Source organism: Lepisosteus platostomus, chromosome 14 (assembly GCF_059453375.1).
Source record: "Lepisosteus platostomus isolate fLepPlt1 chromosome 14, fLepPlt1.hap1, whole genome shotgun sequence".
Classification (NCBI taxonomy): domain Eukaryota; kingdom Metazoa; phylum Chordata; class Actinopteri; order Semionotiformes; family Lepisosteidae; genus Lepisosteus; species Lepisosteus platostomus.
In genome coordinates this window covers 18386096-18499669 of record NC_142624.1, presented here as the reverse complement: position 1 = coordinate 18499669, position 113574 = coordinate 18386096, and the positions used below count along the sequence as shown (strand labels likewise).

At 39.4% G+C, this 113574-nt stretch overlaps 4 protein-coding genes across 6 annotated transcripts; 3 read left to right on the top strand and 1 right to left on the bottom strand.

Annotated features, from left to right (window-relative positions):
* Positions 1 to 3518: 3518 nt before the first annotated feature.
* LOC148648929 (hatching enzyme 1.2-like) lies at positions 3519 to 12779 on the top strand. Of its 3 annotated transcripts, XM_088607319.1 has the most exons (9): positions 3529 to 3689; positions 5141 to 5192; positions 5871 to 5936; positions 6163 to 6315; positions 6916 to 7033; positions 7936 to 8114; positions 8927 to 9008; positions 11126 to 11250; positions 12610 to 12779. In XM_088607319.1, exons 1-9 carry the CDS (start codon positions 3624 to 3626, stop codon positions 12621 to 12623), a joined length of 855 nt encoding a protein of 284 aa, XP_088463445.1. In that variant the 5' UTR covers positions 3529 to 3623; the 3' UTR covers positions 12624 to 12779. The 3 variants fall into 3 exon arrangements, with proteins under 3 accessions (XP_088463446.1, XP_088463444.1, XP_088463445.1); XM_088607320.1 differs by lacking the exon at positions 12610 to 12779 and having other exon boundaries at positions 3519 to 3689; positions 5889 to 5936; positions 11126 to 11282; XM_088607318.1 differs by lacking the exon at positions 12610 to 12779 and having other exon boundaries at positions 3520 to 3689; positions 11126 to 11282.
* A 3272-nt stretch (positions 12780 to 16051) lies between these two features.
* Positions 16052 to 22899, top strand: LOC148648928 (hatching enzyme 1.2-like). The gene is made up of 9 exons (XM_088607321.1): positions 16052 to 16178; positions 16532 to 16577; positions 17718 to 17783; positions 18445 to 18597; positions 20916 to 21033; positions 21249 to 21427; positions 21527 to 21608; positions 22310 to 22434; positions 22760 to 22899. The coding sequence occupies exons 1-9, from the start codon at positions 16113 to 16115 to the stop codon at positions 22771 to 22773; spliced, it is 849 nt and encodes a 282-aa protein (XP_088463447.1). The 5' UTR covers positions 16052 to 16112; the 3' UTR covers positions 22774 to 22899.
* A 281-nt stretch (positions 22900 to 23180) lies between these two features.
* On the bottom strand, positions 23181 to 96698 carry pcnt (pericentrin). Its single transcript, XM_088607322.1, has 55 exons — positions 96551 to 96698; positions 88975 to 89154; positions 86982 to 87032; positions 86150 to 86326; positions 85095 to 85244; positions 84503 to 84655; positions 81759 to 84014; positions 81341 to 81436; positions 80951 to 81115; positions 79916 to 80171; positions 79430 to 79509; positions 76692 to 76863; positions 76162 to 76295; positions 74724 to 74835; positions 74139 to 74385; positions 70943 to 71021; positions 70343 to 70559; positions 69326 to 69567; positions 67809 to 68275; positions 66457 to 66994; positions 64308 to 64541; positions 61231 to 61383; positions 60159 to 60305; positions 57942 to 58093; positions 57524 to 57723; positions 56985 to 57202; positions 56263 to 56425; positions 55648 to 55839; positions 53268 to 53500; positions 52770 to 52889; positions 51061 to 51081; positions 49234 to 49470; positions 48984 to 49151; positions 48202 to 48354; positions 47824 to 47994; positions 46571 to 47581; positions 45159 to 45329; positions 44163 to 44687; positions 43743 to 43842; positions 43023 to 43219; positions 41924 to 42118; positions 41363 to 41530; positions 40732 to 40927; positions 38504 to 38726; positions 38050 to 38200; positions 36820 to 37539; positions 36297 to 36547; positions 35711 to 35816; positions 30721 to 30891; positions 29827 to 29979; positions 28311 to 28546; positions 27731 to 27819; positions 25180 to 25327; positions 24221 to 24351; positions 23181 to 23604 (listed from the first exon to the last, which is right to left on the bottom strand). Exons 1-55 carry the CDS (start codon positions 96596 to 96598, stop codon positions 23561 to 23563), a joined length of 13368 nt encoding a protein of 4455 aa, XP_088463448.1. The 5' UTR covers positions 96599 to 96698; the 3' UTR covers positions 23181 to 23560.
* Positions 96699 to 99662: 2964 nt separating this feature from the next.
* On the top strand, positions 99663 to 111196 carry c14h21orf58 (chromosome 14 C21orf58 homolog). Its single transcript, XM_088607317.1, has 9 exons — positions 99663 to 100037; positions 103543 to 103603; positions 104332 to 104405; positions 105142 to 105300; positions 106732 to 106846; positions 108124 to 108281; positions 109102 to 109343; positions 109796 to 109842; positions 110910 to 111196. The coding sequence occupies exons 1-8, from the start codon at positions 99981 to 99983 to the stop codon at positions 109839 to 109841; spliced, it is 912 nt and encodes a 303-aa protein (XP_088463443.1). The 5' UTR covers positions 99663 to 99980; the 3' UTR covers position 109842; positions 110910 to 111196.
* The last annotated feature ends 2378 nt before the right edge of the window (positions 111197 to 113574 follow it).

The window sequence follows — 113574 nt, the reverse complement described above, 5'->3', positions numbered from 1 at the left end:
TGCACTTTAGAGGAGAAAATTATTATTTCATATGGATTACAATAATATATGTGTTTTAATGTATTGTAGCGACTCGGGGGTTCGTGTGGAACTTCTCCAGTATCGCCGTGTCGCTGCGCCGCCTCACTGAAAAAGGCTGCCATTTCCACTGGGACTCGGACTGTGATGTGGCCTTTCGCTCCGGTGGGGGCCCTCGTCTTGGCCTTCCCCTACCCAAAGTTACCGTTTGTGTTAGACATCGATGCTAGTGACTCGGGGGTGGGCGCAGTACTCGCACAGGAGGGGCCGGACAGGGAACAGGTTGTCACATTCTTCAGCTGGCCGCTAAGTAAGGCCTGGAGAAATTATTCTGTGACCCAACGAGAGCTGGTGATGGCTGTCTGCCACTTCAGGCCATATTTGTTCAGGACCCGATTCCAGATGCGGACGGGCCATGCGTCCCTAACCTGGCTGCTTAACTTCAAAAGAGCCGGAGGGCCAGATGGCACAGTTGATTGAGATCCTGCAGGAGTACGATTTCACTGTCATGCACCGCACGGGTTCTCGTCACCTCAAAGTAGACGTTCTCTTGCGGCGACCCTGCGAGGCAGCGGGGCCTTCCGTGTCGAGGGCGAAGGCGAGTATCGCAGCCACAGCCCTGGAGGGGCTGCTGGGGGTGGATTTCGCGGACCTGGCACAGCAGCAAGAAGTGGACCCCGACATTGGGCCGGTGCTCCGCTGGAAGACAGCTCGCTCCTCACCCCAAGTCCATTCAGGCTCTCTGCTCGTTGTGAGAGACTTTGAAGGTAAAGGACGGGGTGCTGTGCCGGGGATGGTGGGTGACCTCCAGCAGCAAGATACAGTGGCAGCTGGTGGTGCTGTGGGCGCTCTGCGAGCAGCACGGTAAGCGGGGCGTGGGGCAATTCGGTTCTGGGACCACCATGCAGGACTCGCGTGGAGGTGGCCGGTACGGAGACCCAGGAAGAGCCCAGGGCAGCCAGGGCCAGGGCCTCCCAGTGGCAGTGGGGCAGAGGATTGCCAGCCATCACCTCGCCAAGGCTGGCGGATGCATAGGGTCCCTCGCCAGCTGGAAGATTATGAGTGCAACCTGCACGGTCTGTTTGACGTTGGCGGGATGCCGGATGCCTCAGGTGGGGGCAGTGTGGCACCCTCGGGGGACGTCTTGGCAGCTGCACACCTAGGTAGAGAATGCGCCGCAGTGCAGGTTGGGAATCACCGCTGGGGGACGGACTGAGGGTCAGCCGACTGTCCGCTAGCTGACCCTGGTCATGTACATAGTTGTGTAGAGAGATAGTAAGCACAAATGTAAATAGTTGTGTTGTTTTTTAGACCTGTTTCTCCCAAGACCTGTATCCACCCTAACCTAACCCTAACCTAACCTAGCCTGTTCCCATTGCTGCCCTTGTGTATTCAACCCTTTGTTCAAGACTTTCTATTGTCTCTGTTGCTCTTGCTGGTGGACGGAGGTCCAAAATAAAGTGATGCCTGTGCATCCAAATATAAATGTAGTCCTGTTTATTTCCCACACTAACCCCCTAATTGCTACAGTATTATAAAGTTATACTGTTTAAACAATGTCAGTTATCAGACACAGAGACTTTTTAACAACATATTAATTTGTGCTAGCTTATCTATCATCACTTTGAATCAATACAACATTAAAGACCTACCCCACTGCCAATACGCTGAGAATAATATTTAATATTATTAGTTAAATCTATAAATATAATCAATATTTTCATGTGCCTAAATGCAAAGCAACTCAAAGTATTCAGAACCAGAGATGTTTTTAAAACACTAGGATTAATCATACATTTAAGGTTGCAGAGACAAGAAAAACATTAGGATCACAAAAAAGAAATTCAAATTGTGAGAAAAAACACAATTAAAAAGACAAGAACCCAAACTATAAACAGCAATTACTGAACAATATACAAGAAACTTTAACCATGATAAATCCTAGTGTTTTAAAAACATCTCTGGTTCTGAATACTTTGATTACTCATTCCAGAGCCTAGGTACATAATAGCATAATGTCCCATTGAACAAAGCCTTAACCTGGCAAAATGGTAACATTTGTGATGAATACAGCACAAATTATTCACAGTAATATACAAATATTCCAATATTACTACATGTAATAGTTTAGTGATGTAGCTGGGTGCTATCCCATTAATTAAGGGCCTTATGGGTTAGCAATAATGGCTGAAAATCAGTGCTGCTTTATTTTATTTTTTTATTTTTTCATAGCTGGCTTAACTATTGTAGTTGAAATGTTTTTTATTCTTCAAGGGTAATTTAGTATTATGAGAACCAAGATGAAGATATAAAGTGCATTTTCTAATGGATGGTCATGTACATTGACTTAAAATACAAAAGGCAATCAGAAGAAGAAGGCACTTCTGTACAGAAAGGGTTATAGTTGTTAGAATCAAGCCACCCTGCAGATTCTCTGGGATGCTACATGAAACATGGAGGTCAGATCTTCCAATCAGAAAGCAATGAACAACCATGTGTGTAAGATGGGCTGAGTGTCCTCCTCTTATTTGTAACATTTTCTGTGTTCTTCCAGGACAAAGAAAAGCATTCAGAGACATGAGATGGTTAATGTCATCCATCCATCCGTAACATTGATAGTGTATCAATCAGGGTAGCTTCATGAAATTTTTGTGGATGAAAACAGAACTGAAATGATAAGAAACATCTAAGAAAAAGCGGAACTCTGGGCACTAAAGTAGAAAAAAACTAAAGGGATCTCTTGTGTTTTGGACATGAAAGCTCAATGACTATCAAGCACATCGCATTTTCATTTCCAAGAACAAGATAGGACCATAGTTTTATAAGAGACCACTTTATTGGCCATATACAATTTCTTGTAGTAGGAATTTGTCTTTTTGCATACCCTATCTTGCTCTCCATGGGATACACAGACAGAAATAGAAGCCTGGGGTCAGAGCAAAGGGTCAACCAGGGTTATACAGCACCCCTAGAGCAGTTGGGAGTTAAGGGCCTTGCTGAGGGGCCCAACAGAGTAGGATTCCTCTGCCAGCCGCAGGTTACGAACCGGCAACCTTCCAGCCACAGGTGCAGATCCTTAGCCACAGAGCCACCGCACCACCAACAGTGTTGCTGCTGTCATTCAGACTAGAGAAGGTCCAATCTATAATTATATGAATTCTGTAATATTTTTGATGGAGGTGTACATGACAGCAAAATAAAACCATACAAGGCACTCTTAAAGCTACTTTAAAATTAGGTAGTCAGTTATAAATGCAGGATGTATCCAACAGGATTGCATCACCAGCTCATGAGAGAAGCAGATGATAGGTGCAGGCAATGACTTCACTCATCCTCACTCAAAGGCCCTGTGTGGATGGTTCAACCCTAAAAGTGTTAGATAGGTCGAGCCAACTACAGGGTGTATAACAGGCAAGGATCATTCATTTTTTGATGACCATTTAAACACAGTGACAGAAGGGCCTCTGCTTATTTGGCACGTGTAGGATAGCCGTGCATCAGCAAATCCCCTGTAAAGCACTCGGGGCAGAGAGGAGTATAAATGGTCAAAGCTGGGACAGACCCAGAGCAGTACAGCTGGAGTCAGACCTATCTGGTGCTCGGCAATGAACTCCACTATGATCTTCATTCTCCTGGGCCTCACTGCGTATGCCTGTGCATTTCCGATTCAGGTACAGTACACTTTGTTGCTACTGGTGTTTCAGGAAAAAGAATAAAAATTCCATTGCACAGGAATTTGATCCCGTACCTGTTTTAAGAGTAGAAGGCTCCTGTAAACATTGCATTGACGAAAACATGTTTACGTTTGCTAAATTTAATTTTCATCCATCCATTTTCTAACCTCTTCTTTCAGTTCAAGCCCGCTGTGGTGCGGGATTCTAACCAGGCAAGGAGCAGGTACAAGGCATGGTACACCCTGCATGGGAAGCCAGTCCATCGCAGGACAGAGACACAAACAGGAGCACTGGCACTCATACCTAGGGCCAATTAACCTACCATGTCTTTGAACTGTGGAAATAAACCAAAGCACCTGGGGGAAACCCATGCAAACATGGGAAGAATATACAAACTGCACACAGAGAGCACCTCAGGTCCAGAACTGAACCCAGGGGTCCAACACTGCGAGGCAGCAATGCTAACCTCTGTGAATAGATTGAAAACTGTGTTAACCTGAAATACCCATCATCGGGTGCTGGATAACATGGGAGAGCCTTCAGCTCAGGTTTACTGAAATGACTGCAATGTCTATACAAGGCAAGTTTTATTTTCATCCATGTGCTTGACATATGGAAATCTTTAAACTGTGCAAACATCTGTTTGATCTGAAGAGTCATTTGAGAGGCTGTTATTTATCTCCCAAGACATAAACTAAACTGCAGGGAAATTAACATCAGCTACAATTTCTTAATGGCTATTGTTTGCCAGTGATTACATCTGTTTTTGCAATTTAGCAAATGCAAGCTTAGGAAATACATTTTCAATATTTAACTTGGTTTTGGAATGTCTCCTACCATTTGAATACCTCACAAAAATATGGGGTATTTTGGAGCAATGCATATTCAAATATATAGAGAGGATCTTCGTAGTATGTATCTGCCAACCAAATGTTTTATATTAATATATACAGTATATATTAGGGTTTATTTTGCTAACTGTAAGCACACAGCTCTGAATTCTGAGCAGCATGTTACAGAAAAGCTGATTAATGTGTTATTGGAAAACACAATTGGCAGTTTCTAGTTCTAAAGTAAGACCCTAATAATACATCACAATGCAATATGCATTTAACTCTGCTATGCATGTCAACTATAGTTATATAAACACAACTCTGCATCGCTAAGGTTTAGTTTGTTTATCAGTTATTGCTCCCTGCGCAGGGAGGTAAGTAGATTGTATTCATATCACAACCGGCCATTGGACCTGGTTTCCATGGCATTAAGTAAACAGAAAGTACGTGACTCCCCCTAGATGGGATGCCTCACAGAGCCTACTCCCAGGAAACACTAGTCTACATCATAATCATGGGTTGCTTCTGAGCAATCGGGTTAAAGCACCTCACTCTTGGTACGAAAGATGCAGAAGAGTTTCGTATTTATATGTCTCCGTTCCATTTCTTTTCCAGAATGCATCTGACATAATTGAAGAAACCAAAAGATTTAAAAGAAGCTTTTCGGGTAAGCAAAGCCTATTTACTTTGGTTCAAAGTACATTGTTTATGAACAGCCATCTCAGGATCTAACATGTGATATCTTCTGTGCGTCTATGGAACTGTCTTTTGTTGATGCCAGTTGTGCTTTATGTACTGTATGCTTGTATTTTTCATTTCTCGTGATATTCCCTCATGTTAATTCATGAAGGGTGGCACAGTGGCACAGTAGCACAGTAGTTAGCATTGCTAGCTCACAGTGCTGGGACCCTGAGTTCAGTTCCTAGGGTGCTATCCGTGTGGAGTTTGAATGTTCTCCCTGTGTTCATGTTTGGTTTCCTCCTGCAGTCCAAAGACATACTGGTAGGTTAATTGGCTTCTGTAAATTGGCCGTGGCATGAGTGTGTGCATTATATAATTTCTGTCTGTGCCCTGCGGTGGACTGGCATCCTGTCCAGGGTATATCTCGCCTTGTACCCATTAGGCATGAGGTTAGGCTTTGGCTCCCATCAGATAAAACTGTTTAGGAAATAGATGGGTGAATTAATGGAATCAGATTTGTCATTAATGTCTGTTGCAGTTGCTTTCTTCTTAAATTGAGATTTGGAAACTATCATTTTAATCAAGTGGCAGAATGTGCTGCAGTGTTAGGAAAAGACACAGACTCATGTAATGTGTCACTGTGGTGTTAATACAATTATTTCAGAAGAGCTTTTATCTCAAGATGAGATGACTGCGATGGACAAAATCATGGAGGCAAACGAATATCAAGGTAAATGTCCATCCTGGGCAGAAAAAAAAAGGAGGAAGAGGTGACATTTTTTTAGTTATGTTTATTCAATGAAACTGCTTTCTTAGTGTTGAAAAATGCCATTATATAAATTGGTTTACAAGAAACCGTCAGCCTATTAGCAGTATAAAAGAAAGATGTGATTTTTCTTTGCCTGTTATATATTTTACCCTGATATATATATATATGCACTTGGTGTACACTGCAGCAGCTCCACCTATGCCGGGAATGAGCTTCAGAGAAGGTGACATTGCTGTCTCAAAGGGACAAAGATCGATGTCCTGTTTTGCACGTAGCTGTCTGTGGCCCAAGTCTGTAGACGGATATGTCTATGTTCCCTATAACATGTCATCAGACTACAGTAAGTATACTCTCTTGTCTCGATCACTAAAAATGCAAACATTACAATTTCAATGGGTGCTTACTACTGAATTTTTTTTTCTGCAAATAAAGTAGGATAAAGCAGCGAAGACACCTGTTTATTCTGTTGTTTGTTTTATTAATCCATTTCTGTATAGAGAAAAACCTTTACAAAATCTTCTCTACAAGCAGGACTTTCAAGTCCATGAGTGACTTGTAATAGTGGAAGCAAAGATCAAAGAGGTTGTTCAGGATATACTGTAGATGTCGAAAAGCAAGAAGCAAATGTAAGATTTATGAAAAGAATCCTCCCTTAAAAAACACAGTTTAAAAGGCCCCCAGAAAGGAGCTAATATTTAATTAACAGACAAAAAAGGAAAACAGTGATTATTTAATTGAATTCAACTCTTCTGTTAAACTAAAGAATCACCCACATTATTTAATCTCTTTACGAAGAGGTCCTCTGTTTTGTAAGGAGCTATATGCTGATAATAATTATTACAAACTGGATCTGTGCTTTAGGATTTTCAGTCTTCATGCTGACTGGTATGTTAATCAGCACTCTTAAGCACATGCTTCATCAAATGAATCTGTCCTGTAGATGAAATTGACCGAATGATCATTGAAAGTGGGATGGAGAGTATTTCTAACAGCACCTGTATCAGGTTTGTGCCATGGACACACCAGAGGAACTATCTCAACATCCAGCCCATGTCTGGGTGAGTCACATTTTCTTATTATACCGCTTTAACAACCATGTGAAGAATTTTTTTAATTTTCCTTTTCATAATTATTTCAATGGCATCAATTCATCAATATAAAAAATAAGATAAAAAATGTCAGCACTTTAAATTAGAAGAAAATCTAAAAAACAGTTTTACGAGCCCACAGATACCAATATATGCAGGACATTTGGAAGAAAAACTGTATGAATCCAATGTGCCAAGTTAATGAATGTAATTGATCACATTTCAGATTAAGTAAGTTTTCAGCAGACAGTTTGATTGTGTTTAGCAAGAAGAATTCTAAGAAGGATGTGAAGCCATTAGAAAGTTAAATGATATAAAGCTATTAAAAATTATTGTGCTCTAGATTCGGACATCCCTGGTTCTCTTCATCTTCATCGTTTTTAAAGGCAGAAAACAGGCTTAGTGGAGCTTATCAATAACCGGGCAAGTTATAACTGGGGTTGCATTTTTACATTCATACTTCAAACATTCATATTCCATGAATTTACCAAGTGTTTTGTGTAGCTTGAGCAGTGGTTGTATAAATTCCACACCAACTATATCAATTTGGCATCTCAAAGAACAAGGTTAAAATGTTGCAGTTTAAAAATGGAAGATTCTGTTGCATTAGTGTCAACATCCATTAGGTGAATTTGGCACTCGAAATGAGCAATCCAACATGTTTGTGAAGCTCCAGAACACAAAAGCAAATCAGTTGATATCAAGTTAGCACTAATTTGCCTTTGTTGAAAGTCATCATTGTGATAACAGTTAAAGGAGAGATTCGGAAATAAAACAAAGGCACTGGCCGCATCTGTCCCTCTGAGTGATGTTGGGGAATCCTCCTACAGGTTGTCAGCTGCCTGCTTCAGGTGCCTCTGTGTGTTTTGCAGCTGTTGGTCCTTCCTTGGTGTCCACGGTGGAGCACAGACACTGTCCCTGCAGAATCCTGGCTGCATGTGGGCTGGCGTCGCCACTCACGAGCTCATGCACGCTCTGGGCTTTCTCCACGAACAATCGCGCGCTGACCGCGACAAGTACATCACCATCCTGTGGGGTAACATCTGGAAAGGTAGGGAAGATGGCACAAAAGACATAAATCACCATACTGTATACTGGTATCCACACAGTGAACATACAAGCCTTTTATTGAGCTCTACTTTTCATGGACCTCTGTTATGACACTGGCCTATGTTATTATCTAACTCTGAACTGATTTCTTGTGCTTTCCTTGTATGTGGAGTCGGCTATGGCTATACTTTCTTCAGCCTTCTTTGCAACACCTTGACCACTGTTAAAATAGTAATAGTGAACAGATTGAAGTAATTATTTGCAATTCCAAAAAATAAGAAAAATACCTTAATAAGCAAATATTGATTTATTTTAATAAAGAGCAATGGGTAAAAGCTGAAAAATCAGTGTCAAAACCACTGTGCTTGCCAAAGTTTATTTTTGTATTTCCTTTCTAGGGAATTTTTGGTGCATCAATTTACTACGAGAGTTAGTTTTGAGAATAGATTGTTGTTGTGTCTCTTACATATCTGTGCATGTCATGCAGAAATGGTTAGGATAAATTCTATTTGGATGGGGAATGAGAGCTACACGCCAGGACAGTGAGGATTTACTTTTGGATCCCCTTTGATGGTAGAATAACAAATCATGACTATTCTTTCCTTAAACCCTTCCTAAAAATAACATTCAAATAATGTGCTCTTTTGCAATTTTGCCTGACAGAAGTCAGGGCTCTACTGGGATTTTGGTTTCCCTTTATTTGAAATCCATAAACCAAAAAAAATCCATAAATCCAAGGCCAGGAAACTGCTTTTTTCTTCTTTGCTTAACTTTCATTAATTATTTAAATCTTACTTCTTCTTCCCCTAACAGACCGCGTGAGTAACTTTGAGAGATACAAGACTAACAATATGGACTCTCCCTACGACTATAGTTCCATCATGCACTTCGGAAAGTGAGTACTTGCAGTATAAACAAGGCATTTTTTGAAAAGCAGACTCTTCACGTTTTCAGAAAAGGGAATCTGTGAATAAATCCTAAATTCAATACAATAATCACTTAACATAAATAATGTTCAGGTGGGTAGGTGCGTCAGCATGCGTAGGCTGCAAAGGAACAAGTAATGGGTTTATTCGACGCTGAAAAAAGAAGTAAGAAAACACAACGTTTCAGCCGTGGAGCCTTCTTCAGCTGTGTGTAATTATATAAATTATATATATTTTCTTTAAGTTCCCACTTTATCGGCTTCTTCTTTACACACTTAAGGAAGGTTTCACAGCTAAAACTTGTGTAGTATATTTTCCTTAACTTCTGAATATAAAATTTACTTGTTCCCTTGCAGTTCCCACATTGATACCACTCCCTACTCTTACTATTAACTTTTCACCTGATATAAAACTCAGACTGCTATAAAGCTTCATTTTGTCAGTACAAATGAAAGATAGTAATTTCATGAATGCTTAAAATATTTTATCACACATCACTTTTCACTTTCAGTTAATGTAAGATTGCCGAAACCTTCTATTGGCCTTTTATTTCATTTACCCCACTAAGAGATGTTAAGGTTTTTTTTAAAAATGGTCGTGACAAAGCTCTGTGGAGAAAGGATGGATGGCAAATATGTAAAGCTAGAAGGTGTGTGTTTGTGTGTATGTGAGAATTTGACTTCTTCTTACCTGCCTTCACTAAAAACTACCTACAACAAAATTTGCTCCATTTTCACTTTTGTTTTTTTTAAACATTAACAATATATACAAATTTGCAGCATACCCACTTTCAAAATAACATAAAATTCCATCTATGCAAATGGAAATAAAAAATACACAATAACATGTTAGAGAGAGAACTGTGGAGAGTATCAGTACTACTGATACAATGAATTCAATGGATCGGGCAGAGACCTTCAGATTGACTAAATCAAAAATCTGAAAATGCTCGAATCTCAAATGGAGATTGTATGTCAGTTGTTCTAGTGGTAAAACTACAGCTACCTGTGAGAGACACATTTCAATAGTCAGACCCTTGAAAAAAGACCACAGCAACAAAATACATTACTTTGCAAAGTGAACAAACAGAGAAAATAAACACTCTGAATCTGGGTCCAAACTGACTGTATAGTCACTGTGTTGGAGGTAAAAGTCTGCAGACATAGTAAAATGTTTACCCTAAGTTTTTTCAATGATACAATGCAATGTAACATTTAATTTTATCACATAAACATAATAAGTGAATGAAGGTACCTATCTGAGAGCAGCATTTAAAACACTGGTTAGTCTATATGGGTGTATATTTTGTAAGCAGGCTGGAGTAAGAAAAAATGTGTTGATAAATTTTAAACTAATTTTTTGTATTACAATAGAGGTGCACTTTTACCAGTCTAAAAGAAAGCATAAAATCTCCCTCCCATATAGACTTCAGGGTTGTACAGTATAATATTTACAGTTATTTACCAATATGCTATGTAATTTTGATCACATTCCTTTAGAATCACCAGGAGGTACCAATGTTATTTTGATCTCTGTGAGCACAAAATGTCAATCTATAATCTTTAATTAGAGACAAAACGTAATTGGAGAAATTTGTAAAACTCTGATCAAAAGAAAAATTTCCTGACCTTTCTGATCAAAAGGAAAAATTCCTGATTTCTTGTGAAAAGTCACAGGAAAATTCTCTTTCTGGTGCTATCCAGTGGTATTATATACTCCAAATTTATCTGACAAACTCCACAACTGATTAAAGTTATAAATAAAGGGGAAGGATTGCATGGGTAATGGGTAACATGCTATTGATTCTGTACTAACTCAAAGAGTTAGATAGACCTATCATGTGCCAACAAACCATGTGCTTTAACTGGGCAGACCAATAATATAACTGAAAAATTAGAACACTAGAACCTCTCTTGTTAGTTTGCTTTTCTTATAGTTAAATTTGAAATATGTTTTCAAACCTACAAATTGAAAAGTGTGCTGGGATTTTAAAGGAATAAGTTGCATTTCACCAAACTTTTCCGCTTCAAGCTGTCAGGATGCAATGGGCTACTGCAGAGTGAATAATTTTTCTATTCTGATGCAGGTATGCTTACTCTGAGGATGGCGACCCAACTATTCTTGCAAAATCCAATCCAGCCATTCAAATTGGCCAGAGGTTTGGCCCAAGTGCTGTTGATATAATGAAGATCAACAAGCTCTACAAATGCGGTGGGTACACAGAGTAACAAAACACTCCCTTGCTTCTGCAAGTCTAGTCCTAAATACACAAAACTGCTATTAAAACTGATTTCACATTGACGAAAAAGAGGTCTTACCAGTCAAAAGCCAGCCAGCAGCTATATCACCCTGTAACTCACAACTAGCAACCCACTGAAGCTCAGCAGGTGTGAGCCTGGCCAGTACCTGGATGGGAGACCTCCTGGGAAAAACTAAGGTTGCTGCTGTAAGAGGTGTTAGTGGGGCCAGCAGAAGAAGCTCACTCTGCAGTCTGTGTGGGTCCTAATGCAGCTATAAGACATTATAGTGTAAAAGGCACTGCCCTTCAGCTGAGACATAAAACCGAGGTCCTGACTTTCTGTGGCCATTAAAAATCACAGAGCACTTCTCGGAAAGAGTAAGGGAGTTAACCCTGCTGTCCTGGTTAATCACAACCCCCTAAAAATCCTAATCTAAGAACTGGCTTCATTACTCGGTTCTCCTCTCCACTGATATCTGATGTGGCGTCAGCACACATTGGTGCTCTTACATCATCAGGAGGGTGCTACAAATTGGTGGTGGAAGGGAGTCCCCACCCCTAGTTAAGTACTCTGAGTGGAGTGCTGGATACACAGCACTGTAAAAAGTACTATATAAGTGTAAGGATTTGTTTATATTTCAGGACAGTCTTCAAAACAGTCTGATTCCATTTTTGTAAAAAAAAAACTTAGAAAAAACGATTTCTGTGATGATAAGTAAAAAATGTCATTTCAAAATAGTTTAACTTTCTTTTGTTAGTTTAATCTGGCTAGCTATGTCTCTGATTCAGGTGTTAAGACTTCACCCTATCATGAAAAAATTCAGAAAACAAATTAACTAAAAAGTTTATTTTTACGTGAAGTTTACGTGAAGAGGAGCATTCTCATGCTGTTCAGTCAGACAGCATTATTAATTAATGTGCAAATATGCTTATGTGTTTTTGTGGATTCACCTGTTCATTTGGCTGCTTCTTGACACTATTGGAAAGATTCTATAGTATTCACTGGTATTTTTGTGTATCAGGACACAGTTTTTAAAAAGGCTCCATAGTGCAAAACTCTTCCTTCTCTTTGAACAGTATCCAACTTCTTCTTGTTTAAGGGGTGTTTGGAGTAGAAGGTCTGACATTTGAGTATGCAGTCTGATTGCCTGTGTTGCCTTTATATAGTATAGAAGTCCTAACATCCATAGGTTTTCCAGATTTGCCATTAGTTCTGAATGCTATTTTTCCTTTTAAATGAGTGTGAAGTCAAAGAACTGAGTTAAAAGTAGCAGTAAGGTTGAAAATATTCTTTTGATTCATAATATTGCCTCTTTCCCTTTCTTTTACAGATAAAGACTTGTAACAGGACAAAGCAGCAAGACAGAATCTAACCCGAGGCCCACCCATGAGACCTTAAAGAAGAGCTAGTAGCAGAAAAACACTATCTTATTTAGAACAGAGTTATTAGAACAGTGCTAAATTATCAACTAGTCAATAAAGATTTTCATGCCTCATCTCAGATCATGTCTGTTGTTTTATTTTCATTTCGAATCTCAAGTTGTTTTTGTTATGCCCGCCACTTGTGTATTTTTCATGTCTTTGCTCACAGCTACAAACTCCATGACCACACACATGGGAGATTGAGGAACAGTAGGCAGACTCCACCAGCCCACCTACACGTGTTTTCATAGGTAATGGTTGGAAAACACTAAAATAAGGGCCCAGCTGAGCTAAGCAGTACCACACTGTTATCACAAACACATTTTGACCCACACCCAATGTCTGTCTTATAGCACAAAATAGCACACATTACTGCAAATATTACACATAACGTTGGAAAAAACTGTTACAAAGCTAGTGGATTTATTTTATAAGCGAATAATAATGGGGTAGTGTAATGAACTGCTTATTCTCACAGACAGCTACTGAAGGTGTTTGTGCACAGCAATTTTATAGCATGTCTACAATCCTCAAAGTGAGTGCAGAAATGAGGTTCATGGAAAACATATACAACCACAAGTCCTTCATCTTTGTTGTCATGTTATTTAATAAGCACATTTGTGATTAAAAACAGTGGTTGTTCATGGTTTAGTATTCTTAAATGGCACACGTAATATGTTGGTTTCAATAACCTTTGAAAGCTTTAGATCAAAAACTTGCTTTATGGATCAGGGTGATATTAAGGATAAAAGTTCTAGGTGTTCTGAAGATCCTGCTGTCTTCAGAAAGAGTCCAACCTCAAGCTTATGTACAGTAACCTTCACTATTTAGCTGGAGTCCACCCAGTAGTTCTTTTTTATAGTACAGGTTATACAACACTGTACAGTCACCAAGTCTTTAGGACAGAAACAGGCACCAGAAAAAGACATGATCATAAAGGAAATAAAAGGATGTATGTTTTTTTAATAAAGTCAAGGACTAGTTAAGACACCAATAATTATATTAATCCCATGAATTCCTCAGGGATTCTACTGTGAACAAGAATGGTGATTGGAAAAACCTGAACTTGCGTATCGTAACAAAGATTGATTAAAATCCTGAAATCTTTGTCTAATAGACAGTATTGCCACCAGCTTGATTTCCAGTAGTTTCTATAAGTTAAATAACACCCCATCACCATTCATCAGAGAATATCAAGGTATCTTGGGGGGGGGGGTTGTTCTGAGATAAAGGGGCACAAATCAATAAAGGCATTTGTAAGATCTCCAGGACACAACACAGTATTGGGTTTCCACTACCTTGGCAGAAAGCCTTATAAATCAACCAAGTGCCACAAAATACCATTTTAAACATACAGCTCTTAAAGATTTTTTTCCCCAAATTCTCTACTTAGAAATTCTATTTCCAGTTTCAAAGTGAAAACATTTATTGCACACATACACAAAACAGCAACAAAAAGCCCCATTTTATATACAATTATTTTGAAGACATTGGCCCCAGTTATTTTTGAAATGGTGTTCTACTGACTTCTCCCCAGTCAGTTTGTTACTTTATGTTCATTTCCATTATTAAAATGACCGTAGGCTCCCCCAACTAACATTGTTTCCAGGGCAGCAACAACCCAATAATAATTATAGCTCACTGTCTTGGGAACCAATGTATAGAAGTCCCATTTTTTCCAAGCTCAGGCACATCCTGCTGAGATTAACTCAGGAGCAGCTGCTGCGCATGAAAGACAGGAGGAAAGAATTTACTCTGATGTGGGCAGCTCCTTCAATAGGTTACCATCACCATCATCAACATCACCTGCTTCTTTCTTTCACTGTAAGCACAATGATTTCATGGGGCGTTACTAAAGGCAAATGTCAGTAATAAAGTAAAATTTTGAAAGGTTCGATGATTTTGAAAAATTATAAAAGGGTATGTAGACTTTCAGAGTGCCTTACCTAATCAGTTTTCAGTCTATAAAATACTGTATTCAGCAATGCTATAACAAACCTAAGTATGACTTAACTACAAAGCCACATTAAGGTGTAGAATAATCTTGCCATCCATGGAAATTGTGCAGAAAGTCCACCTGAATTATTCCAGCACTAGTCTTGGTGGACAGATTTGTGGAAGAACCAACCCTTGTCTTGGAATTACATTGGGAAGGGACATAGAGAAGAGATAACACACAGACTGGGGGACATTTAAAAAGAAAGCAGCAGGGTTCCAGTTATACAAAGTTGTTCATCACCATGTATCTTTACTGCAGTTTAATTACCTATCTACAGTATACATTTTCTTTCCTTATTTAAAATCTTGGCAACATGTTAACAGTAAAAGCAGAAGTATGGTAACCTTTGTCCCCACCCAGTCTTGGCTGGTTGTCTATCGTGTCCGATGATGACTGAGACCTGTGTGGGAACTTATTTTAAGTGGGAAAGCTGTTGCACTGGGGCTGTCTCACTCTCTTGACCTTAGGAGCCTGGGTCCAGTAGTATGGGGAACTGTCATGACTGGAGACTTCTTTGGTTGCAGAACCTTGTGCCCAACACAGGACATGAACCCACTACCCCGAGATTATGAGTCTCATGCTCTACCAACAGAGCTAGTCGGGGGCACCCCCACCCAGTAAAATAATTTTAAAATTCAGGAATTGTGATTTACTGCTTATGGTATGGGACATGTTACCATAAAAAGGACTCACAGAATCAAAGTTCTGTTGCCATGTGTGGGAGAACTTTATTTTTCAGAACCACAGTGTTTGATCATTAAATTGAAATGGTCATGATAAGAAGGAGATAAGAACTTGAAAACATGAGTACAATTCTAACAGGAGGCCATTTTATCTGAAGATCTCCTGCAGTTTCTGGAAAGAACCCCTGTTGTACTCATTCAGGCAATGATAAATAAGGAAATCAGACTGATCCTGTATATTTTTTTCCAAATGGTATAAAACTAACTTTTAGAACAAATCTATGTATAGTGGAAAAGCAGACCAACAAGAAAGATAAATGAAAAATAATGTTTATATGAAGCAAATGGAACATTGCATAAGCAGCAAGTTAGTAGTATAAGACCACGTCACACTAATCGGAGAAGATGGATCAAAAAATCCACCCAATTCCCATTTTAAAAAATGCTTATTCTACAGGGTGTGGTATAATCCCAAAGCCCCTTTCTCAAGGTGAGTTTTGACTCACAGCAGTTGTAATTAGGGCCTATGTTAATATCAGCATGACTTCATGATCTGTAGGTGACAATTGGAGGATAGGTGCAATGCAAGTCACTTGTCTGAAACTTGTAGGAAAGTCGCGCATCAGCAAATCCCCTGTAAAGCACTTAGGGTTGAGAGGAGTATATATGGCCATAGCTGGGACAGACCCAGAGCAGTACAGCTGGAGTTGGACCTGTTTGGTGCTGTGCAATGAACTCCACCATGATCTTCATCCTCCTGGGCCTCGTGGCATCCATTTATGCATTTCCTATTCAGGTAAAGTACACTTTATTATCACTGCTGTTTCATGGATGAGAATAAAACTTCCAATTCATAGAAGGTTTGTTCCATTTTAGGTTTTAAGAGACACTGGCTGCTGTGCAAATTGTGTTGAATAAATTAATGCACTTAATTTATATACATTCTATATATATGGAATTGTCTTCAAATTTCTTTGGTATGATATTTCTATGAAAGGCAGTTATATGAAAATAATCTCACAAGATACAGTATTAGGTGAACCACAAGGTAGTTAATGTCAACTAATAAAAGCCATGCCTGTATCTTCTTTAATCAAAACCTCATTCGACATTGCCCTGTTTGTAAATTGTCTCATGTTTCCTTCACAGAATTCGTCTGTTACAGAAAATCACAGGTTTAAAAGAGGATATTCAGGTAACTGCTTGTCTTCAAATTTAGTTTTGATTGACAATTTTCAAAGTCAAGGTGGAAGGGTATTTTTTTTAAGTATTTGTTGGTCCAGCCAGACTAATACCAGCCTTATTAATCTATCCCATATTAGACAAGCATACTTCATACAGCATTGGCTAGTCAGAAACAGAGAAGATTGGGAAAAACTCATACAGATGAACAGAAAAAGGGAAAACAAAGAACAAATCTGTAAACTACACAAATACTTTAAAAACACACAGGGTGAACAACAAAGTGGGTGTTTTTTTGGAGCTTTACTTTTCTGCAACATTTCTCAAGAATTGTTTTTCTGAGTAGGAACAGGGACCCTAAATGTTTTTCCCAGTATGTTTGGTGATTCCCAGGTAGAAACACACTACGAACAGCTATATTTTATAAGTGACTTTAAGATTCATTCACTCTGAGTCCTACTACAAGGCAGTTTTGTTTATAGACCTACAGTATAGCGAGCACAAAACACACAGGTACTGTAATTCCTTATTGATACAGAGAAAGATATCATGCTGGCTGGCTTTGTTCATCTCATTGTGTCAGAAAAATACCACCTAAGCAGGAACCAGCATTGTCAAGTGAAGGGAGTTTAGTTAAATCAGAGGGAAAACGTCAATATTTATACTTACTGTACATGTGAGTCATTGTTCGGGTCCAGCATCATTTCTACACATACAGTTCTCAGCAGTTCCATTCTGGAAAAAGTAAATTAGGTACTCCTTCACTGACACTGCAGGAGAGACACCACCTTCCACTGATGTCTGTCGCTGCTGAGGAGCATTATAAGTCCTTCAGAACTTTAACTAAGACACAACAGCACAACAGGACATGCACACACGTGGGAGTGAATTTAAGCAAGTGACACACTCATTGAGCCAAACATCATGACAGTAATGTCACTAGCTAAACAATGACTTGAGATTATTCTGTCCCTTTATGCAACATATTTTGCATGTGAAGTGACAATTGAACTGATCATGATAGGTGGATGAAAACAATTGTCATAACTGCTACTATATAAGAGTGAAATTTTTAAAGAGTTTTAACAAGTAGCATCAGAGACTGTGCTAGCAGAAAAAAAAAGCTGTAAGACAAACTTTTTCTCTCACACAGGAGAGCGCGTGGCTGAAAATGACATGAATGCAATGGACAAAATCCTGGAGACAAATGAATATCATCGTAAGTGAAATACTTACACAGAATCAAACTCTTACATTGTTGGAGAAAAAGCATACTGTAGTTGTAGCATCAGAATACACAAAAATGACCAGAGAAAGGCAGCACTGCAGTGAAAGACAGAAAATTTAAAAAGTACCAATGAATGATACAAGCAAATAATGGAATACAGTGACTTAGCCAGCAAAGGTCTTCTGGCAGACAGCAGGTTGGGCTTAATGGTCTAGAGGTGTTCAGACCAAGGCTACTGTATATCATAAGACAACTTTGGCTGGTGTTCCTCTAAGGGTAGTCTGGAGCTGGCCAAGAGCTGCCTGGATCAGGAGAGTCAAGCAGGGTGTCCTGTACAGCAGCTGGTCAAATGGTAGTAGAGTAAGAGGTTTCAGAAAAAACAGACACGGAAAAATAGCACATTGTTTTCTTGGTAATATTTATTGTTTTGCAAAGTGGAATACAGCAACAGGAAAGAGGTCTTGAGAGCTCTAACATTGTTTTCAGAAAGTCATGAGCACAAATGGCACTACAAAAAAAAAACCCAACTTGGGAAATGGGTAATGAAATGACTAAATCCCCATACAGGCCAAGAGATGCTCTGCGAAGATTTTCCAGGTGCTCCCAACTATGATGCAATCCATGCAATTTTTTACTCTCTGTGTGCATGCAGTGTCCTCGAAACATGCAGGCTTAACCTTTAAAGAAGGAGACATCGCCGTGCCCAGTAAACGCAGCGCAATTATCTGCGAGGGGAATAGTTGTCTCTGGCCGAAGTCTGTAGATGGCTATGTGTACGTGCCTTACATCATATCTCCGGATTACAGTAAGTATATCAACTCACTTTCCCCATAGCTGTTCCTCCAAGGTGCTTTAACTTCCGAGTGAATTTAGAGCACAGAAATAATCACAGTGCTGGCGTCCCAGCCAGGGTGTGTCCTGCCTTGTGCCCTCTGCTTGCCGGGATAGGCTCTGGCTCCCCCGCGACCCTCTATTAGATAAAGTGGTTTAGAAAATGGATGGATGGAAGTCATAAGAGTCATTTGGCAGATATTTTTACCCCATCCAGCAGACATGCTGCAGATTGTGAGCTATGCTTTAAAAACTGCTGCTGTTGTTCAGCTACATTTGGAAAGCATTTTCTAAGTGGAGAAAAATCTTACAGGAGTCAGCTTGAGCAAACTAACATGTAGTGAGTCTGCGCAAAGCCAAAGTTCAAACCAGAATCTTCCAGGTATCAATCCTCAGGCCTCCTTAACTACATCATTTTATTTAATATTTGCACATTAACAAGATAATTTTTACATTTCTTTGCTTTAGCTGGGTTATCACTGAAAGTATTTTTGGCAATAGTTTTATCTTCATCCCATGCAAGTTGTTTTTACACAGTAGTTTATTTAAATAGTAGTTATTATTATTATTTAGTAGTAGATTAGTATATATTTCATGGTATAATTAAGTAGTTTCATTACATAGAGAAAAGAGAAAAAAAACTATGAAACACGTGTGAAGACACCTGAAGCAGGGTCCCTAGACAAAACTTGGTATTTTCTTGCTTCATTTCAGCATGCAATTTACCTCTATTTCTTCCTTTGCAGCTAACCTACACTGATGCAGCTTCCCATTCAAACTACTACAGCTTCCATTTCTCTGCTCTGGAAAAAAATAGATACATAAGCTTTGTTTTTATGAGCATGAAGTAAACTGAGCACCAAGAGAAGGTTATTGCCCTATAAACAGTATGCATGTTTTTGGAAACATACACAGATTTTGGATAATGTTTTCTGCTTGATTTTGATTAAGAAGTTATTCATGACAGGGTGCCACTGTAGCAGAGTGGTTAGAATTGTTGACTCACAGCACTGGCATACTGGGTTTAGTTCAAGGCCTGGGGTGAGGTTTCTGTGGAGTTTGTATGTTATCTCCATGTCCCTGATGGTTTCCATCCACAGTCCAAAAACATACTGGCAGGTTAATTGGCCCTGGTATAAGTCTTTGCATCTCTGTGTGTTTACCCTGTGATAGACTGGCATCCTCTCTAGGGTGTACTATGTTCTGCACCCATTGCTTGCCAATATCCAGCTCAACCCTCAATTTGAAGAAATGATTAGAAAATGAATTGATGGATCACCCATGACTGACCATGATACCCTTGATCAAGAGTGTATCACTAAATCATCTCATGACTCATGAACCATCCAAACTCACCAGCAGCAGCCCTCTTTAGCAATGAATTAAGGCTTTGTGTAAACCAAGCAGATGGACATCAAGGAATTTGTCACAGATGTAATGAATGATATACTAATTGATAGGGAAGTCCAAGTGAGATGGTCTGGGTTTCTAGATGCTAAAGAACGCTACATTGCTCATGTCCTTGGACCTCAATTTCTGTCCTTCCCATGGGCTGATCCTCACCCTACAGCATTCCTGTAGAACAGTACGCACATGTAACAGCATTGACCGATAAAAATGTGACTATGACCTAGACCGCCTAGTCCTAGACCTGAGCCCCTTTTTACTTGTTGGAGGAGCTGGGACATTGTGTAGTCATAGCGCTCAGTGACCAGCTCATGCGTGCTCAAATCTCCCAGAGGAATGGAACAGAATCCGACAAGACAGTACCTGCACCCTGCATTGTATGGATGTGGTTTGGCAATGAACACTAATAGCCTGTGAATTAAAACATTAGAATAGTTACAAATAAGAAAAGGTAATTGGTCCAGCTATTCTATTTGGTAGCCAGGAGCTTATTGATACAAGAATTTCATTTTACCATTTACTTTAAGAAGCTCAAGTATTCCTATAATACCTATAAGCTTCATCAGTATGGCTGTCTAGTTTCTTTCATATTCCCACAACCCTTTACTTTAAAAATTGCCTCCTGTGCTCAGTATTTAATGCACTTACATATAATTACTAATGCTTACTTTCACAGCAGTATCTCTGGTTATGAATAATTGTCATTTTTATAATAAACTTACCTATGACTGTTCAATAAAATAGTGCATCTGCTTCAAAAAAAACATTTTCTGAAAACTGAATTCTTTTGTTATAAGCACTTAGTTTCTTCTCATGCTCAGAGTATATTTGAAGCATTCAGCTGTACAGAGAGTGGCCTATCAGTCTGCTATTCTAATCTCACAGACGACATGGACAGAATAACCGTTGAGATGGGAATGCAGGACATCTCCAGTGGCACCTGCGTGAAGTTTGTTCCACGCAGCCATGAGACCAACTATCTGGACATTAAGCCTAAATTCGGGTGAGCCCTTTCTTAAAATGAGTTTTACTGGTCAGTGGGAAAGAATTATAGAGAAAAATATATCCATTTTAAAATAAAACCATTCAAAATGTTTGTCATAGAGGTAACTACCATCTAATTTGAAATCTTCACAGTTAATGAGCTTTAGCATTTATTAATAACCGCAGCAGTTGAAACAGTTGTAAAGTCCATGGTTTTTATATCCTATCATGCAGCTGTTGGTCCTTCCTTGGTGTCAATGGTGGAGCCCAGCCACTTTCACTGCAGGCTCCAGGCTGCATGTGGTCTGGAATTGCCTCCCACGAGCTCATGCACGCTCTGGGCTTCGTCCATGAACAGTCTCGCTCCGACAGAGACAACCATGTTACCATCATGTGGGAAAACATCATGAAAGGTCAGAACAGCATAATCCTCTGTCAGTTTCACAGAAACCAGAAAATATTTTCAGAATAAAAAAAACTAACAGCTGTCATCTTGTATTTTGTCCCCACAGACAGGAATTATAATTTTGAGAAGTACAACACAAACAATCTGAATACTCCCTATGACTATGGATCTATCATGCATTATGGAAAGTAAGTATCGCCATAAAAGGAAATGTGCATTCCTGGTAAAGAAAGAGTGAATTAGAAGGATTAAGTTACAGAAAAACAGTAAACTGTTTACTGAAGGCAACTAACCATTAAGCACATCTTTTTCTAAAAGATCGTAAAGACAAGAGGAGATGAAGTAGCAAGAGCTTATTATGGTTTTAGGTTTAAAACTGTCAAAAGTCATAATAGTTTGTAGTGACATCCTGACAAATAGAAATTGCAGCACTGGAACTAAGCTTCCAGTGCTTGTAACAGTAAAGAAATGGCTTAGTTTTAATAACATGTCTTGAATAAAAATATTCTACCTAGAATTGAATATACTTGTTAACTTATAAATGAATCATAGCAAAGGAATTCAAGATTGCAAGATTCAGTTTTACTTCAATAGAGCCTTGGATTTACAGATTACGATCCAAGAATACTCCCCCCCCCCAGTGACACAGCAAAACTAGTCAGCGGATAAAATGCATAAAAATCAACACTGTTGAGTGAATTATGGGAATTCTGATGCATTCACAGCATTCCTCAGGTCACCATGACGAGCTAGGTGAATGGAGGAGTATATGAAGTGTCTAAGAGCTGGATAATTGTCATTATACTTGTCATACAGGTCATCATTGCTATTGGTGTAGATTCAGCACTGATAATTGTAATCAACTTTACATTGAAATGTTTTTATGCAGATACGCTTTCTCAGAGGATGGTGATCCTACAATTGTCCCCAAACCGAACCCTAATGTTCCAATTGGACAGAGAGAAGGCCCCAGTTCCATTGACCTACTGAAAATAAATACCCTCTACAAATGTGGTAAGAAACACTTCTAGACTTCCCTACCTCTCTCGTAATGCCATTTGTAACCTGAACTAATAGTTATTTTGGACAAGTTCCACAGATGACCACCTCTGACAGCCATCAAGACCATGACCATACAACTTTTAATTAGATGCTTTTCAACTGCTTAAGACCTCTAAGGAAGTAAATTAGTTTGTGGTTTGAAATCCCCTAGACTGCATGCACCCTCAGGAAGAGTTTAGAATATACTTGCCCAATGCCTTGTAGTCAAGTGAGATTTAAATACTGAAGCACCTTAATTGGATTAACTTTTTTTTAAAATTTGCATTTCCTCCATAAGGTGGCCTTGTGTAAGAAACGGAAAAATCAAGATGGATTTGGTTACGAGACTAACCCGCAACAAACAGAAGAACTTACCCCTCAACCCCTGTCAAATTCCTCAGGATGTCTGAACTTCAATAAAAAATGTCACTTCTGAAATGGATCGTTTCTCGATTTTGTGCAGAGAACATTTAAGCAATCTTAGGGCACAGGGCAGGCAATTCATCTACCAGAACCATGTAGCCACAGTAGGGAAAATACAAGGTTTCTCAGATATGCTTCACCTCCCATGCAGTTTTTTAGAAATCAGTACATGGGTAAAAGGGATAGAATACTATTAAAGTATAAGGGTATTTTCATTACTGATGTATGAAAAATACTAAGGTTCTGAACAAGTACTGTACACTTATTACTCAATGACAATACCACCAGTTTCAAGATTTATTGTCTTTAAAATATTTATTTAGTAGAAATGCTAACATAAAAAATAATTTTAAAAAATAAAACCTTTGTGCTAAACATTGTGCATTCAAACAGTGATCAACCTATTTGGCTTCATTTACAAAATTATAGAACATGTGCAATAAGTGTAGTAAACAGGCATTAAGAAAACAGGTAAATATTTACAGAACAAAAACAGGTTTCAGTCCTTCAAACCTTTCATATCAACACCTCAAAGTGATTCAATTTTCTCGGGCAACTTCAGATTCAGCAATTTAAAAGATACAACTAAAAAAAGTTATTAAAAATCTGTTGTTCATTACATATACAGTGATAAAGAAGCTTCTACAGACTAAACAGAGGGCACTTCAACATTCCTTCATCGGTTAGATTTCCTGGAGTAGGGAAGCCCAGCAGGAGAGCCTGCAGAAGATGATGGCAATGTATTAAAGTAAAAAAGGTTACCACACTTACAAAAACAGCCAAAATGATCAAGGATTTAGACTGACTCTTGTATAAACCATTATAGTCCAGATAAGCAAATGTTCACACAAATTTGGTCTTTTGAAACATGTAATTTCTTGGCAATCCTGCAAAACTGGGAGTGATTCAAAAGATATTCACCTGAGTTGTACTGGAAAAAGGGTAGCAGACACTATAGTTCTCAAACAACCAATCCCATAACAGCCAATCATACCAATGACACTACCTGACACATAGTAACGCATTAAAAATCTGCAAGGGGGAACTTGGAATTCAAAAATATTTTTACCTGGAAAAAAGAAAACTAAAATGCCTTGATTTTTAGATAAAACATCACCGAACAACTAATATTTGGTAATTTCACAAATTATTCAACTTAATATTTTGAAAGGTCAAAGTACAATGTATTAAAGATTACGATAGTAATTTTCACAGAAAGCAGATAATCATAAGGAAAAAGTAAACTTCATGTCATAATTTGCCCCCCATGTGATTATTAGGTTGATAATCTATTCAATTTTATTTCTTTGGGTTTATTTTGGTTCCCTCTCCTCACCTGGCTGCAGACCCCCAAGACGCTGCTGTATGGCCTCCAGGTGATGAATGTACTCTGTCAGGGAGTGCTCTGGGTCCTGGGATGGACTGTGGGACTGATCGGCTTTCAGCAGGATAGAACTAGGGCAAGACCTGAGGTAAAGAGTTCACATGGATTTATAGCACAGGTCTTTAAAATTTCAAGGAAAGACCAAAACTGGACCAGAATTAAGAATTGTTTACTCCAAGGCATTTCTTTTGCCTAACTAACATTTCAAGTCAGTCCTGTGGGTATAGACTGCTGCTTAAAGGTAAACTAAAGCAAATGAAAGAGGCCACAAAGGAAAATTGTTTTCTGCAAGACATCTGGCAGGTCAGACAGGTAAGCACTAATTTTACACATTATGCATTTGTACATAAATTGTAGATTATAAAACCCATCATTTCAGTAAACCACTTAATGTTTATAGCATATTCTGAATTAGATGTTTATTCTTAGCTTAAATGAAAGTGTAGAAGAGCCAAGCTTTCTATTAAGCAGATGCTACATGGAGCATTTAAATACTGTAGCTAACACCAACAGTAATGGGGTGAGGGGTGCTCCTTCAGAGAAACTAAGAAAATAGAGGCCGTGTCTCCAGTAACCATGGGATTACATGGGATCCGAATGGCTCCATGAGCTATTGATGAACTTTAGCAGGTATTGTGCCCTTTGAATATTGAAATCACATAGGACTGTGCTGACATGCACTTCAATAATGTGAATCTCCATAAATGTTACCTACACAAACCACTATACCCTGAGGTAATTACAAAATTCATAAATTCTTCCAATGCACTGCCTTACAAATTCAAATCTCCGTAAGTCACAAGTACATGATCCCTTATTGTAACAGTTAAAAGATAAAGGTAAAAGCACAATGGGAAAGAAAAAATCAGAAGGACCAGAGTCTCTAACTTGCGACTTTGCAGATTTCTTACCGGTTATGAAGCCTGAAAGGTGATTTGGGTGAAGAGACCACCTGTGAAACAAGACTCCTCTGGTGAACTCCAAAGTCTCGAGTGGGCGGAGAGTTGAAGACGAGGCCAGAGTGATGCGGTCTCAGCACTTCAGTTCTGATGCCAGGGACTGCAAAAACGAAGTTATGATTTTTAATGCAGATGTTATACTGTTATACTACAGTTTCCTCATGCACTGAGAAAGCTGTAAACGTAAGATTGAGACATATGCTTATCTTATTACATTTCTTTGGGAAATTTCATGACAGACTAATGAGTGAAGCGACAGCTTCTGACCACATCTGAACAGATGATGCATGATAAACCAAAGATTTCTATCTCACATTAATATTTCCCATATTGAGCTGTTGTACTGCCAGAGTCCACGATGCCCAATGATGTGCATTTCATCCTACAGTCCATGTAAGAGCAGGCATAAAATCTGCCAAGAAACACTACAAATCCTAGATAGAACACCACAACACCAACGCTAACCCACGATGCATGTGGCAAGACAAATACAGTCACAAGCTACAAGAACAAAACAAGCCCTGTAAGCGCTCTCTTCCAAACAAGCTTAACACCTTCTACGCATGCTTCGAAGCTCATAACCCTGAACCAACCACCTGGACCACTGACTCCCCTGCCACCCCACCCCCCACACTATCCAAGCTACATGTGTGGAAATCACTAAGTAGAGTGAACACACAAAAAGCTGCTGGACCTGATGGTATCCCTGGCCTGGTACTCAGAACATGTGCCTGGCAGATAGCTGATGTCTGTACTGACATCTTCAACATATCCTTGGCCCAGGCTACTGTACCTAGCTCCTTCAAGATGACCACCATCGTGCCAGTACCTAAATAATCAGCCCCCACATGCCTGAACAACTACCGCCCTATTGCACTTACCCCCATCATAATGAAGTGCTTTGAAAAACTACTTACTCCACACATTAAAGCCATCAGTCCAAATCCTCTTGATCCTCTCCAGTTTTCCTATCGCACAAACCACTCCACAGAGGATGCACTTTCTATACCTTTACACACCACACTAACCCATCTGGATAAAAGGAACACCTATACAAGAATGCTGTTCATTGACTTAAGCTCAGCATTTAACACCATCATACCCATACAACTTGCTACAAACTCAGGGCTCTATGTCTAGAAACCACCCTCTGTAGCTGGATCCTTGACTTCCTCACCAGCAGACCCCAGACTGTCAGGATTGGCAACCTCACCTCCAACACGCTCACCCTTAACACTGGTGCCCCTCAAAGCTGTGTGCTCAGCCAACTGCTTTACTCCCTGTTCACCCACAACTGTACTGCCAAGTTCAGCACAAACACCATCATCAAGTATGCTGATGATACCACAGTCGTGGGCCTGTAGGATGAGACTGTCTGCAGGGAGGAGATAAAACAACTTCCAGACTGGTGCTGAACCAACAACCTATGTCTCAACATCAGCAAAGCCAAAGAGCTGATCGCTGACTTCAGGAGACAAGGAAAAGTCCACTCCCCTATCTACATCGAAGGGTCTGCGGTGGAGATGGTGAATAACTTCAAATTCCTAGGTGTTCACATCTCTAAGGACCTCACATGGGCACTCAACACCTCCAGTCACATCAAGAAGGCACAACAGAGGCTGTACTTCCTGAGAAGGCTGAAGAAAATACACCTGCATCCACAGACCCTCACCAACTTGTACAGATGTACGGTGAAGAGCATACTGACCAGCTGTATCACGGTCTAGTACGGCAACTGCACCGCATCCGACCGTAAAGCACTGCAGCGGGTGGTTAAAACTGCCCAACACATCATTGGCAGTGCCTTACCATCCATCCAGGAAATATACACCACCAGAAGTTTGAAAAAATCCACCAAAATTATGTCTGACCCCCCTCATAACTTGTTTGTCCCCCTACCATCTGGCAGAAGGTTCCAGATGCTCCAGTCGCACACAACTAGACTCCAAAATAGCTTCTTCCCCAGAGCTGTTAAGCTAGTGACGCCCCCACTCCCTCCCATCATACTATGATCTCTCCTCACTTCTTCCTATACCCACAATGACTGTACTCCAACACCACTATACTGTATACACAACAACTGAATGTAAGCCGAAATTGTACCAGTTGTAATATTTATTAATCACGGTATTTTTGCACTGTTTCACAAATTACTCTTGCACCGTTTTTGTCCGTTATATACTTTTCTGTTTGCGTATTTGCACTGTTTTTGACTACACTGTTATTGTGTTACTTTCTATTGTCTTGTCTTCTGTTCTATTTATATACTGCACCTGAGAGACTAATGAGAAACACTTTTCACTATGCACCCGTATAAGTATAAAAAGTTTAGTTGAATTGAATGTATTGAGGTCTATAACTTTATAAAAACCTTAAAGAGTAATGTTTATCAAATTCCTAGAATGCACTCGTTACAATGAAAAATGATAATCGTAGGGACTTGGATATACACTTAACATTCACCTCTTATTTTTCATACTACCATAACTGGTTAGCCACTTACCCTTGCTGTGTTCAGCTCCATTTACAACAGCTGTAGGCAGCTGACCTTTTCTGGTGGCCTTCTGCCACTTTTTAACCAAAAACCTCAATCTGTGCAAGAGAAGACAGAGAAACGGTTGACAATTGCTAGTCGGCAAAATGGCCAAAGACATTTCTGGTAACCGTAGCTCTAAGAGTGGCTTTAAATTACATGATTGAAAAGCTGTAAAATGCTTTATATTTTAGCTACACATCACTGGCTTACCACACAACACAATAATTTGGGGGATACCAAGGCTACACATGTTGGGTTCCTCATAAAATTGCTGGCTCTCACCTAACTTCCAAACCAATATTGAAGTCACTGCAATAAACAATTCACACAAGGCGGAAAACGCTGATGAGCTGTTACTAGTCTTTCAGTTCTAATCTATTCAACTTCCCTTCAGTTTATTCTACCAAGCCAACAAGTGAGACTCAGCACTATTTTCATGTTGTCACTTTCGAGTGCCACTATTTACTGCATTCTTCCCACTATTCAGTTTAGCTTTCAACAGTAATGGAGCCAGTTGTGCAACAGAGTCTGGCCTGGCCATACTTACCGGGATATGGCAATGACGACGCGGACTGCAGATCTGAACCTGCTGATCGGTTGTGAACGTATTGCCTCCTGGAGGTCGCCTGGAGAGGGATAGACATCCATTCTGGCAATCAGGGACAAGGTGGCCTGCTCACAGTCCTGAAACCCTCCCAGCAAAAGCAGCAGGTACTTCTTCTGATACACCAGTGCCTTCCTGAAGCTCTCTGCCCTCAGGTACTTCCCATAGAGTCGGTGTAGCTGTTTAAACACAAACAAAAAAGGTTACTAGCAGTTATGCCAGTATTTTGCTTATCCTTTGAACTTGCTACCAAATTGCCCCTCATATTTTTATTTATTGTTGAATGAAAATGGATAAAGTGTGCTCCATTGTACATTATCAATGAATATACATCAGGTACATATATTATAGTTATTAAAATGGGATTTACTAGCTTAACCTTAATTTACAAGACCCTACAACTATAGAGATTGTACAGCATAAATTGGAGTTGTGATTAGTCAAGTTGTATTGACACTAAGACTGAGGGACAGTGTGCAAAATGCCTCTGAGTAAATTTGAGTAATTCTGTGGAGCACTGCAGTGTACAATCAGGTTACTATTAACCTCTACAAGTGAAGATCTATAGCAACTAGACATCGTTGATTGAATATTTACCTTCATATCAATTTGTTCATTGTACAGAACAATTAGTGCATCGTTCCGCATGCTTGTGCTACACTCACTGATTCATTAGGATGGTCTACAGAAAATCTTCATTCAGTATAGTAGAGGACTTTGCTCCAGTTCCTAGGTGAAGTGACAATCTAGCCTCCAAGATACCAAAGGAATGAAAGTGTCGATGTCTTGAGAAGCAAGGTATATTGGTTTGTTTTTTTAATTTATCAGGCCAAAACATTTAACAGGTTTAATTCTTACTCATGAGGCGATTACAAACTTAGCCAAGCAGCAAGTCCCCAATTCTGATGACCGGGTTTCTGCACAATTCAGTTTTACAGCTCAAAGGCAATAAATAAAAATTACCTCAATGCTCAGCTTTAATTCAAAAACACAGAAAGCCCTCAAAAGCCTCTATGTTTCTTTTATTCAACAAGACTGTTAGACTTACAGGATTCTAGTTCCCATTCTCTATGCTTTTGTGCATTTGTTAGCCGAGAATATCGCAATCTACAATTTATCTTTACTGTTTAAAAGTGAAATACCATGCAATTTATCACTTTGGTTTACCTGCTATAATTTTTTTTTAAATTAGTTGTGATTCTCAAGACAGTCAGAATTGAGCAATTAATCAAATTGCAAATTAATCAACCCCCACCAAAAACATGAAATCAACATTTCAAGTTTTTCAAGTTTCTTTTAATGCTCAGTATATGGAGAATGTTCTAAAAACTGTAATAGTACACACAACTGCAAACAACAACAAACTAAAAAAACAGTGGTGCCCTTTAGTTTTGTTTATTGACCTATCTCTTAACTGCAAAAGAAGAAACACACTGAAGTATAATCTGGAGATGGTTACCTTGCTGGAGCTCTCATGAACTGGTCTGTTCTCGATTTCTGCAGTAACGTGGGAAAGCTCAGATTCTGCTTTCTTTAGGGCCATCTGTAGGGCTGCCTTTTCCTTCTGCCAAGCTAGCTTCTCAGACAGTGGGACAATATTAGCTGGCTCCAGCTTTGGAATACAAAGATAATGAAGTGCAACTGACTGCTCTTAATGATTTATACATTTAACTCAGACTTGTATAAATGCTTTTACCCCATTTCACTCAGTATTTGATGTTCCAAATCACATTTAATGGGAAAGGTACAAAAACATTGGCAAAGTTTAAGAAGCATACAAAGGTATCATAAACCATATTGCTTATGAATAAAGGCTGATTAATTCCAATGTAAAATAAATTGTCCAGGCTTTAGAGATGCTAATCAATTATGTATGAGAGAATATTTTAAATGTACCATATGTTTGGACACATATTGCACTATTGATGATGATCACATGCAAACACGCCATTTCAATCATGGAGTAGTTGATTTAAATTAATTTTGACTAGTAAACATGACGGAGATGACCACAGATCTATGCTTACTTCAGAATACCACAAGACCTCAATAAGATCTGATTGTAAGTTATACTATAGCAATACTTGCTGATTAATGGCTATAAATAATACCTGACATACAACTCAATTCTCTCATTCTAAAGATCCACACTATACAGTACTTGTGCTCAAGTACATCATCAAAACAGATTACCTAGTCAGCTTCATCTGGACACAACCCGCAAACTCAATGCTCAAATATTTCTAAAATCTGATGTATATCTACAGCAAACGTATTAACAGAGCACTGCTGAGGTATGCCAGTTTGAAGGGAACTAGAATGAAGACTGAAGAGCCAGTGAACCTCCAGTTACCTGGTCTCTAGCTTTCCTTTGCTCCGTGTACATCAACAGTTCCTTCTCCAAGCGGGTTACAGAGCGTTTCAGCTCCAGTTTATCGGCAGTCAGTGTTGTCAAACGGCAGGTTAAATCTGAATTCTCTCTCAGCAATCGGTCAGCTAGGTTTGAAGCGGTTTGTGCTGGTCTCTGCAGTGGAAAAATTTAGGTGCTTTTATTCTTTCTGTAAACATTATATAAACTAGACAAACTATGACAGTATTGCTTCTTGATTAGAAAAGACCCGTGTATTGTTTGTATTTTCACATACTAGCAGGGATGTCAAGACAATCTAGTTTTATATTCATAAACATTGAAGCTTGCCACCCCAATTGTCTTTACTGGAAACTGCATGAAACAAGTTTAAATTAAAATGATCAAAGACTAATTTAGAGAAAGTAATTTAAAATAAGTAACAGGATAAAATATCAAATTTACTAAAACATTCTTTTGATTTCACCTATTGAGCTCTTCGTTAATTATATCAAATATACTTGCTGTTTAAAGAGGGTTTCTCTGCATATCATATTCAGGCCTATACGAGAAGAGGGGTTTTTGCCGAGTGATAGAGCCGCGTCTTAAAACAATCTGCAATTCCAAATGTGTGGCTTTGAAACCAAAGAGCTTGTAAGGCAGATATATTGATTACATAATTCACATTCTGCAAGAACCTGAAACCAAAACAATTCAACAAAAACTGTTTACATACTACTGTGGAGAAATATACAGTATTAAGATATCATGGTTAACTAGTGCAATTGTAACTGTAAAATAAATTAAACTAAAATCTAACTTGTGGCTGTATTTGTACATTGAAGAACTCTAGGAGATTTTTATATCCATCTAATTACTGTTACTCAAACTGCCTATCCTCTTCTTCTTCTTCTTCTTTTTCACAGCCTTAGTCCCAGACTGTCCTGGGGTCAGCTGCTTTGGTTGCTCTTCTCCATTTGTCTCTGTCGAGCACATCTTCCTCACTCACTTCACATACCTCCATATCTTTTCTCACACAATCTATCCATCTCTTTCTAGGCCTGCCTCTTCCTCTGTTACCTTCCACCTCAAATTCCATTACCCTCTTTGTTACTTCCTCAACGTCCCTCCTCATGATATGTCCATACCACCGTAACCTCGCTTCTCGCATCTTCTCAACCACATCCACCACCCTACATCGTCTACGGATTTCTTCATTTCTGATCTTATCCTTCATTGAAATCTGCAGAATCCATCTCAACATCCTCATTTCAGTTCTTCTCATCAAGTTCTCTTCCCTCTTTCCAACTGCCAAGCATTCAGCTCCATATAGTAATACAGGTCTAATCACAGTCTTGTACATTTTGCACTTTAACTTTCTGGGAATTTTCCTGTCACAGATTATTCCAGTTATTTCTCTCCACTTGTTCCATCCAGCTTTCACTCTTTGTTTTACTGCCTCCAGTGTTTCTCCTCCCTTTACCAGTTTTGATCCAAGGTATTTAAAGTCATCAACTTGTTTCAGTTTTCCTCCATTTGTCTCCTCAACATTGGTCATAGTATCTCCTCTTCTCTCCATTACCATTATTTCAGATTTTTCTGCATTCATTTTCAGTCCACCCTTTTCCAGACTCCTCTGCCATTTGAACACTTTCTCCTGAAGTTCTACTTCTGAGTCTGCCATCAGTGCCACATCATCAGCAAAGATGAGTTCCCAAGGCACTTCTGTTCTTACCTCCTCTGTCAGTGTGTCAATAATGTTTATGAAAAGGAAAGGACTTAGTGCTGATCCTTGGTGTACTCCAACTGTGATTTCAAACTCTTTTGTCTCTCCCTGTTGTGTTATCATCTTTGTAGTTGTATCTCTATAGGTTGCTTGGACTAACTTCACCATGCTTTCTGGTACTCCTTTCTTCCTCAAGCACCAATACACCACCTCTCTGGGCACACGGTCATATGCCTTCTCCAAGTCCAGAAAGGCCACATACAGCTTTTTCCCTTTCTCTAGTGTCTTCTCCTGTAACTGTCTCATCACAAAAATGGCATCTGTTGTGCTTTTCCCCGCTGAGAATCCAAATTGTGAGTTGTGGATCCTGATTATCTTCCTGAGTCTCTTGTCCAGAATTTTTTCCAGGATTTTCAATCCATGTTCCAGAAGTTTTATTCCTCTATAGTTTTTACACTCCATTGGGTCTCCTTTCTCCTTGTAGATGGTAACCATACTGCTTTTTGTCCATTCTTCTGGAATTCTCTCTTCCTTTGCAATATTGTTTAGCAATCTCGTCAGCCACTGAATCCCCTCTTCATCGAGGTTCTTAAAGTGTTCTGCTGCTATTCCTGATGGTCCAGTTGCTTTGCCCACTTTCATCTCTTTGATAGCTTCTGTCACTTCCTTTACTGAAATTTCTTGGATTGGTCCACACACTACGTCTGCCTCCACTAGGTTCTCCCTCTCATTTTCTACATTTAACAGATTTTTGAAGTACTCTAGCCATCTTTGCTTGATCTGTTCTTGTTTAATCAAGACTCTGCCTTCTCCATCCTTGAGTACCGCCACCCGGATAATATCTTTTTTCTGTCTCGCTCTATGTTTAGCAATCTTGTAGATTTGGTCCTCTCCTTCCTTTGTTTCAAGTTTCTCATACCATTCTTTCCAGGCTCTTTCCTTTGCTCTTGCTACACTTCTTTTTGCTACCTTCTTTAGTCTCTTATATTCTTGTAATTCTCCAGTGCCATCTTTCAGTGCCTTGTATGCTTTTTTCTTTTCCTTCAGTGTTTCCTGAACTTCCATATCCCACCACCACTCTTCATTTTCCCTCGGTCTGCCTCCTCTTGTCTTTCCACAAACCCTGGTAGCAGCCTCTTCTAGGATGTGGCTCATCTCAGTCCACTCTTCTTCAACTGAAGGCTCCTCTGTTTCCTCTGTGTTGTTTTTCATTTCTTTCACCAGCCTGTTGAAATCTACTTTGTTTTCTCTCAGTTTCCACACTTTTGTTCGTGCTGGGTGTTTCCTCTGCCTTATTCTTCGCTCCTTCAATATTGTGATGTCCATCACCAGTAGCCTGTGTTGTCTGGTAACAGCCTCATAGGGCAGGACTTTAGCATCTTGGACTTTCGCTCTATCAATTCTTCTCACTAATATGTAATCTATTTGGGTATCATGGCCTCCACTCCTGTATGTCACCTTTTGCTCATAATTCTTCGTGAACCCTGTGTTCACTGCAAACAATTCAAGAGCTTGGAGTGTTTCTAGTAGCCTTCCTCCTTCTTCATTTCTCTCTCCTAGCCCTCTCTGACCATGTTCATCTGGATAATCTGGGCATTTCTCTCCTAAATGTGCATTGAAGTCTCCTCCAATTACCACCATTTCATTTCCTGGGATTCTGCTAACCACTTCTTCGAGATCTTCCAAAAAGCTATCCTTTTCCTCCTGTGGTCTTCCTACCTGTGGTGCATATACAGAGATGATATTCCATAACCCACTCTCAAAAGCCACCTGTACATTGATAATCCTGTCTGAGTGTCTAACCACCCTCACTATCTTGTCTGCTAGGTCTTTGCACACTATCACACCCACTCCATTCATTTTGGTACTCTTTCCAGCATATAGAATCTTGTATCCCTCTCCTAGGTGTCTTGAGCTGTTTCCTTTCCACTTGGTTTCTTGCACACACAAGATCTCCACTTTTCTCCTTGCCATAGTTTCAACCAATTCTCTCCCTCTCCCTGTCATGGTGCCAACATTCCAACTCCCCACTCTCATTGACTTAACATTCCTTCCAGGCCCCTTCACCTTGTTTCTTTTCTGTAGCCCCCACTCTACAGTTTTCCCCACAGTAGCATAATTTCCATTAGTACCCTGTTGGGACACAGCACTAATGGCGGACGTTGTTAACCCGGGCCCCGGCCGATCCGGTATGTGCTTTGTGTTCTTTGCAACCATGGTTTTGGCAAGATGGTTTTACGTCGGATGCCCTTCCTGACACAACCCTTTTAGTCGCCTCTTACGACAGGCAGGGATACCCAGGAGGTATTCTGATCCCCCTCCCGAGGGAATTCAAACTGCCTATCCAATCACACCTTATTCATAACATTACCTTCACAAGCATTTCGTTCAGTGCAGTCGTTCACAGCAGTAATTTGTTTTGGTTCTTTATAGGACCATCAATTTTCAGGTTTAAGAGCAATCTTTACATCTTTCTTTTAGCCATATTTCAAATAAATTGACATCCCATCTACTTTTAGTCAATGTGCTAGCTGAAAACTGTTCATGACCAAAAACAAAGCTTCATTTGTAAGTGGTTGAACAAAATGCAAACCAAACTGTCTTTACTTAAAAACAGAATGTTCTGAATCCAAGAAACTCATCACAACACTGGCTCAGAATCACAATACAAACTTTATCATTTTGATTCACAAGATCAACAGACCAGTTTAGTTTCACTCACCTGTGTAACAATGAACAACTACCAGCTAAAAACACTAGTTTAATTGCTCAACTAATTGTGCTTCCATTCTTTAACCAGTTTTCTGTTAAAAACATTTAGAATTTATTTAGAATGAAAGTGCAGGTCCATCACTATATGCAACGTAAAATCAAAGTGTGATGTTACAAAGTTTTATGGCACTCAAAAGCCTAAAATTGTATTGGCAATTAAACATTTCCCATGGTTTATCCTTAGGGCCCAAAGCAAAGTAAATGACCAACTACATATTTGATCACTAGGTAAAACGTAGTATATTACTGCAGTCACTGGTATTCTAAAAGTAAAAATGATTCCAATGCAAACCATCTTGGAACAACAGTGCTTGGAAAAAAATACAATCCCCAAACATATTCCTCAGATAATGCAGCAAGACCTGACAGGTGATTTGCCGAGAAACTTTCATTCCATTTAGAGGGCACAAAAAGCCAATACGAAGAACCTGTATATATTCAATCCTTTGTCAACCTGTCACTTCATTGTAAAATGCCAGACATCTGCATCCCACTCACCTGAATGCTGGAGCACAGCATCTTTAAGTCATTGTCCAGGCTGCTCAGGGTACTTAACAAGTACTGCAGATCCTCTTCTTCAGACTGACTCTGACCAGGTCCACCCCTAATAAACATTTCAATAGAAATAAAAGATCTGTCCACTATTGTCACAAAGGATTGTTGAGGTCTGGAAGAGGCTGCTTTTTTTAAGCTAGTATTCCGACTTCTTTCAAGAATTGACTGAAGATTAGATCTTAGGGAACCTAGGATCAATTCGCTATTAGCAACCCAACAAGTTACACTATAGTTGCCCATATTACTTGCGATCTTTTGGTTGTTATAAACAATGCCTGTTTTTATAAGTATGCAAAGAAATGGTTAAGGGGTAAAACCAATACATTTTCAATGTAGAAAACTCCTGTTTTCTGCAGCATTGATTAATAAATATGGACATTCCATACTTAAAATATTTTTAAATCCATTCTCTTACACTGTATGAAATGCATTTGCAAAACATATTTACCCAGGCAAAAGCTTCCTTACAAAGTTAAGGTTTATCTACACAGAGGTGACTTGGCTCTTTTTAAAGTCACCACTCCATTACCTGTCTTGGGAACTGTGTATGAAGTCCTTCAGTCGGAGCGTGGCCAGCTGAAGCTGCTGCTGCATGAACTGCAGTTGTTGGTGGTGCCGCAGGAGAGCGTCTGTGTCACGAGCTGGACGGAGGTTGGGTGTGTGAGCTTGTTGCAGTCTTTGTGAAGTCAGTTCCCTCTCCTGTTCTTCCAGCTCTGCCAGAGTCTGTTGGAGCTGCTTCATGCGCTGCTGGTCCCTCTGTTTCTGCATCTCCATCTCACGCTGTGGAAAAGTAAAGCACAAGAGTAACCCAATTAGCATGTGCCCAGGGAGGAAAACAGTCAGAAACAAGAAACAAAAATGGTCAGAAAACAACTTTCATATTCAAATTTTTCAAAAAGGTTAATCAAATCTTAATGCTAAACTTGAACACTAGGATGTTAATATTGCTGTGCATAGTACTTTATACTGTATGTGTTATTTTGCTGTATCACCTAAAAAAGCTCTAGAACTAGAGCTTAAATGGTGAGATTCATGGAAGCCAAAATCCTCACCAGTCTTTCAACGGTCCTCGCATGTTTGCGCTCTCTGTCTGCCAGTTCTTGCTGCTCTTGTTTTCTTATTCTTTCCCTCTGCTCCTCCTGGGTCCTCTCCTTCTCCTTCATAGCCCTGATTTTCTCCTGCAGTGCTTCAAGGTCAGCCTGCAGTTGGGAAACTCTCTGCTTCTCTGTGTCCAGGCTACATGCCAGCTCCTGTTTCTGGATCTGCAGGTTCTCTAGAGCAATGCGCAGTTTGACACTGACCTCCTGCTCTTGTAGCAGGCCTTCACGGGTCTGCTGGGTGTCTGCCTCCAGCTGTCGTTTGGTTTGTATGGCCTGCTGCTGGGTCTTCTCCATCATGGCAGCCAGCTCCACGCTGCGTGCCCTCTCCTGCTCCAGGTGGGCCTGCAGCTCTTGAATGAATGTTCTGTCCTGGCTAGCTGCGCCTTCCCTGCGCAGCGATTCCTCCTTCATCCTCTGCCGGTACTCCTCCACCAGCTGCTGCTGTTCATGGCCGAGGCTGTCCCGAAGCTTGTCACAACGGGCCCGCTCTTCCTCGAGCTGGTGCTGCACCTCGCTGAGCTTGCTCCTCTCCTGCGAGATGAGAGCCTCACAGCGGGACTGCTCAATCTGAAGTTCCTTGCGCAGATTACTGGAAATGATGCGCTCTTGTTCTAGAGCACTACACAGTTGGCTGTTTTGGAGGTTGCGTTCTTCCAGTGATGCCCGCAGCACCTGAAGAATTTTGTAGAAGGGAAGGGTGAAGTGTAAAGCAGAAAAGGCTTAGAGCATTTTCCGTCAAAGCACGTTCTCAACCTTTTTAATCAATACACGTGTATATAAAATGAGTGAGCCATACATTTTACAGATACTAATAATAGGCAAAGGAAAAGCATGATTTAATGGAAAGAAAAAGATAAGTTGAATTTATCTCTGACAAGTTGAGGACAATGATAAAATTATGAATTGAACAAATGTTATTTAAAAGAGGAAAAATGGAAAGGAAAATAAACTCAAGAATTATGAACAGCTGACCTTTAGATCAAAGACTCCACTAAATGAAAACCTAGATACAGAAATGTATTAATAGAAAATAAGCTTCACCACTGAGTAATTGATTCTAGGGATTACTCTAATTTCATTATTAGTTATTGCCCATTCTGTTAAGAGAATGTAACACATTTGTATAAACTGAAATCACTAGGCTGTTTAAACATATTTAAACAAATGTAAAGTGTTGTGTACCTCATGTGTCTTTCCCTCATGGTCAAGTCTTTGTTGAGATTCTAGTCTCTCCTGGTCCAGGTCATGCTGCAATTCCCAAATTTTCTGTTTCTCCTTCTCCATTGCTTCCAAGCTTGTCTGCTGCTTAGCTTCCTCATTCTGCAGCTTAGATCTACAAGGCATCAGATCATTCTGAAATTGAATCTTTACATTCATTCGCTAAAAATTCTTAACATTTTAAGAATGCCGTAAGCTCAAAGTACATACATGACTATCTTCCAACCTGCCCAATAATGCTAATGAAATACATTTATTAGGCCTTGTGGCCTCAATTCTGTTCTCTGCACATCACAACTATAAGTGGCCACAATACACAACAGAAGAAAACAGAACGTTGAACTATGCAAGGCGTAACTTTCAAAATAGAAATGATAGACCAAAAGCATATGTAAGCTTCCTTAAATCTAAACTGTACCTGAGCCTTTGGATCTCATTCTGAAGCTCCTGCTGGGCCTTGGTAGCTGTATGCAGCTCCTGGCTGGAGCTAGAGAGCTCCTTCTTCAGCTCACATACAGCCTCCTGCTCTGTCCTGAGGTGAGCACGCAGTTCAGCTGACCTGGTCTGCTCCGCTCTCAAGGAATTCTGCAGATCGCTCACCAGTGTCTGCTCCTGCTGCAGCTTGTACTCCAGCAACTCCACTACAAAGAGACATTGTTACTATTGATGGAGCCTGATAGCAGCTTTCACATGCTGAACTCTGACCATCCCACTTGCTTAAGCACAGATACTTCCCCCTCCTGTACTAAACCCTAAATGGTGAATGTTTACACTAAAGTCCTGATGAGAAAGGAAGGTTTAAGTGCTGTCTGAGTCCTGGAGTATCATGAGAAAGTTACTTCAAAGACAGGAGGGGGAAGGTGTAGAGAAACGTATATATAAGCAGTGTAGAGTCATATCCCCTTTGAGCTACGATAGGTAATATAACTACTATGGTCCTTATTGTGGTTCTTTGCATGCATTCAATAAAGCTTGGCTGGATAAATGAACACTTCAGGTTTGAATTTCTTGGTTTCTACACTATGTTAAAATGTCAACATGTATTGAATGCATATTAAAAACTAAAGAAGCATCTTGCTGATCCCATGCTACAGACTGGACAGACTGAAAAGAGTTATTAACACAAAACCTTGAAAAAAGTCAACTTTAAAACATTAATATTTCAGGTGGAATAAAAAATTAAAACAATACATCTACAACAATCAAGACTCAGTGCTAGATGACATCAGGAGATAACTTCTCCGGGTGTGAAGTCTCATAAGCAAGGGCCCTTACAAGCATGAGTCGTAATGATACACCTCTTCAGCAGCAATGAAGACCATATTTCTGCTGATCACAAATCCTTTAAAAACCAACCTGGGACATCAACTTTTTCCCCAAAATTGGCATAAAATGCAATGCATTAAACCTAATGCAGCCCCAACCACATATACATAACTAAAATTGGTAGCAATGTCACAAAAAATGTAATTAGTTCTGACAGCTTCCCTGTATAACTGTACCAGTATATAGTACAATACAAAGATTACCAGGATGATAAAACTATAAAATAGTTTATTCAATTTTTGTGTTATGTTTTTAATCATATATATATATACACACACACACATACTACTAAGGAACATCTCACTTTGGAACACTCTTACCCTAAACTTTCAGAGTTGAAACAAAAAATTGCCATCTACTGGTGTAGAAAGTAGTGGAGAGTAACCAGGCAGTTCCCAATGGATGTCAGGATAAGGGACTGAAAAGTAGCAACTTAAAGCAATGCATAGTGGAGAATTTGCCCCACAAGAAAACTTGTAAATACTGAGGGTCAAAGACTGCAAAACCATTTTCTTGTATAAGAATAGGTAGAGATGTATACCATCTCCTTAAAATTTTCTTAATATAATAGAAATGATACTTATTTAACCTTAAGGTACCTTAGATGATTGTAAGCTGTTTGCTTGATAACCTGTTGCAGTATGAGAAAAATTGTTACTATCATAATTATATTTAATTTAATAAATTTAATAAAAATTTAATTTTTCTGAAAACCATGAAACCATTCATGCGTATTCTTGAATGGTCTTTCCTGTCCTAGCTCCTTCTGTAGTTATTGTAAAAGCTTATGGCTAAATACTGAAAGAGGGCTAAACGAATACGAGATCTTCAATCCACAATATCATCAATTGTACCATTTCTTCATGGTACCATTATCCCACTCCTGTGCCATGCATTTTTATACCTCTGAATGCTTTAAACCATCCTTAGCTTTATTTTCTATTTCAGCAGCAAGTAACTACTATACTGTATGTAGTGATCTTGGTGGCAAACAGAGCATGGCCAATGTCCACTGCACATTAACCTTATTTACTACATTCACATTGAATTTAACATCCAGTGTAATACTACATTGAGAACCGTGCTAGTGTAGTCTGTACATTAAAAAAAACATTGTTACATGATTGAGAAGATAACACAAAGCATCACATCATCGCAATGCGAGAGAACATAATAGGACCTAAAAGCAGCTGAACATTCTGGTACACAAGTTGAATATTTGTGAAGCTCCTCAGTTCATCAGACTCAAGTGTGAATTATAACCACCTGTACTCATATACAATGTGAAGAGGTAAGCACACATGAACAGAACAGACTCACCCTGACGTCGCAGCTGGTGCTGGCGCTGGTTGCCCTGCTCCTCGACAGAACTCAGAGTGCTCTGCAGCTGCTGCAGCTGCTCCTGGCTCTGTAGGCTGGAGATGCGAAGCTGAGCCTGCAGGGCCTGCACTTCGGCTAGTAGGCTGCTGCGGTCTGCCGTAAGAAGTCGCTCCAGAGACACTTTCCGCTGCTCGTCCTGAACACAAATCGAAGGTGGTAAAGTTTTTTTGAGGATCTAAACAGCCACAATACACAACCCCAAGCGAAGCCAGTGCAACACAATTAAGGGGATGGCAGGTGATATACAGGAAAAGGCGTAAATTGTTCAAAAACATAACTTGGGTCAATCCAATTAACCTAGAGAAATTACAGCGAGTTTACTGAACTGACTAACTGGATTGTTTTACATAACATTAGTAATTTTTATATTCAGTATGTGAGATGACTTCACTGCAAAAACACCTTAGCTCATCATTAAAAGGTTTCTTGATCGGCCCATAACTTATATAAATACAGATGAACATCTCCTAAACTTAATTTATAACAACTGGACACTGATTGTCTACCTGAACTGCCCACAGCTCATTCAAAAGCAGAGACCACATTTGACATGAAGAGCTGGTGCCATTACCTGTTCTTTTAGGAGTCGCTCCAGTCTGTCTAAGAGGGGGCTAATGTCTGCAGGGCCCCGTGAGCTGATGGAGTGGAGCTCAGATCGGAGCCAGTCCCTCTCTCTGTCAAACACACTGTGCACAGCCTGTAGCAGCTCCCCCCGCCAGTCTGCTCCATCATTACACTCCTGCTTGCACAGTGGGACAAGAGTTATGAACCTGAGCTCTTACTGAACTGCTAAAAATCATAAAACTTGACAAGCAAACGTCAATGGACGATTCACTGAGATTTTAGTCTTTAATTTTTAATTCCCTAAACCTAAGGAAACTAATGGCAAAAAATCATGGCAAACTACATTTTTAAACTTTTGCACTATTTTGCAGTTTCTCAAAATCTTGGTTAAGAATTCTATAGTTTCCAGATCTTGCATCTAGTTTTGCACAGGAATAATTTAACAGTAAAAATGTGCAAGTTAATTTTGCTACACTAACATCTAATTTCCTAAAAAGTTTAAAAAAAATTGTGCTGTGATTCAGTTTAAGAGGAGAAATGAGTTGCAGTGTATTCAAACCATACTGACCTTTTCTTTATCAACCAGTTTGGAAAGGAGATCTTTGAGTGATTGGATGACTTCTTGCAGAGCTACCTTCTCTCTGTGCCAGCTCTCAGGCATAACACCAGTTGGAAGCTCAGTGGGCATAACCGAGACGGGGACAGACCGTTCGGAAAGCAAAAGCACCCGGCAAGCCTCATCATACACCTTCTTCAACAAACCCTAGTAGAATACACAACAAAAAAATTGAGATTTTCATCTTCCAGTCTAAAGCTTTTTCCACAAGAGAACTATGTACTCCATTGTTAATTCTACTAATGTCCTCACACATCCTGCCCTGTCTTTGTATCTGAACTGCTGACAACATTAAGGACTATGACTTGTCCAGTCTTTATGCTTGGTGATTTTTACATTCATGTTGACTCCTTAAACAGTTTCAGTTTTTATATCCACCCTGGAATGCTTTGATCTGTCTCAATTGGATAGATTTCCCACCCATGTCTATGGTCACACCCTTGATCTTGTTTGTGCTTTTGGCCAGAATGCCTCTAAATTTTGCCACAACATTGACCTACACATTTCTGATCACAAAGCTATATTTGATGTCTGTATCAATCTATCTTCAGCACAATTGTTTTTGGAAATCTGAAATCTCCAAACCACTCCTAATTCTCTACTGCTGTACTTAGTTCTCCCCCTTTAAAAAACTGGTCATTTACAACAGCTGAACTGTCAATATTCTAAACACTATATTGACTAGTGCTTTGGATAAACTCACACCCCTTAAAACTCACTTGGTTTCCTTCAAGCACTCCTCTCCATAGCACACATCTGAACTTCAGAATCTGAAGCTAGCTGGACGGCTTTTAGAACGCTCAAGCAAAACAATCCGGCCTAGTGGTTCACACTCTTAAAACAGGCTTATAACTAGCACCTTAAGATTAAATTGACTAAAAGGAAAATTAGCTTCAGCTACTGTTCTGGCTGTAATGCACCCTAATTATGTGGAAGAGAACACCCAATTAATGCACTGAAACTGCTACAAAATATGACAAAGTTCACTAAGGTTTCTGCCACTAACATCTTTATGAAAACAGAAATTATGTCAAGCCATGCTGCTCTGTACCTGCAGCTCAGGAGAAATATCTTCCTCTGGTTTGACTGCACTCTGTGCCATGCTGTTGTCATCTGGTAGGGTCATGCCACGCTGACGGAGGTACTCCACAAAATTGGCATCAAGGCGTTCTGTTGTCTCCAGCTCCAACTTCAGTCGAGCCCCTACTTCTGAACTTCCATCTGGAAATGTATTGCACCCTAATGAATCTGAGATCAAAGGCAAATGAACAATGGATAGCACCTACATGTATGAAATTCACAGCCATTTTACTAGCTCTATTTTAAATAAGGGTCAAGTATTTTTACATTGCTTACTTATCAATTATGTATTTAGTACGAGGGACAGGAGATTGTTTCTTGGTCTAAACAGCAGTACTGATGAAATTGTACAGCCTGTTTGTGTACTGCCAGTCTTTGGTCAGAATGGTGTGTTAAAATGCTGAGAGCTCTATAGCAACTCAATCTCACCACTATTGCAGACAGTATGCTATTGCTTAATAGCTAAATTATCACATATTATTCTGTGTATATTAAATTACTTCTTGAGCTCACTCCATGTTCCAGATGGTATTTCTATACACTGTAAAAATACGGAATATACTAAGTGAAGAACCAGTTCATAGTTTAACAGAATCAAGAATTAAGCTGCACACACTACAAAATATTTTAACATTCATCTCACAGCAAAATACATAAACACATCGAAAGTGTAATGACAACTGTTACTTACTGCTTCCATATCCATCACTGACCCACTCATGAACAGAAACTGTAGAAGCAGTACACTCAGGGGAAGGAGACTGAAATTCAAGGTTGTCAAGATCCTTTGCCTAAATGTAAGGAAGTATTTTCATTTAAATAATTACTATTCATGTAATTTTAATGATAAAAGAGCACAAATGTTGGAACTTAAACGGGTGTTATTTCACCTATAGCAAAGAGAAATTCCCTTATAATTTGGAAATGCAGAGAAAAAGATTTCAATCTTTAAGTTTACTGTTTCTACAAAACCACAAAAACGTTTTTTTAACAAAGTTCAAGATCTCAGTTGGGACAAATGGCATAAAGATTTTTATATTTCAACCATTAAAGAAAAGCCAAACAAAAAAACACCAGATTAAAATTTATGTAACGCATGCAAATGACAAACCTTCTCCATATCAACGGAGTGCAGGAGGGAGAAGTTCCCCTCAGAATCCAAATGGGAGCCCAGGGAGTGGGTGCTAGGATGCTCGGAGTCAGTGGGGATGTGGTCTGGAGGCTGGGAGCAGTTCCTCTCCAGAGTGGAAGCCTTGCTGTGCAAGAGGTCCAGGCCTGTGCTGTGGAGAGTGCTGAGCTCCAGGAGGTTAGACGACTGGAAGTTAGGACCACGCTCCATACTAGCATCATACTTCCGCAGAACCTCTGGTGAACACGGGGAGCTCTCCCCCGACAGGCTGAAGAGGTACCCTCTGTACTTCTCTGGAGACTTCTCATCTGGACCACAGGGCTTCACATCTGCATCTCTGACAACTGAAGGAGCCCGGAAGCTGTATCGCTCTCTCATCTGCTCCAGTTCCCTTTGCTGGTAGGCCAGCTCCTCTTCCTGCATTACCAGGTCTGCCTGCAGGCCTTCTAGCTCCGATTTAAGCTTCTGGTTGTGGATCTTCAAGTCAACCAGAGCTTTGTCTTTTGTCTAATAAGACAAATAGAGGCCATCAGAAAAGGCTTGATATAAAGAAAAATATTAGTTTTATAATTGTATAAGAATCCTAAAATTATCAACTTACATCTGACAGCTGACTAAGAAAGAGAACATGAAATCAAGTAAATAACCAAATGTAAATTTAAAATGGTCTACAGTAAAGTATGAAACAAAAGGTCATGAAAAAGCTGCAAAACTATTAACCTTAATGTAAGCTCCGATTACTATTGGAAAACTAAGCTAGCAGTATTCCACAGCCATTGAGGCCATCACATGTAACAGGATCATATGATGCTTTTTATATTACCTGGGCCAGACGAGAAGCTAAACAAACCGACCAGTTCAAATACAAAAGACAGTACTTTCACACTAACCTCAAGTGGTTTTCAGAAGTAAATACGAATCACATTAAAGGAGCATGGCATATACAAAACAATGCACAGTACCATACTATCACAGTACCTGCCCCTCCTCCAGCAGTTTTTCTGCTCTCTCTGTACTGGAACTCAGCCCCTCCTTCACAGCTGCTAGCTCTGCCCTTAGAGCCTCGTGCTCCACCTTCAGCTCAGCCAGCTGCTCCTCCTTCTCTCTAAGGGCACACTCAGCTTTTCCCAATGTCTCCTCCGCTCCCCTCTGATGAAGAAAATTAAAACATTTACTCATCTAGTAAACCTCAAGACTGAGAATTTTTAACTGAGTGACAAGCACAACATTCCTGTCACTGTCCATGTTCGCATATACTGTCTGATACAAGCTCATGCTTTGTTAAAGAAAGAACCAAGGCAGCTTTTAAGCAGGAGGAATATCACAAGTTTCCACTGTTTAATTTCAAAACTAGGTCAAGCACCTTTAAAAGAATGTATAGAATTACTTGTTTAACCCATATAAACAGTTTGAGATAGATTAAAAACCAAAGTAGTAGATAAACCTCCTTAAAAAAAAAAAGCAGTTGTAAATACCATAAAACCGTACAGATGTACTCCCTTCCAAGCATTAGCTCTTCCTCTTTCCCCGTGCGCACACTTCCTTTTCCTGCTAGTGGCCAGCTCAAGATCAGATGTAAAAGCAGCCAGCTCACTAACAGCTAAATTAATCCAATATGTCTTTAAATGAGGGTATACACACTTTTTCCACACAGCCTTAGGGCCTTAGTACAGTGTAGTTCTAAGAATACAACATTATTCAGTTTCTTCCTCTTCCATTTTGTAACTATCTGAATCTAAATAGCATATAATGCAGATTAAAAATGCTGAAAAATAAGATGAACAATGATGTAAACAACCTAATGCTAAACAGGCAAAACCACTGGCAAACTGCCCACCAAAACTTTATCCCTGAAATATTTGGAAAAAAACATAAGTTTTTCAGATGGCAGCTTTTGTTTTTAGTAGTGGAACAAGAGAGCAATTTCTTACTCTCCAGAGTAATAAAAACCAAGCAGGATAATTACAAAATTGAAATGGATGTACCTATGTTCTTTTTTTGTGTCAACATGATTTGAACATCTGTACCCAAAAATATATTGTTTATATAGTTTCTTCTTGGACAACTAGGGACTACCCCTGCAATCCACTATACCACGGCCAGTTAGCTGCATTAATCAGCTGTATAATAAGGATAGCCATTGCTACAAAATGGTCAATAGCTTAGAAACAATTTGAACCAGCATCTGCCAGGCAATAAGACTGTTTCTGCAGAACATCAGGTGAGACTTTACAGTTCCACTTTTAAAAAAAGTTCCTATGTTTTACACTGTAATGCAAACTAAGGTGAAGTATTTTCCTTTTAGGCTTTGATGTCACCACTGACTTCAGAAACAGAAAATACTATTTAAACCCAATTATAAAAGTCTGAATTGCACTGCAAGCACTTACCAGCACTTCTTTCTGTTCCTCCAAGTTCCTTGCTATCTTCTCCTCTAGCTGAAGGTTCAGCTCCTGAATCTGAGTGTTTTTAAAGGTAACTTCATTCTTCAGTCTTTCGATCTCCTCCTGAAGATGGCCCTCTCTTTGTCGGAGAGCCTGACACTCAGTGTATAGTTCAGTTTTCACAGTTGCCAGATGAAGAATTTCTGCCAAGCCACCCTGAACCTTGGTTTCTAATTTTTTTACCTCGGCATCTTCCCTGTTCTTCAACTCTTGGTCCTGCAATTTCAGTAGCTCCAAATCCACTGCAGGTTTTTCTCTTAGCAGCTTAAGAAGCTCCTCAGTCTCAGACTTCTTCAACTGCAGCTCCTTCTCAAGTTCCATTACTTTCCCTGGCAGGTGCCCCAAATTAGCAAGTGCTGCATCTCTTTGCTCTTCAGAAGTCTTTACCTGCAGCTCAGTCTCTACCAACTGGGCCTCCCGCTGTCTCAAGATGTCCTCCAGCTCTTGGACACGGGCAGCCAATAGGTCAACTTCTGCCTGCCGCTGGGAAAGATGTGCTCTAAGCAGACTAGATTCCTCCTGAAGGGTCTCCAGTTGCTTCCTCTCATCCTGCAGGCTCTTTCCCAGATTCTCAACCTGATTCCGAAATGTCTCCTCCTGAGTCTGGAGTAGGTGCTGAATGGCCTCTTTCTCTGTAGAGGCCAAATCCAGTTGAGCTTCCAGCTTCTTCAGATGGGCTTTGGATGACTGAAGGCTTTGGCTGGCCAACTCATGGCCTAGACTGTCTTCCTGGCTGGGGTGCTGCCAGAAGTCCTGGAGCTCCAGGCTGTCCTGGGAGTCACTAACCTCATGGCGGTTGGGTCCAAGCTGGGCAAGCTCCTCCTGCAGCTTCTCAATTACCTCATGCAACTGCTCCACCTCCTCCTCTTTGTTCCGGCGCATTCGCTCCTGATCTACTCGAAGATGTTCAACCTGAGACCTCAGCTCTTCGACTTCAGCTTGCTTCTCTTCGAGCACCTAAAAAATAGACAGAGAAAATTGAACTCAAATCTTTACAGAACAATATACTGTTATTAATAAGCATAAAGCAATCTAGTTTAAAAGCACTTTGCTGTAACTTAATTCAAACATGTTTTGTAATTTACAAGGAACAAAATCTTGCAGGGTACTTCTGGACCCTATTTTCTAAAGACAATTGCATTCAAACTGCATTTCACCTGGTAATGAAAAAGGCAAAACAGCTCTTCCATTCTTGCTACCTTGTTATCCCTGATGTTGTCCATGTCCTGCTGCAGTCTCATAATCTGCTCATTCAGGTGGTCAATTTCCTGGTTCTTCTCCTCCAACAGAGCCTGAGGGAACAGCAGCATAGAAGACGCGCTGTCCTCAGTGTCCTCCCCCTGATGTCTGCAGAGACTGGACACCATCTCCTAATGATACATAATACAAACAGAAAAAGAAAATGGATTGCACTCAAGATGACTTCAAGATGAACACATTAAGCAACTAAACTTGAAAGAAAATGCCATATATATTCAGTTTTCTTCACCAAAAGCTTTCTATTTTGGAGATACTAAGAACTCTGTGATCTTGAATTAAAACAGTACATATGTGAATGACAATCAGCTTTACACTACCTTCAGTTGAATAATTTCTTCCTGCAATTGGTCAACACAGGCAGAGCTCTGCTTCATCTGTACCTCCAGCTGCATCTTAAACTGAAGAACCTCATCTGATTTAGTGTCCAGATCCCTTTGGATGTGCTCCAGCTGAATGTTGAGAGCCTCAATCTGGGCAATAAAAATATTTTCACTCAGAAACCACATTCCACTTAAGTAGGAAGTCTTAAAAGTTGACAAAAAAAATGCACGTTAAAAGATCTTTTACTCCAAGGTTTCAGAAAGTTAAAATTCTGTTATATGATTTTATATACCTTCACCTAAAACCCATCAAACACTTAAATGATTTTATTATTCATTAATAAAGTTTGGGAGATTTGGGAAATTTTGGGAGACTGCTTTTGGTTGTCTGTACTATCAGCAATTTAAGTGCTTTGATATATATATATATCTTTGCCATATTCGTTTTTCAACCTTCATAAACGACCCAACTCCAAGAAAACTGACTCAGCTCGACTAGGGCAAATCTTTTCCTTAAAAACACTTGTAAACTGTGTTATATGACCACTAGATGGCAATGCAACTTGAGAAATATGAATCTTTCAGATCCAAATTATGCAATAAACAAAATGGCAAAATCAACAATCTTCTGTTTGAGAGCTATATAAAAGATATATTTCCTGGACAGTTTGCTTACATAAACTGAAAGCTTTCAAAAAGACTCAAAACAGTGGTCTACCTTGTTAATTACATTTTAATTTGCCTGTGACATTCATGCCAATTAACTGGGTATAGCACACCTGTTTCTCTTTGCCAATCAGAGCCTCCTGTCCAGCTTCCAGCTGTTCCTTTAAGACTTGGTCCACGTTACTCTCTGGGAATCTGTGGCGAGTTTCATCTAGTTTAGACTGCAGAGCTGAGATTTGCATTCGGTTTGTATATTGCTGCTGTTGAAGAGCATCTTTATCCTGGAATAAAAAGTAAGAAGTGCATCAGATCACAAGCACTCACAAGATCTGCCTCAAACACTTGGACCTTGTCTGTCTATACCTGAAGAAGATCCTGCTCGATTTTCTTCATCTTCTGCAGCTCCTGCTCAAGATGGCTTACTCTCTTAGCTTCTTCAGCATTATTAAGCGCGGTCTGTTCCAACTCACGCATCCTTGCTGCCATTTTATCATTCTCTTCGGTGAGTTCCGTGGCCTCCTGCTGGTACTGTTCTTTGGCCAGCAGGAGGACATTGTAATCTTCAATCTTGTCTTTCAGGTTGGTCTGCAGTGTCTCCACCTTCCAACAATAAAATGTCAGTCACATCAAGCATCTTAGAAACTAGAATATTTATTCACACTTTGCCACAGAATTTGGAACGTATTTTAACATTTCAAACAAGATTTTGCAAAGAACATCAACATTTCATAATGATGGTTTTTCACTTTTTTTTTTAAACTCATTTTCAGACACATCCATCTGTTTTGTAGCTGAATGTTACAAGAAAGATTTCTACCACGGCATTAATCAGTCAATTACAGAGACTAAAGACGAGTTAATTTAGTGCACCCACTCCCAGGGTCATGCAAGACTTAAATTTGAAAGCCTACCATGGGTTTAAATTTTAACAGTAAAGTTAATCTGTGAAAACAATAGCAACCATCATCAGCATCCACCTGCATTACACCCTCTACCTACTACATGATTAGAATACACAACTTACAACCCGTCCTTTCCTTCGTCATAGGCCAACACCACTAGGGAAAATAAATGAGGACAGCTGCCATATCAATGTTAATTCTCTGTTCATCATTACACAACAGCTAAGAAAAGGTAGCTTCCGACTATAAAATGAGTTACACAAAGACTTTCAGAATGGAACCCTTACATAACCCAGGGAGTGTGTCATTCAATTGTTTGTGCTTTCCCATTTTGCATCCATGCATTTCAGTAGTCCCATTCATTCAAAAGTAAATAAGTTTAGAAAAGCATACTACAGTGAGGGAGTATTTAACATAATAAGCGCTATAGGAGCCATTCAGATTAACTGCAGTTACAAATAAGAAGCAGCTTTTGCAGGAAATTGTGTTATTAGTGAAAGTCAGTAAAGCAAAGAAGCCACACTAAGATTTTACTAAACCTAAATATATAGTATATTTTTTACACAATCTTATGTATTGAGCACAGAATCATATGTAAAATATCCACAGGGCCAGGACCAAGGGCAATTAAGGTTAAACATCAGAATTTAAGTGTTGTGGTAATGTAGCAAAAAAGCCTTTTTCCTGCAAATATATTGTAAGTGAAGCATTACAAAGTACTATGGTACAAAACTAATATGAACTCTACAGGAAACATGCCTTTAATTTCACATTAAAAGGTAACTTTCCAATAAATTTTGATTTGCCCTCATTATAGAATTAACAGGAGCAATACATTTACTGAATAAAGTCTTCTTTAAAAGCCTACAATGATCCACCAAGATACCTTTTTAAGGCACTGTACAACAGGTTAGAGTACTATACACATTCACAAAAAAGATTTGATAAAACAAAAATCTTGGAAATACTACAGTGTTGAATGAACAGAAAATTCCACTATTTCTAAGACTAAGTGAGAGAAATCTATAAAATCTTAGTGTTTCTTTACATCAACATTCCTGCTCACTGACTTGACAACCCATTTTTAAACCGTCTATTGAACAGACAAAAGCGGCCATTAAACTGAAAGGAATTACACCAAGCCAGTGACTGCTACTGTAAAGATCTTCAAAGCACAAGGCAGTATGAGAAGCAGCAGTATTCATCAAGCTATGCAGAAGTCCACATACACAATTCCATCATGCAAAAATAAATGACTAGATACTAAGCAACACTAAAACTGTCATACCTGGAGAACCAAGTCCTCAATCTATAAACACATTAAGAAAAGAAAATCATTACAACAATGGCATGATGATCAAAAATTCACTTTTGAACAAAGTTTTCAAAGTAGGTCCATATCTCAAATCAGTATCATCTTTGGATGGGGGGGGGGGGGGGGGAGTGAACAAAAACAATAGAAGCGAACTAGTTTTATCATTAAACAAGTAAAATCAATCATAACTGTATTAATGGATGCTTGCCCGTTATGCCTTCCAGCATGTAGGGGCAGCAACATCCTGTTGCTGTTTCCATGTTTTTTTTTTGATGGGACAGGGTTGTTAGCCTTGTGCCCAACCTCCAACATGGAGGACCTCACGCCAGATGTGGGACACTAACCCACTACCCTCAGATTATGAGTCTCGCGCTCTACCAACAGAGCTAGTCGGGGCCCTAGTGTATCAGGACATGTGTATTTAAAGTATTATGAAAACTGTAAGGCAGCAAATAGAAAACTGTACATTAGACAAAAAAACAGATTTAATACAACTTAAAATGCAGGGAACATAGCAGATGCATAGCTCTCATGAATAGCCTTCCGCCTCCAATTGCACGAATTGAAGATTCATTCTTGCCATGCATACAGGCCAAACTGGTTATGGTCATCCCAACCCCTTAACTTGAGTGACAAAGATTATGAACTCTGAATTAGACACTTTTGTCTTGCTTTGCCTTTCCCCTTCGTAATTGTTTTTGGTTTACAAACCATTCTGAGGGTGATGCTGCACAAAGAAAGCTTCTGCATGCTATAGGCTCTGTAACTAGTTCCCAAAGCGTACAGTAGCTCAAGTCTCATGCCAGATCTGAATTTGTAAAATGCCCTGCATTATTTCATGTTTCATTTATTTTTTCCCATCACCAACCACATATGCACAAATTTGCATACATTTTTTCCACACAAAACAAGTCTACTGTATTCTCTCCAAACTACTTGAAATTACCCCTAGTAACTTCTAGATTTCTTCTAGAGGAAAGATTGAAATTTCTTCAGGGAGAATAATAGGTTTCAATCCCTATCTGTGCTGTACATCCCAGTTTCATGTCAGACACTTAAATCAGAGCTAATATCTTTCTTAAATTAATCCCGGAACAAACATTTTTAAATAAAGCCCTAGAACACTTAAGAAGTGTTCTAGGTCTTCTTTTAGAGAGCTACTGGAATAAATACTGCTCTTCAAGAAAAATGTTTTGTGCATTTAAGGTTCCTTTCATGTAATCAATTCCTAGATACCCGTTACTTTTCTGTACACCAACTTTTCTTCCTAAAAGCTACACTTTTGTACAGTTCCTATTCTATACAGAAGACCTGTTTGAATTCTTATGGGAGATTTTTTTCTAATCCCTCACATGGTGTCCTGAAGAACAATTTGTTAACTTTGAACAGGGCTTTGATACTTTCTTGTACATACATGTTTGTATTTTATTCTAACAAACTTGTGTAAAATTAATTCTCACATCTATCACCATAACTGTTAAATTAAGACCACATTCTACATCAGTAAAATAAATTTGGAGCACAGGACCTGACCTCAAGAATCCGTTTCAGAGACTGCAGCTCACATAGCTACTCAATATGCCAATTTATGTACAGCAATCAGTTAGTATTGTGCTTTTTATAGCCTGTTTAGAGTAAACTGAACACAATCAGCATGGTGTTTCTCAGATAAGCAAGACTACCTTCTGGCTTCCATTGTCCCCTCCAGCATGTGATTTCACAGGGAATCTCAATTGGGCTTCCAGTTTCTGAATCTCCTGTTGAAACTCATCCCTTTCATGCTCTCGCTCCACTGCTTGTTCCTAAAGAAAAAATGTATTTTGGTTTTTAGCCACTAAAAAAAACAAAAACTAGTTTCAACTTCTGGCTACGAGCTTCAGTGCAGAACAATGATTAGACAAGTTCTTACATCTAACAAGCTTTAAAAACGAAGTGTACCTTTTGAGTCTTTGATTTCATCATGCTTCAATGTCAATGTCAAGTGTAAACTGACCCATTTCACTTATTTACACAAACACAACCATACAGTGTCCTAAATTTTCCAAGCCAATTCTTTTCTACTGGAAATCAGAAGTAACAAGCATCCACTTTCAAAATATAGTTCACAGAAATTCTAACAAGAAACTTCACAGATCATTTCCTTCCATCTGTAATGTCAAAGAGTGAATGGTGCTACTTGCATCAATGAAGTGGCGGTTGTTGCGCAGCTGCTTCTCCAGTGCCTGGATCTGCTGCTGCAAGTCCTCAGTCTGAACACGCCGCCTCTCCTCCAGCTCCTGGTTGTGGCTCATCTGTTCCTCCAGCTCGCTCTCCAAGAGCTTGAGCCGAGCAGTCAGGCCCGAGCGGTCCTTCTCTGCCTGGCGCTGCAGGTCCAGTTTTTCCCGAGCCAGACGCTCCGCTTCCTCCAGCAGACCTGTCAAATTAAATGCAGGTATTTGCCAGTGCCTGCTCTGCTGCTCCCAACATGCAGCTGATGGACCTTTCGTCGTCTTAAGATAAGTCCTCATGGAAGGTCATTTCATTGCTCCACGTTACAGTTAAATAACACTTGTCAAACCTTACAGGAACCCCTAACTAAGCTGCTGAAAGATCTAACCTGTGTTGCCATGAAATAAGAACCTTAATTCAATGACAGTCACTTAAATGTTATATCCATAGAAGGACACCATAGCAAGAATAAGGCAACTAAAAGGCTTGAACAGAGGCAAATTACAATGAACAATCCTATTGTACAAGGATGTACTGTAAAAGCTACTTCTGCTTCAAAGGATAATCAATGTAGGTGTTAATCCCTATGCCTTTTGTCCATGCTATTTCAAAACACGTTCTCAAAGCTGTGGATGTGTTCGTGATTTTGAGAATATATTTAAAAGACTGACAAGTGTCACAGGAAATGTCTTCCTACAAAGGAATGTGACAAATAGGGGAAGTAATTCACAGCATGATTCAGAAAATTCTATCCTATGCATTGTCTAAATTGTAGACATTGTCCTATGACATATCCTTCACAAATTTCACACCTCTTTGCAGTCTTTTTTCTAATCCAAAACAGCATTCTTGTACTATAACTAAGAAAGCATTTTGGCTTTGGCACCAGTCCTTACCACAGTTGTAAATTTTAGTTATCGAATTAAATGCGTAAGATCCCAAAATGTTCAAACTTTCAAAAGTTCAAAATTAAGCTCTAGGTGGATTACTATGAAATCAAGACCAAAACCCAGCACATCTTATTTTCAAAGGGTTAATTTCATTCACTGAAAGGGAAGACACTTCAACAGGCTGTGAGGTCATCGTAATGTACAAGTACACAGAAGAAGTAGTGTGAACACTTGTCAAAGGCTGAGCTCCCTGCTGAGTGAGAAAATGCAGCTGAACTATTTATCTTGGGTAGCTGGAAAGGAGTGGGATACATTCTGGACTTTAAGACACTTTGCCTTCTACATCAAAATAATAATTTCCCACACTTTCTCCATCTCACTCAATTTCTCGCAAACTGCATCTGTTTCAAGACCTACAACTATTGGCTTCCCTACAGTAACAGTGGGAGCAATCTATGCTCTCAACTGCAAAGTCTAAACTTAAACCCAACAGAAGTGACATTTGGTTTAAAGTTTCTTGTTGCAATTTTGCCTAGTTTAGAGCTTTTTAAAAAGGTTACAATTTGTGCCCCCATAATTTGGAAAAGAAACAGAAAATGGAAAAGTTACTGTAGAACCGAATGATTAACACTCAAAAATAAAATGTATAAAGATTAAAACTAAACGACATCGTAAAAAAGTGACTCACTTCTGCCATTGAATACCTTTCAATAACTTCCCCACTAATAACTGTTTTTCCTCTGTCATGGTTCCTTTAAAGCAAGCATAAACTAAAAATCACAGTAAAACAGGTATGCTGAACATAGTGAATTTCTATTAAGTAAGCTGCACATCACCAGCTCAACTAAAGTATGAAATAGCCCCTGTTCTCATCAGTTAAGATCATTTGTAAATGACCATTTCAACTAGGTAAAAAAATATCCTTTTAGATTAAATACTTCTTAGACAGAGCCCTGCAAAGCTGACGCGATAGGATATACAATTCTGAAAAACTCAAAATAAAAGTACTTAGCCATATTCACCTTTGAGGCAAAAGCATATGCTGGGTTTTCTTTGCCAAGCAAGATAAGAATGAAATGAAATAAAGGCATTTTCAAATACAATGACATCCTGGGTTTGGTATAATCAAAATACTGACCCCATTTTCCCCCATCGCAATCCATAAACCCAGAACTTAATTGCTTTCACAGAGTCTCCAAGTCACTTAGTGAGTCCAATGGGATTTCAACAGTAAAAAGCATACTAGAATGAAATGGAACTCAAGACTAGAAAGAGGAAAGAATTCTTTATGCACAGGGTTGCAGGAGTATGGAACAACATCCAGGCATTGTAGAAGCTGACATCAAGGCTTCCTTAAGAAAAACAGCTATCAAGACCCCTGAACCAATCACTTACGAGCAAACAAAACATCTAGATAATAATGGCAGCCTCTCATTTGTAATCGTAAGTTCGGGCCTCCTACCCTTTTGGTTGTCATCCATGCTGCCAGACAAAGCATCTCTCTGGCGTAGCAGCAGGCTGTGGGCCTCGCTCAGCTCTGCCAGCCGCCCCCTCAAAACCTCCAGCTCCTCCACCAGCCGCTGCTCCTCTCCTTCCTTCTGCTGCACAGCCTCCTCCAGGGCTGCCTTTTCCACCACATAGCCCTCGAGCAGACCTGCCGGACAAGAGAGAGGCGAAGAGGGACGAGGTCACGTCCACATTCAAATAAAGCCAAATGATAAATTTATATACATTCAAAATGAAGTACCAAACCTGAAATATTTGTAGCTTCACAACTGACTTACTCAGAGAAGACTGGTTTGAAGGACAGAACACATTGTCATATACAAAACAGCTGTTCTGCAGCATTCCACAAAACATCTTTAACCCCCAAAAAATGATCTCGTCTTTATCAGCAATTAAACCTGATTGAACTACTTCGATGTTAAATTGTCTCCTACAGAACCACGGTTTGATTAAAATCAAAAGCAACCTCTTACACAGCAGGTCTGAGAAACCACACATGCAAACAGAACTGAGATTAAGCTTCTGTTTTGACAGTGAGAAAACAGGTGAAAGGCCCTTTTAGATCTCTCACCTTCTGCTTTATGCAGCTCTAGCTCCAGTTGGTTCTTGAGCGCAGCCTCCTGCTGCAGCTCTTGCAGCACTCTCTGATGATGGGTGACTAGCTGGGCAGTGTCCTCCTGGCCTTGACTGAACTCCTGCTCCAGGTGGGCCTGAACACCCTGGGTCTGCTCCAGCTGCACAGCACAGCACACAACTCCCATCAAGACACAAAGCCCAGCCCCATCGCTGCACCTGGGCTACTGCAGCATAGCTCTTCAGCCAAATATTTGAATGAGAGTGGCAAAGTCTATGCTTCTGTTTCTTTGGTTTTAAATTTAAAAGTTAAGATTTACATGTGAAGAGGTAATGATGCAACTCATTAATAAATTTAAAATCCCAATTAAAAAAAATACAGTATGAATGTAATGAAATCAGGAAGGGAAATTAACCTAGAAAAACAGTTTGGGAGTTTGACGCTATATTTACATTCACCTTGGGTTGTAGACAATTTTAAGTGAAACCAAGTAAGGCATGAAAAGCAAAGAGCGCAGAGAAAGAAACATGCAAACTACCAATATCTCACTGCTTACAATCAACTCAGACAAAATAACCTAGAAGAACTCTATGTGAAACCTTAAATTTTACATATTTCCCTCCAGCAAGTGCTAAAATAACATGAAGCACTGAACATACACATACACTGAATGAATCCTTAAAATATAACATGTTATGAGCGATATTCCATGGTTGTACCTGTCTGTGGGACTCGGCAACTAAGTCCAAGAGTTTTTCTACTGCCGAGTGTATACGATGACATACTTCCAGGACCACTTCTTCGTTCTCCCGATCAAGTTCTGGGCCAGTAAAGATGCTCTCAGACAAGCGCTGAGACAGCTCACAGCCCTCATCTGTCAGTGCTGACCACAGGCTTGAATTAGCCCTCATCTCACCAACAACACTCTCCGCTTCACCTAAGGGAGGATCAGGACAATGCTGAGCAACAGTATCACAATCAATCCTTTGTTCAGTCTCATGTCACCAGGTAACAACTGGTCTAAAATCCGATAACTAGGTCACTGTCAGGATTAAAGTGTCTCCTGATTTTCAACTGGGTTTACAAATTCCAGCTCACTGTAGCTCTGCCCTTAGAAATAGCTGTACAGAACTTTATTCATGCAACTGAGACTAAAAACAACAGTATTATAGACAATACAATTATTACGTTAATGTAATTACAGTATATCAGGTTTTAATCAGGTTTGTATTCTGGTTTAATCTCAAGCAAACCAAACCTTTCTCTTGCATGTCTCTGGTCCCCCACTGAGACCAGGCGGCTCCAGCTTTCTCAGCCTGACTTTCCTCTGCCAGCTCGTCACCGTGGCCCATGCACATTGCAATCTTTCTGCTGATGAGGTCTTCAGTGGCAATAGCGTTCTTCACTACTTCCAGCAACAGCTTCAATACTCGCTCATTGGCATCTTGTAGGTTATTCCTTAAATGGAGATAAAAATCCAAGCCTTTAGCATACCAAAACACTAACTTTATACCCTTCACTCACAGCAATATCTTTCTATACATCTCCAAGTATTTTTCATTAATGTAAAACTACCAAAAAACAAGCCTTTTGCCTTCATGGGTAACCATTAGCAGCAGGCCACACTTCAGCAATCAGGTTGTAGGCCCTCCACGTGGCATCTCCCTGTCCTTTACCGTTGCTCTGTGACGCAGCTCAGGTCAGCCCTCAGCATGGCCACCAGGTTATCCCCCTCCTTGTTTTCCCGCTCCCGGCGCTGCAAGAGGGTCTCCAGCTCCGAGTCTTTCGCCTCCATCTCCTTCTGCAGCACAGCCACCTCTTCTTGCAGCTGGGGCAGAGACAAAAGAGAGGCCAAGGACAAGAAGCCCGTCATCACACCTTTACTGCTGATTTCTGGTATCAGAGTCCCGCGCCAAAATATTACAAGTTGCCATTTTTAAGCTGCACAACCCACAGTGTCCTTATTCAAGGCATCAGTCTAGTGAAGCTCGGTCTACCCCAGTAGACCCATTTTCTAGGGATTAAACAGGCTGGCGAACTCAGTTACGATTTCCATCTGCCTCTTTCAGTTTCAAGCACAAAAATAAAGCTCCTGCAATCTGCGTCAAAGTTATGTGGGCGTCTTTCCGCGAAGGAATACAACAATTTCTGAAAACCCTCGGACAACCATTGCAGCAGTAAGAAAAAAAGCCGTTCTTTTTTCAAAACAAGCCTGGAAAAAAAGCAGCTCCCAGAGGAATATTCTGTTCACAGCATTTGTAAGATCCTTGCCAACAATGTCTGTCCGGAACTGGCATGACCATTGCTTTGAATTTTAGCAAAGTTTTCGAAAAACAAAAAACAGTTTTAAATTCTGGTAACCACCCTGTCTGACAAATCACACCTGACTAACTTGCTGTTTATTGCCACAATGTTGCCATGACAATGGAGAGGGGGGAACAAGCTTCCCGGCTGGCACTAGATTACACTAGAGAGAAGGCGGTACAGTCAGCCAAACAATCTCCTGCTATTCTTTGCACAGTTCTGCTTTTTGAGTTGACAGCATTAAGGAAAAACCCATTTACAAATGCTGTGACATACTCCGCAACAAATTAAAACACGGGGCAGAGGGCACAGACTCTGGATTATTTCTTTTCAATATGAAGCATAGGGAACAAAAGATTTTAGCTTGCCTTGGGAATTTAGTCAAGCATTACCTGCTACAGATTACCCATATTAAGCAGATCAGGTGGGTAGCTGCGTCAGCATGCGCAGTCTGCAAAGGAAGAAGTAATAGGTTTATTCCATGCTGAAAAGAGAAGAGAAAACACAACGTTTCCCCTGTGATGCTTTCTTCAGATGTAAGGTCACCTGAAGAAGGCTTCACAGCCAAAACGTTGCGTTCTCTCTCTTCTCTTTTCAGCATGGAATAAACTTATCACATTCTTCCTTTGCATATTAAGCAGATGTCATGTTAATAAGACCTGAGTGTAAAGATGATAAATTGCATTGTCAGTGGATAAATCTTTAGTAAAAGGATTAGCACATTCACAGTTCTCTGAAAAGAAAGTGTAAGCAACAGTACAAACAAGGATATGTAGATAAACTAGAAATAATTCCAGTGATTTCTTTCAACTAAAAAAAAAAATCTATATATCCAATAACCAAAGAACATCTCAACCAGCTTATCTTTTTATTTGCTTAACATCTAGCAACTATTAATATACAGCTATGATAGTATAGCAACTATTTCTAAATGATGTGAAACGTTTATACATTTGGTCTACCAAACCAAAGTTACTATATGCTCTATTTCAGTCCTTGTCCACAGCCCATAAACTTTCCATGCCAAGCACGAGTGCACATCTGACAATTACTGTAGGTCTCTCCAAAAAGCGTGTCTGAACTTGTCTGAGGAACCAGAGAGTGAAACAAAGATGCTCTCAAAACCAAGAAAAAAAACACTTATAAAACTGTGGGAAATATTCCTTATTAATATTACTATGAAGCTCTTAGTGCCTTTCACTGTTTTAACTAAATGTGACTTGGGCTACAGACAGCAGCTACAGTTACGTACAATATCATGTAGAAGCTAGTAGTGTTAGAAAATGTCAGTATACCTTTTAAAAGTAAACAGCAATTCTATCATTCAAATTTGAAAAGAAATAAGAGGATTTATAAAGCACATCCATTATTTATTGAACTGCCCTAATCTTTGTGCTACATTTATGCTACAGAATCACTGCTCTTTCCAACAGTGAAAGAACAGGTCTCCGGTATCTGTCATATGAGAAGGTTCCACTGTGCATGCACCTGTGGCCTACAACTGAACAACAAAAGACTAGCAAAAGATGACTAATGCCTCAAAACCATGTAACTTAAAAGAAGCCATTAAGATTTATTTCAGCCATTACTTGTATAATCACAGCAGCCTGCTTCTGGAGCTTAGTTGTGAGCTGGTCCCTTTCCCCTCTGTGATCCTTGTCTCTCTGCTCATGCGCTTCGAGCAATTTCACACTCTGCTGTTCAAGAGCAGCTCTCTTCTCATCTTCAAACTCCTCCTGTGAATTCAATAAGAATGAAAATTAAACAATGTGAATTCTAAGAAAACACTCAACCCTGAAGTTCTTTTGAGTGTAGCTGAAACTGTATACAAAAACGATCATCATAAACACCCATAAAGATGATTCGCAGTTTTATTTTCACACATGAATCATGAAATTATCAAAAGGGGGCTAGGCTGCCATAGACCCTTCTAACTATAGCCAAAGATGTCAATTCCATGAATGAATTTATATGCTGGGACAAAACTACATCTGATAAACCTTGTGGAGCTCTACTTAAACTTTTACAAGGTCAGAAAACGTTTAAATTTGAGATTCTTTTGCTTGTATTATCAATTTCTATTTAAAACAGTCCACACACTGACAGAAAGAGCTTCAGAATACATTAGCTTTGGTTGTTTTTTTAACAAGACAAAAATTACATTTCCTTTAACCTTGTTGCTTGTCAAGCACAAAAAAACTGCTGAATTTTCAACTTATGGCAAAAAATTAGTGCTTACACATTTACACTTACAAAGTTAAGGTAAACGCAACAGGTAATTGGTTTTAATGATATTGTATGGTGCCAAGACTAAGCACACAAAGAAGATGGAGCAAGCTCTAAGAACATTAGCAAGAACAGCACAAAATGAAATCATTAAGGCCTATCCCACATAATGTTGCTATTCCAGCAGTACCACCAACAGGAAGCAACTGTGACCTAGACAACTGACACCAAAGACTTTCTGAAGGATTTCTGCCCAGTAACATCTGCTACTACCAAGCGGGCAGGAATACAGTTTAACTGGCTGTAGTACAATGGTTGTGGAAAAGGAATTTCCCATTTAACATTCACCTACACAAAATAAATTGGCCTCCTACTGCTACCGTGGTACAAATGTAATTAAGTGATATATTCCTCTCTACATGTTGCTTGGCAGACCTTGATCTGGGTGATCTGTTGCTCCAACAGTACTTCTGACTGGCACTTGAGCAGCTCCATCTCCTCCTGGAACTGCTGTTGCCGTCTTGTCATCTCCTCCTCCAGCTGCCTTTTCACCCTCTCTAGTTCCCCTGCCGAGGTACTGGAGAGCTCCTGAAAAAAAAAACAACTCATGAGTTTCTAAACCCCCAACTGCTACACTGGAACATGGCTAAAGAGCAAGCAGAGCGGTCCTGGAGCTGAAGAGAAAGAAAGGAATGTAAAATATTGTTACAGGCGGTGGTAGGTCTCTCTAGGCATCTATTCCCAACAGGCAATGCCTAACTACTAACTAGTATAATACCTAACTAGGGACAATATTTCCACTTTCTAGAGCTTCAATTCAAGGGATGTTTACTTAGTTTTGATGGGTGAGAGACACACTGATCAAAAGAATCTTCTGGTTTACCATAGTTCATTAAATTCTGGGTAAATGATTAAGAGTTAATTAGCATTCCAGAAAGAGACAGACAGATGAAACTCGAAGCTAGTGCCTGGTGAGAGTCCCTTCTTTATAATCATCCAAAAATGATTGGAGCCAAAGTATTGGAATCTTTCTAAGAGAGCTTGCCATTCTGTAGCTTTTAGGAAACTGAGTTCCTGAGTGAAGAATCCCATGGTTTAAAACAGTCTCTCGGTACATTTCAGAATAGGGAAATAGGCTTCCATTTATTTTATATTATCTGGGTTAGAGAAAGATTTAATTATAGATTGTATTCTACTTAATTTAGAAGGCCTCTGTAGGCATTGTTTAGGAGCCAAATACTTGGTAGGGGTTTTATGGGTGACCTAGACATAGGTCTCTGAAATGCCTTGTCTTTAAAACTTGAAAAATAACACTAACTGTGTTGTATGTTAAGTGCCACCGTCATTGTTAATATTTGTTTAACCAAGTGTGCCTGAATTATTCTTTTCACCAAAGCTGTGCCAGAGCAACACTTTGCGTGACTATACTATGCTCAGGTACTGTATATTCCTTGCAGAATTCTTTACAAGCTGGAGGTTATGATCAATTTTACTTATTGATTTATCCACTCGGTCAAGTCATTTTTGTAGCTTTTAGTGTAACATTTTAGTGTAAAGTAACTAACATCCTGGGGTTTTGAATTCCTTAAACACTTTTTCCTAAAGTTTTACACCAATCTCTAGCACACAAAAAAAGTCACAAGCTACAAACAAAAGCACCTATGCATGGATGTTTTTTAAAACTAACAAGAATGTGTTAAGCATGACTTGATCATTCATGACCGAACACAACACTCAAGTGACTGTTGTATAAATAATGAAATATGATTGGATGCATAGTTAACTTGATTAAATCAAACCCGATCAGATCTAACCTGATGAAAATCAAAAATGAAAAGCCACAGAAAAAATCACTATGCTGCCCAATGAGTAATGCCTTCATTGGGTTGGAGGTTAGACTATTTGCACACTATCACTCAATGCAGAACCAAGTCCTCTTTAGCAGTGAGTCAAAGAGTTTTGGAATGATAGGAGATGGGCAGAACAATTTGGTAAATGTGTACAACTGACCAGTCAATGAGGAGGTCAAAGTGTGTTGGTACAGGTAGGAATATCAAGTAACTATTATTTATCTTGTTTGTCTTTTGTTTTATAACTATTCTGATGTCTGTCTTGCTTGTCTTGGGCTGGACTGCTTTAACATCAATTTCCCTACGGGATTAATAAAGTAATATCTATCTATCTATAATCTGACTCCACAGCACTAAACTGATCCAAGTACCTGGATCACACTTGCTGCCCTTCCTGTGGGCTGGTCCTGATGTAACAATCCAGCAGGCTCCAGGAGAGCAATGGAACAAGACATCTGCACCCTGGTGCAAAGCAGTTCACAATGTAGAGCTCATATTGCTTCCAGTGGTGCACACACTATTAGACAATATTAATTGTAAACCCCTTGCCGATGTCAAATGTTAATCAGTGCAATTAATTTTATTGAACAAATGACTTACAAATGTCTGTGCAACTGTTAGAAAAGATTGCTATTTTTCCTGATTGAAATTTGCTGCAGTTATAATTTGATGTTACATTTGATGCTCGTGAAATAATTACAATTACACACCAAGTATCAAAAACACCACTGTCTTGTAATTGTAAAAAAAGTATTAAAACAACCAATTGAGCCATTTTAACAACTTACACGATTTTTACATAGTAAAAACACTCAACAGACACCAGATGTGGTCAGTCAGTAATGTCACTGTTGCCGAGTTTAGATAAAATCATTATTTTTGAGTGCTATGACATTACAGGACCAAAATTGTATATTACACAACAGACCAAGTCTTGCTACACTGTGACCAGCCTTTGTCAACAAATGTCCTTAGTTTGCACAGCTATGACTCCTTTAACTTACCAAGGGCACTTGGTACAGCGTATACAATTAATTACAGCTGCATACATTTTTCCATTATGTACTTATTCTGCTACAGATACAGGGGGTCTTGCAATGTGAAAAATGGAAAATAATCAAATAACCCTTTTGGGAGAATGAACTGTCCCTCTCCTTTTTATGCTGGATCAAGAAAATAAAATGGATGTGGGGAAAAAAAATCTTGTGATTTCAACTTTTCCCAGCTAGGGTTTCCTGGATATACTGTACTATACAATGCAAGAACACCAGAGAAAGATTCAGAAGTCTTTGAAAATCTATAAAATCTACAAAATCCCAGATTTTCACATTCTACCATCACCTACAGTATGTCCAGACATTTTGTAACTACTTTAAGTTGCCTTGGAACTACCTCCATTTATACAATCCATTTTAGAACTTATTTTCAATAGTGACAATCAGAATTAAGAACTTAATTCACCTTATTAGTAATGGGACTCTAACCCCAGTAACTTACTTTGCAGTCACACTAAAATAACATTAAAACTATAGTTTGAAGCACTTCAAATTATGCATCATATTAAGCGATGTAGCAGTTTATGGTTCCCTACAAAATGCATCTTAGAAAGCAGTCTACTGAATGGCCCCCAACCTCCCAAGCCCACACTCCACCCCAAGTGACCTGGAGCTGCAGCTCATGGTGAGCCTTCAGCGTGTCGATGTCTTGAGCTAGCTGATGTGCAAGATGCTGCTCATGGCGGCATCTCTCCAGGCTGTGCAGCTCACTGAGCTCCTGCAGGGCCTTGCTGTGCTGCTCCTCCAATGCCTGCACCTCCTCTCGCAGTGCCTCCAGAGTTCGGCCCCTCTCTGCCTCCAGGCACTGCTGCTGATGGCTCAGGGCTGTGGCCAGCTCTGCCTGCACAAACACAGAAGACCTGGATAAGGGTCCAACACCTGGCAACACATGTAGTCAAGGAAGAGATCGAATTCTTACAGGACTATTTTAGGGTTTTGCATTCACAGTTAAGAATATCTAACTCTAAAGTAATGGGCATCACAACCTCTTAAGTCTAGCGTCTTTGCATTACGGGCTAGACTAAATAACAGTCCACTAGAAATTGGAAAAATGTGTCATCACAGCAAAAAATCTTACAACTTCAAAAGGTCTACAAGACCCAGTCTGGTCAACCATCACAGCTGTAGGCCACACAAGTCATCTATAAGGGGTGTAATGGGGTCATATTGTATCATTGGCCTTGGCCAAAAGCAAGCCCAGAAATCAGGACATATCACATAAAATTAAAAAAGAAAAATAAAGCTATCCATTAGCATAAAAACAGTACAAACTTTAAATCGTGTAAACTGACTTGTTAATTAGTATGTTTGGAGAGTTACCATTTAACGTCTGTACCCCACAAATTTGATGAGCTTGCTTAGTCACACTAAACAAAATTGACCTCAATTCCAAAAAGCATCATAAGCTGTTCTTGAACCTTAAACACTCTTTTCAAGCTTCTGACTAGGTTAATGTTTTATTCAATTATTTCATAATTGAATTAGAAATAACCATGTTAAGAGCTTTAGATTCAGACTGACATCTAATCTTCTTAATCCACCTTCTAATTAAAAAAGGAGCAAATATTCTGAAGGCAGAGCTACTGTACTAATGGGGTTGAAACATTACCATACTGAAAACCTGATTGTGAAAAGAAAACCTCACTCTATCAGAAAAAATGTGAGTTAACTTATCAAGGAACAGTTACTTTTTAAACGAGATGTTAAATAGAAAAATATCTTGAAAGCCATCTGTATGGTAACAGAACATTAGTTAAAAACATTTTCTAGAAAGATGAATACATGTATGAAAGTGCTGAATGACATTTCCTCATCTTTCAGAAGACTTAAAAGCCCTATTTCATAAAACATATTGCATCAAGTTTAAAGGGGATACTTTTACCAGTCAATTAAGACATGTTTAGAGAGCTGTTTAACATAGCATCTGGCACTGTAAAAAAAAAAAACTCTAGTAATCAGATTTCAACTAAATCTAAAAATGTATATTTTAAGTCAAACCTGGGCTATTAACACTTTTCCCTGAGCAACTAGCTTATATTTGTAGTACTTGTTATATTAGAGATTTTCAAGTAACTAGATACTGTATAGTACAAACTGTTCCACTGTTATGTTAGTACAAAAAAAAAGTGATTATGCCTCAACAAAATATTGAATATGTGGTCTTAGTACTTTTTTGTATGGTTAAAAGTGCTTATTTTTCATAGAATAGTGTGAGGCTTTCGGTCATGTCCTCCTATTCTGTATTAATACTATATTTACACAGTAAAACAAATTCATAACACTTGCACCGATTTTCCAACTTGGGTAATGGTGCCATTATGCAAATCTTTATGTAACCAACTCTGAAACAACCTGTTCTTAGCTATTGCATAAAATCAAATATGCAATATAGCATTCTTAAATTTACAGAAAATAAATTAAACATAGGAGACCCAACACTGTACTGAGCAGTAATCAAACTTATCAAAACCTGCACAATTTTTGCAAAAAAAGTGCAAGATATTCAGAGGATGCAGGAGGTGAAGTTTACTCAACCATGGAAAGAGTTCACACTACAGTATGTTATTTACATATCAAACAAGTATTGTAGAACGCCAATTCTATTATAGAACTTAAGTAAGGTTTTATGTACAAGACATCTTGCATTAGTTAGTAGGAGAGAGAAATTAATTTACATATTCCTCTCCTGAAAAAATCACAAAGACGGTTTAAGATGTATATAGTGTAATAAATGTACAGTCAATGAAAAAAGTTACCTTGTGAGCTTCTTCCAGCTCAGCTGCCATAGCTTTGAATTTGTCTATGTGAACCTGAGCCAGCTCCTTCCTCAGCTCTTCTGTGGCAGATGTCAGCTGCACCTGGTGTTCTGCTCTCAGCCTCTCCAGCTCTACAGTGTGGTCCTTCTCTCTCTCCCGCTCACTCTCGGCAAAGTGAGTCTTCAGGTCCTGGAGAACCTGCTCTTTTTCATTCCGGATGCACTGAATCTCTGCCAAGTAAGTGGACTCCAAAGTGTCCATGTTGGACAACATCCTGGCCTCCAGCTCGTCCTTCTCAGCCTTGTGTTTGGCCAGCAGCTCTGCCTCTAAAGCCTCAAGCTCTGCCTGATGCCTCTCTTTCAAGTCCTTCTGAAGCTGATGTGCATTCTTTAGCTCCTCTAACTGGTTACAAAAATGTTCTTGCAGTGATGACTTTTGTGCTTCTAGGTCTTGTACATGCTTAAACTTCAGCTCATTAAGAACAGCCTCCTGTTTAAGGGCAAACTCTTCTCTCAGTTGATTTTCCTTTTCCTGGAACCTACAGACAAGAATATGAAAACAGTACTAAAAAAGATACTCTGCAAAGGCAATTCACAGGTGAAAACCAGCCTAATAATAATAATTCCTTACACTTATACAGGTAATGGGGAACCCCCTCCACCACCAATGTGCAGCCCCCATCTGGATGATGCAATGGCAGCCATATAGTGCCAGAACGCTCACAACACATCAGTGATCAGTGGGGAGAAGAAGAGTGATGAAGCCAATTCATAGATGGGGATTTTTAGGAAGCCATGACTGGTAAAGGCCAATGGGAAATTTAACCAGGACGCCAGGGTAACATCCCTACTCTTTTAAAGAAAAACTCTGACTATACAGAGTCAGGACGTTGCCTTTACAGTGTCCCCGTCACTATACTGGGGCATTAGGACCCACACAGACCCCAGGGTTAGTGCTCCCTGCTGGTCCCACTAACACCTCTTCCAGCAGTAACCTTAGCTTTTCCCAGGAGGTCTCCCATCCAGATACTGACCAGGCTCACACCTGCTTAGCTTCAGTGGGTTGCCAGGTGTGAGCTGCAGGGTGATATGGCTATTGGCTAGTCTATAGTACATCAGATTGTTTGACTGCTGTACCAGACAGTTCTTATTTTGGTTAACTGTTAAATTTCATATTAAAGAATTTGTTCTCCAACAAAAATACTTTGAAACACAACAAAGGCATTTAGGGAAACCTGTTGGATCTGAAACAGAAATTTAAATCTACTTTGGTTTAGACCATAAAAACTTAGCAGGTCGAATACTACCGTACTATAAAAACACCGCACAGCAGTGGTTCTGCCATGATCTTACTTGCTCTGTGCCTCCTGCAACCTGGCTTCTGTCTGCTCCTGCAGGGCAGCATTCAGTTCTCCGAGCTCCTCTGCCATCATCGCTCTGGCAGTGCTGAGCTCACTGTCATACTGTGCTTGGATCTTGTGCCGGACAGCAAGGATATGGGGATTCTGCTCAGTCTCCAGGCTGTGATGGAGATGCTGCAGTTGCCTGTGCTCTTCCTCAAGCTGCTCTTCCAAGCGGTTCGCCTCTTCCTCTCTGGTCTGAAGCTCCTTCCTCAAGGCCTCTCTCTCTTCCTTCCACAGGCATTCCAACTCTTCTCCGAGAGCAACGAGACGCTCCTCCGCCTGAGCCTGCAGCTCCTCCCTCTGGCACTGCAGCTCTTCCTCCTTCTGCCCCAAGAACTGCCTCGTCGCCATCTCACCTTCCTCTCTCCTGGCCTCTTCCACCTTGCGCTGGAGCTCCTCCAGAGAATCCTGCTTAACCTTTTTAATTAAAAACCATTAACCACAGTAAACAATTTATATCCATGAACCCCAGCTCACTACCACAGAGCAGCATTTCTCAACTGGTGTGCTATAGCACAAAGAAGGGCCATCAGTGTGCCAAGCTGATGGTGTGCCACAGCATTTTGGAGAAAAGTTACACATGAGAAGAATAATAAATTATTAGTTTTGCAGAGTAATCTATGTCTCAAAGTGCACATCTGGTATAAAAACAAGACAGAATCCATGCTCTTAAACTCTAGAAGTAGGAATAGTGTAGTACAAGTGTTTTTTGACAAAAGCAGAACATCTGAAACCAAATTAGCAAGAGCTCCATGTTTTGTGGTTATCAGTTCCCAACAGAGTAAGGTGGCAATGACAATTAGCAGGAAATTTAAATAAAATATTATAGGTTGTTCTTAATAATGTGCTTGTGATGGCGATTTGTGTAAGGGGAGGGGACAGTGTGCTACAAATATGAGAAAAACTCTGAGAACTACCATCCCCACAAAGCATTGTTGCTCTGAAAGCTGTCCCCATTGACTAGTAGCTCCTACATAGGGCATACTTAATAGCATTAATCAGAAACATTATTCATTTTACACCTATAATGTAACATACAAATCCACACAGATAAGCAAATGAGGTTTTCATACCAGCATTTGAAAGTTGCAATAGGCCATGATACAATGTTTGCTTTGATCATTCAAGCCAGCTTCAAGATCATAAAAGAAATTGAAGTTAAACAATGATGCGTTTTTGGAATTTGCTCATGACTGAAAAGTGACTTGCATAAATACTTCATCACCTTCTTAATGATAGTTGATTGGCACAAGTGATGAAGCAACATTTTCAAGACTGGTGAAAATCAAGAACAAAAGAAATGCATTTTTGCAACATGTTGGAGGCTGGACTGAGCATGTATATTGGTCGGTGAACATCCAACAAAATGTTACAGATCTGAGAGAGTGTGTCATGAAACCTCGTTAAGATCAATGGGGAGGTCCAAGTGTGACAGCTGGGACACTCAATAATGCTCCATACAATTACCTGCTCTACAGCTTGTTTTTGAAGTTCCTTATATTTTTCACCAACACTCTTCAGGTTTTCAACATGTTCTTCCTTCAGAAGGGCAATCTGCCTTTCCAGTTGCTGAACTTGCTCCCTCTCCAAATTAAGGTGTGCAAGGCTGACAGAGTGTTCTTCATTAAGAGCACGAACCCGCTGTGCCACCTCTGCCTCTACCTGCCGAGCTACATCCTGGGCACTCTGAAGACGCAGCTTTGTTATTTCTGCAGGGAAAAGACCAACGGTCAATGGAAATGTACCTCTGTGCGTGCAAACCAATAATACTGAAACACCAGATTCAAGATAAACATTTAAAGAGTATAAAGTAAAGTTTATTATGTACCAACCCAATGTATCCTTTTTAAAATTTATGAAAACAGAAGATCTAAGGTCATGTTTGATGCCGATTGTATGATGTATTCAAGTCAGGTAATTCATCAAGCGATTAAACAGCTATTGTGTTCACCACTATGTTGAGTACACGCATACAAACAGCTACCACAGGTTTGTGGTGATGGACTGTGAAGTTATGCAATTGGTTCTTCAGACTCAGTTAATTTATTGGACAATGCAGACTGCAAAACAAATGTGCACCAACATGCATCCCTAAAGACAGGTCAACCTCTCATAAGATGGTACTCAGACTGTTCAATTAACTGTGTATTGACCAATCTTTAAGTTTTCAAAAAGTTAGCTCTCAACACAACCAGATAGTTTAGTTTTAGGAGTCGGTTATATTTTGATGGTGAAACAGGAAAGTTTTTGCAAACCAAATGCACTAATAAAAAAAAAAAATCAACAAACACAAAACACTGTTAAACAGAATCACAAAGAACAACAAATGTTTGTTAAACTTAAAAACAGCAAGGCATTAAAAGAAAGTTCTGTGATTTTTCTTTCAGATACATTTTAATAGCAGGAAGTCACCACAAAATTAGGTTAGGTTTCCGATTGAGAGACTTAAAACCAACCATAACAAATTAAAAGTCGATGACTAACCTTTGATGTGGTTGTCGGACAGTTTAGCCCGCAACTGCTCCAGATCCAGAATGTGTTTTGTTTTTAAATCTTCAATCTCCGAGAAATAACGGTCAGCAAGGTCAGTTTTCACTTGTAATAAGTCCTCCTTGTACTGAAGTAACAAGTAAGACTTCACATTTTCAAGCTCTTGCTTGTGTTTATCTTCCAGCTGCAGACGAAGGGAGTCCAGCTCCTCCTGTTCGAGGGAATAAACCACAACTGAGCCTGATAATGCATCATTTATTTATTTTGTGTAACTATTTTGTGCAGCTGGATGATTTAGCCCTAAAATGTACAGGTTTGTGAAACTTTGTATCCTCTTCTGCTGTACAGAAGTACAGAATTTCTAGGTTTGTCAAATTTAACATTAAAACCCTTCTACATTAAGGAATGGGAATAAAGCCATGGCAATAAAGTATCACTGCTCACTAACATTGTACATCCTTACAAAATACTACTGTGAGCTTTCCATATTGCAAGATAACATGTATTACCTATCATTTATTTTATGTTAATTCATGCATGAAAGCACTGACAACCGCAACAGGTCTTGATAAGGTTTTCAAATAAATTCCTTACTTTATGCTTTTCCAGTTTTTGAGTAATTTCCCCTAAGAGGTCACTTCTCTCTTCATCCACTATTCCTTCAGACAGGCAACTGCAGCAACATGAAACATTCAAAGTCAACCAAAAAGATTCAGTAGAGCAAGGAAAAAATGGTCAATCTTGACAGATTTCAAATTAGAATGGCTAAGACCTCTCATTTTATTAAACAGCATTTCAAATGTTTCTGTAACAAGGCAGACTATCAGAATTAATTTACAAGATATGGACTTGAATGTACAGTAGTTTAAAAAAAAACAGTTTTGCTGAAAATGGGGTGTGTAACAATGTAATCCCTGATCCTTAAGAGTCACGACCTGTAATGTTCAAATATAAAATATTTTTAAACTGCATAAAGACAGGGGATTGATTCCATAAAGGAGATTTAGATATCATTTGTAATCAAAATACATACAGTCCTGTGAATCTCAAGGATCCAAACTGGCCATTTACAATTTAACTAAACCAATTGTCTTCCTCAACAAAACTCACATGTGGCTGGTTAAGGTAGAGCCCTTCAGGAGAATAACCCTGCAATAGCCACTTATACACTTTCTTGTAAAATACCAATATACTGTACAAAAACCTTAGTTCCTATACAAAGAGGCATTTCCCCATACTATGAAAAGTGGCAGATTATACAGTATATATACACACAGATCACAACATTGAAAGATAACCTATATGGATTACTATATAGCCACAGAACCACATATTAACCTCTGCTCATTTATAGGTTGTTTTTAATTCAGGCCTACACAGAAGTTAAAGATGGTACAGAAGGTTGCATATACTGTATGTAACCTAAACCATTCTTCAGGAGAAGGGCAAGAACAGGCAATAGTGTTCTTGAAATCACAAGCAATCTACAAGCCGTTACTCAATATATCAGACATATAGCCAATATTGCACCAGGATGGGACCTAGCTATGCCAATATGTTCATCGGCTGGGTAGAAGAATGCTTCTAGGCTTCCTATACTGGCTTTGTCCCTGATCTCTACAAGTGAGACATAGATGACCGCGTCGGTGCTGCTGCATGCTCTAATGACCAGCTAGAGCACTTCCTGCATCAATTCACAATCCACTAGTCAGCAGCCATATCTACAACTCACAACTGGCAACCCACTGAAGCTAAGCAGGTGTGAGCCTGGTCAGTACCTGGCTAGGAGACCTCCTGAGAAAAACTAAGGTTGCTGCTGGAAGAGGTGTTAGTGGGGCGAGCAGGGGGCACTCACCCTGCAGTCCATGTGGGCCCTAATGCCCCAGTATAGCGACAGGGACACTATACTGTAAACAGGGGCCGTCCTTCGGATGAGACGTAAAACCGAGGTCCTGACTCTCTGTGGTCATTAAAAATCCAAGGGCGTTTCTCGAAAAGAGTAGGGGTGTAACTCCGGCATCCTGGCCAAATTTCCCTTTGGCCCTTACCAATCATAATCCCCCTCTATGAATTGGCTTCATTACTCTGCTCTCCTCCCCACTGATAGCTGATGTGTGGTGAGCGTTCTGGCTCACTATAGCTGCCGTCGCATCATCCAGGTGGATGCTGCACATTGGTCGTGGTGGAGGGGAGTCCCCATTACCTGTAAAGCACCTTGAGTGGAGTGTCCAGAAAAGCGCTATATAAGTGTAAGCAATTATTATTATTACTAATTCTCACCCATCCCTCAAATATACAGTTAACATATCTTCCACCACTCTTCCGTTTCTAGACGTATATTTATGTATTAACCATCCACAACTCTCTACCTCGGTCTATTACAAACCCATAGATTCACACAGCTATCTGCTATACAGCTCTTTTCATCCCTTTTTCACAGTTCCTCAGGCTACGTCGACTCTGCAGTGACGGTATAGTTGTCTAGAACCAAGCATTTAAAATGCATTCTCCCCCCCATCAACCGAGGATAACCCACCCAGGTTATCGAGAGAGCCCTCTCCTGGGCCAAAAACAGCCCTCGGATCAACTCGATCAGGAACTCCTGGTCTCACAACCACATTCCCTTGGTGCTTCCCCACCACCCTAACACCCTTTCTATCCCCAAGACCATCATTAACAACTACTCCATTTTACAGGACGATCCCTCCATCGGTCCCCTTTTTTCCCCCATGACCACCCAATCTATATAAACTACTTGTTCACAGCTCCCTTGACCACACTCAGCCATCCCCACCAGGCACCTTCCCCTGCAACAGAACTCCTTGCATCACCTGCAAATACATATCTAACAACACGCTCATTCAGGGCCCCTCAGGTCAATTCCAGATCACCCAGACGACATCCTGTATCTCCAGCAACCTCATTTACTGCATCTCTTGAAAAAAACGCCGGGCTATCTATGTTGGGGAAACAGGAAGGAGACTAGGAGACTGCTTCAGAGAACATGTTAGGGCTGGGAAGATAAAAGATTTCTCCAAGCCCAGTTTCTCATTTCACCTCAGATGGCCATGATTACACTGATCTCTCCGTCTCTGTTCTCAAAGAAGGGTTTCTCAACTCCCATAGCAGAAAGACGACAAAAACTAAACTCATCCTGGTTCACACCCTCCCCCTTCTCTCAATGATAGTTATTTTCGTGTAATCTCGTCTTTTCTCATGCAGGTTTTGGACTTCACACCTTTCTCCAACCCTCTCCACTTTGCACTTCCCATGTGGCCTCTCTGCCTCTCCCCTCTCCCTTCTCCACTTTTCCAGCTTTTGTTCTCCGGTGCTAATTAACCTTTGCTGTTACCCTGTCTTTCTCACACCTGAAGAAGGCTCCACGGCCAAAACGTTGTATTTCCTTTCTTTTCAGCATGGAATAAACCCGTTACCTATCCTAAATTGGGCTCTTTTGTTCACTACTGAAATGTTTATTAAGGAGACACTCAAGACATTTTTTTAACCTATTTGTTACCTGTTTTTGTTCCAATACTATGCCATGCCAGGAATAAGCAAACCAAGTGACCATGATCAGCATTCCCTGGCTAGTGAAATTTTATTTAGAGAGATGCTCTGAACTCTGCTGAAGAGTATGACAATAATACCCTAAAACATTGCCACATTCATCGCTGAAAAATGTTTTCTGAGTGTTTATAATACATAAACCTTCAAATGGCAACCTAAGACAAAAAAAAGCTGAAGTGCACATACAGCTTTCAGATACTGTTTAAGCAGAAACCCAACCTACCTGACATCCCCAGTCTCTAGGAAAGATTCCTCCTTGGCTCCTTTCTCCAACCTGAGCTGCAGTATTGCTATTTCTTCCCTGTAGCTCTCCTCTGCGTAGCGGAGTCTTTGCTCAAAGTATGTCCGCAGGTTCTCTAGCTCAAGCTCATTGTGTGCCTGGAGGTCCCGGCGCTGCTGGTTGAACTCCTGCTTGAGTCGCTCAAGATCTTCCACATGGGATGAACGTGCTAACAGCTGCTCTTTAAGCTCTGGGGGTGTACAAAACAATCAATACCTAATGAATTTAGCCTGTTTCACATTGGTTTTAACTTCCAATTCTGCATGCCTTCTATGCAATTCAGTTTTGGTTTAAACTTTCACCATAAGGTAATGTTTATGGTTAAAACAGCAAAGCTTCCAAAATAAGACATTAACACGGAACAAAAAAATCTATCAAATGTCATCACATTGTTGGGTAGGGGGGGGGTTGGGGGTGGTGATAGTGTCATTTTAAAACGTCTCTCTAGAAAAATATTGTTCAACTCAGGAAAGGGAAGAGGGAATATTTTCCCAAGTTGGAGACCATCACAAATTCAGAAGCACCTACCACCCAGTTCCTGCCGGCTGGTACGCATGCTCTCTAGCTGAGACCACAGGTTGGCCACTTCTTGCTCCGAGCGGGACTTCAGCTCATCATATTCTACCTTGAGCTTCTCCATCTGTTAATCCATGCCGAAGAAAGAAAAAGGTTTAATAGCAACTTATGCACTGGGAGAACAGCATCTGCAAAATCAAGCTACCTTATCCAAGAATTATTTAAATATTCATCTAAAAGAAAAAAAGGCAATCAAGCAAATTGTTTAAATCGGGGATGTCCAACTCATTGTAATGATGGGCCTGATTTGATTTGAATACTAGGCAAAACCATTACATAGTGTTTTGCACTTTTGCAAATCAACTTTGAAATGCAGTAAGCAGTCATTGTATCTTCACTAAATGTCAGTTTGGCAAACTACATAAATCTACCACTCGCTATAACACTTGATTTTGGAGTTTTAGCTAAAATGAAGCGTGAATGTTAATAGCATACCTCTTTTTCACCATTTTTGCTACAAAAAGCATTTCCCTTCAAAGGATTTTATTACCTTATTTTTAATATATCAGCAAAACATTCCTGGTGCTTCGGGCGTTACGTACACAAATAAGGAAAACAATTCCCTAGGCTATAAAACTAAGTTAAAGGAATGAAAGACTAGCAGTCAAAAACATTTGCATTGCCTTAAATTTAGTACACTAGTACCACATGACATAATATGTAAAAGTACAGTTAAATGCACTAAAAATCATAGTGTTCTTATTTTGGCAATTTAGCGTTCTTGATTTTCTTATCAAGTAATAGAAGTTGACTTTCATTATGCAAAATGTTCCATTCTCTGGGGGAAAGAAGATGGGTGTATGTTACAATAACTGCAGGTAAAACAGATGAAATGCAAGTATATGGGCTTTGGGATTAGCGATCACCTGTAAACTTCACCTGAGGGACCAACAACACTAGCATGAAAATTGAGGCAATCTACCTTTTGATGTCATGTTGTTAAATGGGGAAACCAAATTCGCAAAGGGCAAGGTTATAAAGGACACCGAACAACAAACAGAAAAGGCAGAACGATATTTTTTAAGCAATACAAAACTATTATAGCTACTGTTCTTTTCCAACATGTACCTGTCAAAATCAAGTATGCTAGCTTTCCATTCGCTTCTACAAAAATATTTAAATTCCACTTGTCATAGACATGATTTTTATTCAATGACACAATAAGGCTCTCACTACTAAGTTTTAAATGCTACTTTTGAAACCACAAATACTTGGTTCGTGAGACAGATCTGGCATAATGTTTGCCACCCCTGATTTAAATGAAATTCTATGAATAATTTTACAACTCATGTTAATCAGCTCTAGTCACACTAAAAAGACAGGTTACGAGAACAGGCTACTCCTGTTTCAATGGGACAGAACTATGAAGTTCTAAATAAGCTGCCCTTGCCTGCTGCTGCAGCTGTCCTTTCTCCGAGTTTCTGGTGGTCAGCTCCTGCAAATGGGATGCATGCTCCTCCTGCTGCCTCGTCTCCAGCTCCCGCAGAGCGGCACCGTGCTTCTTCTCCAAGTCCTCCAGCGCACCTGGACACAGCAACACTTTGGGTACAGTGCGATACTAACAGTATCGGAAACCCATGGAAAAACTGAAGAACATACTATATATACACACAAGCAAATGTCTGTGGTCCGTTTTCGAAAAAGGGAAAGTTCGCCCCCATCCAGAAAAAAAGGCTTTAAGATACATTTAATTTGTTGTTCCATGGACTGAAATGTACAAATGTGCTGTAACTTGAAAATAGTCTCTAGACCAGTATATCAGGCAAATCACTGTACTTTTCAACAGGTACACCAACAAGAGGTTAAAGAAGCAACTAGTCTTTTGACTTCAGATATTTTTAATGCATTATTGCCATCCTTCTGGGAGATCTATGAATTATGATAATGTGATAATTTTATGCATAAGGAAGAGGTACTCACGGGTAGTGCTGTCTCTTTCTGAACAAGTGCAGCTCAGCAGCTCCTCCAGCCTGTGGATCTCCTCGTGACTTCGGCTTTTCAGCTCTTCCAGCTGAGCCTGTTTCTCATTCAGTCTCTGCTGCAGCTCTCCAAGGCTCTTCTCTGACTCCTCCTTCCATTCCAGTTTCAGGGCCTACACATAGACCAGCAATGCAAGCACTGATTCCAGTGTTTCATTGGATATTTGGAAACTTTTTGAAAAAACTCGTTTCTACTCAGTAGAATCTAGTACTAGATTCTGGCTATTAATCAGATGTATGCTATAAAGTACAGTTTCATTAACTGACCTGTAAACACAAACGCCTTAAACCCTTTCCATTAAAAATGAGCACAAAGTGTCCAAAAACATTTACAAATCAAATTATAGAAAACAAGAAGCACGATCTTTGTAGGAAAAATCCAAATTACCAGCACGCACCAATCACTAGTGACAAAACCAATGTGTAAGTTTTAACCTTTGAGAGTTCATAACCAAATAAGTAATTTGAATGTAGAATCGATTACTTTAATTTCAGATATTGCCTTATCTGATTGTTAATAAATAATTCACTGAATTTTAATATTCCAATATTAACATTCATAAGTTGTTGCTTGGGAAAAACCAAGCACGCCAACTTTTGCTAGAGCTCATAACATTTTATACATAGGTAGTGGACGGAAAATTGAAATGACAATATAAAAATCACTTTATGGGGCAATGGGTCACCTTCACTTGTTTTAGAAAGCTTAGTCTACCAATGTCTAGAATTCTGCAAGACGGATGCGCTAATTAACTCAAGCCTGGAGGGTGGAAAACTTTCAGAAATCAATCCAAATATCCCATAAATGCACAGTTGGGCTCATATCTGCTGACTAAAAAGGCCATGACATATGGATGAAAGTGTCATGCTATTCAACCCATTGGGTGACACCACATGCTCTGTGGATGGGGGGGGGAGAATGAAGCATTTCTCCTAAAAAAAGAAATGCTTCAACATGGCATGAAAATGATCATTCAGTACTATTAAGTAACAATTAGCACTGATCTTGACTTCTAACGGAATGAGTGCCCCTTAATATTACAGAACCCTTCACTGTCAGAACCAGGGGTTGCACAGCTGTAGAGTTCTATAGGTTGGCACCACACATGCACTCGTCTGTTTTTTTCCAAGCAAAGGAGGGATCATTCACCTGAACACATTTCTTCAATGCTTGATAGGCATTACCTGTGCTTTTGCACCACTGGACTCACAAGCATGCATTTCCATTTGTGATGAGCAGTCTGTGCACTGCAACCCAATTACAATCTGCTGAGTTCTTAGCAGACCGTTGACTAAACTGGATTCACACCCCATGTTAAAATTTGCATTCAATTGATTTTTAGCTTCCTGCCCGTTTTGCCTTGCACTTCAAATTAAAGCATACTGTAGATAGCATGATCTCAGTGGACAGAAGTGCGTGCTCAGTTACCCTATGCTGATGTCCTTCCCTCAGACCTTCATGTATCTGTCGCTTATAAAATTATTGTAAAATGTAACTAAAACTGCTTTCCAGTCACTTCACATTAATTACATTTATTAATACATGCTATTCATAAGTGTCATTTACTAATAAAGACTTTTAATGCCTAATCTTCTTATTAGTAACAGTATTACAGCTAATGCATGTAGAGACTTTAGTATGTGATGAAGAATATTCAGATATCTGTGGGAGTAATGAGAACTGAAATTAAATACATATTTAAACTGAGTGTAAGTCTTAAATGTTTGTCACATCTGAGTGTCATTTGAATGGATTTGCTGTATTTTTTTTTTATGTGGTGGGACTAAACTTAAGGTTCCCAGGAAAAGCAGGTTGATTGAGAAAATGGGGGTGCAGAGAATACGTTATGAAGGCAAACATAAGGGTACACTGAAAAACACTCTTGGATGAAGTGCAACAAAAGTTATGCACTTTCACAGGCTACTTTATAGTATTGCAGACAAATGTAGCCTATACATAAGACCTAAAGGGCGATGTTCGCTTATGTTTCTGAAGGATCTCCTATGAATAATTTATCAATGGAAATAAAAGCCGCTTTATTACAAATGCAAATTCAAAACCAGAGCTGCTGAATTCATTTGTTTCATGACTGCTTGCAATTGAGTAGCACATTAACAGTTACATACCCTCATCTGGTATATCTAAGCATAAATGCAGTTCTAAACTTTAAATTAAAATCAGGGACATTGGTATATACAAAGATGAAAGACAAAGGAAAAATTAAATATTAACATTTGAATCTGTTCAGTAAATTCTGATTCACGGCCCCCTTCAGTTCTTGCCAATTAGAACAATGCTAACCCCTTAGCACAGGTTCAGCTGGTCTCCAACTTTGTCTCACACGTTTGTGGTTGCAATTGAGCTCAGAGCTGGAGATCTTCACATATTACTGGATTAAATAGTCCGCAACTTAGTACACAGCTGCATGCTAAATCTAAAAGTTCTTTCCCTAAAACTCCTGCCAAACGCACCGCAACAATCGCACCTCTTTCCAAGTCACTAAGGTCTCCTCTTGCAGTCACGCTAATCTAAATTATAGACAAACAGGTCTCATTTACCTTGGCGTTTCAATTTATGGCTACTATTAGCCTACTCTGTTATGATCCTGCCTGTGTGTATTATAGAGCCATAAGAACAAGGTCGGAAAACCTTTAATGTGAACAAAGCAATCCCAATACCTCTATTTTATTGGCGTGATTTTCCTCCATTTGGGTTTTCAGTTCCAATACGTCAGTCTCCCATGCATTCTTCATTTCATCTGGGGGAAAAGAGAATCAAGGAACAATTTGCCATTGAACATGTAGCTCCATGGAAACTTTTGTTTTGAAAATGTATCTGAATGTGGAATCAAATGGGGTTTTAAAATCATAGTATTTTCAGTAGACAATATGATTTAAATATTCACTGGCCCACTATTTATACACAAAGTTATAACAGAGGCTCAAGGGATGTGAAGAAAAAGCTCAACACTGAATAATTACTACAGACAACCCACTTGTGCTTTAAATAGGTGAGGTGAACATGGAATAAAGAATAAATGGCAATAAACCTTTCCTTTTAAGCTTAAAGTACTCAAAGAATTAATGAAAGAGGAAATAATTATCAAATATATTCCAGGAAATTAATACAACACCTTAAAACTGATGGTTTCCCATTCAACTCACCAATCTCCTGCTGATACTGCCGAGCGACACACTGGCTCTGCTCCCGGTGCTGCTCCCGGAGGCGCTCCAGCTCAAACTGCATGCGAGTCTGCAGCATGGCACTCTCCTGCGACCTCTTAGCATTAAGACTCTCCTGAAGCTCACTCAGGGCCGCCTCCTTGTCGCGCTGCAGGTTGTTCTGGGACAGCTCCAGCTGAGCTGTGTGCAAGTTGGTCAGACTCAGCCTCAACGCCTCTATCTCCAGGTGCTTCTCCATCTGGAAGGAAGGGGACTTAGTTGGGGGGAGTTCAACTGCTTTGCCATAATCACCAAAGAAAAACCCTGCTTCCAATATTCACTTCAATATCAATTTCATTTATCTATTCATCTTCAAAATTGGGGTTAGCCTACCATACCAGGGAGCCACAGCACAAGTCTTCTAGGTCCTGAATCATTATAAGCTGACTTAATGACCGATTTGAAATTTAGTAAGTTGTTTGGCTCAACCAAGTCTTGTAGCTTCCAGAAGAGGTCCTTTGAGGCTCCATTGTTTTTATTTTTATTAGAACATCTCTAAATCACTGCACTTGAACAAGTTGAGAGCTTTCCTGTACATAATTATTCCACATAATAAGAAATTATGATCAACTGTATAAACCTGTTGAACTAGGGTTCTCTAGGACCAGAGTTGAAGAACATTAGATCCTTACAAACTGAATTTAAAATTCCCTTCAAACTGAGAAATGATAGCTAACCATTTTTCCTAATTACCATTCCTGCGCCCTATATTAACCAGTACCATTTACACTACCCCCTGTATATGGTTTCCCAATCTGTGTAATCAATCATAGGACTTTTTATATACAAGTAAACCAGCAAAGAACCAGGAAGATAAAAATATAAAATGCAAATTATGAGCTAAATGTGAAATGTTTTTTCTATTACACCCTTACAAAAAGCATTCCTTAGCAACCATTTTTAGCAGGATGGAACTGTTTAAGGAAAATGGAATAAATGAATGCATACAAAGGGTTATGGGATGTGCACTGATCTCACCTGAACTTGGTGAAGCTCAGCCTGGTAAGCTGCTTCCATGCGCTCTTTCAGCTCATCAAACAGCTCCTGCTGTTCACTGTTCAGCTCTGCGCGCAGACACCTGAGTTCTTCCTTCTGTTTCGTGAGGAGCTCAGCAATCTCTCGTTCATGCTCACGCTCGTGGATCTGACCAAACCAGTATGGGCAATAAAACAATTTTGGTTAGCAGTCCTTGGTAAACTGTCTAGCACTTACTAAATACTAAGGTCCTGAATGGAAAACTCAACTAATTATTTAATATATTCTCAATTTAAAAGATCTAAATAATTCATAACATTATGCAAAACAAACTCTGGCCTCAGGCAGTAGAACTGAACACCACTAAGAGCAGAGAACAAGGCACACGCATACCTGTTTAACCAACCCAATCTGCTTCTTCTGCTCCTCCTCCAAACCTGATTTTAGCTCAGACAGTCTCTTCTCCATCTCTGCATTCAGCTCTTTGATCTAGAAATACAAGCAGAGCCAACACTTCTAAAGCACAAGTCAAATAACTCTTCTGGCGAAGTATTTTACCCCAGGTAGACACTCATTTCCTACAAACTGACTTCAGTATAAAGAACAATATCAAAAATAAATATTAATATATAACAGTAGAAGTACAAGTCTTCACAATCAATTTTCACAACCCATTTTAACCCACTTACACATTTCTGTGTTAGCCCCTTTGTGCTGTACTGAGATAGATTTGTGCCCAAAACATTCGAATATAAAACTCACAATAGAATGGGAGTACTCTTGCCAAATGTTTTGCAACTTCACCCCTTACCTCCATTTGGTGGCGTTCTTCAACCTTGCATTTTTCTTCTTCAAACAGGCTTTTGAGCTGAGCCTCAGCCTGTTTCACAGCCTTCTCCAGCTTTTCCGCTTCTTCTAGTGCAAGAGATTCCAATGCCTCTACATGCACCCTTTCCTGTTCCGCCATGGACTCTTTGAGCTTAGAAAGTTCCAGCTCCAAAACGCTTTCTTTTTGGAGGTACAAAATATTAGTTTGTTTTATCTGCATCTCAAGCTCCCGAATATCCTGGCATTTAATCTTTAATTGACTGCTGAAGTCCTCGCGTTCAGACTCCAGGACACTTCCTAAGTTCTTGACCTTGATCTCTAATTCAGCAAGTCTCTGCTCCAGATCATTCTTCTCTCTGTTGCTCTGACTGAGTGCTTCATCTGCATTCACAAGATTTTGCTCAATGCATGTCAACCTTGATTCCAAGTCGTTTTTTTCTTCAACAATCTTCCTCAGGTTCTGCTCCTTCTCTTCAAGCTCGGTCTTAAGTAGTTGAAGTTCTCTATGCAAGGAATCCTCCTTTAATGTCTTCTGCCCAAGAAGCTCAGAGGTCGTTTGGTGTTTAACTTTCTGGGTTTCAAGCTGAGCCTGCAGCTGGTCTCGCTGTGCTTGGAGGGCCAACAGCTGACGACCAAAGAGTGCCTGGACCTCACTTGTCACTGAGTCACCGGCCAACTTCTGTTCTTGAACATCCTTGACTAACCTCTCCTGTTCTCGCAGTTGGGTCAAGAGAAACTCCTTATCCTCTTTTAGTTCCTTAATTATATAATCCATACTAACAGTAAAAGAGGCTTCTTTAACCATGGGATTGGTTTCCTGAGTTTTTGCATGATGGTCCTGCGGATTTCCAAAAAGGTTCAATTTATCATTTAAGTTCTCTTGAGATTTCTTACAATTTATATCTTCATTAATTTTCTGCTGTTTTGCTACCTCCAACCGCATAACTTCAAGTTCTTCACTTGCCTTCTTCCACTTCTCCGAGATCTCTTTTACCTCAGCTTGGATTATTTCCAAATGCTTCTCTTTGGCATTAAGTTGTTCATTCAAATCTGCACACTGTTGCATTACAAGAGCTTTTTCCACATCTATGTCATTACCACTTCCATCCAGCTCCTGCAAGGCAGATGTATACTTCTGCCACTGCACTGAAGATAAAGACTCTCCACCTAATTCAGGCTCAAGATTGTTTTGAGGTAAAAGTCCAGTTAGATCCTCGGACAATTCAAGCTCATCTTGAACTGAAGCTACTGTATCCGAGTGAAACAAATGCTCACTGTCAAGCTCAAACCTGTGATTCTCAGAATCCTCATTGAGGCTTTGTTCAACACATTCATCTACCCATGAGCTATCTCTTGGCTTTGTGGAAGTCAAGTACTTCTCCATTAACTGGCCATCATCTTGAGAAAAGGAGCAATCAAAAACTTCTTGGGACTCGCTAGCAGTTTCTTTGTTTGCCTGATCTTTTCTAGCTTTGATTTTGTTCAGGTTCTTCCTTAGATCCTCAATGCTCTGTCTGTAAATATCCATGCTTTGGCCATGCTGAGTTTCTAGATGCTGCTGAAGTTGCTGGACTTCCAGCCTGTGCTCATCACGCAAAAGTCTTAGAGCACCATCACTAGACTCAGCCAGCTGAGCCAAAGCAGTCTCCTTCTCCCGCTCCAGCTTCTGTAGTTGTAAATTGCAATTCGAGATATCAGCTTCATATTTCTCCCTGAGCTGTCTTGTAGCCTCCTCTCCCTCTTGAAGTTTTACTTCCAGTTTCTGAACAGTTGCACCTAGTTTTAGGATCTCTTCATTCATCTTCTCCTTTTCTTCTTTGTACCGCAAGGCATCTTTTGCCTGCTCTCTTGCAAGTCTCAAATCTTCCTGAAAACGCACAAGCTGATCTTCCATGTCTTTCCTCTCTTTCTCCATCTGTTTGATCTGATCTTCCAAAAGGGAGGCACGCTTTTTTTCATCTTCGTTTACTTTATTCGCTTTCTCCAGCTCATTCTTCAGCCTCTGGAGCTGAGCGCGAATACTGTTCTCATTGTTCCAGACATCCTCAATAGACATCTGCTGCTCCTGACTTGCAGACAACACAAGCACCTCATTGCGGAGCTCCAGCACTTCCTTGTCCCTGAGCAAAAGCATATGTTGTAACTCAGATATAGTACTCTCTGTACAACTCAGTCTTTGCTGCAGCTGTGTAATTACATCATCCTTCTTCGTAAGCAGAGTCTGCTGATCTCCGGTATTCTATAAAGCACATAAAAAGAAAGGTTGAATTAAAGTATTAAGCATTTCCATGCAAAAACCATTGATGTATGGCTATTTTATAATATAGTACCTCCATACAACAAAGAAAATCCCTTCAGCATTATTTCGTCAAGCTATTGTGATGAATCTGGGGGGAATTTGAAGACTATAAAAAGGACATTTAGATTAAGTGTTTAAACTATAAAAATGTATACATGAGTGCATGGGTAGTTAAAGTAATAGATTTCTTGGTTGCGTGAAGTAATATTAGTACCATTTTGTAAATAGTAACTAATGAAAACCAATAAATCCCAAAACAAATATGTAAACCTACTTTACTACCACATAAAGCTTTAAACCAACACGGTTATGCTTCCAAAGGACATCACAGTTCCAATCTAATTTACTTAATATAACCAAGACAATCAGGTATTTAATGAAGTCTGTTTCCTTGCTTTCTCAAATCTTGTCATGTCAAAAAGACTAACCTGCTGCAACTCTTCAACTTTCTGCTCTAGTTTCAGAGCCTCTTTCTGTAATGAATCCAGTTGTGAGCTCTGATCCTTCAGATTGTGTATCTGCTGCTGCGACTGGACTATCTCTACACACCCAAGGCTCTTTGACCTCAAGAAATCACTTGCCTGCAATTTAAGAAATGTTTATAACATACCATCTTAATACATTATACATGATTACACAATCCCACTGCCTCAATGTAAGCAGCAGGTAAAGAGGGATTCTGTGCATTCTAGTGCTGGGATAAATGAGGTAGCTGGGTATTCGTCATTCTTTTCATATATCGATCTGTAAAATTTAAGTATTGAAACGATACATGCATCATATTTCAAACTCTTACGTCTTAAGCACTGCTATATACTTATGCATTGCCAATGGTGTGGTGGGCTTAGTCGGCCAACTCACTGGGGTGAAGCAAAAAGAAGAGTTTTAAAAAAAATTAGATGAGTGTGTAGGCAATAGTATTCAGATCAGCTTAAACACATGGTCAAGGACCTAAATGACATGCCTTTTCGGGGCATGTACAAATTATTGTAATGCTCCTGATAGATCCATCTTACTCACGTCTTGCAGCTGCAGCTGAAGCGCTTGGATTTGATCAGTGAGCTGTAAGGCTTCTAATTGAACCTCCTCCCTGTTCTGATAGGCCTGCTGCAGGTTGGTGCTGAGCTGGGAAATGACTTCATCGCGGTTGCGTACAGCCGTTTCGAGTTCCTTAGAGGTTGAAATAGAAAAGGTATTTGGAATTAAGATCTACCTGTTGATTGCAAAAGGTTATCATTTGTGATTTAAGATAAATGCACCAAATTAAATCATGTAGCTTGTATATGAAAGCTATATATAGATTGTCTGGGCAAAAACAAATGTCAGCATGTTTCACTTAATGATCTCTTGCTGGTTTATAGTTCTAACATTAAAAATACCTATAATTAACATTAAAAAAGAGGTTATGGTTTTACATAAAAAGGAAATTAGTTGCTTAGAAAAAGTTGCTTTGTTTGCCTGGGTAATTACTGCAAAAAATATGAAGCAACACTAATACACGCAGTATTTTGGTCTGTGAACGCTTTAAAGAAAAAGCAGGAACAAAATTCATTTCAAATCATGACGAGATGTTTCAGGTTATAAAACTCAGAGACTTTATCACTTTCAAAAGTACAGAAGTGCTAACCCTTCAACCTTAAAGCCTTCATTGCCCTTAATGTTTTCCTGAACTTTCAGTTAATAGTTATACCACTGTCACTTGCCATTCCTGGTGCTCGGAGAAAAAGACAGTTAATTTTGAATTGACAATTTTCCCAACATACAGCAATTGAAGATTGCTTTGAGTAATTAAACTGAAAGCAATTTATTAAAAATGAACAGGATGTATAGTAGCAAGCAGTAGTTTTCCAGACCTCTGGGGTTTTAATATTTAAGATATCTGCAGAAGTTCATTCCAGCTCTGCAATTTATTATCTTAATTAGCTTATTATTGGCCTAACTGGATGAACGTTACCACTTCTCCCAGTGCTTCAGTCATTCAGGCACTGCTGCTTCAACAAGATCTAGAAAACATGCAAACATACCAGCACTCTGGACCAGGACTGGCCATCCCTAAATGAAACAATCTCAATTACCTGAAGCTGCTCGGCACCAGTCTGCAAAGCCAATTTCTCTTTAAGGTGCTCCACCTCAATGCTCAGCTGATCAACCGCAGTTTGCTTTCCCAGTAGTCTCTCTTCCAGGTCCACTATTCGTGCCTTATAAACCTCAACATCCAGTCGGGCCTGATCTATGCTGGAATTCAGCTCTTCCTAAAAATAAAGCCAATACGTATAATCATCCTGTTATGAAGGATTAGTTGCGTCACTGTCTCTTTACAGCAGCTCCAAAGATGGCCTATTTCCACATTGCAGGAGAATGTGTCTTCCCTCAGCTGCTTGCATAAAATTGAGACTAGGGAAACATCAAAAATGCCAATACACTAACCATAATTCTCAGATCTACTCTATTATTGATCTAAAAGACTTTAGTAATTTTTTCTGATCATAAGCCTTGAATGAATGAGCCAGATTTTTGCATTTTTATTTTACATGATAAAAACAATTACATTTATCTTCATTTCAAAGCAATGTAACTGAAAGAGGAAAAAATATTATCTTTTTTTAAAACAGTTGATCTTCAACAGCATGAACATAGTACTTTAGTAGTTTTATTGCATTTATGTTAACATATTCCACAGAACTGGTTTTGCCCAAAATGTTAACCGTTTGCTACTAGGAAGGATAGTTCTGAAAACCTGGCCAGCAAGGAACAAATATCATGCAACCTTAACTACTTTTAAAGAAAAAGTAAATGTAATAATTTAAATGTATAATTTACTTAAGTATAAGCCTACACTACAGCAAGAAGTCAAATGTGGATATTTTTTATAATGCTTCCGGGAAAAAAAAAAAAACCTTTACTTACTTCTGTTTGAGAGTCTCCTATAGTGCTACTGCTTGATAATTCACCATCAGTCTAAGGAAAGAAAAATATTAAAAATTCTGTGCACCTTCAAAAACAAACAGAAGCTACGTAAGCTAGCTGGCATGTCTTGCATGCGCCAACATTCTCAAAATCATATTTTGCACACATCTAGTCACATTAATGTTCTGACACAGGCTGAAGCCTTGCATTTAGATAGAATAAACCAGTATAAAACTGTACCAGCATGTGGCTTTTAGTGAGGAAATAATGAAATGTTGATCTCAACTTTTCAGGTGCCTAGTCATTTTAAATTTGATGTTTAATACAGATTTAGCATTCTGACCTACATTTTCTGGAACAGTATTCAAATGAAAGCTGTACTACTGCTCAGCTGTTAGACTAACTACCTCATCTCACATACGACAAAGGAAACTCTAGTTTTCCAATAGTACAGCTATTGAATCAGATGAGGCAGAAGCATTTCAGACATGGGCAGTATTTGCAGGGTGTAGCAGAATTGTTTTGGTGACTGAGTAATGAAGCACCTGTTTCACAATACATTGAACAGATTTTCAACTACTGCTACATCAAAATATAAAGTTTCTCAGACAAAAAACAAGCAAGAAAAGGCAAACCAAATTCTAGTTTATCAATGGACAAAACTTTAGTTCAATATTCTCATCAGCCATGAGAAATTTAAAAAAAATCCCTCAGCCAGAAATCAAATTTAAGTTACAGCTAATGATATATAATCCACAGGTGAGTATTGCTGGATTTGTAGCTGCTATTAATATTTGATTAATCTCATCTACAGCACATCGATTCTCAAACATGTATAGACAATACGCAGCCATATAGTATTTTTAAGACAATAGGAACATAAAGGTAGAGTACAAAAAATGGAAACCCCAATGGATAATCACAGCCCACCACATGTGTCCAGTGCAGCTGGCAGACTATGCCATGATGCAGAAAGGTGCCTGGAAAACTGCAGATGTGGCACCATTTTACAAAAACGTCAATCGGCTAATACCTGGTGTTGTTCCAGCATATCCCATAAATACTCAATTAGGACCAGATATGGTGACTGAGAAAGCCATGACATACGTATAACATCAGGGTCAGGCTCATCACACCATTGAACGACCACGTGCTCCAAGAAGGGGGGGGTTGTCACATGGGAAAACCCCTCAAATCCAGAAAGAAATGTTATAGCTATTAGAATAGACATGCCTTCTAAGGAAATGGCACATGCAGAGTTGCAGAGTTCTCTTATGTAAGTTACTCTTATGTGCTACACGCACTCATCCATTTGTTGAGAACATGGTTAGATTAATCAGTCTGAACCATATTTCCCCACTGCCTCTGCTCTTTGCACCATTAGACATGCAAAATGTGATTGCCAGTTGTAACCGATTGTAAACTACAACCTGACTATGGTATCCTGATCTGTGATGTTCAGCAAACCATTCTTAAAGCTGGCATAATTTGCAGTCAATTGATCTGCAGTTACTCGTCTAACTTTACTTTCACTTCAAATTCATGCACGGACCCTGGAATGATTCCATGTTGACATCACCTAAGAAACTTCAAACATCAGCAAGCTGAGCCATTTTGGTCACTGAAGCCCCTGCAAAATGCACCCCAACAATCACTCGTCTCTCAACGTCACCAAGGTCTCCTCTCGATGCCATCTTAGCCATTATTATAGGCAACCAAGCTTGTCCTGCATTTTTAGACAAGCCCCGAAGCATGCTGGGATGTTATATTCTTATTTAACATGAGCCACACCTGTGTGGAAGCCCTTACTCTTAATGCCCTTTTGTCCCTCATTTTATTTCCATTTTTTGTCCACTACACATTAGAGCAAATACAAAATACAGTAAAGACATGCTCTTGCTCACAGATTTCAATAGCTAAAATAAAAGCACAAGCTTTCCATAAGCTAGTGTAAATTAGTAATTCAAAATAATGAGTAGCTTGTAGGAGTCACCTCTTTGGCTGTCCTGTTGCTTTGTTTTAGTGCACTGTCAGTCAAATGTTCTTCTGTTCCTAGTGGGCGCTCTTGCGCTGAAAGGTCATGCGAGTGGACAGCCGCGCCCTTCCTCTTCGACGTCTTTTTCGGCGGATACGTGCCGTCACCTTTTGCTTTTCGCTGTCGGAAGTGAGCAAGCTGCGAAGGAAGGTAAAGGAAAGATACAGGGAGAGGTAAGTAAGGAAGAGGTAGCAGGACCACAGGATCAGCATGCTCTCACAGGAGGAAGATTGATCGCTGGTCAGAGAGACTCAGCTTTAGGAGACTCACGGGTTGTCCTTTCAATGATCATGAAACACTTATGATTTAAGCCTTAAAAAAAAACACAGAACCCTACAGAAAAAGAACAAGGAACACAAACGTTAAATGACAGCATTTAATCCCCAAACAGAGTTCAATGGTGCTGCCAAATTACTGACTCAATCCATTAATTGTGCTATTAGCAAAGCAAGTTAAAGAAAAAAGCCTCTGAAATTTGTCCTTTTGTGAGAAAGAGTCCGTTTTGATGGCTTCTCATCACAAAAGAGAATCCATCTTAAAAAAAGGAATAAAAATAATTTTGCAACAGGTCATCATGCCAGTTTTAGTCCATACAGCAAGTATCTGAACTTCTTAATTTCCAACATGTTCATTACTTAAATCCAGATAGATTGCAGGTTCTCTAACAGCAGTTGAATAAAAACCACACTCTGCTGCAAGCCTTCTGCAAATGTTACCGTGTCCGGCAGTAACACTACAATACCGGCGTCCCATTTAATTCCACTGCCCATCTCTCTATTTCTCCTTAAGCAGCTTATGATAGATTAGAGCATCTGAAACAGAGACACTTACGTACAGCCAGCATTGCTCATGACTGCCTCCCTTGACAAATAGGACTTGATCACCTTCCAACAGGGAAGCTCTTCACCAAGGTTAATAACATTAAGTGACAATTATGGATTCAAATAATGCACATTGGTGGACAAATTTTAAACCGTAGAGTTAAACTCACCTCTAATGTTCTAAAATTGAGAAACAACAAAATGTCACTTCGAAAGGCTTAAAACTGTCAATTTAGTTTTCATTGTAAAGGCTCCTGCTGAGGAAGAAAAAACATCTTCAATCAGACAAAGTACCGCCTTTTGTCACAATGATTTAATCAGAGCAGAAACTCTAGAACTATGCATAAGGGGACTGTGATTGCGACCTACTTCTGCATCCATGTGTGAATTGGAGAAATCAGAAATGCATGAAGTTACATTAGCATTGCTTGTTCTGTATAATATTCATCAACCCAAACCCTTGATTTACTCCTGCCCAACTCAATTGAAAGTAAAATAGGCTTCCAAATTGTTTAACACTATTGTTTTTCAATCATTTCTACATCTTGAAAAACGGCAAAGGCACACAGCACAGAAAAACCATGTGGAGACCATTGATCACTCCCCTACTTAACACAAGCACCTGAGAAAGGCTTCGCAAAATAATCAGACACAGATGATCATTTGCAAGCTTATCACCCAATCTGTGGTGCAATCTGCTGTTCTTTGCATTTCACCCATAACACTGGTTTTGAAATCTTACTGTACACTTGATTTTGGTACGACAACTTGAGACCAAAACCTTCACGAGCAACTACACTCAGCAATGAGGGCAATCTTTAGAACACCGAGACCTACTGTAGTGCGGCCACTCTGGTTACCACTCCTTTCAAACATGGCCCCAGCCTTCATTTATCAAGATGCACCAACACAAATAATCAAGACCTCCCCATTCACAGTGATCTTCGGACCCTCCCAAATCACCTCCTGCAGAACCCTTTCTGAACATGAATTGAGCACTTCCAACTCCATATTACTTATAGAGCCTAGAGGAAAGGATTTTCTGCCCAAACCTTTCCAGGCATGCTTAGATTCAGACCCAACATCTCACTTACAACAGGTCAATCTCCCTCAAAAACTGAATAGGCACAGCTGATGTAGCCACTTGATCTTCGAGTAGCACCTCAAAACTTCACTTGATTGTAACTGGATATCCTAATCAAACCATGGAGAACAGACCTGCATATTGCGGTTCTGTTTTGAGGGCAGCATGCAGGAGTTACACTCCAGCAGGACACTAGATTTGTTGGGAAATTGAACACTATTTATTGATATTCTACTACTAAAGCCAGACAAAAAAAAAAACTTAAGATTTTGCCTTGCACCTGTTGCCTGGTGGGATAGGCTCCAGCTCCAACTGACTCCACCTCCCCACAACCCTGAATTGAAAGAAGTGGTCAGAAAATGGATAGCTGAATGAAATTCACTCCTAATTGTACTATTAATATGTTCCCCTTCATCAAATACTAAAACTGCTTTGTCACAACTCTTGACACAAAACCTGACTTGAAGGTACCTTTTTTTTGGGCTCCAACTGTATTTTGCAATAAAGGTTTGGATGACCATTTTGTCATGCCAGTGCTTGTCGGACCACTAATAATCACACCAGACCCACTGCTAACAACCCTAACCCTGTTATTCAATCAGTAACCACAACTACATGCTACTGGAGGCAGTCGGTGCCAGTTGTCAGACTGATTCCTTCCAGTATTTACAATCCACCTTCTCATGTGCTGTGCTAAGCCTTCTCTTCTAGTCATGGTAGTCCTCTCCAGCAACTTGCTAGTCTTCTTAACCGGTTCCTGAGTTGCCCCTATACTGTGATTGACTTCACTGCTGTTTCTATGCTGCTTCCGTACTATCCCTTTGGTACTTTATTCCAAGTTTTCCTGAACTTTGACCTACACCTGTTCCGGGAAACAATTTGGATTACCTTTTTGCTTCTTTGCCCATTACCTGAACCTGCACCTGAATCTAGCCTCCTGCCTCAGACTGCTTCACCATTCCTGCGAGTACACTGACATCACACTTTTCCATCTTAATCGCAATAAGCCTGAGGTCATGTTATAAGATAAGATCACTTTATTGGCTAAATACAATTTCCTGTATTAGGAATTTGTCTTTTCACATACCCCAACTTGCTCTCCATGAGAAACACAAACAGAAGAGAAGCTTGGCGTCAGAGCGCAGGGTCAGCCATTTATACAGCACCCCTGGAGCAGTTGGGGTTAAGGGCCTTGCTCAGGGGCTCAATGGAGTAGGATTCCTCTGCCGGCTGTGGGATACGAACCGGCAACCTTTGAGCCAGAGGCGCAGATCTGGTTCTTTCCACGAGTTATGGGACAATCTTATAACCTGGACAAATGACAGTATTATGCTTGACTTTTGATCTAAAACCAGAGACATTATGGGTGATCTTTGACTTCAGGTTTGGCTCCTGACACTCATCTGTAAACCTTTGTAAATACATTTTCCATCCGAGAAATATCGCCAGGAGAGACAGGAATTCAAACTATACTTATACCACAATATATATTCAAGCTGATTTTGAAATCCACCTGTTTACAAGATTCTACAAGGCTTAACTCCCCAGAGTCTAGATGTTATATACAGTAGCTGCACCATAAAGATGCTTTAGAAAAACATCATGAGAAACCGTAAACGTCAGTAAAAGCTATAATTAGTAAGTATTACAAATGTACATGTAAAGTTAAATGCTGCATTTTTTAGAAATGGTCCATTTTACCTATATTACACCAGTTTTAACTATATTAATAGCAATGGCCAACTTCCGACTAACGCTACAGAAAGTAGAGTCTTCACTTTTAAGGTAGCTGCGTCAGCATGCATAGGCTGCAAAGCAACCAGTAAAGACTTATTCCATGTGGAAAAGGGAAGAAAAGAAACAACGTTTTGGCTGTGGAGCCTTCTTCAGGTGTCATCAGGTGAATGTGCATCACACTCGAAAAAGGCTCCACAGCTGAAATGTTGTTTCTTTTCTTCTGTATTCAGCATGGAATAAACTCTACTTGTTCCTTAATCAGCATTAGACAAAATTCTAATTCTTGAAAATTCTGTTGGATTATGCTGTAACCACTAAGAAAAAAAAGACTATTGAACCAATGAAAGGTTCTAATCCTATGCTAGTACTTCAATACAGCAACTGGTTAATTATCTTCTACGTGGCCTGAATGTTACATATTCAAATAGATCACAGTTAATTTACAGGATTCTCGCAATATTTTATATACATCACTTCCCCAGGGTATTCCAGTGTGAACATAGGTTCTGCAATTTCATCATTCCAGAAGATATTTCATGTTTTACTTTCTGTGAAAAAACTACATTTATTATGTAGTTTGACCATACAAGCATTAGTGAACACAAGTTGTATTCATAAATATTAAGATGCATAAACACAATGTAATTGGCAAACTATTTGAACCCTAATTGTCAAAAGGGATTATTTTTATTAAAACTTTTTAAATATTGGTTCAAAGAGTCCACAGAACCGATAGGAAGAACCATCTACATAGATCACCTTACTAGACATAAAATATTACAATTTTGTAATGTAACAATACATATAATATATAACAATAGTATACATTAAAATCTAGTTTTTAAAATAAGAAAGCTTCAGGGATGATAACTGTTTTGCCAGCTTACATTCTACTTTCCTCTGGTCATATATCCTCCAAACCAGGCCCTTGTGCACCACCTACAGCATCTGCCCTGTAATAACACCACACTGAGGAGAGCTGAAGCGTGGTACTTCAAAACGACCTGCTAAACAAAGGAACTGATATCCAGAAGATATCACTTCAATACGTTTCCAGTAGTACAAGGAACCTGTAAAGCTCACGTTAGTTACTTAAGCTTGCCTATACTGGCAGGCATCAGGCACAAGGGAGGATATACATGTAGCCTACTTGGGACACCAGCCAATCACAGGACACAGAAACAAATAATAATAATTGCATATACTTGCGTATATAGAACTTTTTTCTGGAGACTCCACTCAGAGCACTTTACAGGTAATGGGGACTCCCCTCCACCACCACCAACATGCAGCATCCACCTGAATGATGCGACGGCAGCCATAGTGCACCAGAAAGCTCACCACACATTGGCTATCAATGAGGAGGAGGAGAGCAGAGTAATTAAGCCAATTCACAGATGGAGGAGACCATGAATGGTAAAGGCCAATGGGAAATTTGGCCAGGACACCAGGGTAACACCCCTACTCTTTTCGAGAAACACCCTGATATTTTTAATGACCACAGAGAGTCAGGACCTCGGTTTTACTTCTCATCTGAAGGACGGCGCCTGTTTACAGTATAGTGTCCCTGTCACTATATTAGGGCATTAGGACCTACATGGACCGCAGGGTGAGCGCCCCCTGCTGGCCCCACTAACACCTCTTCCAGCAGCAACATTAGCTTTTCCCAGGAGCTCTCCCATCCAGGTACAGGCCAGGCTCACACCTGCGTAGCTTCAGTTGGGCTGCCAGTTGTGAGTGATATGGCTGCTGGCATAACGCCAGATCTCTGCATCACTACTCACAGCCAAAGGAAAAAATGTTACAGCCAGGCTTGTTTTCCCCTTCACAAGATTTGTGATTTATTAAATTAGCATTGCTGTGAATCGCAACAAACTCACACCAAGGCCAAGTTTCCAGAAACCAATTAACCTACCAGGACGTCTTTGGAGCACTGGAGGAAACTTACACAAGCACGGAGATAATACAAACTCCACATAGATGGCACCCCAGGTCCAGAAATGAACCCAGGTTTCCAACTCCGAGAACCAACAATGATAATCACCGCACCACCCTGCTGCCCATTTCCTTCATCCAAGAAGTGAAAACCTAAAATTACTACCTAATGCCACAAGAGTGACAATACATCAAAGGTACGTACAGTATGCACACCCCAATCTTAACCCCAAACTACTGTGCTACAAGGCCAGAGCTTCCGAAGTCTTGCAATACACTCATTCATATACTAAATTAATATTAACCTCTTCAGTTTCACAATCTAAAATTGCTATAATGGCAGGAAAAATGACAATAACCCATTAATTTTTAGACGTTTTTCTAAAAATGTATTTAGTACGGTAAACATCGAGGAAAACCTTCACATACTAAAATGCAAACCGTATCACAGGTTCAGCACTTTCACTGAGCTATCGGGTCTGCGTTGTTTATAACAGCTTTCTTTATTCGGATTTTGTTTTCTCCCAGACAACTCAAGAGTCCAGTCAAGACGGGCATTCCGTCTACCGCTCAGACCCTGACTGCTCGTCAGCTGTGCTGCATTTACTAAATTTAACTGCCACCTGCGGGACAAGCTAGTCTTACGCAGAAAGAGCAGTGTCAAATTCCTCTAAGAGACACCCTACATTTCGTTAACTTTAGGGAAGACTTCAGACTTGAAATAGTTTCCACTAAGGGCATGTTCCTATCTGGGGGTTACTGCAGGACTGACTATATTATCTCGTCTCTTTGACATAATCTACGTGCAATGCGCTCACAAATACGTGCTTAATCGAAGTTAACATTACACAGTAGCTAACTGCAGAAAACTGTTCTAGTTTAATGTTAGTGCCTGCCTTTCCCAAGTCTAACTGTAGCTATTGACTTTCTGTACAGAAAGAACCAGGACATGTGCTGGATAGTTTATGAAGGGTTTGTGGCAGCTTGCCGGCCACCGAGTTATTTCCATCGTAACCAGTAATAACCAGCTTGGTTCACATTTATTCAAGGGGTCGTGTAGGACACGACCTAAATGCAAAGTATTCAAAACAGAGGCCAAAGGAAAAAAAACAGATGTGCCAGCCGCTGTCTGGCAGAAGCCCATTCTGTAAAGCCCGAGCAACGAGCAGAAACGAAACTTGATGAGACAAAAAGAAAGTCGATCGGAAATGCATGATTGCATTTAAGAGAAAGCCAGGTAATCGGCTGCAGACAGTAAGTATGATGCACAAGCACGTGAAATCGTGAGTGGTGCAAATGCAAAACTCATTTATTTTAGCAGGTCTTTCAGCAAAGGTAATACAAAATTTCCCCGACAGGATAACTCACAAAGTCAATCTCCGCCCCCCCAAAACAATCGCCCAACAAGTGCACCCCTCAGACTTTAACAGTTTGTAATAGGAGTTCTTATCTTGGACAATGGATAAAGGCAAAAATTCTTGGAAAAAGCAAAGATCAAAAGATAAAGATTTATTAAACATCGAACTTTGTAACTTTAACCAAGAAAAAATAGCTACACGATCTCAGAAGCAAAACAAGGTTGTAACTACTCCTGAACGCAAATGCAGCTCCCTAATATCTCAAAGTTTAATACAAAAGAAGAAACTAGGCTGAATACGAAATAGCAACCGATACAAATGTTAGCTTTTAAATATCTGTACAAATAACAGACTGTTCTAAAAATCGTTCAACGTTACTTTTATGTTATATGGTTGACTTTGCGAATTTAATTATTTCAAACTAAAGATATTAATAAATTTAAACCATACAAACTGGCCTTTCTTAACTATACCCAGAACAGAGGAACATACGAAAGCATGCATATTTTACCTAAATTTCACTTGTGAAAAAAATAAGATGCTTCAGTAACGTAGCTAAACTTTCTTTGTATTTTTGCATACGTATCTAAAGAACTTACCTTGACTCTTCCAGCCTCTACTTTCTTCTGTCGCTCCTCTGGGTCCATTGTTGAAGAAAAAAAATCTAACAACAAATCTTTTCTTCTCTGTTCTCTGACTGCAAACTCTTCCGAATAACTGTCAGTAACAATTTCAACATGGCCGCCTTGCACTGTTAGCTCCGCCCTTATCGGGTTCTCGCAGTTGATTAACCAATCAGATCTCTGAAATGCCATTTGCTAGCCAATTACAGTAGAGGTCCGGGTCCTTTCTCCTGGGTACTGTAGTCGGAAATCATTCCTCCGTAATTCCTGAGCTCGAAGGGTATGAAATCAACCAATAAGCGGTGGTCTTTAAAAAACGAAGTTTTCAAGACTTTGTTACAGGACAGCTGTTAGGACCTATCAGTGACACCTTAAAAGTATAGAAATCAACGGCAACAACCCGCCCACTTTTGTTTTCCGAAGCTGCGCGTTATGTGTTTTGGTCAGAGCTTTTGTGATGGGGTAATTCAGAAAGGTTTAGGACGTCCTCTTTGAACATTTACCAGTCGACATAGGTGAATCCTGGACCCGGTTAGATTAAGTGAGCCAGTTAAAATAACGAACGTTGTTTTTTCCAGCCCACCATAACCACGTAAGGTGTTTTAGGGATTTGCAATTACCCGCCTAAAGCACCGCCACAGGGGTAGACTCTAAAGTACACGAAGGTAATCCTCAGTATACTGAACTTCTTGTTTTTACCCCCCAACGGCTTCTCAGTATAAACTGAAATACATCATTCACACGTGAAATTAGCACACGAGGAAACATTTTCATTTTACTTGTTTTTTCACTTTTACACACTTAACTGTATTGAGTTAATTAAATTTGTTTTTGAAACAGTGGTTCTCACCGCTGTTATTTTTAACAAACACGTTTCTATTTTTCTTAGATATTTAATGTAGAATAAATTAGCTTTCTTAGTCGTGACAGGTGGATTTAACTGGATATAGTTTTATTTTGGTAATTGGGTAAGACTACTCAACTATATACAGCACGTCGCATATATTTCGGGTCAGCAATTGAGGATAAAATTGATTATCAAACAGTCAACAAGTTTTACTTTTGAAATATGTACTTAACAGGACGGTGCAGTGGAAAGTGGTGCACCTCAATTGCTTATATTGAGATGGAGAATAATAAGCTGGAAGAGACTTCGGGTTCAGAGCTGCTTTATTGCCCTTTTATTTACAGTGGGAAGTGCTGATCACTAGGAAGACAGTGAAGACCATGGAGAGAGAAAGGCAGATGCACGCAGTTGGAAGAACACAAGGCTAAAGAGAAAGAAGGGATTCCTCACAATTTGTAGTGAGAAAAGGCAGGACAGGATTAACCTATATTAATATGAACTGTTCAATTGTTACTGCTATTTAAACATCTTGCAGGTTAACTTTGAACTATTGCACTTCATAAGTAACATAAAATTCAAAACTTTGGAGCAGAAAGAAAAATTCACAAATCTTCCAATTGAGCAACTTATTAGTCTAAAAGGCTTCAATTAATTACTGTACTATATGTAAGCTCAGACGGAATGAAAACCTGCAGCTGTTTGGGCCTCCAGGATCAGGATTTCAGAACATCCAGCCTATCGGCCCAATTAAACAATTCCTCCATTACATGGTGACACTTTGGAATAACCTAGAAAAAATGCAGATGCACGGGCCCCTCAGGACCAGAACTGGACCAACCTCTTCTACACAATACCAAGTTTCAAAATAGAATCCTAACCTCATGCATAAGCATATTTCAACTCCAATATAAAGTTGAAATGTATATATTGTATATTTCTTCATATGCACAAACCGTACATCTACAATGTTGACATTTATGTGTGTGAACTAAGTACTGATACTGTACAGTCTTCACACATCTTTAAGACATTGTAATAAACATATATTTCTATTTATATATTTAAAAATGGACCTCATATTTCAACAAACTATTCTATCTTTCTATACTAGGCTCCACATTTGTATTCCATATAGTATAATTAGACATTAATATTCACATAATTCCTAATTAGCCCTGGCTGTTTCACAATGCAGAACAATTTAAAGCAGGGGTGCACAACTCAGCTCCTGTAGCGCTGGAGTCCTGCAAGTTTGCGTTGCAGTCCACCTCCTACTTGCGCTGTTGAAATAATGAGTGGTAACAACTGGAGCCCTTAAACAGATTTCCCCATCGCTTATGATGCCCCCTTCAGTATCAGCTTGCTTGCTCTTAAAAAAGCATCATAACATTGAAAAGTGTTCTGTACAATATTAGACATTTTTGTTCTATTAATGTTACACATATCTCCTTTATGCGATATTTAAAGCTTGATTGCTTTTTAAGTGAAGAAAAATAAGTTTGAGGCTGTATTAATTTAATATGAATTATGGCATTAATAAAAATAAATTCATGGATCTCTTGCCATAAAACAAGGTCTCCAACCCTACTCTCAGGGAGTCCCACATCCAGCAAGTCTTATGTATCAGCATTAAGTCACCAGTTTCTGAAAACCTGGAAAAGTTTGATTTTGTTTAATTAAGCAAGCAGTTTGTAAAATTCAGAGATCATTTTGGATTGAACTATGATTACCCTTCTGCCCTTAAGAACCAGAGCTCTCTTAATTTAACAAATTGATTGCTTAACACTAGAACTACTATTAGGGTCAAATTGACCCCTACACCACAGAAATAATCCTACATTTTAGTTTTCATTTACGTTACGTAAATGTATTTTTATTACTTTTCCTAAAATTGCATGTCACTCTATAAACCTTGATCTCATTCTGCCAAATCTGGAACAAAATAAACATCCCCACCCCACAAACCACTATAAGGGGTCAAATTGACCCCTGTATTATGTTGTACTTATTTATTTTACCTATGATTAATAAACAGTTTTGAAAATCAAGACCTCTTATATAAGATAATCAGATAATCATCAATGTCCATTTCCCAGTCCATGTCCAGACATTCAGTTAAGGCTGTAAAGTCACTCCCTAGGTGTGTGTGTCTTTTCATGTTTATATCGCATGGTTGCACTTGCTTGGAGATGGAATTGTTTGGGAGCAAGGCCAGGCTTAGCAACCAGCAAGCTGGGCTGGTCAGAGTGCAGCAGACAGTGTCTAGCAACCAGGTTGAAGGCTAAGGCTTGGCATGGAGATATAGAGGGAAACACTGGATAATACTTGATTCAGGCCACTGGCACAGGGAAACAGGGCTTCTGGAGTTGCTAGAATGATCCAATTTGGGAGTACACATAAAAGTCACCTGCACTTGCAGATTTAGTAGATAAGGAAAGTAAGTTGTGAATGTTTAATCAGTGAAATCAACAGGTCAAAAATCTACTGCGCCTTAGAAGGAGTTTGTCAAAAACCAGCACTCCAGTTGTTTTTACTGGCCTGTCTCATCCTTCATTTGCCATGACAGACCCTATGGTTGACCAGATGACTAGGCTTAAGCTCAAACTTTTAGAAAAGGTAAGTGTTTTCTGTGTTTTAATAGTAATATCACACAGACTCTGGAATCTTTTTGAAACAACAAGACTTATCAGAAGTCCACTTTATAGAACACCATGGGGAATTTCAGTTGGTGTAGGCACTGATTTTTCTGAAAATAAAATTAATAATAATAATCCAGCAATCCATCCATTTTCACTCCGCTTCTCCTGGTGAGGGTCGCGGTTAATAATAATAAACTTTATTTTATATAGCGCCTTTAAAGGTGGCTTCTCAAAGCACTTTACGAAACGACAACAGCAATAACAACAATTAAAAATACACAAGATAAAGAGAATACACAGAGGAGACAGTAGATGGTGGTGCTAAGTACAGTAGGAGCAGAGGGGTAAAGAATGGAACCAGTAAAGTAAAGGCTCTTCTAAAGAAGAAGGTTTTGAGTCTGGATTTGAAGGAGTTTAAAGACGGTGACTCTCTGATATCCTTGGGGAGAGAGTTCCAGAGCTTAGGGGCATAACAGGAGAAGGCCCTGTCACCCATAGAGTGTAGATGGGCTGTGGGGACAGTTAGGAGACCAGAGGAGCGAAGGTTGCGAGATGGGGAATAGGGCAATAATAGTTAAGACAAAATTAAAGTAATTATTTCCCTTTACTGTAGTGGATGGTAACAAAACACAGACAGATTCTGAATTTCAGTTAGCAATAACTTTTTGTGCATTATAAGTGAAAATTATGTTCTGTTTTCAATTGTTCTGTCATTTATCAGCACTTGTAATTTGCTCTGTTTTTCGCTGTACTTAAATTAGACTTTAAATTTACCATTGGAAGTTATGTAAGATCTTAAATGTACTTGCTTCATATCTAATGTAATTCTGTTCAATATCCATTATTGCTTGTAGTTCATACTATGACTTAGGTTCAGTCGTGATACAAAATCATATGAGTATAGGCACATGACAAAGATGTGATAGATATGGGTGATTGTATCTACTGAACTTAAAAGGCAGAATTTTGAAATTGGGTTTTAACAGTTCTTGTTACCATTTTTTTATTTTTAAATATTGTCATGGAGGAGAAGTTCCTTTTTACAGGAGAGAATTAAAATACCCATGCAAAAGAAAGGCAAGAAATGAAATTCCTGAAGTGACATACAGTATACTGAACTTTACTGTGTTATTTACATGAGATAATTCATTATTATTATTTGTATTTATTTACATTTCTAACACATAACCAAATCAGGGCCGTCAATCATAACTCAACTCAGCTTTCCATTCTCCAATTTTAGTTATAATTAACATTCAAAAATCCTACAGCATTTTCATGGTTGTTAAAATAACAATGTACATAATTGATTTTGCTGAATTCTATTTAGTAAATTAGGCCCTTTGAGTTTCATGTTAAATAAGCTACACTGTGGCTGCTATTTTAATGTAGTATTATGGAACTTATTTTACAATTTATTATGTAATACATTTTCATACCTCCCAGAGACGCTATCATTTCGGTAAATAAAATTAGTTTAAAAAATGGCATGTATTTTCAGACATCTTGATTCATTAATGTGCTCTTATACAGTATATTAAAAATCAGAGCTATATTTCAACTTTTTCTCATTAGCAGGTGTGTTTTGTTTTTGAGCAAGGTGTGATAACCTTTTGCAGTGCTTTTACAATTGTTCCAGGGGAGATATGTTGGCTAACACAATTGATTCTGATTATCTTAGGAGGTGTACAGGGTGTTCAATCAAATCGCAGAGAAACCTGATTGCAGGCAATCAATCAATGGTGATTTCAGCAATATAATGAATAAATGTGGAATAAATAATATGTCCTGCTTTTTAATGTATCAGTAGGAGCCTTATTCAAAGCAATGTCTACATATAGCCACGGCAAGAATAATATTCCTCACTATCACCTAATAATTCACTCTTCAGTAGAGAGGTACTGTAAATTCCATTCAATACATGAAACATAGTTTGAAGTATTATCCATCAAATAATAATCAGCCTTGAAATCTTATGGAACCCACGTACCATATGTTATCCTGTGTTATCCTCAAATTGTGATTTTATCCCCATAGCCAGGGAGTTTCTTTAAACATCTGATCCAGTTTACTGAAGTAAATTACTGATAGTATTCAGCCAAAAAGGTTTACAGACCCTTATTTAATAAATCCTTGTGCTAAATTGAGCATTTCACATTTGTTGATGTCTATTTTCTTCCAGCAAATACTGTACTCTTCAGTATTCTTCAGTTGTTTTTAGCACCACTGGGAAGAATGACTTTAACAGACAAATGCTCCTCAGTTTGTTTTGCTCTGCATGCAATGCCATTCTTTGCTATCAGCTTGTGCATCCGTTTTAACCTGCAATATTAGCACTGACAAGAGGATCAACGCTAATAGTGTTGATGCTATTGCAGTTCATTACTCCAAATACTGAATGTTTCCACTAAAACAACAAACAAAATTATCCATACTAATCTCCTCCAGTCCATCAATGACAGAAGCTATATTTTTGAGAAATTGGCCCTGAGCAAGGCCCTTAACCCCAACTGCTCCAGGGGCACTGTACAATGGCTGACCCTGTGCTCTGACCCCAAGCTTCTCTCTGTCTGTGTGTCTCATGGAGAACAAGTTGGGGTATGTGAAAAGACAAATTCCTAATGCAAGAAATTGTATATCGCAAATAAAGTAACCTCACCTTACCTTACTGGCCATGACATAAGGTGCAATATGTATTCAATCTAGTCATTAATGGCACTAATCCGTAACAACAGAACCAACAAATGCAATATACTTCAGTACAAAAACATGGAATACATCTTAATCAAATTCCTAAAACTACAATGTATTTTCAGAATATATTCCTAATCAAAGCAAGCCCATCTTTCTACTTAGCAGCTCTAAGTAATAAAACCCAGTAAGTTTATTTCGCATTAGAGAAAATAACTTGCTTCAAAGATTTTATCTAATTGTTTTTTAATCCAGAATTGAAGTTGGATTACTGTACCATCCAGGGAGCATTCTCAGTCTTCCTAATGCAGCAGGAACTGGGATAAACCCAGACCTAAGTTAAAGTACTTGCAACCTGGTGATTCCCCTGAAAACTGGTGTTAATGAAGCATGCTTCATGGGGACCATCAGGCAGCAGCTGTCATATTGTAAACAAAAAGTACACTTACTGTATACTACATATGTTATAACTGTGTTTTTCTATCACCTTTCTTCATCAAATAGTTATAATGTCATGTTTGAATCACTTTTGGACAGTGTTTGTACTCTTCTTTTCTAATGTCACAAAATGAAAGTAACTCTTTGGAATCAAGAATTGATGAGTGTGCCCACATGGGCCAAACCAAATCGTCTAATGTTGTTTTACCTGTTTGGTTTCATGAGTTAATAATGCTGTCAGTTCATAGTTTTGGTCTATGCATGGTTATACTGTATGCAGAGCAGAAGCCAGCTAATCCCTGTGAGTACTTTAAAACCACAACCAAGCATGATAGTATTATTCTTTTCTCCAGAGACTGGAGAATGAACGGGACAACTTGGATGAAAGATTGGAAACAGCTTTTTCCACAGCAAGTAGGTGTTTTTCTGTCTTACTGAATTTAACCAGGATAGTGCCAATCCGAATGTGTGGGAGACTTTAATCGGACTTTTGGGAACCTGTGTTTTATTTTCCCATTTAATAACAGTGATAACTTCCACCTACCCACCACCTGTCAGCTACAGATTCCTGGTAAGGGTCACAACACTCTGTAGCCTGTCCCAGAAGGACAGGATACAAGGTGTGACTACCCCTGGCCAGGATGCAAGTCCATCGCACCAATTAACCTAGCAATCATAACAGAATAACTGGAGAAAACCTATGTAGACATAGGGAGAACATTCAAAGTCCACATGTAAGTCCCCCTGTCTAAATCAAACCCACAACCACAGAGCTGTGAAGCAGCAGTGCTAAGTGTCAGGCCAGCCTGTCTCCCACTGTGACTAACACCTGATAAATCTGTTGCATTTTCATAGAATTGACCAGTTTTAATTCATTTTAGCAGGCCATATCCAACCACTCCAGAACAGAAATTCGGGCTCCTATTAATATTTGGTGATAGGAAGAATTTCATGCAGGACTTGAACCTTCCAGACCCACAAAAATTGTACTTTGGTGCACTCATGTGGCCTGAACTGGAAATGTTTTTTAATTCAGATTTAATTGAGGGAGTTCCAGGTTGCAAAGGGGTTTGTAAGGTTGTGGCATAATAAGCAGGTTGGAAAAAAATGAAAAAAGCTTCTAATTACTTGTTTTGGCACAGGAAGCATTGGTGGACATGAGGATGCACTGCACAGTGCCCTCCGAAGAAAGAAGGACCTGCTGCAGAAACTCAGGGTACCATTCACTGCCAGTATTAATTATATTAGGACAGGTCTGACGTAAAATAACAAAATACCAAGATTCATCTCTGAACAGTCACCTTACTAATGGCAAGAATACGCAAACACAGAATGGTTTAGCCATTAGGTTTTCATCATCAACCACTAACAAGACAAACATAACTGACCATACTTTTTTGGTCACTAGTGTCACCACTGTAATACACAAGCACAGGTTGTTATGCACCCACACCCACCTCACAGTTGGTCTTGTCCATGACACTTCTGATAGCAACTTAACCAACACAACGTTCATTTATGCTAAGCTTTCTGAGGGCTGAAAGTTAAGCTTCCAGCACCTTCACAACTGAAATTGCACGTAAATTCTAAACTAGAAGAAACCAAAAAAGCAATACTTTGAGAAAATATTAGTATTTTTTTTATCAGTCTTGACTTTATAGCCTTGGAGGGAAACTTGTATTATCAGTTATTAACAAAAATACAGGGGAATTTGTTTAGTAATGTTTAGAAGAGGAATGCTTTTTTAACAGACTGTTACTATTTGGAGTACATTAATGTGAAGCATGTTCATGTTTTAGACCTTACTTTTGACTTACTAGGTTTGAAGGTCAATGTTCTTTTACAATCATAGGGCTGGCTCTGCCCTCATTTATTAGTTAAGACTTTATCAGCTTTAGAAAAGCAGGACTCAGGTGCTTCTCTTTGTGTGTGTCTTGTGTACTTTGCCATAGGAGCAGCACATGCTGGAGGAGCTGAACCGTCCACACACCTGGGGAGGGACGAAGACCAGGTACCGACAGGGCACCGACCCCCAACAGCAGCCTATTCACAACTACCAGCAGCCCCCACCCCTACCTCAGCCACAGCCCCCACGCATCATCCAGCAGATGGTGAGAGGCGACTGACTGGCCTACCCCTTTGCATGCTTGAACTTAGATACCCTTTCAAAGTAACATTAGAATAGCTTTAAAACGTAAGGTACAACTGTTCAAAGAATTATGCACATCATTCTTGGAAAAAGATTTAAATGAAGAGAGTGTAGAATTTTAAATAATGGAATATTATAAGTAGAAATTGCACTGGTTAGAGAAGCAATGTGGAGAAGCGGGTGGAGTGTTGGTGTTATAGTTTTGCAAAAGGTAATTCATCCAGATTGCTTCGTTAAATTCATAGCAATATGAATAGGTGCACATGCAGGCCACTTCGGATAAACGTGTTACCTAGTTAACATTTTGGACCACTGTGATCAGTTTTGGTCACCACACTACAAGAAAGACAATGCAGTTCATAAGAGAGAAACCTGATCTTTGGTGCATTTCATACAAGGGACAGATCTGTTTTTTAGCCTGGATCAAAGAAGATTATGTGTGAATTTGATCCATGTATTCACCAGTCCAGTGGACATTAAATTTAGATGTGTTTGTGGTAGAAAACAGGGGATGCATCTTCTCACAAGTCATAGAAGGCTAAAGCAATCTTACTACACTGTAGAAGATGACTCTGTGGGGTTCTTTTGTAATAGGCTCTCTTTGGCCCTTAAACTGCTAGTGAACCACATGACTATCATGGACGTCTCCGTTAACTTTCTTAATTTTTTATGAAACACCATTATCTACACTGTTATACTACTCTGTATCCATTAAGGTAACACAGTTTTAGGTTTTACTTTCAGTATTGACTATATAACCATCTGATTCATTAAATAACGTCATATGTCACCACTGTATACTGTCACCATACCTGTCCCTTTCCTTGCCTTGAAGAGAAATGAAACAGCTTTTGAACTGTAGGTAAAACACGCCACGTGGAATTTGCATGCAAGTGGAAATAAGGTTGCAATGTAGCCTCATACTGTTGTTACATATTGAAATGTGTTCAAGTAGGTAGCTGCATCAGCATGCGTAGGCTGCTAAGGAACAAGTAAAGGTTTATTCCATGCTGAAAATAGAAGAAAAGAAACACAACGTTTTGGCTGTGGAGCCTACTTCGGGTGTCATCACATATTGAAATGTGGACAGTTTTAATTTATGTAATATTATAATTGATATACAGTATTATCCTAGAGGTCAAAGCTAGCTATTAAAAAAAAATCACAGTGGCAAACTGTTCTTCATTCTTTTATATACCAATATATAGAACCGTAATGAGGATTTAGAATGAAGCTTGCTTCTCAGTTTGCTAATGAAATCCCTGTAATGAAAGAACAGATTATAATAAACACTGCTAGATTACAGTATACTAATGTGTACTGAGGTTATGCTCTTCTTAGGAACACTTCATAATCTGGAAGCTGTTTTTCCATACGTGTTTCTGTGCTCCAGATGCCACAGCAGCCTGCAACAATTATCCAACAGTTGCCACAGCAACAACCACTGATCACACAGATCCCACCTCCACAACCTTTACCACCAATCAAATCCGGGAGCATAAAAGAAGGTGGGTTGTTGTTTTTGATATGGTGTTCATCTAAATCAGAGCACAATTAATGGATTGCAATGTAATGCAAACTACATTGAGTTTAGCGATTCTGTATATGTTTTTGTTTTTAAAAAGAATGAATTTTAAAATGTTGGGAATAACATTTGCTTTAAAATGTTTAATAACAATAATTCCTTACACTTATATAGCTTTTTTCTGGACATTCCACTCAAAGTGCTTTACAGGTAATGGGGACTCCACCACCGCCAGTTGTGAGTTGTAGAGTGGCTGCTTGCTAAGTTTAACAGACAGAGGATATTTGCTTATTGAAAATGGCTGCCTTCTAGAATAGACTTATTGACATACAGTTCTCAGTTTCTTCAATGGAGATATGTCTTAAAAAGCTGTGAATTCTAATTGAATGAAAGCAGTTCAATCTCTTCGAGCAATGAAATATCAGTTTATTTTCACAAAGTTCTCTATAAAGCATAATAACATAAGATTTGAAATTGAAATATATTTGAAACTTGTTTGTTCCAGTTTTGAAACACATACTTGAAACATTGGTGGCCAACCACAGAAGAAACTGGGTAGATGAAAGGCCATGAAAAATCAGTCTGATTCGTCAAATTCTTAGTCCTGCCTGGAGGTCTTGTGCTTCTACTGAGTCCAGCTGTGTTCATAACTAGCCTTATACTCATTATTGGATACTTAGACCAGTTTAACTTTTATCCTGGAGTTCTTCAGCTAGCACTTTAAAGTGACTAGAAAACCTGCAGGTACAGTAGATTGACCCTCCAGGACCATGAGTAGGGACCAACCATGCATTAGACACATAAACCGGTTGTCCCATACTCTGACTTTTGCACTTTAAGAAGTGTGTTAAGCAAAACAAAAACAAAATCTCTGAATGAGGACAGCATGTTACTAATAATACCAACAAATTGTTGCAAGCCCAGCACAGTTTGGGGGACCAATTTTGTATTAAAAGGACATGATACAACAATTATGATATCTTTATATTTTAATAAAGGTATACACCTTAATGGGATCCCTTCTATATGCAAACTACTTTGGGAGGAAAATCACTTTGCATCTGCAATTATTAATAATATTGAAGTAATATACTGTATATGTAATACATAAGGAAAATGTGAAGTTTTCAATAAATAATGTTTTTAAGACTTTATTGACATGTTAAATTCACTAAAAAAACCTGTACATTGCAGTATTGCTATCCATGAAAATGTTACATACTTTACAAAAAGAAAATCCCACTGCCTTTTGTTTCTTAGATATGGTAGAGTTAATGTTGATGCAAAATGCCCAGATGCACCAGATTATCATGCACAACATGATGCTGAAGGCCATTCCACCCATGGCATTTTCTCCCACTGGAGGTGGTAGACACCCTGGACCTGCTCCCAATCAGCAGTTCTCTCAGCCCAACCAGGTTGGTGACACCAGCTCTCCATCCCTGAAACTTTAAAGTCAAACCAATTGGTTGGTAAACTATGGGGCCAAAGATCTTCTTGACTCACTGTACAGTCACAAACTATCAATATATCATATTGTAGGGATGCAAGAAGTCACAGCTCAGCTCAGTGAAAGAGAGAGGGAAAGTGTTCTATAAATGTTAAAAACAAGAATATTAGCATATTCAGGGCCTGTTTATTTACAGTAACTAGACTTCAGCAGTGCTGACAACATATAGGAACCGCTTGTTTATCATCCCAGTGCCAGTAAAGTCACTAGGGACTTGTGAGAAAAGGTGGCCAGACCCTATGCAGTGCTGAGAGAGTAGGTGTCCAAAATCCTAGGAGCGAAAGGCAGTATTACGAGGTCGGGATAGGCAGGCTTGGTCGGGTTTCCGGAGAGTCTGGTCAAGAGTAAACAAATCCAAAAGACACTAGGCAGAGACGAAGTCAAAGTCGGAGACAGAGCTGCGTCAGGTATCCAGAAGTCAGGTCAGAAAAGTATCCAAATCCAAACGCCGCTAGACAGAAACGAAGACGAAGCCGGAGACAGAGCTGGGTCGGGTATTCAGAAGTCATGTCAGTAAGGTACGCACACAAGAGAAAGACTAAAGTCGATCTCAACAGTGAGCGAGGACTGAGAAGAGCGAGAGGGTAAAATCCTGGCAGATCTGTAATGGACTGGTATCCTGTCCATGTTACGTGGACTGCAAATTGAAGAAATCTATTAGATTTAATTACCAGCTGCTATCCTATGTATGCAGTTTTCAATTTTTTATTATCTTCATCATCTTCTAGGACAGTTATTTGGGCTCGCCCATCATCCTGAAGACAGAAAAGCCCCGCGGAAATTCAGTTCATCATCACCACCACTACACCCCTCCTCCCCTCCAATTCCCACCTTTTCCTGGACAGCTTCCACCTGTCAGCTACCCCATGTGGCCACCTATGGTGTCCTCTAATTCCTTGGGCCAGGGAGGTGGTTACCAACCATCAGTGCATCACCTGACGGGCCCCACTACACTCCCACCTCTTAACACGTAAGAATCTGCACAGCATCTGTGAGGTACAGAAACTGAAACAAGGATGTGAAGTATTGCACTTACAGTATTTAACCTAGCAAATCTCCACTGAAGCAACATTTGGAAGCAACAAATAAGGAATGAAATTATAGTGAATGCTATGGCCCATAAACTGGACTGCTGTAACACATCAATTTCCCTACGGGATTAATAAAGTATTATCTATCTATCTAAACAACGCTTTAAGTATGACTATCCTCACAATAAATCCACTTAGACTACAACAACAATGTAAGTTTGTGTGAAACACTAAAAATATTAGTCATGGTAAATTAAATGCAATTATTTTTATAATAAACAGTACATTGGTTCTAGAACTGAACTAAGACTGGATCCTGATATGGTTAAAGTTTTCTTTCATGAAAATTGAAAATAAAAAAATGATTTTTTTCCCGTGTTGTCTTTATAAGGGTAACAATGGATGGGTTCCACAACAGAGTCCCACTGGGCCTTTGAGGTGAGCTTACCTATTTAATTACTTTTTAAAAACAGTAGCTTAAGAACTAATTTAGGTACTATTTTAAAATGTCTCATTATGCTGGCTAAACCATATTTGTATTCAATGCAGCCTAGGCCAACAACTATTTTTGCACAGTCTGAGAGTTCATTTGTCTTACACTTCATTACATATTCTGCACTGTGTAAATTTTAATGTGAATGTATGAATTTTTCTTAATGTAACATAATGGTTTTGCGAGCTGCATGTCTGCCTTAAAAAGACATCAGTCAAATAATTGAATAAAAAACATATCTGAGGAACATTTGTCAGACAAGCACATTAAAGCCACCTGCCCTATGTTTTCTGTCAAAGTAATGCTGAAGGGAATCTAATCCTTTCTTAAAAGGCTGAAACATTTTAACCAAAATTCACCACAATTTATTCTCCTTTGTTACCCATAGGGGCATGCTTCCTAAAAATCTCTGCACATAATGACAAAAAGTAGCCTTTTATCTATTGAAGTGTCCGGTGAAGTGATTATTTTAATAGAAATGTATTTCTCTTACACTCCGAAATACTTCGGATGGTATTTCTCCTCCTTTTGTTACAGCATGTTTCTTGTGCAGATCATTTTCTTGAAAGAAAGTCTACAAATTGCTGATTCAATTCAATTTTATCTTTGTGTTGCACCCTTCAAATCAATTGGTCACATAGTATTTTTACTGCTATTAACACAAATTATACAGATGGGGATATACAGTGTAAGTGGATGTAAAGTAGTTTAATGTATTATAGAGTAACAGTGTAACCATCGAGGAAGGATCAGAGAAAAACAAAAAAATAAATCTCTGGGGTTCCATGGCTCGATAGTTTTCTCCTTTCAAGAAACAAGCTGTGTGTAGCAAGAAATTATTTGAATGACAGTATACTGTATATGTGATCCATAATGGGAGAGGTTGTGCTTGAGTTTAGTGTCTGTAAACAGATATTTACTGTGAGTGGCAGTGGATGTATCCCAGTTCACTTGGCTTATCAATCTAGGATCTCTGATCTACATTTATAGCACTTCCTTCTTATTTTGACAGGCATTTAGGTGACTATCCATTTTATCTTCACAAAGAAGTTGCATCCATCTTCAGGCAGTACCTTAAGCAATCTGACTGGGAGTGTATAGGTTGGACATTGCTGACATCCATACAGAAGGAAGGGACCAGACTGTTTGAGATCCTTGCAGATTGTTGCAACATCTTCTTTCCTGTGCAAGGCTGCAAAGGAGTGTTTCAGTATTTCAAATGACTGTCCATTTTAAACCCAGTCGCTGATTATATCACTTTGAGCAAACCATGGAATGTTGATGCAGATGTATGAAAAATATATGTAGTTAGAAGTTGAAATAGATTTTACGTTAAATATTCTTCATGATTCTGAATACAAATCTTCTCTTTAAAGGGGTTATTGAAAGAAAAAGCCATATTATTATATGTTATCTTAATAATGCTATATTTAGCCTGAAACGTTTGCTTCTTTTCAGTAAAGCTTTAATATATCATGTTATTTTAAAGGACTGTTTTCTCCTTAATTTAGTGCATCTATCCATATGGAATGACCTTTCCAATAGTTTCACCTACTGTTGTCACAAACTATATCTATTTCTTACTTTTCTTTGTAAGCTAAGTATTTTTGTATTTATGATTTTTTGCAAAGTGCTTGAAATTTTAATAAATGTCGATTCTAACAACATATGTTTCTTTTTGTGAAACAGTAACTGTTTATGTTTGGAACAAAATCACTATAAGATTGAATAAAAAGAAAATGAAGTAGATTATTTTACCAATTTAAAAGCCTTTTATAAACAGTCTTTTGTTTTCTGTTTGTATTCTCTAAACCAGGAAACAACTTAGTGTTTATTGTATTAAGCTCTTTGTTGGTAAATAATTGGGTTTCCAGCTGCCCTGTATTAAATTTTGAACTAGACAGACTCTATCACAATGACATAGAGATTCCTGGCTCTGGAGAGCCGCCCATATATACTTCATAGCAAACATAATCAATTCATATTTAATGTGTTTTACCGGAACACATACAGTATATTTGTAAAAAGTTTTTGTCACAGAGCGTGATCCCTAAATGCAGGATAATGTTAGCTTTTGTTGCTAGCTACTCCACCTAGCAACATTAAGAGTACTAGGACCGTTTTTGCCCTACAACAGGTTCCTCTATTCTACCAGAACCATCAGTACACCCAAAGATCTGCACAGAACAGGTGTCATACATAATTACACTTTTTAATACTTTATTATCAATCTATTCATCACACAGGACCCGCGATGCGACAGATTCTATAACTGCCTACCCAATACACAGAATACATAACACAACTTAATCAAAAGAGGCACATACTCACAGAACAGTAAAAGATCCCCATGCATCCCACTTACCAAAACCCAAATTTCCCAGAGGAGCAGTCCAACATCTCTGCTCTCTAAAACCAACTCCAGTTGGTGAGCTGGCATGCTTTCTTCCACCACAGACAGAAGAAACTATTTGTAGTTTTCGATATCTCCTCAGTCTTGGCCATACTGGACAATGTGGTCTCTTATGTGCCTTCCCACCCTGTTTTGCTCTGAATCTACCTTCGGTAGGGGAGAGGAAGATGATGCTGGAGCCTTCCTCTAATTCTCTACTAGAATCCTTAGTGTCTGAGTCCTTACCTGTGTGCTGTGGTACGAACGGTTTTACTTTAGTTTCTTCTGTCTGTGTGCCCCATGAGTCCTAATGACTGGGGTGTTTGAAGCTCCTCCTACCAGGTCTCTGGACACATTCTCAGGCAAGTGGAAGTCTCCCTTTGATGTCTTGGAAGTGGGCAGAGCTAACTGCTTGGGGATCATTGATCAAGTCATGCAGATGACCAGGATTAATGCTGCAGTGCATATTTATCTCAGTCTAAAGTCCAGTTAGACCTGTCTCACAATCACACGTCACCTTGAACTGTCAGGTAACTGCACAAGGTGGACCTTTGAACAAGGAAAGACACGGAATGTACCATCCTTACAGAGACACTAGCCATTCTATGCAAACTTCATGTCAGTATAGCCCTCACACCTCCGGCCCGACACTAGTTTTTTGACACTTTCTCCTACCTTTTCACAGCTGAAGCATTCCTGCTTTTAATGTTGGATGCTTGTAAGGTCTGCTAGCCCAACACTGAAAACTATGCTGTGTATGGCAGTAAAATTCAATGCAGATCAAGCTGGCATTGTGGGTATCATGTTTGTATGGACAATTAAATTAACAGTGATGGCAGGTATAGTAGTTACTAGAGACTAGTTTCCATGGGAATGTATTGGATTGGACACCACTGATGTTAGGGTACCAATGTCTTGTGCATACAATTTTTGCACAAGTTTTATGATAGCTGTTAGAGTATGCCAATGTTGCTTTGTAAGTGCCACTATATGGCTTTGTAACAGCTTCTTTTACTTAGTACTAAATGGACATTTTGCTAAGGTGGCTGACATAAGCAAAGAGGAGACTGGATATGTGGTTGATGAAAATGTATTTATCCCATTAGCTATCCTTTTCCCATTGTAATGGGGTTTCCATCTGTTTAGTGGCTATTCACCCAGCGGATGAACAGAATAAAATCCTGCAACTGACAACTGGCAACCCACTGAAGCTAAGTAGGTGTGAGCCTGGTCAGTACCTGGATGGGAGACCACCTGGGAAAAACTAAGGTTGCTGCTGGAAGAG

Excerpts from the sequence above, each read along its gene's own strand:
- LOC148648929 (XM_088607318.1), top strand. The coding sequence starts at position 3,624 with ATGAACTCCACTATGATCTTCATTCTCCTGGGCCTCACTGCGTATGCC. Across the intron at positions 5,193-5,870 it reads ATTTAAAAGAAGCTTTTCGG|AAGAGCTTTTATCTCAAGAT; the intron begins GTAAGCAAAGCC and ends CAATTATTTCAG. Across the intron at positions 6,316-6,915 it reads TAACATGTCATCAGACTACA|ATGAAATTGACCGAATGATC; the intron begins GTAAGTATACTC and ends TCTGTCCTGTAG.
- LOC148648928 (XM_088607321.1), top strand. The coding sequence starts at position 16,113 with ATGAACTCCACCATGATCTTCATCCTCCTGGGCCTCGTGGCATCCATT. Across the intron at positions 18,598-20,915 it reads CATCATATCTCCGGATTACA|ACGACATGGACAGAATAACC; the intron begins GTAAGTATATCA and ends CTAATCTCACAG. Across the intron at positions 21,428-21,526 it reads GTGGGAAAACATCATGAAAG|ACAGGAATTATAATTTTGAG; the intron begins GTCAGAACAGCA and ends TTGTCCCCACAG.
- pcnt (XM_088607322.1), bottom strand. The coding sequence starts at position 96,598 with ATGGACCCAGAGGAGCGACAGAAGAAAGTAGAGGCTGGAAGAGTCAAG. Across the intron at positions 81,437-81,758 it reads AAGAACGCCACCAAATGGAG|ATCAAAGAGCTGAATGCAGA; the intron begins GTAAGGGGTGAA and ends TTGTATTTCTAG. Across the intron at positions 74,386-74,723 it reads CAGCCGGCAGGAACTGGGTG|AGCTTAAAGAGCAGCTGTTA; the intron begins GTAGGTGCTTCT and ends GTACACCCCCAG.
- c14h21orf58 (XM_088607317.1), top strand. The coding sequence starts at position 99,981 with ATGACAGACCCTATGGTTGACCAGATGACTAGGCTTAAGCTCAAACTT. Across the intron at positions 100,038-103,542 it reads AGCTCAAACTTTTAGAAAAG|AGACTGGAGAATGAACGGGA; the intron begins GTAAGTGTTTTC and ends TCTTTTCTCCAG. Across the intron at positions 105,301-106,731 it reads CACGCATCATCCAGCAGATG|ATGCCACAGCAGCCTGCAAC; the intron begins GTGAGAGGCGAC and ends TCTGTGCTCCAG.